Consider the following 105,640-nt stretch of genomic DNA (forward strand, 5'->3'; position numbering starts at 1 on the left):
TAACGATTGCACCCTCTTTCCCCACATCTGACTGATCATTAAATTCTTTTTTACTCGTAATGAAGTGGTGATTAGATAAACTTAGAAATTTTAGTCACTTTAACTTCCCTTTCAAACTCGAAATAAGTTAATGTAACTGAAAGTAAGAATTTTTTACCGAGCTAATGAAAGGCATTCTTTAATTAGCTAGGTTTCCAAAACTTCTTTCGTCCAGACGATTTTATTTCACCGTAAATGAAAATCGTCTGCTCTGAAGAAACTTATCAAAGACAGTTCTGGAAGAAAAAGAAATTATCGTCTACTCTGTCAAAGCTTTGATTAAAATCATAATGCACTCCGTTGTTGCTCCTTTTCTAAAGATGACAAATATTCTTATCTAATTATTAAACAAAATCGTAGTGATGTGAAAAAGTTGATGTAAGAATATAAATGTCAGGTATTATTATCAATAAGAAAGATAAAAGAAGTCTACGCCTGATTTCAAGTGGTAAAACTGTGCCAAATCCACATAGAAGGAAAGTACAGAATTTTTCGAATATTACAAAGGTAAGATTTTTGATGTCAAAATAAAAAGTTCCAAATTAAAAAAAAAAAAAAACAATTTTATTAAGAAATTATTTGTATCAGTGTATTTTAATCTTTCGGTAAAATAATTGTTTGCAAGAAAAAGCCTCTGTTGCACACGTTTTTTCTCGCTCCTTGAATATTTTGATTTTACCCATTGTTTTAAATCTAATTTCACTTATAATTATTAAAAATTTGAAAATATCAATCTAATGTTTTAGTAAGCAAGCTTTCTATACATAAATATTGCTTCAAACAATGTCTTCGTCAAAAAGTTTGTGTAAAGCATGTACAGAACCAATTCTGGAAGACTCGGATGGATTAACATGCGAGGGTGAATGCAATTCTGTTTTTCATTTTCATTATGGTGGTTTCACTGAAAGAGCTTTTAGAAGACTTACTGTTGATAAAAAACAAAAGTGGATCTACGTACAATGTTCAAAACCACAAGAAAACCCAACGAAAATAAAAAGTGCAACTAGCCCAGACATTCTCGACGATATATTACAGCAAAATAAAGACCTAAGAGAGTTAATAATTAAGAAATTCAATGATTTAACCCGATGAAATGAAATTCAACAGTGAAGTAATTCTAGAGTTGAAAAATTCTATCACAGAGCTACAAGATGTAAACAAAAATTTACAAGCAAAGAATGATCAGTTAACTGGAGAAAACGCAGAAATAAAGAAGGAAATAAATGAACTAAAAGAAGCAGATATTGAACTCAAGCAATATTCCGAATAGATCCAACTTTGAAATAAATAACTTACCCGAGTGTGAAAATGAAGACATACAACGTACAACATCCCAGATTGATAATGTTGCGAATACTAATATATCCGAAAATCTGATCACCGCTCACAGAGTCCCCAGCTTTAATAAAGATAAACCTAAACTTTAATAAAGATAAATCCAAATCTGTACGTGATGCTCTCTTAAAGAAACTGAGAAATCGCAAACTTACAACCTGCGAAGTCAACTCCAGGTTCACAGAAATGCCTGTTTACTTCAATGAACATTTGACTCCCTAACTGAAGCATCTATTTTATCTTTCACGTAAGGCTAAATATGAAAAGGGATTCAAGTTTTGTTGGGTTCGCGATGGTAAAATATTCCTGAGAAAAGATGAATCGTCCAAAATAATACATGTGAAATTATCTCAAGACCTTAATATTTCATCCAACTGAAGAAACATTTTTATCTGTGCCGGACTGCCTAAAAATTGAAAATTTGGATGATTTAAATTTTTTTATTACCTCAACCTGTAAGTTAAACATTAATATTCTACATATAAATATTAGAAGTTTAAGAGCCAACTTTGACAATTTTATTTCACATATTTCTAGCATGATTGAAAATATAAGTGTTATAATTATGTCGGAAATTTGGATTTACCAAAATGAAAATAATTTTTACTCAATAGATGGTTATAATTCGTACTTTAATTGCAGAAATAATAATCGCTCAGGAGGTGTTTGTGTTTTTAAAGATGTCTTGATATTTCAGAGTTAACTATACATTTTGTTTCCGCAGAATCTATATTACTTTATAGCAAATCCTTAGATTTATTATTTCTATCTTTATATAGATCTCATGATTTTAGTGTTGATTTGTTTTTAAAACTGACCTTAAAGTAATAATCTCTAGGCTTAAATATCCTAATATAATACTGATGGGTGATATAAATATTGATATTCTAAGTGATGATTTTATTACTCATGACTATATTAATTTATTATGCCAATTTGGATTTCAAAATTACACAGACAAACCAACTAGAGTAAATTCCTCGTCAACTTGCATTGATCATGTCTTCGTAAAAACAAATTTCAGTCAAGTCCGGAATATTCATAAATGACATAAACCATCACTATCCAACCTTTTGCAGTGTTTATGACGATGAGGTAAGTAAAATTAAGGAAACTGAAAATAAAATTTCAATCAACTATAATAAGCTCTATAATTTATCTGTCAAATTACAAATTTAATTATAATCCTCAAGATTCTCTTGATCAACAATATCGAAGTTTTATTTTCAAACTTAATAATTTAAAAAATAATTTTAAATATAGGCATAAATCAAACAAAAGAACCAAAAATAGCTGGATGACTAGTAATATCTTGATTTTAATTCGAAGAAAGGAAAAACTATTAAAAAAAACTAGAAAATATCCATGGGATGTTATTTACAAAACAGCATACAACACTATAGCTTCTGAGCTTGAGAACTTAATTAAAACAGCAAAATCAGAATATTTCAAAATCAAATTTTTAAATTGTGATTCAAATAAACAAAAATGGGATCTTGTCAATAGTATTATTGGTAATCAGAGCAAATCACCTACTTTACCTGATATTTTAAACGACTATGAATTTTCTGATCAATTCAATAAATCATTTGCAAATGCTAACAGTACCTCAAACCTAAATTCAAACAGTTTTCAAATATATATTTCACCAATTTTAACATCGTTTTTTTCCTAGAATTGAATGATTGTGATGTACTTTACTTAATAAATTCTCCTTCTAATAAAAACTCCTTTGACTATGACGGTATTAATGTAAAATTAATTAAACTATTTGCTCTCAATAATATAAATTTTATAACTAATTTCATCAATACCTCAATCAAGTCATCCATTTTTCCAACTTCTTTAAAAAGAGCAACCATAACTCCTATTTTTAAAATCGGCGATAAAAATTGCTTATCAAACTATAGACCAATTTCAATATTACCTGTTTTTTCTAAAATAATTGAAAAAGCTCTAGTGATAAAATGTATAATTATTTAAAGCATACAAATTTTTTCTCTGAAAATCATCATGGAATTAAAGACAAAAGTACAGAAAACGCTCTTTTGGTATAATTATTATTTTCTTCATAATAGTATTGCTGAAAATAAGATAACAGTAGCTATATTTCTTGATATATCAAAACTTTCGATAATGTCAATCACAATCTTTTAATCAAAAAATTAGAATTTGCTGACTTCAGAGGAATTATTTTAAATTTGTTTATTTCATATCTTTCAAACAGAGAACATAGAGTTAAAATCCGAAGTAATTTTAGTAATTATATTTATTCAAACCGTGGTGTTCCTCAAGGATCTATTCTAGGACCCTTATTGTTTATTATATTCATCAATGACTTTTGTCAACTCAAACTTTTTGGTAAAATAATAACATATGCTGATAATTCCGTAATTTTGTATTCTTGCACTGATTTAAATCAACTAATTTTTCAAATTGAATCTGATTTACGCGTAATTTCAAAATGGTTTACAGTAATTGACTTAAATTTAAATCTAAATAAAACTAAATAAATTTATTTCTGTTTAAGAAAGTCAGAATTTAACTTAAATTTAAAGTTTCACTCTCTCTCTCTCCTGTTAAAGTACTAATGGAAATTGTCAATGCTATATTCTACAATCTGTAAATAATATCAAATATTTAGGACTATATATCGATTCTAATTTGAAACGGAAAACACATATTAACAATTTAGTTAAAAAATTGCGTTTTGTTTCAGTAAAATTTTATCATAAAATAAAATTCATAAAGAATAAAATTCATTTCAATTTTGTGAAAGCACTCTATTACTCCTGGTTTTATTCTTTAATTAATTATGGCGCAATAATATATATATGGCGGTGAATATAAAACTAATTTACTTCCTTTAATCTCAGTTCAGAATAAATGCTTCAAGATTATTAATTTTCTAAACATAAATAATTCAAGTATTACTACTACCAATATATATATACAAGAATTAACCTATTACCATTTCGCCATAATGTATTTTTTCGTATTTTACTTTATTTACACAACAGTAAATTAATATGCAAATTAAAAACTAATGTGTCTGAAAGGAGACAGATTCTCCACTTTACAAAAGAAATTTCACGAAAACAGTTTTTTTACTTAGCACCTAAATTATATAATAAATTACCATTTCAGTTGCAAAAAATCCAAATATATTCTTCTTTTAAGCGTGCTTTATTTCAATTTGTGATGAACATTGACGATTTAGACCTCCATTTTTCACTTTAAGGGAAGCATTCGATTTTTTATACCAGTCTTGTGCCAATCCAAATGAATTTCTTATGTTACCTTTGTTATTTTTTTACATAGTTTCATGTATTTTTTTTTCTATTATTACAGTGTTCAGATATGATGTCTTATGATGAGCAAAATAATTTATGATTGTAATGTCCGCCCTTTTTCTTGAAAACTTTTTTTAAATTTCTATTTTAAATTTATTGTATTACTTTTCGTTGTCACCTGGACAGGATTTTCCTCTTGACGGCGAATATATATTCTTTGTATTTATGTGTTTGTTTTCCTTTTCCAATAAAGTTAGATTAGTTTGTTAAAAAATATGTATTGAGTAAATAGTACCAGACATGACATATAACATAGATTGTAAATATTATTATTATTATTGTTTTTGAAAGAAAAGGTAATAAAAGCATGTTTTAATTTTTTTTGGGAAGAAAACATCACTTTTTATAAACATTCAAGTTTTAACTGTCTCTTGCAATTTTTTTTTCTTTGTAGAAATCTATTTTATAATAAAGATTTTCTTTTTAAACTATCTAAACTAAAGATTATCTAGTCTCTCTAACAGTAGAGGGAAATATAGAACAAATGAATTTAAAATTTTCTAATTATTTGATACTAAATTTATTGTCGGCTACTATTTTAAGGACAAAAATATTCCAATAGGAGCCAATCCTAAAAAATTACAGTATGAGAAAAAAAGAGAAAGAAGAAGGGAAAAATATCTGACTTAATGATCGTATTTTTACGGACTACCGTACCATTTCAATGGTTTAAGAGGTAAAATAAAACTTTTTAATAGCTCTTACTGGTCCTTACAATTCGCTAGGTACTATTGTAGCTAGAAATAAAATTAATACAGATTAGAAGGCTAAAAATTGATTTTGTTTAAGTATGTAAAAAAAAAAAAAAAAAACACCATTATTTTGATGTTAAATTATGGTGAAAATAAAGTGATATGATGCATTAAAGCTCATTCTCTTGAAGAATCTTGCAGACTTGGAAAGTTGAAATTATTATGTAAAGCTGTTGGGCACGTGCTTTTTTTCTTCCTTTTCTGTTAAATCTGCTATTATCTGAAAATTAAAGTTACCTTATTCCAGCTTCCTGTCTCAATCACGGCAATACCATTTTGTATTACGGGTAATTTGTTTACATCACCGAATTTCTTAAATTTTTAATTTGTAGATTTTACCTTTTTTCAAGTTAAAAAAATTAACAATGCTTTGCTGTTTTAAAAAAAAAAACGCCCTAACACCATTTTTACTAATATTTTCATAAAAAGATCTATAAAATAAGACCTTCACTTTTCCCTATCGTTTTCAGGAAACACAATCTTGCATACATTTATTACTTTTCAATAATTTTAAGGTCATTAATTCGATAAAAAAAATGAAAAAGTATTATCTTAATGGTTAAACGTTTAAAAAGGAAGAATCAGAAAGGTGAAAAGTTCTAAAACGTGATTACGGAGGAAGGTTTCCTCCATAAATAGTTTTTAAAAAAATCATTGAAAGTGGTCGTTTTGCCTAGGATTTTTCGCATTTTTTTTACTAATTGTCAACGCATTCCCACTTGCAGTCTCTTTTTTCCTCCCAAACGCCCTTTAAGAACAAACATATTTAACCACAATTTTAACTAAAAACAAGTGAGGTCAGAAAGGCCTTACTGTGAATCTGCTGCAGTTCTTTCTGGTCGTAATTTCTTTGAGGGGGAAAAATTATTTTAATATTAAACTTTTCTTCTGAGAAACAAGAGAGGGATAAAGTAATAGAGGGAGTAATACGTGATCAACTGTAACAAATAAGGAAATTTTGTGGGAAAAAAAAGTTTAAATAAGAAACTGGAAAAAATTAACCTTTTTTTTGTACAATTTAATAGACAAAACCCAACAAAATCTTTCTACAATTACTTATGTCCTGAATTTTTCCCCGTGTTAACCCTCTTATGAAAATTTTAAATGATAAAAGAATTATTTTCTTCCTTCATACCTACGAGCTCCAACGGGAATGAGAATTCACTTTATTATTTTTTTTTTTTCTTAACAAGGGGGGAAAATCTTCTCTCCTTGCTGTTTCTGTTCGAGAATTTTTCACCCCTCTTGTTCTTCATAAGAAGTTTAACGGTAAAAGTAATATTTAAAGAAGAATTTATGATCATAAAATTACCGAAACGTGATGAATGCAGTGGAAGTATGTCCCCAGAAAAAGTGAACGGTGAGAAAAAATGGGGGTCATATTCTGTTTCATTTCAGGGCCGTTCTGCATAAAAATCAGCTGGTCTCAGTATTTTTCTTCTTCCATGCAGCGAAGTGCACTCAAAGATCAATGACGTCATCCAAGATTGAGTTAAAAATATTAGTCAAGAATGTTCTATTTGGATGTAATTAATGTTCAGAACAGTGGCGTGCAGAGGTGGGTGGCTGTAGATGCCTGGAGTAAGCGATTTAATTAAATGTTCCTTAAAAGAGGAGTATAATCACTAAGGAAAGAAAATAAAACAATTAAATAAGAAAAATATTGGAAATATATATGTTGATGTTCGTAAAAAAAGTATAATCTCTAGAGGAAGAAAATTGAAACCTGTAAACAAAAATTACATTGGAAAGATATATGTTGATGTCCGTGAAAAGAGGAGTATAATTACTAGAGGAAGAAATTAAAAATCTTTAAATAAAAAATATATGGGAAATATATATGTTTATGCTCGAGAAAGAAAGAATATAATTAATTGAGGAAGAAAATTAAAACCATTAAATAAAAAGTACATTGAAAAGATACATGTTGATGTCCGTGAAAAGAGGAGTATAATTACTAGAGGAAGAAATTAATAATCTTTAAGTAAAAAATATATGGGAAATATATATGTTTATGCTCGAGAAAGAAAGAATATAATTAATTGAGGAAGAAAATTAAAACCATTAAATAAAAAGTACATTGAAAAGATACATGTTGATGTCCGTGAAAAGAGGAGTATAATTACTAGAGGAAGAAATTAACAATCTTTAAATAAAAAATATATAGAAATATATATGTTTATGCTCGAGAAAGAAAGAATATAATTAATTGAGGAAGAAAATTGAAACCTGTAAATAAAAATTACATTGGAAAGATACATGTTGATGTCCGTGAAAAGAGGAGTATAATTACTAGAGGAAGAAATTAAAAATCTTTAAATAAAAAATATATGGGAAATATATATGTTTATACTCGAGAAAGAAAGAATATAATTAATTGATTAGAAAAATTAAAACCATTAAATAAAAAGTACATTGAAAAGATACATGTTGATGTCCGTGAAAAGAGGAGTATAATTACTAGAGGAAGAAATTAAAAATCTTTAAATAAAAAATATATGGGAAATATATATGTTTATACTCGAGAAAGAAAGAATATAATTAATTGATTAGAAAAATTAAAACCATTAAATAAAAAGTACATTGAAAAGATACATGTTGATGTCCGTGAAAAGAGGAGTATAATTACTAGAGGAAGAAATTAACAATCTTTAAATAAAAAATATATAGAAATATATATGTTTATGCTCGAGAAAGAAAGAATATAATTAATTGAGGAAGAAAATTGAAACCTGTAAATAAAAATTACATTAGAAAGATACATGTTGATGTCCGTGAAAAGAGGAGTATAATTACTAGAGGAAGAAATTAAAAATCTTTAAATAAAAAATATATGGGAAATATATATGTTTATACTCGAAAAAGAAAGAATATAATTAATTGATTAGAAAAATTAAAACCATTAAATAAAAAGTACATTGAAAAGATACATGTTGATGTCCGTGAAAAGAGGAGTATAATTACTAGAGGAAGAAATTAAAAATCTTTAAATAAAAAATATATGGGAAATATATATGTTTATACTCGAGAAAGAAAGAATATAATTAATTGATTAGAAAAATTAAAACCATTAAATAAAAAGTACATTGAAAAGATACATGTTGGTGTCCGTGAAAAGAGGAGTATAATTACTAGAGGAAGAAATTAAAAATCTTTAAATAAAAAATATATGGGAAATATATATGTTTATACTCGAGAAAGAAAGAATATAATTAATTGATTAGAAAAATTAAAACCATTAAATAAAAAGTACATTGAAAAGATACATGTTGATGTCCGTGAAAAGAGGAGTATAATTACTAGAGGAAGAAATTAATAATCTTTAAGTAAAAAATATATGGGAAATATATATGTTTATGCTCGAGAAAGAAAGAATATAATTAATTGAGGAAGAAAATTAAAACCATTAAATAAAAAGTACATTGAAAAGATACATGTTGATGTCCGTGAAAAGAGGAGTATAATTACTAGAGGAAGAAATTAACAATCTTTAAATAAAAAATATATAGAAATATATATGTTTATGCTCGAGAAAGAAAGAATATAATTAATTGAGGAAGAAAATTGAAACCTGTAAATAAAAATTACATTGGAAAGATACATGTTGATGTCCGTGAAAAGAGGAGTATAATTACTAGAGGAAGAAATTAAAAATCTTTAAATAAAAAATATATGGGAAATATATATGTTTATACTCGAGAAAGAAAGAATATAATTAATTGATTAGAAAAATTAAAACCATTAAATAAAAAGTACATTGAAAAGATACATGTTGATGTCCGTGAAAAGAGGAGTATAATTACTAGAGGAAGAAATTAACAATCTTTAAATAAAAAATATATAGAAATATATATGTTTATGCTCGAGAAAGAAAGAATATAATTAATTGAGGAAGAAAATTGAAACCTGTAAATAAAAATTACATTGGAAAGATACATGTTGATGTCCGTGAAAAGAGGAGTATAATTACTAGAGGAAGAAATTAAAAATCTTTAAATAAAAAATATATGGGAAATATATATGTTTATACTCGAGAAAGAAAGAATATAATTAATTGATTAGAAAAATTAAAACCATTAAATAAAAAGTACATTGAAAAGATACATGTTGATGTCCGTGAAAAGAGGAGTATAATTACTAGAGGAAGAAATTAACAATCTTTAAATAAAAAATATATAGAAATATATATGTTTATGCTCGAGAAAGAAAGAATATAATTAATTGAGGAAGAAAATTGAAACCTGTAAATAAAAATTACATTGGAAAGATACATGTTGATGTCCGTGAAAAGAGGAGTATAATTACTAGAGGAAGAAATTAAAAATCTTTAAATAAAAAATATATGGGAAATATATATGTTTATACTCGAGAAAGAAAGAATATAATTAATTGATTAGAAAAATTAAAACCATTAAATAAAAAGTACATTGAAAAGATACATGTTGATGTCCGTGAAAAGTGGAGTATAATTACTAGAGGAAGAAATTAACAATCTTTAAATAAAAAATATATAGAAATATATATGTTTATGCTCGAGAAAGAAAGAATATAATTAATTGAGGAAGAAAATTGAAACCTGTAAATAAAAATTACATTGGAAAGATACATGTTGATGTCCGTGAAAAGAGGAGTATAATTACTAGAGGAAGAAATTAAAAATCTTTAAATAAAAAATATATGGGAAATATATATGTTTATACTCGAGAAAGAAAGAATATAATTAATTGATTAGAAAAATTAAAACCATTAAATAAAAAGTACATTGAAAAGATACATGTTGATGTCCGTGAAAAGAGGAGTATAATTACTAGAGGAAGAAATTAAAAATCTTTAAATAAAAAATATATGGGAAATATATATGTTTATACTCGAGAAAGAAAGAATATAATTAATTGATTAGAAAAATTAAAACCATTAAATAAAAAGTACATTGAAAAGATACATGTTGATGTCCGTGAAAAGAGGAGTATAATTACTAGAGGAAGAAATTAAAAATCTTTAAATAAAAAATATATGGGAAATATATATGTTTATACTCGAGAAAGAAAGAATATAATTAATTGATTAGAAAAATTAAAACCATTAAATAAAAAGTACATTGAAAAGATACATGTTGATGTCCGTGAAAAGAGGAGTATAATTACTAGAGGAAGAAATTAATAATCTTTAAGTAAAAAATATATGGGAAATATATATGTTTATGCTCGAGAAAGAAAGAATATAATTAATTGAGGAAGAAAATTAAAACCATTAAATAAAAAGTACATTGAAAAGATACATGTTGATGTCCGTGAAAAGAGGAGTATAATTACTAGAGGAAGAAATTAACAATCTTTAAATAAAAAATATATAGAAATATATATGTTTATGCTCGAGAAAGAAAGAATATAATTAATTGAGGAAGAAAATTGAAACCTGTAAATAAAAATTACATTGGAAAGATACATGTTGATGTCCGTGAAAAGAGGAGTATAATTACTAGAGGAAGAAATTAAAAATCTTTAAATAAAAAATATATGGGAAATATATATGTTTATACTCGAGAAAGAAAGAATATAATTAATTGATTAGAAAAATTAAAACCATTAAATAAAAAGTACATTGAAAAGATACATGTTGATGTCCGTGAAAAGAGGAGTATAATTACTAGAGGAAGAAATTAAAAATCTTTAAATAAAAAATATATGGGAAATATATATGTTTATACTCGAGAAAGAAAGAATATAATTAATTGATTAGAAAAATTAAAACCATTAAATAAAAAGTACATTGAAAAGATACATGTTGATGTCCGTGAAAAGAGGAGTATAATTACTAGAGGAAGAAATTAACAATCTTTAAATAAAAAATATATAGAAATATATATGTTTATGCTCGAGAAAGAAAGAATATAATTAATTGAGGAAGAAAATTGAAACCTGTAAATAAAAATTACATTGGAAAGATACATGTTGATGTCCGTGAAAAGAGGAGTATAATTACTAGAGGAAGAAATTAAAAATCTTTAAATAAAAAATATATGGGAAATATATATGTTTATACTCGAGAAAGAAAGAATATAATTAATTGATTAGAAAAATTAAAACCATTAAATAAAAAGTACATTGAAAAGATACATGTTGATGTCCGTGAAAAGAGGAGTATAATTACTAGAGGAAGAAATTAAAAATCTTTAAATAAAAAATATATGGGAAATATATATGTTTATACTCGAGAAAGAAAGAATATAATTAATTGATTAGAAAAATTAAAACCATTAAATAAAAAGTACATTGAAAAGATACATGTTGATGTCCGTGAAAAGAGGAGTATAATTACTAGAGGAAGAAATTAAAAATCTTTAAATAAAAAATATATGGGAAATATATATGTTTATGCTCGAAAAAGAAAGAATATAATTAATTGAGGAAGAAAATTAAAACCATTAAATAAAAAGTACATTAGAAAGATACATGTTGATGTCCGTGAAAAGAGGAGTATAATTACTAGAAGAAAAAATTAAAGCCTTTAAATAAAAAGTATATTAGAAATAATATACATGCTGATAAAAATTTAAATTCATATTTTTAATAAAATTTTTTTATAATTTTAAGCTAAAATTATTGGATGGTAATTTTTTTTGTGCTTAATTGTGATCTTTTTCTTCAATATTTCAATATTTCAATGCCGTAAAACTTCGTTAGCAAATTAGTTTGAAAATTAGATTGTTTTTTTCATAAATTATTTTTATATTTACCTATTAAAAAAATTAGTTCCATTTTAGGAATAATAAATAGATTTAATATGTTTCCGTCAATAAATTATAGCTTTGGTGAGTATTCTGCTTAATATACAGGACAACAATTTATTATTTTTTTTCTCACTTATAGTAAATAAAAGTACCTCCTCTCCACAACTATTGCCAATAAAAGGATTTTACAATGGATCATAAAATGATCGATTTACATTTTGAGTTCGGCTGACATATTTAAAATTGTTTTTGTTTAGATGTTTACTCTTTAAGGAAAATAATAATTGTAATTTCGAAATATTAATATTTTTTTTAAATAAAACTTTAACTTAATCGTCGTTCTTCTTTTTGGCTGAATGCCTGGGTTTTTACTCCCTTTCTGTTAGTATGTGTGTCTTTTATGTATTTTTTTATTATTTATTCATATATTTGATTTTAAAAAATACTAAAATACGTGCTTAGATTATTTCGATACAAAAAGTTTTTCATTAGCTAAAATAGCTCCAGATATTTAACGAAGTACGTAATTTGTTAATATTAAGAGATTAGGAATCCGAATCGGTGGAAAAAAGGCATGTTTATTCGAGGAAACTACGCTTCTGTATCTGATTTCGTAACTTAAAATATCGTTTGCTCTAATTACTTAAGGTCTGTCCCTCGATATTGCTCGCTTAACTAAAAGAACGTTTATAGCAAGATGTGAAAATAAGGAGAAGCAAGATGTGAAAATAAGAGGGATCCAATTTTCAAATATCGATTCTTTCAGTAGCTTTATATTTTTTAATAAATAATTTAAAATACTTTCCAATAAAGCAGTAATGAAGTAAAACTAAAGTTTAAAATCTCAACTTTTTAGTGAAGCTTTGGTATTTCATAAGACATTGTATACTCTTTACATGAATTATTTTGCGCATTTGAAAAGAGAGGAGACTGTAAGTTTAAAAAAAAAATATTTTTGCCTTCGAACTGAAAGTTTTGAAAACGAAGTGATCATAAGAGCGGAAGAAGTTCCTCCCACCAATTCTGGCATTTGAAGTAAGATAGTTATCGTCATGTGTTGTCTCTATCCAGCTCACTTTATATTGGCTCGCTTGGTGAGTAGTTTTCTTCGCCAAACATTATCTCGATTGCGCAATATTTCAAAAACAACTAATTGCAATTTAAATTTCATCCAATTTAAAGCTCAAGAATTCGCATTGAAATGAGAGTTTTTATTTGACAATGTATTGAATCCAAAAACTCAAATAGATTTTGCTTTTAATCGCAAAACGAAAAGTATTTATATTTATTGTTTATTAACAAAGAGGCTGTGGGGCAGGTACTGGAGCGCAGAAACAGGAAATCTGCATTTTATATCATTTTTATTTTTAAAGTATCTTATTAACATGTATCTATATATAGTGGTCTAAAAAGTAAAAATTGTTCAGTTTTCCCCTTCAAGTAGATTAAAATTGTCTACTTATTTAAGAAATCAAGGTTGCAAAGTTTCAACAAAATTGAATAATATTTATTAATCACTCCAATTGCTTGAATTTAATACATTTTGAATATAGTAATTTTTGGAGAAACCTTGTGTCTGAGAGATTAATCCTAGCAATAAATCACTTGTGCTACCACTTTTTAAATTTTTTTTTGACAAAATAACTGTCCTTTTATAAGGACACTAGGTACAAATAGGTTAAATGAATGCGTGACATAAAGAAAGGATTGTAAAAGATATTATGACAAAGAGTTTTCGAGTTACTACTCTTATATATTGGAAAACTTGACATGAAAATCATAAGTCTATATTGCCAGTTGTCACATTTGCTTCCCGGTTTTGTTCAACTTCATGAGCAAAATTCTAAAATAATATTTCACATTTTAATTTACATTTGACAATGTATTGACAATGGCAATGTATTTTGACAATGTATTGAATACGAAACTCAATAAATTTTGCTCTTTTATATAAAAAACGAAGAGAAATTCATATTTATTTTTATTAACAAGGAGGTTGAGGAGACGTGGAGCAGTATTGATAACCGGCGCGCAACAAGAAATCAACTTTTCATATAATTTTTATTTTTGATTCAAAATCTGGTCATTTATTTGTACTACCCTTTTCGAAAATGAAATAAATAATAACTAATCCATTTTTATAAGTTATAAAAAAAAGAATATATATATATATATATATATATATATATATATATATATATATATATATATATATATATATATATATATATATATATATATATATATATGTATGTATCCACTTGACTTAGAAAGTTTTTAGACTATAAGATTGAGAGAAAATAAAACATTTATGAGTCATTTATCTTTCAATTTAAATAGTTTCTTTTAAGTGAAATTTCCTTTAAGTCATAATTTAGATATCAGCTGCAATGCACAATTCTTCCTAAAATTATTCCATGCTTTATCCGCACGTTTAATAAATTACTGAAACTAATTGTTGAGTGTGAGGTAGATATCACAGACGACTGTATAATTTACAATTAAAATGATGCATTTGGAAAAGCTAAGTTCATGTTTCAGAACTGCTTTGTAAGAAATTTTATTTTCGTTCTTTTCCTTTTGTGAGTTTCATTTATATTTTCATTGAGTTCTCATAACTGTACCTTGCATAAAAATAAAAAATAATGAAAAGATGTTATTAAGAATCGTTTTGATTCTGAAATAGATTAAAATAAAAATATAACTAATTGAACAGAGTGTCACTGTTTTAATGTTGGAAGTTTTTGTCATGTTTTGTGTTGACAAAAATATTTTAAATTTTCCGATAAAATTACGTAATTCTTTTGCATTTCAAATGTCATTAAAAAGGTGTAATGTTGTACAGTGTGAAATAAAAATTGAATACTTGGAAGGCTTTTGATCTGGATTGTATTTTTATGCATAAAATCTTAATATTTCGAAGGGTTTACCTTTAATATGTTAATTAATGAGCGCGGACAAAGAAAAAACTAAAACCAGAGACAAAACTGCTCTGCTTTTTTATAAACGAGCTATTTTTTGCGATTAATTTGGATTTTTGATTCTCAAACATGGATTTTTGAGTCTCAAGAAAAAAGATTCATAGTATAATCAGGAGGGCAGTTGAAAATTTAACACCTTAATGTTAATAATAGTTTTTGTTTTTCACTGTGTCTATAAAACTGTTTAAGATAAAAAAAATTTTTTTTCGTTATAAGAACTTCTTTTACCTGGCAAAGAAATTTCTTAATAAATGTACTTTACATTTCATTATTATTTACCTAAAAAGAATCACCAAAAACCTTATGAATTCTAACGCGTATTAATTTTACGTCAGTTTCTACTAAGTTATTATAAATGAAAAAAAATTTAAACAAAAAATTTGTTGAATAGTTTTTGAGCTATTCAAAGACTATTTGTTTTAAATTTCCAATTTTCGAGAAATATTTGATCGACTTAGCTGAAATTTTAGATTTTGTCAGTTAAAGTTACTTAGTTTAAGAAGAAAAAAGTTATATAGCATACAATTCAAAACGGTTATGATCATTATTAAGATAAATAATTAAAAAAATTGATAAATATTTTTAATACAATTCTTTGAATGAAATTATAATTTTAAAAACAAATTTTATAAGTTTCAGCAAAATTTGTTGGATTCATTTGAACAGTTCTAGAGCTATGGCAAAATATCATAAGCAAACATTTACATAAAATTTTTGATTCTTCTCCTTACTGAATTATTGGATACAGATTTTTCAAATTATAGCTACTCCTACATTTTGATATTTCGAATCTATAGAAAAAAGGCATGTTGTTTAGAGGAAGTACGTATTTGTAAATGATGTCGTTATTTGAAACATCATTAATTAATTGGCATATTTAAGACTTCGAACCATAAAGACTAACCATTAGTACGTCGATCATTGGATTAAATGGTTAGTTTGCGAGCTGTACGTCAAATTCTTTTCTACCCTATTCACAGATTCTTTTTAACTTCAAATGAAGACACTAAAATAAAATAAATTTGATTTTCTAATATAGTTCTCTTTCTAATAATATTGTTTAGTTATTTATTTTCTTATTTTAAAAGAAACATGCTAGATCCAATGTTAGAATTCTTCGTAATCCAGAGAATAAAATCTTCTTCAAAACACCACAAAGAGTCTTTCCAAATTTAGATGTTTCAAAACACATGTTCAGCTGGAGTTTAAAAGCTAATGTGAGACAGTGTTTTATAGAAAACAGTGTTTTTTTCTCTAGAAGTAGGGAAAACAAAGAAAGCTCTAACAATCAGCACACCATCTGAAAGATTTATTTTTGAATGAGAATACTTTCTTAAGGAAATGTTTAAAAATAAAATTTTCACATTGCTGAGAATTACAAACACTTTTTGTGTAAGCCTTGTTTTTGCAGCGAATCCATATTTTCGCAGTAAAATTAAAATAGTTTCGCTATTTTTTCCAGGAACTTTGAATGATTCCAATTTTATTATTATTTAAAATTTGTGAAAATTGGGGAATATATATATATATAAATGCGTATATTCACCAATAATATTTTCTCACATTATTAAGAATCAGATGTGCAGCATAAAAAACTACTTTAATTACTCATATCTATCGCAATTTTAAACGAATTTTTCTTAAAACTTTAAAGCAATAATTTTGTGATCAATTTTGAATTGATCTAATAGTTTTGTTAAATTTTAGTGAATATTTTCAAAGTTATAGCAAGAAAAAAAAATGCAGGATAAAAAAATATAGGACGTGTTTTATAAAAACGTTCATACCTCTGTAAATATTTAAGCTAGATTCACGAAATTTCCCGCAATTTTCGCATGTAATAACCAAAATACCAGTTGTAAGTTAAAAATTTATTACTCCTTTTTTTGGCATAGGATGTTCAAAAACATTTTTTTTCAGTTTGTAAATTATTGACGATCCCACGAACCTCAAAAGCTTTATAAACACAATCATAATTTATTATATAAACATCACTCACCACGTGAAAGTGGCAGAAATTCTGGCCAGAAGTTTCCTTTTTTCTAAATACAAGAATTTTTCTACAATTCTTTGATGTCAACTGTAACTTACATTAGAATAGTACAATTAATAAAAGCCTATCATTACAATATGAGAAAGCCTTTCAATGGAGACAAGGTCAAAAATAACTTTAATAAAAAGTTGAATGCTTAATCGCTAATGCTAAATCAAATATTCTTGAAGTCACACGCAAGTTTTTTTTCTTGATTTTGAGGAGAAAACTAAAGTGCTTGTATCAGTCATGTCAACATTGATAGGAATTTTTTTTTTTAAAATCTGTTACAGAACTAAAATTTTAGTATGATAAGAGACCCAACAGAAACACTGAATGTGGATATATATATATATATATATATATATATATATATATATATATATATATATATATATATATATATATATATATATATATATATATATATATATATATATATATATATATATATATATATATATATAAAGCAGAAAGACTTAGAAAGAAGGAACATGCGAAATGATTAAAGTAATCTAGAAAAAGCAATTTCATTAGGCGATTCAGTTATTAATGTAGTGCCTAAAATAATAAACTGACCACCATGAATAACTTTTGATTTAGTGATTGTATCCAAACAATCTAGAACTCAAACTTAATGGTTTAAAGAGGGGACATCAAATATGCTAATTAATTAGGGCTGACGATACTTTAAGTTGCGAAATTAGACACAAAAATGTACTTTCTCTGACTAAACTTAGCTTTTTTTATGACGGATTTGGATTTTTGACCCCCAAAATATAAGGGGTAGTCGCAATTTTTGAAATATGTGAAATATGGTACCCACAGTTCAGTTTGGAAAGCAATCCAAAGTTTGGATGTCTTAATGCTAATTTTACTTCTTGCATATCTCACCATATCTCGAGAACTTTTTTAGCAAATTGAAAAATTTTTGCACACAATTGTAAAATTCGATTATCCAAAGATAATTTCATGCAAGTAGTAATTTTTTTTAAATATTGTTTAGTTTTTATTACTTTATTTTGAAATAGTCGAACAAATGTTGAATTTTAAGGTAAATGATTTTTACTTCAACTAAAGGAATGTAATTTTATATGGCAAAATGCAAATTGGAGTGATTTCGGTTGAAAGTTTCTTAAAAAGTGAATTTTAAAGAAACGACTTTTTTAAAATTCGATTTCTTTGGAACTATTGGACCGATTTCACTTCACATTTGTAATTTGTTACGCAAAATTACATTCTTTGAAATGACATAAAAAATTGCAAAACCTTACAATTCAAAATTTTTCGACTAATAATAAATTAAATAATAAAAAATAATAAATATTTACCAAAAGTTATTTTTTCGTGGAATTATCTTTCAATTAAGAAGTTTTATAATTGCCAGCGAAAATTTTTCATTTCGCTTGCAAATTTCTCGGATATATGACGAAATACGCAAAAAGAAAAATTAGCATTAAGGTATCCAAACTTTAGATCGCTCTCCTAACCGAACTATAGGGATCTTGTTCTTCTTCTTTGTCAACAGCCCCCTGCAGGTCTTGGCTGCCTCAACAGCAGGGCTAAAGAGAATACAAGGGCTAGTTCACTCCGCTCTTAGAGCTGAAGCTACGATTTCCCTCCTCATGACGTCACTGTGTCCACAGATCTCGTAGATCGCAAGCAAAGATATGATACCTTTGCATCTTTCTCTTTGTAAAAATAAGTTAGACTTTTTCTGGTTATTAGCCTTCAAACTTTACGTAATTAACACATTATTTCCGTTCATAAACATAGTTCAAAAAAAACTTTCTTGGTTATTATATTAAAAAAATACCATTTTAAACTTATAAAAATGTTTTGCTGGTTGGTGAAAATGACACGATAAATACTTTATTTTAAAAAGTTCAGTTTTAACTTTAACTTTTAATAAAAATGAAGGCATATATCGACACTTTTTTTATCTACATATTTTTTTATAAAGATAAGTTAAGTTAAATTTAGAATCCCTGATTTTAAAATATGTCGTTAATAGCAATTTGTTCATACTTCATCATTAGGAAACATCAACCTTAAACGCTAATTACTGAAACAAAATAATAATTTAGGTTCATAATGACATTAGAAATTTTACAATTGTTTACAGACATTTAAATTTACGATGATATAATTTATAGATATTTAAATTGAAGAGAATATAATTTTTAAAAAAAATCATAAATATTTAGAATAACTACATTAAAAAATATGTTATGAAATTAGGAGAATTTCAACTATATACTATATATTTTATTTATACTTTTTACTTACATTTTAATTTTCTTTGACTTTATCTATTTTTTAATTCTTTTCACCTGCCTTTCTTTATGAAGTAACGAGGCGGTTTCTATTTACAAAATGAATTTTTATAAAAGTTCTTTACGACAGAATAAACGTATTGCTGTTTTATATTAACTGTGTCATTTCGGAATCCATTCTTTACATAGTTGTTCATTTACTTTAGGGAACACCTCGAAAAATTATACTTTTTCCTTTTGTTTCTATATCAGAATTTTTGCAAGTTGCAATCGCGCAAACTGGCATTTCGATAATAGTTTTAAATTCTTGTAAATTCACTGCAAAAACTGAGGAAAGTCATTATAGAAAATAACAAATGTCTTAGAATATCTCGCAAAAAGAAATGATCCAATATTAGTTAGAGCTAGTAAGACCAAACGCTCCGTTCTTGAAGTAAAAGTGCGAGCTTTGCGCCAAAGTGACGTCACTAGAGTGACGTCGGAGGATCGGCGCGGCAAGAGATACTTCAAAGGAGTGAACCAGCCCTTCTATTCCCTTTAGCCCTGCTCAACAGCTGACAAACACCAGGGTTTCCTATACATAGCAACTCCCTTCCAATTTCTAATCTTTAGGGTTTTCAAATCATTTTCGATGTCGTTGAGCCATCTAGTAGGGGGTCTGCCTCTGGGACGTGACCCCTCGGGGTTCTTAAAGGTGACTATTCTCATGGCGCTATTTTCAGGGTTTCTCCGTAGATGACCCAGCCATCTCAGCCTATTACTGCGAATTATTTGTGAAATTTGGGCTGCTGGTAGAGCTCGAAGTTATATCTAGTTTGCCAGCTTCCCCTTTCTTGAATTGCGCCAGAGATGGCTCTGAAGATCTTTCTTTCAAAGGTGTCTAGTGTCCTCTGTATATCTGAATTTAGGGTTCACTTCCATAAAGTAGTACAGGGAGTATGAGTGTCTTATAGAGTCTTAACTTTGTTTTTCGGCTGAGAAGATTCGATCTTAGCTCTATAGGGATCACATTTCCCAAATTGTGGCTACGCCCTAGATATTAGGGGTCAGAAATCCGTATGTTTATTCAGAGAAAGTACGTTTTTGTGTCTGCTTTTCTATTTTAAAATATCTTCTTCAAAATCTAATTAGCCTATTTGAAGTCACTCTCTCGAATAGTTAAGATTAAGTCCTAGAACGAGAAGATCCAATCATTAGATCAAATGTTATTCAGGGTGGTCCGTTTATTTTTGTTGCGCACCGTACGTCTTAAAAATTCATTTTACGAAGCATTACATTAAGAAGACGCCGTCATCAATATGAGAAATCACATCATAATAATTGGCAGGTTTAAATTTTCTAAGAGAGTTGCTTTAGTGTCAAGCGTTTTTAAAGATGTGAGACTGATTAGTGAAGAAAGTGCTAAAATTCGATGGCAATAAAATCAAGCGAGAAAAGCATGAACCTCAAAATGAACACCGACGTCAGTGTTAAAGAAGTGTTTTTGATTGACGAAGAAAATTATAATTGTCTCAAGAAAAGTTGTTTAAAAAATGCACAAAAGTGAGATATAGGCAGAGCACATAAGCATAATTCAAAAACCTGGAGGAAATATATCTATGTCCCGTAATCGCCCTAAACGCTTTTTATCAGTATTTAGGAAAAACTTCGTTGATGTGTAGCAATTGGTCGTTACTGGCTGTGATAGTACAGTTATAAATACTGTTTGCAACACTGAAATGAAATTTGAACGACCGTTACAATTGGACTAGCTACAGTGGTTCATTTATCTTCTCCATTTTACTGAGATTCCTTTTCTCAACATTTAGAGGATTCAACTACAGGTACGGATACATAACGTTTTCCTCAATGTTTGGAAAAACTTTAACTGACTGTTAAATAGTAAGAAGTTAACTGTTATTTACTTTCAAAGAGTTCCATTGGAAGAAATCGAAGCCTCAAAAATTATCATGAAGTGGTCAAAAGAACTAATTGCTTATTGCTTAGACGATACAGAAATAACTGTATTCCCGATGTTGGGGGCCTCCCTGGCCTAGCGGTATCGCCCGCCAAACTCTCTGTTAAACGTGGAGGTGGCGGGTTCGAATCCCGCCGTAACCCTGGATGTATTCTGTGTGATGTCCTTCTCTGTATTGTGCTATCTGTCCTTATACTTGACAAAGGTTTAAAAGCTTTAATTGAGCACACAAGCCTGCAAATGTATGTCGTATCAATAAACCAATCCTGATGTTGTTGTAACTGTTGTATACTAATGAGAGGAAGATAATTGCTCTTCTATATGAAAAACAAACATTTTATAAAGCCTGGACCTGTACACTTATTAAAATTTATAAGCCCTTAGAAATTTGTTTGACGCCCGTTGGCTGAGTGGTAGTGCTTCGTGCTGCTGTGCCACAGATCCTGAGTTTGATCAAGGCAAGGTCGGGCAAGGTTGACTCAGCCTTTCATCCCTTCAGTGGGTCAAACATGCTTGGGAACTAAACACTGGGCGTTCCGCGTTCGGCTGACCACCTAAACCGGAACATATGCTCCTGCACTCCAGAGTACTAGGTCAAGAAAACTGAGATTAGCCCTGTATGGGCTGTCGCACCACTGAGTTTAGAAATTTGTCTTACGATCTTCTAAAATCGTGTAAACAGTAATTGAAAGAAATTATTTCTTTTTTTACCACGAGAACTTGTTATTGATAATCACAGTGGATGACAGACATCATGTGTAGAGGGGAGTTGGAGTACAAAAAAGTTCGCAAGGCAAAAAATCAATTGTGTGGAAACACGATTTCTGTATTTGTAAGATAATTTCGTTCCCCGATATTAAATTTTAAATGTGAAACACACAACGTGTTAACTTTCGCCTCTTCCAATGATGAATAATGTGTTAAACAAGGTTATTTTGTCATTTTCAAAAGCCCAACAATCGCCGAAATTATAAATTCGTAATGTATATTGATTCTTAAAATTCTTATGTCCCACTCTGGCTGCTAAAAGGATTGTAGGACTGGTCAGTGAATCTACAGAAAAGGTATAATGTTTCAGAAGACGCAAGACCACAATCCAAAAGTAGTTACTTGTTTAAAATATAGTAATTGGAATTGGAAAAATATTGTGCGTAGGTAAAATTTTACAAATAGCTGTCTTTCATGTCTTTGTGATGGGAAGGACAAGGTGAGTTCTAGCCACCAGCTCGGGGTGACTTCTAGTTTGTTAATGAAATGAATTATTCTTGCAGTACAATCAAAGAACTGCAAAATGCAAATATATATATATATATAAATGCAATATATATATATATATATATATATATATCGGGTTGAGTAAAAAGTTTTCCGCCAAGGCGAGATACCTCCGTGCCAGCAGCAGCCATTCCCGTGGTAGTTACCCTTTTCTGAAATAGACTTTTGCATTTTAAAGCTGAAATTTGGAACTACACAAGTGTGTAATTTGTTTGTCAAAACTTTACCATCTTGTGCACCAAAAAAGTGTTTAAAATGGAGCTATCATGCAAGCAGATCAGAACGATTATGTACTATGAGTTCCGAAATAAACTCAGTGTAACTGAATGCCACAAGAAAATGTGTGAAAGTTTAGGTTTCAATACTGTTTCTTATGATACAGTAAAAGTTTGGTTTCGAAAGTTTAATAATGGGAATTTCAACATTGAAGATGAACCACGCTCTGGCCGCCCTACTGAGGTTGATTGTGACCAATTGAAGCAAATTATTGATCAAGACAGAAATGTTTCAACACGAACCATTGCGTTAGAGCTTGACGTTTGCCAAAAAACAATAGTAAATGCCCTCAAACGCATAAATCTAACATTTAAGTTTAACCGCTGGGTGCCTCACGAATTGACTGCTGAAGACAAGAGTAAAAGAAAAGCGGCCTGTTTGGTTCTGCTCAGAGATCAAAGAAAAGAGAACATTCTGGACAGAATTGTGACCTGTGATGAAAAATGGGTATACTACAACAATACTAGCTGTAAAGGAGGGTGGTCAGCACCCGGGGAATCAGCAGGTTCGGTTGCAAGATGAAAGCTAACTAACAAGAAGGTCTTTCTCTGTATCTGGTGGGATTGTCGTAGAATTATCTACAAGGAGTACCTGAAAAGCGGGCAGGCCATCAACAGTACAATATACAGCAATATGCTAATCAAAATTTGCGATGCCATTCGCGAAAAACGAAAAAACGAGTTCAGAAGGAAGGTGGTTCTCTTTCATCAAGATAACGCCCGGCCACATGTCAGTGCAATGACCGGCTGGACCCTCTACACTCTGGAGTGGGATTTGATACAACATCCACCTTACAGCCCAGACATGGCGCCTTCGGATTACTATCTTTTTTCACATCTGCAGCTGCATCTTTATGGCACAATCTTCCGTTCAAATGACGAGGTCACAAATGAGGTTGATCGTTTTCTGGACTCGCGCACCCCCCAGTTCTTTGCAGAAGCATAGAAACTAAACTATTTGGTGTTTATAAATTATAAAAATATCAATAAATCATTTGAGTGATTTGAGAATGACTCATTACCGGTTCCAATTTCAAAAAGATTACCAATTCAAAAAGAAGTACATGATATCCAATTTCTAAAAGAAGTACACGATATTTTAGCTCTAAATAACAAAACACGAATGCAAATATGGTTATTTTATTAATATTTTTTTTTAAAAAAATATGTTTAAGATATCATTCAATACTACTTTTATGAAATTCAGGAATATAAAATGCACTCACGTTTTATACTTAGTATATTGATAAAACTTTCAACTCTTGAAAAACTAATGTGATTTTAAGAGAGATTATTCTTTTCTTATCTATGTACTACGATAAAGTTGGCACGCGACTATCAAACAGATGGTTCTAACAGATGAAGGTTTCAACAAGATCCCCTGAAAACATTGTGCTTTCAGGTTAAACATTATAATAAAAACGCTTCGTATTATTTCCTAAAATAAGTTATTCTACAATATCTGCAACTATACATCTAACTGTAAAAAAGCGGGATTCTATCAATATCACTAAAATAAAAATGGTTGATTTTTTTCTTCTTCTTAAATGTGTAAATTAATTGATTTTATTAACTTCAGCAACCTAATTATTTCAAATATATTATTATAATGAGGGTGTTTCTTATTTAAATTGCATGCTGAAAAATTTTAACATTGCATGAAAGAAGTATATAACTTTCCTTTTAAGATTAATAAATTTTGTTTGAGAAAAAATGATCTTGTAGTATTTTATCAAGAAGTTTATTTCCGTAGGGCGTACAAAACCAGGAAGCGGATGAAGTCCATTGCAATGAAAAATACGCCCACATGTGGAGGTAAGTTTTTTAGTTCTAAAAATCAAATTTAGAACCTACTTTTGAACTTCTGTTCATTAATTATTATTTAGTTGTGTTTCCACTCATTTCTTTCACTAAAATTACGCATGAGAATAAATACGTACTATTTCAGCCCTCAAGAAATAGAGCAGAACTATGTTTAATTGAACTATGTATGTAATTCAGAACTATGTATAATTCCAGTTTTGAAACAGCTAATGATGAAAATACCGTTCCATAAAAACATCAATAAAATCTTAACCAACCTGTAAACAAAGTAGTGGCTACCATTTTTAGAGTTGAGATAAATAAATATTTTTTACAGTGCAGGAGTCACATTTTTAGTTACTTTTTCACTGTTATAGCTTTTTAAAATATTTATTATCAAAAAATTTCGTTTAAAAATCAAGCACATTTTCAATATACTCACACTAATTCTTTTAAACAATTTCGTCAATTTTATCTAACTTTCTGCTCAATAACTGCAGTTCGGTACTTAAAAATGTATTTGTAATTAAAATACAAAACTGTTACAAATACATTCTCCAATATACAAATTACTGTTACATATGCAAATTTATGTACCGGTCTATAGTTATCAAGCAAAAACGTATATAAAATTGACGAAATATCAATTGTAAGAAAGAATTGTTGTTGTTGTTGTAGTCGTCGGTTATTAAGGCAGAGGGATTGTGATTGCTCTTGTTTTCCAGTGGCACCATCTATGGTCAAGAATTCCAATTCTGCCACACTCATACGTCATACCGTTTTAGAGAGTGAACCCATTTATACATCCCATCATTTATCCGCAGATCGTAATTTTGACCTGAACCAGAGAACGATCAATCTCCAATTCAATATCCCCAGAGGTATAATTTGTTATGAGAAGAAATTTAGTTTGTGACCAGACAGATTTTAACGTGACTGGTGTCACCATTTACTAGACGAAAAGTCTTCGGTCGGCTGGAGCATTAGTGCGAATATATCATTTAATATGTACTTGTATTTAAGCGAAATGTTTTTGAAATAAAGCTATTCAACTGATTCTAATGAGCATGAAAACGTGTTGTCAATCAAAAAACACAAAAATAAATAACTACCTAGAATGAAAAGTGATGAAAAAAATGCGTCCACATGCACTATAAGCATTTTTAGTTTACCTCAACACTAAAAGTAGTGGCAACTATACACCAAAATGTTTTACTGTGTAATCTGTAAAACATTCACCAGTCACTTTTTTAATTACTTTTTCACTGTTATAGATTTATTTATTTATTAATTTTTTGTTTGCTTTTTTATTGACAATATATATTTTTAAGCACATTAGAATCAATTGAATGTCTTCATTTCAAAAACAAGCATATTTTTAGTAATATATTCGAACTAATTCTTTCAAACAATTGCTGTTTTGTCAATTTATATAATTTTTTTTCCAAGAAAACTACAGTTTTGTACTTAAAAATGTATGCAGGTAACCTCAACATCATGAATGGCTGCAACTATACACTAAATTTTTTACAGTGTAATTAACGAAGCACCACAATTGTCTATAATGTATAATTATAGTAGAAATTAAAGTATGAGTACATTACAAAAAAATAATTGTTGAAAATATATATTTAAGACACTTAAAATTTGGTTATTCCTAAAATCTCTCTTTGCGGAACATATATTAGCTACAGTGGGAAAAAAAAGAAAAAAACGGACCACCCTGAATAATTTTGGTTTAATTATTTTCTCTGAATAAACATAAATTTTTTTTTTTTGACGGATTCGGATATCTGATCCCCAAAAGGTAGGGGGAAGCTACAATCAGGGAAATATGGTCCCAATAGTTTGGTAAGGAGAACGCTCCAAAATTTTTATGCCTTACTGTTCATTTTACTTTTTGTGTATTTCGCTATATCTCAAGAACTTTTTAAACTGTTTGAAACATTTTTCTTACACACAATTGTAAAATTCGTTTATCCAAAGATAATTACATGCGAAAAATGACTTTTAGTAATTATTTAATATTTTTTATTATTTTATTTAATAATGGTCGAAAATATTTTGAATTGTAAGGTATACTATTTTTTTGCATCATTTTAAAGAATATGATTTTGAATGGCAAAATGCAAAATTTGAGCAAAAACGGTTAAATAGTTCTTGACAAAAAAGTCAAATATTGAAAATTTGATTTCTCAGAAACTTAAGTTAAGAAACTTTAAGTCAGAAGTTTATTACAAGTAAGTTTTCGCATGGAATTATCCTTGAATAAACAAATTTAATTATTGTCTGCAAAATCTTTTCAATTCACTTATAAAGTTCCCGAGATATAGCGAATTATCCAAGAAGTAAAATGAGCATTAAGTGTTTCAAACTTTTGAGCGCTTTCCTGACCAAACTATTCGGACCATATTTCCCAGATTGCGGCTGTCGCCTATATTTTGGGGCTCAGAAATCGGAATCCGTTGAAAAAAAGGTATGTTCATCCAGAGAAAATACGTTTTTGTGTCAGATTTTGTAACTTAAAATATAGTTTGTACTAATTAATTAGAATATTTGAAGTTACCCCCTCGAGTCATTAAGATTGAGTCCTAGAATGTGACGATCCTATCATTAGATCGAAAGTTATTGTTAGGGTGGAAGTTTTTGAAGTTTTCTCACTTAACTTATTTGAAAGTAAATTATATGTTTTAAGTAGACTTAACTTTTAAGTGATGATATTGAAATATATTTTTAAATATAGTGATACAGAAGTTTGTGCAAAATATGCCTATTGTATTTCAATAATTAAAATTTTCTCTATTTTTGTTACAAACATTTGTTACATTGTAGGTCTATTCTATAGATTTATATCCAAACCAACCCTCTATAAAACTTTATTTTAATAGATTTAGTAGTTCTTGACCTGAAAAAATGCGAATTTGTGTCTTGAGGAAATAGTAAATGAAGTAAATATTTACGTGCGCCAATCGATTCAGAAAATTGTTCACGGTCGAATTCAGATGTACAAGTCCTTTTTAAAATTTAGTCTATAATTTGTAATTAAGAGTCAGTCAGTAAATAGGAATAAAAAATGCTCTTTTAAGTACCTGATGTCGAAATTAATAGACAGCGATCAGTTTAAAGATGTGAATTAAATACTTTTTTTTAAAATTATTTTTATTTTTTATTGTATTTTAAGAAAAAATAACTAAAATAAGTGAGAGAAAATTGCTGCTTATTTCAGAATTAAAAATAAAAATTTAAAAAAATTGCAAAATTTACCAGTTTGCAAATATTTGAATTTTTTCAAGAAAAAGTTAATTTTAATAATTTTTTATTTACCATACGCTCATTTTGTTTATCAGTTAAACATATAACTACTTTTAAAAGCTACTGTTTAAAATATTTCTCATTAAAAACTACGAATGAGGCTACAATTTTCTGACATTTTATTTTACGTTTATTTCATAGTTTAATTGGTTCTGGCTGTAGCTATAGATTTAAATAAAAAATAATTTGCAATTACAAATCTCATCACATTCTGCTTTAAATAATAAATAAAAGTTTCCTTTAATATACTTAACTGTCTTAAAATTGTAAAGAGAGAAAAAAGCAGATGTGGAGCTAGTTTTGAACAGTTTTAGGATATCTAATAAATACGTTTTTAAAATCTTGAGGAAAGAATTTAATAATTCTTAACAACTTTTTGAATATTAATGATTATTAAATTGCCCTTTTGTCTAATGATTTTTTCAGCTTGCATGCACGGTATTACTAGTAATTATCATCGCCTTTCTAAACCCTCGAGTTTCAATGTAAATTTTAATACTTATAAAATATTCCATAATTATAGTAACATCTCCTTAAATAATCTAGAAGCAAAAGAGGCAAAACAATTTTGTTTCTCGAGAAATTTTTGAAAATTTTGTTTATATTTACGCTGTACGTTTCATGGCACACATAGGAATTGAACTGAAAATTCCACCTTTTTCTTTGAATCAGTCTTTATTGTTTGAAGATTTGAATATTTCAATTAAATCCCTCTAAAAATAAGTAAACTACTTATTTTTAGAGCAACGAAGACAACCCTAATTTTTGACTTGTTTCGTTACTTGAGATAAAAGCATTTCCCTGTAGGGTTGTGACTATTAATGATATAATAAAAAATAATTATTATATCTCTAAATCCTTTCATATATCACTTTATATTTAGAAGATAAAAAGTGAACTAAAATTATGATTTTTTTAGGGCTGAAAGTCCAGAAGAAACCTGTGAAGTTGATGAAAGAAAATATTCTTGGGTACCCCCAGGTTTATCAAATAGAGAAGTAATAATTACGTCTGTCTTTTTCTTCTAAATTTGCAGATTTGCAAGAAATAACTTGTACTATATTTAAAACCAGACATTTTTGTCTATCACTAAAGTTTTAAATTTTTTTATGATTGACTACTGATTTAAGTATGCATTGAAACGTGTGTATGAAAGATTCAGTACAACGCATGATGACTCTCGTGGATATTGCAATAAATACAGGGTGTTTATAAAGTTCCGGACCCATTTTGATTGTTAATAACTCATAAAATAATAAAGATAGATTAAAATCAATAACATAAATGGTTAGATAGACTCAAAAAGTTTCATGACCCTTGTCAATAAACTTCTACGTGTGCCCCCTTCGTCGCACGGAGAAAATCAAGTCGATAGTCAATTTCACGCCAGGTAGTGGCAAACATATCGGCATCCACAGAGGCTATTGCGGTTGTAATTTTGAGGCGAGAAGGTCCAATTCCTTGGCCACCCAGATCACCTTATATAACGCAGCTGGACTTTTTTCTTTGGGGATTTAAAAGGGCACAATGTTTACAGGAGGATCGTGTCGAACATTGATGACCTAAAAGCCAGAATTACAACCGCAGTAGCCTCTGTGGATGCCGGCATGCTTGCCGCTACCTGGCGTGAAATTGACTATCGACTTGATATTCTCTGTACTATGAAGGGGGCACTCGTGGAAGTTCATTGACAAGGGTCATGAAACTTTTTGAGACTATCTAACCATTTATGTTATTAATTTTAATCTATCATTATTATTTTATGAGTTATTAAACATCAAAATAGGTCCGGAACTTTATAAACACCCTGTATTTCCCACAACAACACAAGAATGAACACATTATTCACCAGTCTCAAATCCAACGTGGTTTGATCCATTTTGAACACGTGATAACGTAAAACATTCTTCGGCATACGTAAAAAAATACTCCTTCAAGATTCAAGGAATGAAACATCACAGTAGCAAACATTTTTGAGACACCTTTTCACCATTGTTTTTGGCTAAGACTGCTTACTTTAATTTTTTTGTAAATATATTTTAAGTTGAAATACTTTTTTATTTATTTATTTATTTTTTTAAAATTTTGTTGTGATACTAAAATCCAATTATGAGTCCAAAATATGTATTGCCACACTGTGTAATGGTATTTAATATGTAGATTTAGAATCAGCACTATACATAGTCGCAAAATAAGTGAAAAAATAATTAAGATTGAGAATGTTTCTTCTAGGAACCACCTGTTACTCTCAAATATTTTAGTACTTTTTTTATTGACAGTAATTAGCCAGAATTTTAATTTCTTTTCCTTTACCCTAAAGTGCAAGGTCTTTTTCCTTCCTTTTTAACTGGAAATCTAAAAATATATAATGAAACGCAATCTATGAATTTTTAGTGACATAAGTGGTTCCATTCCCCCAATGAATGATAATATTATAAGTTATTTTGCATTAACTTATAATTACAAAGTGCGAAAAAAACGGACCACCTTGAATAACTTTTGGTCAAATGATGAATTTGATAGAACTTCACATTCTATGACTCAATCTCAAGGACTCGAAGGGGTAACCACAAATATGCTAATTAATTAGTGCAGACGATATTTGAAGTTTCGAAATCAGACACAAAAATGTACTTTCTCTAAATATGGACGAATAATTCTTTCGACGGATTTGGATTTCTGTGCCCCCCCCCCAAAAAAAAAATAAAAATATACGGGGGCAGCCACAATCTGGGAAATAGGGTCCCAATATCTTGGTCCGGAAAGCAGTATAAAGTTTGAACTCCTTAATGTTAATTTTACGTTCTGAGTATCTGGCCATATTAAAAAAACTTTTTAAGCAATCGAAAATTTTTGCACGCAGCTATAAATTTTATTCAAAGCACATGAAGTTTCAGTAAATATTTATTATGTTTTATTACGTTATCTAGTAACTGTCAGAGAATTTTTGATTTGTATGGGATAAAATTTCTTACATAATTTTAAAGAATGTAATTTTGCACAACAACTTGTAAATTTGAGCGAAATCAGCCAAATAGTTCTTGAGAAACCGAATTCAAAAATATAAATTCTTTAAAATTCGATTTCGATATAACTATTAGACTGATTTTGCTCAACTTTTGTATTTTGCATTGTAAATTTACATTCGTTAAAATTATGTAAAAAATTGAATGCATCACAATTTAAATTTCCTTTCCATTGTATAATAAATAAAATAATGAAAAATAATCATTATTTACCAAAAGTAATTATCTTTAGATCAACGAATTCTATTATTGTGTGCAAAACTTCTTCGCTTAAAAAGTTCTCAAAATATGACGAGATACGCAAACTGTAAAATTAACATTAAGTAGTCTAACGTTTGAACCGCTCTCAAACAATCGGAATCACATTTCCCAGATTGCGGATATCCCCTATATTTTGGGGGGCAAAAATCCAAATACGTCGAAAAAAAAGGTACGTTTATTCAGAGAAAGTACGTTTTATCTGATGTCGTAACTGCACTAATTAATTAGCACATTTGATGCTTCCCCCCTTGAACCATTAAGATTGCATGATTTATACTTAAAAGTTTTCTGGAGAAAATATATGTGTCAGTATAAATCTTAGTTCTGACTAATGCCAGAAAATGGTAAACAAAGTACTAATTTTTTTGTATATGTAAATATTTAAAATGAATACAATAAAAATAAAAATGGTAATAATATTAAATAAACGTAGAGGGATTCGTTGTTTTAAAAATTTGGGCAGTGTTCATCCAGTGGCTTTATTGTTGTAAGACCAAACACTTGACGTAATTTTATAATTTCTGATACAGTAAAAAGAATATCAATCTTAAAGTTCATTCTTCGGAACTATTTTGTTTATCGGATTTTATCCTACTAAGGCGTAATTTTAATAGTTTGAGAGAGATAATTCATGTACGTTAATCAATTAATGAGAGATGATTAATATGGTTGAAAACATCTAGACTTTCTTACATTGAACAAACACACCAACCCCCGTACTTAACGGAATCTTGGCTCTCAAAATATGGGGAGGTGCTTACTATATATTATATTATTTAAAATGATTACGTCAAAAAATTGTCAAAAAATATCCCTTTAATGTAGCATTTTGAGTTTTTCGCCATATCTTTGGAAATGATGACTAAAATTGAAACACCCGTTTATTAACAGATTCTTGACTCGCAAAATAAAGGAGTGTACTGTGATATAAAATAATTATGTCATAAGAGTTTGTCAAAAAATTAACATTTTGCATTTATCGTCATGCTTTTGGAAAGTGGAAATGGAAGCACTAACGTAAAAAGTAATTTTTGTGTAAGATAAATATCAATTAAGAATCTCGAATCATAACTTGTAGAAATAATAATTCTCAATTACTCAAATAAATAAATTGTTTCAGATTGATGACTATTTTAGTCAGTTATCAGAGCATCAGATTCCTGTATTAGGGAGTGATGGAGAAGGATACAGAAATCAACAGTTGATTCATCAATTACCAAAGCAAGATTTAGCTGCATCCTATTGTAAATATTTGGATAAAGAATTTATTGCGCTCTTTGAAAATTTTGTCAATACTCGGAATGAATCTGCTTTAGATATCGGTTATGTTTCTAACCAACTGGATCAAGAGAAAGTATGTTGTATTATCACTTTTACTTACTAATGTTTCATTTGAAAATCCATATTTTAGCTCAAAAATATATTAAAATAAAAATTTCTTTTTTGTATAATATGAATTCATATATTAAACCTTAACATGTGAAACAAAATATCCTATAAGAGTTCATAAGACTTTTTTTAAAAGATTATTATTCCTAAACTGAGCTAGAATGTTGATTATTAATACATTTTTGATCATTTTATTACTTATAATGTTTTTGGTAATTTTAGTATTTTTTCTATTTTTTTCCTTTCTAAGTACTTTTTTTATCAATTTTTATTGATGTTTTTAATTTTAAAAGAATTTGCTTGTGCATTGAATTTTTTCCTTTTAAATTACTATAAATTTTGCTTTGAATCTTGTATTTTATATTTACACGAAACGCTTATTACGTAAGATTTGCTTTTGGGCGAAACGCGTTGGCTCGATTTTCAGAATATAAAAAAAACATTTAATTATGCAATAAAGTTCCGATAATCTTGAAGGTTGTAATTAAAGATTAATGAATTCTTATTTGTCCTTATCAAGTATTTATTTAGATTTTATTTTATTCACAACTTATACATTTATTTTAAATACCACTTTATTTTTTTATTGAATTTATGAATACCACGAGGTTACAATTCATAATTTAAAAAACAAATACAAGATATTGCGTCGAAAATTTAAAGGGCATTTTTTTATTTTAAGATCATTTCTATGATTTTTAGAGGCTTTTTCTTCCACTTTATTTGCATATTTAAAAGCATTTTTCAAGAATAATTCGATCCTCACTATCCTAGCCTTGTTCCTGAGTTTTAAAATATTCATGTGGACATTTAGTAAACAAACTTTTCAGCAAAGGTAAATAAGTAAATTCTCATCCGCTAAAAGTATTCATTTAATTAACGCAAGCTGAAGTATTCACTGTGTTGATTAAATAAATACTTCTAATATACTTTTGACCGGGATAGCCTGGTTAACAAAGCGCTGGACTCACGTTAATCTAGCCGATCGAAGACTCCCCGTGTAGTAAATGGTGACTGGTGCACGTTAAATATGTACGATCACAAAGTCGTCCCTGTTCTCATAACAAATCAATATCTCTGGAAACACTGAATTGGAGGTTGATCGCTCTCTGGTTCAGGTAAACTTTACGATAGAATGGATGTCTGTATGGATCCGTAATATAAACGGGTGTGTCGTTTGGGTGTGGCAGAAGTCGAATTCTTGGCCATAGATGGCCCCAACTAGAAAGCAAGAACAATCGCACCCCCTCTGCTTTACTGGCAGCCGACAACAACAACAATATAGTTTAGTACAGCATAAATACTTTCAAATATCTAATTTAGATGTAAGTTTCATGCTTATTAAGTATAATAGTATCACAAATCTGCATAAAAGAAATTAAACATAATTGTGTATCAACAGTGGGTCAGAAAATTATTAGATAATAATGAATCATATACAGCCAGCACCAAATTAAAAAAAATTATATTTATGCAATAGGTTCTATAATGACCACATTCAACATAAAAAGGATAGCACAAATAAATACCTGTCTTAAAATATATATATTTCAAATATAATTAGGAATATTACAGTAATTAATACAATAAGTATTGCTATTTTGTGCGACAAACAAATTTTTGCTATCTAATTTATTCCAAACATTCTTTAATTTCATATTATCAATAGTTTCTACTGATTCCCAAACGTTTTTTTTTAGTATATTCTAACAGTGTTTCTGTTATTGGTTAGATATATAGAACGTCTAGAAGACTCGCTGATGACAAAGGATTTATCCTTACTGTCATGGCGTACAAGATCCCCTGACCTTGCACCGAGGATTTCTTTATGAGGTCATTTCAGAGGTACTGTTTTATACCTCACCGATGCCATAGATGCTCTAAGAACACATTTGTGCAGCATTAGGAATGACGGACACTATGAAGTTATTAAATGTTTGCAACAAGCTTGATTAAAAATGACATGTTTGCCCGGTCACAAAAAAGTCCACATTGAATATTTGTAACCGAGAGAAAAAACTTTTTAGATTTTTCTTTAAATTCGTATATCGCTTACTGTAATACTTTGAAAAATATAAATAATCAAAATCTGGTCATTTATTTGTACTATCCTTGTCAAAAATTAAATAAATAATATCTAATCTTTTTTTATAAATTATTAAAAAGGAATATATATATATATATATATATATATATATATATATATATATATATATATATATATACAGGGTGTTCATAAAGTCCCGGACCCATTTTGATGTTTAATAACTCATAAAAAAATAAGGATAGATTAAAATTAATAACATAAATGGTTAGATAGACACAGAAAGTTTCATGACCCTTGTCAATGAACTTCCACGTGTGCCCCCTTCGTCGCACGGAGAATATCAAGTCGATAGTCAATTTCACGCCAGGTAGCGGCAAGCATGTCGGCATCCACAGAGGCTATTGCGGTTGTAATTCTGGCTTTTAGGTCATCAATGTTCGACACGATCCTCCTGTAAACATTGTCCTTTATGAATCCCCAAAGAAAAAAGTCCAGCGACGTTATATCAAGTGATCTGGGTGGCCATGGAATTGGACCTCCTCGCCCAATCCATCTTCCTGGAAAATAATCATTCAAAGAACTACGAACGATGATACTCCAATGAGGTGGAGCACCATCTTGTTGCAAAAAGACATGTGGCTGAAGCTCTTCTAGTTTCCAACATGTCTAAGTATACAACTGATGAGACCGTCTTTTCTGTAGGCGAGAAGGTCCAATTCCTTGGCCACCCAGATCACCTTATATAACGCCGCTGGACTTTTTTCTTTGAGGATTTATAAGGGACAATGTTTACAGGAGGATCGTGTCAAACATTGATGACCTAAAAGTCAGAATTACAGCCGCAATAGCCTCTGTGGATGCCGACATGCTTGCTGCTACCTGGCGTGAAATTGACTATCGACTTGATATTCTCCGTGCGACGAAGGGGGCACACGTGGAAGTTCATTGACAAGGGTCATGAAACTTTCTGTGTCTATCTAACCATTTATGTTATTAATTTTAATATATCTTTATTTTTTTATGAGTTATTAAACATCAAAATGGGTCCGGGACTTTATAAACACCCTGTATATAGTTAATTTTTTATAATTTATTAAAATAGATTAAGATTAGATATTATTTTTGTATCTCATTAATATTAAAAAAATATTTCATGCATAGATTATTTACAATTAGAAATTGCAAATTCGTAAGAAAATACACATTACCAAGCATTCGTTTTTATTAATTTAGTAAAAACTGGGAAAATTTCCAGTAAAGTTGTTAAAATAAGTTTCATTTTCATAAAAGATCTTTCTTATAGCATGTATATTGAAAGCGATAGTTTAAAAATCAATATTCCTTTGATACCGAGGGTCCAATAGATTGCGCAATATTTGGTTTAATTTTATAACCTAAAAAAACAATATTTCATGATTTTTTTTTCTGTTTCAATGCCTTTGTTTATGTAAAATTATTATTTGCTTTACCTTCGTTGATTAGAAATTTTAATTACAATGAAAAGTTATAAGAAAGCTTACAAATTCGAGTAACCTCTTGAACAGTGTAAGGGCATAAAAATATCTTTTTATTTGAGTCTAGGATTTCGTTTCAGGACCAAAATGTAAAGAAATTTTCTCTAAAATATCCTATAATATATAAAAAATGCTAAAAACTAAATTTTATATTTCTTATACACTAAACCCTTATAATCTTTTTATTATTTTTCCTGTATTTTAAACTTTAAATTTTTAAATCACCAGTTTTCGGTTATGAGGTTTGACCAAAAATATTTTTCATAAAGCTTGTACAAATTCCATTATATTTTTACAGCTCTCACATGGTAAATTCTGGGTTTCAAATGGTAGATATCGTAAATTTTATTGAATTTCAAATATTTATAAGGGTCCAATGGACAATTTATAAACTTTAATTTAGTTTTTTTTCTTGAATTTTTCATATATTTTATTGTAAACATCAATCTAGATGTTTAATTTCACCTGTTAGTTAATAGTCGGAATAATCACAACTATTATACATGTAAAACGTTTAATTCTAGAGGTGAATTTGTTACTTTTGTATTTTTGCTCGATTACCTCCGGGCTGTTGCCAAAATAGTACTATGTTTTTTTCTTGTTTTTACATAAATGCCACGGAGGGGCTTCGCCGGGCCTCTCGGCCAGTGCGTGTGCCAGATACTCTCTGTCCACCTCTGGCTGTGCGGGAGACTGTCAAGGCGACAAGTTGAAAATTTTTCCAGCATACCCATATTTGGGGGGGGGGGACCTAATTAACCTTATATACACTAATTAAGAATAATTAAGTTTAATTGATTGAAATTTAAAAAAAAATATTTTATCGCATTTATGAGTTCTTCTGAGCTGCATATTTCTCAGTAGAAATTTTCTGCCATTATTTAATGTATATACACTATTAGCAAATCAAAAAACAATTAGAAATCACATCTTCACTTCACTTCATTTAAGAAACCTTAGTAAAAAGGACTTTCTTATAATAACTTTGTATTAAAACACACTGGCCATTAAAAATACTGAAAATAAATTCAAGAAAAAGCGCAACAAACAGGACTCAAAAATTTATCAGAAAATAGTTTTATTCAGACTATATATTGGCTAACTAATTTTCTATTTTATTTCTCTATTTTTCCGGTGACACGCTGAAAAAGTATGCTAAAGACCAGTAGAATATAATATAGATTTATTGCCTTATGGAAACACCAAAAAGCAAGATAATTTTTGCCGAAGCGCCTGGGTAATAACTTTAGGTAAAATTAACAATAAAGTGTGGTACCTTATAACTTTCGTTTGGTAGTAATACCTTTTGGCTTAATACATTTTCTTTTGGTAGTAAATGCTGTAAATTTATGACATAAAAATCATTTATTCGCTAAATGTGTGGTAATAACAATTTCTGGTAAGCCGTTACAATGCAAATGGAAAAATTACCAAATGAATGGTTTAAATACGATATAATTTGGTTTTATTACCAGAATTATGTTGTTGTTTTTTAACCAGAAATGTCATTAATATATAAGTAAAGGGTACAGAAATGACATTTCGGATGGGATGGGGGATTGGTAGGGTTTGAGGACTTAAATATGAACTCCCATATTTTTTTTTGCGATACGGATATTCCAAAAAAAAAATAACCGTATTTAAGTTGCCGGTTTATACAGTTTGCATCACAGATGGCGAGGCTGTAATTGCGAAAAATTAAATAGGATACAAGCTGTTAAGCTATTTAAAATGGTGAATCTCGAGACCCAACAGATATCGAACTCACATTCAGATTCTCCAGAAAAAAGTAACCCTATGTGAATTGTAGGTTTTAAGCATTTTGGTGCAGTAACCGAGAAAAATTAAATAGGGTACAAGCTGTTTAAAATGGCGGTTCTCGAGACCCATCAGATTAAGAACTTAAACAGGGTTACATTTTCCGGAGAATTCGTATCTGCAATTAAAAGAAATAGGGGCTCATATTCAAGATTTCAAAGCTACGTCATCTAACCCACAGGAGTGAGGCTGAAATATTAAGTTTGATATCATTGGAAAACTTTAAAAAAATATTAAATGTGACAATTTTCGCTTTTTCGATCCAATTCTAGAGATATTTGACCATTTCTTATCTTTTTTTACTCCCTTGTATGCATATATGTGACATAATTGTGCTCAATTTATAAGACTGCCTTGAGAATTCTCCAGTTTTCTTAAAATGCTTGTTATTTTTTTTCTTTTCCTTTAATTCCTTAAATTTAATTCTGTCAAAAATCATATAAATTTTTTTGTGAATTTCCACGAAATTCATTTCCCACTGACATTGAGGAAAGGAGTCAATATCAAGTCATAAAACGTTATGAATTGGTATCAGTGGTCTTAAGTTTCGTTCATTGAAGAGTTAAGCATATGGCTTCTTAAAACAGAAAAACTCAGAAACTATACGACCTATTTCGTTCATATATTTTATTTTGTTATTTAAAATTACATATTAAAAGGGATGTAAAAATTTGTATTTTTTACAATTAACAATTACCATTGCTAACTAAACAATAATAAAGAAGTATTAACATTAATTTTCACGTAGTATTACCTTTAGATGATGCAATTTTTTTAAATGTGTTCAAAAATGTTCGCTTAAAATGTTCTCGGTTGGAGAAAAAAATTTTGTTCAAATTACCATACTGTATGATAATGACATTTAAAAACACAATTCTTGTTAATAAAACTGAAATATACAGTATTTAAACCATTGATTTGGTAATTTTTCCCTTCATATAGTAACGATTTATCAAAAATTATGGTTTTTAAAATTATAATTCTTAGTACTCCGCATTTAATAAAAAATAAAAAAACTGAAACTTAAATTTAACAAAATAAATTATTCTTATGCCATGCTGTAAAATATCATGATAATGTTACTAAATTTTACGATATTTACCAAACATTATTACATACAAGCCCCTGGCCAAATTATTAGACTCACTATAAGATTCTATGTAAATTCTCAATTATCAGGTGATACTATACAGCTTTATTGTTTTTACGTGGCTGAAACCGGTTTGCACTTGTTTACGTTCGTGTATCGATTGTTTAGCATTGTAATGGAATACGTTGAAAATAAATACAAGTAGGAAGCACATAAGAAATCTCCCGAATAAAAACTCAGTAGATGTATGTTGAAATATAAAAGTATTGCTTATAAAATAACGCAAGACATACAATTATTCATACACTGCAGTGCGTCTAATAATTTGGTCTAATTATTGCAATATACTAATATAATACCTGATATAATAAATATTATATATGGTATAATTTATTCAATCTTCGAATTAATATTATATATCGCCTAATTTAATAAATTAATGCACGAGCATAAACAAGTGCAAACCGGTTTGAGTCGCGTAAAAACAATAAAGCTGTATAGTATCACCATATAATTGAGATTTTACATCGAATCCTATAGTAAGTCTAATAATTTGGCTGCATTATAAAACGATATTTTACTGTTAATTTTACTAAAACCATTAACAAAGCGCTTGGGTAAAAATTACGGAGCTTTTTCGGTGTTCCTGCAGAGTGAATGAACCATATTCACGTAGTTATGACATTGCAGAAGTGAATTTTTTAGACTATGATTGACCATTTTAAAGTAAATCTATTTCTTTCAGGTGTGTACAAAATGTGAACTACCTTTCCAATATGTGTGTGTTGTAGCTGCAAAGTTAGGATCATCATTCCATCCTTCATGTTTCATTTGTTCTGTATGTCAAGAATTACTCATTGATTTCACATACTGTATAAAAGAGAATTCACTCTATTGTGAGAGACATTATGCGGAGCTTATTAAACCACGATGTTCAGCATGCGACGAAGTAATCTTTTTTATTATTCTTTTCAATTTAAATGCTTACTTTTATAACCGTCGTTGAACAACCAATCCAATTTTGGCTTTACGATTACTAATGCTCAACTTCGTAACCTTGTAATTTTTGAACCAATCCAGAAGACAAGGAAACCTCTTTATCAGTACCCCCAGAAGTATTGATTTGTTATGGGAACATGGAGGACTTAGCGACTCGACATACGTAAAGTGCATAAGTCACCATTTACTACACGGGGAGTCCTGGCCTGCGGGGATCGAACCCACGAACTGTTTGACATGGGCCCAGGGCCCTACCAACCAGGCTATTCCGGTCCCAGGGCAAGGTTACTATTACCATTTATAGGAAATCGCATGAAACTAGTTGCGGACGCACTCAATGTTATTTGGATTGGAATCAAAGGCAGCTTTCCCGACGCCAATGTTATGAAAAATTCGATTAGAAAAGTTTTGATTTTTACTCCATTGATTTTATTCTGTCTTTTATGATTGCTGGGAAATTTATTTTAGTTAACAGTATTATACCAAGGAAAATTAAAAAACCACAGTTGAAGTGACTTACACTTGAGGCAGAGCTTAAGTTGTAAACTATACAAACCATCTTGCACTGAATAATTATCTGGGATTTAAGACAGACAAACAACTCATACGTTTAAAAAGTTATTAAGCTTTTTTAAAAAAATCACTTAATCATTAAAATCTATGAATAATTCTCGATGTTTGCAAAAATTTAAGAGCCCAGAAAAAATAAAAAGCCTAATTATGAAGTGAAGACAGTATTTTAATTTACGAAATCAGACCCAAAAGCGTACTTTCTCTGAATAAACATACCGAATTCAGATTTCTGACCCCCAAAATATAGGGAGTAGCCACAATCTGGGAAATATGGTCCCAATAGTTTGGTCAGGAGAGAGGTCCAACATTTTGACTCAAAAAAGTCAGATATTTAAAATTCGTTTCTCAGGAACTATTCGACCGATTTTGCTCAAAATTTAAATTTTGACATGTAAAATTCTAATCTTTTAAATGAAGCAAAAAGTTGTAGGCCTTACAATTCAAACTTTTTTTCGACCATTATTAAATAAAATAATAAAAAATAATGAATATTTAATAAATGTTATTTTTTGCATGAGATTATCTTTGGATAAACGAATTTTTGGGTGCAAAAATTTTTCAATTCGTTTCAAAAGTAAAATTAACATTAAGGGATCAAAACTTTGTAAAGCTCTCATGAGCAAATTATAGGTACCATGTTTACCAGATTACGACTATCCCTTATATTTTGGGTCAAAAATCCGTATCTTTTGAAAAAAGGGTATGTTTATTCAGATAAATTACGTATTTGTGTCACAACTTAAGATATTGTCTGCACTTATTAATTCGCATATTTGAGCCATTAAGATTGATGAACAGGAAGATCCGATCATTAGATCAAAAGTTATTCAAAGTTGCTCGTTTTTTTTTGTGCACTGTACAATAAAGTTTTAAAGTTTATAAAAGAAATGTTTGTTATGAATCCAGCATTTTGTATGCATCTTCAATAAAAAACACTATTTATTGTAAATTTTTATTGGTTGCGAAGTTTCATTGTTAGGTTGGTTTTTATGGTTGTGAAGTTTTTTTATTGGTTGTAAGGCTGGAATCAGTGAAGAGTGATTGTCTACAAACGTGACCCATCATGTCTAAAGATTAAATTTTATATTTTTATTGCATGACCAATATGTTAAAGTTGATGACACTTTTATGTTATTTTATTTTAAATTGTTATAAATATCAGGTGACAAAAATGTCTGCCTTTTCTGAGAATGACCCGTATTATTATTATTATTATTATTATCACTATTTTTATTATTGCTAGTTTTATTATTTTCAAATATTTTTTTATATTTATTTGAAAAATTTTTGAATACATATTATAATAATATATTTAGATGGGAAAATTCAAAATGACATATATTACTATAATGTAAGCATTGAACAATTATGACAAAACTTTAATAACTATGAAAATTATAATCAATACCAAAAACTTAATAATAATATAAAACTAATAGTCAGTGCGAAATATGTTTTTTTTTTCATTCACTCAGCTTTTGTAAGGCAATTTCAATATTGGAAAATCATGAATGCTCTTAATTTTCAATTGCTTATTAAATAACAATAATTTTTCTATATCTAGTAAAAAACATCGATTATTATAAGGTACAGAAACACGGACAAATTAATTGCATCAGAAGTTAACTAAGAGTTTTTAAATTTGCCTGTTTATTTCTTTCCATCTACCACTTTAATTGTAAAATATTTTAAAATATATATCTTAGTTTATGTATTATTTTTATTTATTTTATTTATTTATTTATTATCTTTTGTGGCTTTTTTACCATGTCAAGCAAACGAACTGCTACTTAAGAGTTGTGGAGATTGGGTTCATATAAAACAAATGTGTGAAATCGTTAGTCCACTCTGAACACAATCGTTGTACGCAAAAGCTTGATCTCTTTAAAACCAATCGCTTTGATGGGATAGTTAAAGTCCCTTTGCCGTCAGGCTAACCGTGGAGGGTTTTGTGGTTTACCCCGCCCTGTAACGCAAATGAGAGTTATTTCAATCAAAAAGTCCTCCACGAAGGCAAATTTCTTCCAATATTTGATCCTGGAGTTCCCTTGTCCTCTGGATTGGGTTCGAAATTATACGGCTACGGAGTTGAACATTAGTAGTCGTAAACCCAAAATTGGGTCGGCTGTTCAACGACGGTTATAAAATAATAAAGTTATATTAAAAATCATTTGTACGGGTTTTTTACCACACCCCGTAATTTATTTTTCTCCTGTTGAGGGTATTTGATTTTCTATTATTTCCACAAGTTTTTCTTTTATTTCCTCAACTTTTCTTTCTTATATTGGTGCTGTTTATTTAAGAATACAATAATAGACCACCGCTGAAGTAGGCCAGATTTAGCTTCTAACCCATATGAGTTAGCACTTTAAAACACAACGAAATGTAATAGATGATTAAAATTTCCCAAAATATAAATTAGCCAATAATTTAAAGAAAGCCTTCTATAAATAATCAGAAATATTTGTTTCCAATTGTAATGGTCTTTATCTTCAGGGTGACACTTATTTTTATGATCTGCAGCTTTGCCAACTTCTTTCCCCACCTGCTGACTCTAATGCACTTCAATTCTAGAGGAACTATCTTTAGCGGTAACACTTGTTGTTTCATCTACTTAATGTCTCCAGCTAGTAAAGGACTCAATGAAAATTTGTCCAAATATATTTAAATTGCAGGGTCGTTCCAAATCTTTTTTTTTAATACATTTGAATTGTTCATGGCTGACGGACCTTTTTTTAGATGTGATCATTGGAGGGTGTAGTGTTTGATAAAAGACTCCTTTTTTTTCTGCGCATGCTCTAATTCCTTTGGTATAATTTGAGAATGAAAGTTGATTGAAAGGATTCACAATTTTATGTGTGATGTCTGCTGTCTTTTGTTTGTGAAACATGATCCTTTTTGTTAGTAACTTTATTGTCTGTCTCGTTATATTTTTGTTCGTCATTAATTCCAAGTTTCGTACCCGCTTGATGAACGAGTGGAAAAAACATAACGGAAATACTTTCTCTGCCAATGATTACAAAGCAGCATCTGAAGAAGTGATCATTAAACCACCAGTAGAAGAGATCCCTGTCGTGACAGAGACTGAGGTAGGGACACCACCCCCACATCCAATCACCCATCCCTACAATCCTATGAATATATTTAGGAGCATGTCAAATTTTACTCATTATATAGATCTTTATTTACGAATCCATAGCTCTTGAGAATTTTTTTAAACATATTCTATTGGATCGCTTGTTTGTGTCATGAATTGTCCCTTCTTTAGCCTTGGTTTATTCTTTTAAATCAATGTATCATTTTTATAAAATTAGATATTTACTTAGTAGATGTTTCTTTCTATCTCTCACTCTTGATCTGAAACAAGTCAAAGGAACAACTATTGTTTTATATTTATTCTGTGTGGGACAATTTATTAAAATATTTTTTTGGACTTTCTCATTCATTGTTACAATTATTTCTGGAAAAGACTGGAAAAACTATGACGTTCAAAATGCATTTTTAAACATAAGATCTGTAAGAGCAATAATATACCCAATGTTTGGGAATACTTGCTTGTTTCAATTCAACCCTTTTTTTTTTTAATCATTCAATGAAATTGTTAATAAAACTTTTTTCCATATGCCTCACATTTATATAATAATATATTATAACTAGAATTGTGAAAGCTCAAAACCCACTCTTTCCCCCCTCCCACCGAAACCCAAGTTCGTGTAACTTTTTACCACCTACTATGAGTCAGATACTGAACACTTCGTCACTTTACTGTACTATTAGAAGTACCTTAAATGTAAATGGGTTCATTCTATGAAGCATGTATATTCCCATTTCATAAACGAGATACTTCCTTTTTTCTGTTAGTCTTTGTCAAAAACATGTTACACGTACTTAGTTTATTTGTTTGAAATTGCATTTTTTTAAATTTTATAGATTTGTAAGTATGAGAGCTTTAGTGTTTTTATTGTGTCGTAGTATAACAACACAACTATTTAACGGCATTTTTTTTATTTTGTAATTTTTTGTTTTGTACTTTTGATGTAACTGTTTTTATTTTTAAAAAGCAAACAAATAGAAGAAAGGGGAAAATTGCTGATTCTCATTTTTAAAACATCTCGAAACTTATTTCTAATAAAAATAAAAAAACTAAATTGAGAAAACAAAAGTTAAGAATTTTTTTTTGTTACTTGATTACACACTGTAAGAAATTTTCTTCTAAAATTATAGTAAAATAACAGACAGCAGTCTGTCCATCCAATTAACCGTTATGTTCATGGTAAAGAACATTTTTTACCTTTGCTGTTTTAAAACCGTTTACAATTGGTATAGTTTAAGAACCATGAATACAAGACTATACAGTTTTTTTAGCCATTTACAACTAGCATGGTTTCAAAACTATAAAAATGGAATTTAACTGAGCACAGTTTAGCAGTTTTATTAGAGGCATAGTTTAGCAGCTATGAGGGGGGCTTTTCTGTGTAACAAAGTAAAAGTGTTGTTCGTGTCCCGAAGCCACCTTGGGAAACAAATACATGAAGTAAAGAAAATATGCAATTTTTAGAATTCACTGAAGCAATACAATTTAAAAAATTAGGAGTAATTCAGTTTATAAAATTAAAAGTAATACAATTTATAAAATTCGAAGAGTAACAATTCGTAAAATTAGAAGTAATGCAATTTATAAAACTAGGAGTAATATAATTTATAGAACTAGAAGTAATACAATTTCTAAAATGAGATGTAATACAATTTATTGCCCTAAATGTTTTTAAAATGTCACTAAAATGTTACTAAATATTTTTTTTAAGTTTTTCAGTTTATAAATTCTATTATTTTTCATGTATCGAATCTGATTTTACATCTCTTACATTAGTTTCCAAACGGGTCTTTAGGAACACTTTTAGTTTAATAATAATAGACACTTTAATAATTATAACACATAATAACGCTTGGTTTAATAATAATCAATAAAAATAAAATTTTTGCTTTTGTTATACAGAAAAGCCCACGAATGCATGAAGTGTGTTCCCTGAACTTATGTTTCGGTTATATTATTTACGTAAAAGAGACATTGTATAATATTTTTATACATTTATTTGAAGAAAAGGTTTGGGCTTATACCGCTTTAGCGCTTTCCCAAATTCAACTTTAATTTTTTTATTGTTTTTCTATTACATATTTAAACAAATTTGCAACTATTTTTTTTATTTAAGAACATGGCCTGACTTACAGGTTTCACAATGTTGATTCGGACTATTTATATTAAGGCTATTTATATTTGCCAGTTTCCAACGATTCCACTTGTTCCACTGTTTTCAGACACTAGATAATTGCCGGAGGCGGGTCTCAAGTGCAATCCTCGTAACCAGAGAGTTCGAGGAATGCTCTAAAAAATAGATTTCTCTCAATAAAATCGTTTATCTTATGAAATATTTAGGGACATGCGTTTAATCCCTTTGAATAAAATCAGAGTCAACTGTTTTTATTTACTGTTACATAACTCAGAACAAAAAACGACCACCCTGAATAACTTTTGATCTAATGATCGGATTTTCACGTTCTAGGACTCAATCTTAAAGGTTCGAGAGGGTGGCCTCAAACATGCTAATTAATTAGTGCAAACGATATTTTATATCTGACTGAATTTTTTTTTTGATTTTTAAATATCTGATTGAATTTTTAATAGTTAACTTTAAAAAATCGTTTATCCGAAGATAATTCCGTGCAAAAAATATCTTTCAGTAAATATTTATTATTTTTTACTTTATTATTTAGGAATGGTTGAAAAAATTTTGAATTATAAGGTATAAATTTTTTTTTGCATCAATTTAAAGAATGTAATTTTACATGGCAAAATACGAAATTTAAGCAAAATCTGTCAAACAGTTCCTGTTCTCAGGAATTATTCGACCGATTCTGCTTATTTATAAAAATTCATCAATAATTTATTTTATAAATTAAATAAAAATTCAATAATAAATAAATGTTTCTCTTAGATCTAAATAACTTCAAATAAGTGCAAATTTGAAAAATTATTGTTTGAAAGAGTGCCATGCTTGAAAGATTTTACCTTGTTGTTGTTGTTGACGTTTGCCATAAGGCAGAGGGGATGCGATTGTTCTTGTTTTCCAGTGACGCCATCTATGGTCAAGAATTTGACTTCTGCCACACCCATACGTCACACCCGTTTATAGGGGGGACCCATTCATGCATCCACAGATCATAATTTTGACCTGAATCCGAGAACGAGCCATCTCAAATTCAGTACTCCCAGAGGTATTGATTTGTTATGGGAACATGGAGGACTTTGAGACTCGATAGATTTAACGTGCATCAGTCACCATTTACTACACGGGGAGTCTTCGGCCGGCAGGGATCGAACCCACGACCACTTGCACATGGGCCCAGAGCCCTACCAACCAGGCTATCCCGGCCCCAGACTTTACCTTTAAAGCAGACAAAGACACCGGTGATTCATACTGTATTTCCTAACCATAAATTATTAAAATGCAAAATATAATAGATTTTAATTTATTTCGACCAAAATTAATACAAAATAATCGAAAATATGCTTATTGAAAATTCTTCAGCAAAGGAGCTAGAGTAGGAGCTATTTCCTGGGAAACTTATAAAATGCTTAGTTTAATGCATAATGCATTACATGAATTCACAGTGTAATGCCTCTATATTAAGCGATTATCATACTCCCTATTAACACCTTTTTTTTATTATTCTGCAACCACTGTTTCTTACCTTCCGACTACGATGAGGCGATAATGGTGCTACACACTATCATGTGTGCATTATAACTGTTGAATTGCAATTCTATTTGTATTATATCAACCTATACTCATACAAATTCCACTTAAACCAGTTCTGAAATAATCAAACTTTAGAATTCTCTTAATTTTGAACACTTATGTATTTGAAAATTCTTATATTTAACGATATATACAGAGTTAACTGTAAAGAACGCCCTTAATTTTTACTTTCAGAATCCTTATCTAAAATTAAAACAAAAAAAGTACACACTGGGAATTATAAATTAATATTTAATCGAGGTAAAGTTAAAACTAAACAATGCGGAAAGTTTACAAATCACAGTTAAGGACAGCTGTATACAAAACACCGAAATCTGTTCAATTACGAAAGAAACAGCGAAGGTCTTAAAGACTGTTATAAGAAACATCTTCAAGCTTCAACCTGCAATGAAACGGATTTTGATGTTTCGTACACCATCTTTCATTGTGATTTGTTAAATTTCGATAGCGCATTTACTGTTCTCTCTTACTTAAATATTAAGTACCGAAACCAAACGTGTATACTTTTTTGTTCGTATATATATATATATATATATATATATATATATATATATATATATATATATATATATATATATATATATATATATATATATATATATATATATATATATATATATATATATTGTGAATAACTGCATAATCTCTTAAATGAGCAAAATAACCTTTCTCTTAATTAGAGCTTTCTAATCAACAGTAGACTCAGAACTTACAACTCCTCAGAGAGATTGATTTCTCAGATAAGCGCTGGTTCCACAATTGCAAGACAACCTAATAATCTTCTTATTTCTTCCTCTTTGTACTACAGCCGACAGCTGGCCAAAGCTGGCCCAACGAGTTTCTTCAAACGGACTCTGTCACATGCTTGTTTTTTGTTTTGTTTTTTTCAATCAGTTACTTTCAATATTTTTACATTTTTTTTAAGTCATCAATCCAGGGCCTTGTTAGCCTGGTTGGTAGGGCATTGGACTCATGTTTATGAGAACGGGAGTTCGAATCCAGCCTGCCGAAGAATCCCCGTGTATTAAATGGTGACTGGCGCACGTTAAATCTGTCGGGATCACAAAGTCCTGTAAGTTCCCATAACAAATCAATACCTCTGGGGGTACTGGTTCTGCAGTTCCCTTGTCTTTTTGATTGGGTTCAAAATTACAAGGCTACGGAGTTGAACATTGGTAGTCGTAAACTCAAATTTGGCTCGACTGCTCAACAATTATTATAAAATGTCATCAATCTTTCTGAGAGGAGATCTTCCCAGTTTCCCTTGTTAAAGACCAAAACCTTTGTGAGGACTTCTTACTGAAAAAGCCACCTTTTTTAATCATCATTTATATTTTATAAAGCAGTTTTCTTACATGAAATACATAAAAACTTTCTTGATTGGCAACAGCTTATTTTTCACATACGATTACAGTACCCCTAACCATCAACCAGAGTTTCCAGTCAATTTTGCCAGAGTTTCCAGTCCATGATGCAAATAATCTGACGGCTTTGATGATCAAATGTAATAAACGTAAAATCAACAGATTAAAACGTATTAAAGTAAGTTTGCGGAGGCATAATATCTTGTGCGTTTGGCACAGCAAAGCTATTTTTTCTGCATTTAAGTACAATCAATTGAATCCATTTTTACGATTTCGTAGTACTTCTTCTAACTTCTTATCACTTTTGTATGAGCGTAAATTAAATGAATTATTTTTTCCAAAAAAAAAAAAAAAAGAAGTTTTCTTCAAATTCTGAAATTGCTCTTTTGACACATTAAAGCTATTTTCAAAGTCACTATTTATTAAAAAAAATTATAATTACATTAATATTTAAAAATTCAGGTTAGCTTCCTCTTGGTTAGATAACATTGGATATGAACAGGGATAAAAGGTCATTTTAAAGTGAAATAGCAAGTACACATTTTGTTTTTTCTCATATATCCTCGTTTAATACCAATGTCAAGAGATACAATTAATTGACTTATAGCTCTTCTCAAGATCAAGCACCACTTACAATAGAAAAATTTGTAAACAATCTAGTTCCATTTTCATTTTTTACACCATTCATTGCATGCACTACCCTACAATAAAGGAAGAGACACTTTCAGTTTTTAACGTTTTATTAAATTTCTATAGAAATACTTAGAGAATTATTTTGCCTTTTTAGAGGCATTTAGATCTTGTGATTTCTTATCAATAAAATTAAAAGATTTCAAAGGTTTCAGAGACCAGAAATATATTACGAACGAAAACTTATATTTTTGAACACCCTATGCTAGGAAATATAGAACTAAGCGTGTAAATTGTATTTATAACTTTGATTGTTATTTGCAATAATTGCAGAAAAATTATTTAATTTGTAGCTTAAATATTGATGGAGATATGAACATTTTTACAAAAAAACCATATAAACTTTGTTATAAATTGAAAAATATTGTATAAAATTAAATGAAATTTTTGGAGCTAAACTTCAATTAATTACAGTAGTAAAAAGTTGAAAAACATTGCTAAAACTTGCGCAAGATATGGGCATTTAAACTAATTTCCTATAGCGCATGCGCGGAAAAAATTAAAGACATTTTTTCCATAATTTAGTAGTGAATCGTTTTTAGTAACTAAAGGAAAGAATCGAATTCAAATATCTTAAAAATTTAAAAAAAAAGTTTCTAGTAATTTTTTAAGTTGCTTTTGTGCTCTTAAAAGAAGCCTCTGGATTATAAAGGGATTTTCACAAATTTTTATTTTTCCTATCATGAGATAAAATTTATTAACAAATGATAATACCTTACAATAATTATCCATATACCAAAATGTGATGGTGTAAGGAACGAAAACATTTGAAAGAAAGTAGACTTCAACATGAGATGATTCTCTATAGTACCGATGTCCTTTTTAATAAATCTTGTATAATAATACGAAATTACATTTCCGGAAAACCCTTTATCATTTAGTGCCTGCTTTGAAAAAGTACAAAATCTTCTAAGAAAATTTGCTGGAAGATTTTTAAATGGTCTCTCCAGATATTCAAATCGGGCTTTTTTTATTAGTTACTAAAAACGATTCACTACAAAATTATGAATTTTTTTTTAATGTTTTCGGCCCTTGCTCAATCTGAAATAACTACTTTACTAACCCTTACTTTGAGCAATTTTTAACGGTTTTTTTTCAAGCCTTACAATGATAATTTTGTTAATTGAAAATTGCGCTAAAAATTTTGTTTAATTTTAGTCAATATTTTTAAAGTTACAGCAAAAAGCGTGAGACAAAAATAGCTAATTTTTTATAAAAATGTCCATATCTCCGTATATATTTAAACTAAGTTTACAGAATTTTATGTAATTGTTGCAAATATCAACCAAAGTAATTGATATATTTTCCGGCATATTTAAAGCTTATTGCTATATTTTCTAGCTTAGAGTGTTTAAAAATACTTGTTTTTGTTCGTAATTAATCACCTGGCTTTCAAACCTCTAAAAGAATTAAACTTAATTGATAAAATAATTTTATTCCTCTTAATTTTGCTATTCTTTCTTATTTTTAATCATCGTTTGTGCCTTATTTAATCTTCACTATTTTGAATTGAAGTGCTTGGGATAATATAGCATTAAGGCACACTTTTAACATAGGTGGCGTTTTTAAACTTCAAGACAGATACTTTGCATGTTTTCTGAATTTTCACTAAAAGGCTGCACTATACCCTACCAGTAAGAAAATCGTGGTTTCATTCACTAAAGGTGTTGTTCTGAATAATATAAAAATTGAGTCTAATGATCATATTATCTCTAAACCTTTTAATAAAACATAGGCGGATAGTATATGTCAAGCTAAAGACATCTATCATAAAACAAAAAATACAAGAAAGATTTTTAAAAAAAAATTAAATATCATCTCTAATATTTGCTTTGCAACAATTATAAAAACAATTCAATTTCGTTTCAAAAACGTCTGTAAAACACAAGAACTAACATTTAAAAGCCACGATAAAATTATTGCTCGATCGACTAGAGAGTAATAAGAAATTAAACATAAAAATACGATTCAATTTCATTCTATTACGGGCAACTCATTCTTAAATTATGAAAGGATGTATGTTTGAAAAAAATAAAACCAAAATATACCACCTCTAAACCATTCATTTGGTATTTCTTCGGTCCATATGATAACGGTTTACCGAAATTTATAGTTTTCAAAATTATTGCTCTCATTACCACACATTTGGTAAAAATTGCAAAACTGGAAGGTAAATTTCACCGAATACATATTTTTTACGCTATGATCTAAGGTATCACGGTAAAGTTAACAAATTTTTCTCCCGTTTACCAGATTTTTTCACACATTATAAAGCACTATTTATTGTTAATTTTAACAAAATCATTTCCAAAACGTTTTGTTAAAAATTACAGAGCCTTTTGGTGTTCCCATAGAGTCAGATATAACTGTATAAAGCAATAGAATTTATGATACGAAAAAAATTACCATGGTATTTATGTCATCAATGAAAAATATATAGGGTAATTCAACCATTTTTTACCTCCCATGATAATAATTAATATATGTGTGAAAAAAACATTCTGTAAATAAGTATCCATGCCTGAAATATCTTTTTAAGTAAAGGGTAAACAAACATTTATAATTTTAATCATATTCCTAAAAAACCTAATTATAACTTCTATTTGTATCTTACCAGCTGAGAGCAAAACTGGTAATACAGAAAAATTAACATTTAAAACATTACTTTTTAGTTTTCTTTATTTAAACATACAATTTTCGTCCTTTTTTTTTTTTTTTTTTTTTTTGGCTCAACGCGTTTGCGTTCAACGCACAGAAATGCGTTCCAACTCAGAAAATTAAATTTCGATTAACTTTTTTTTGTTGTTGATTGTTTTTTTTTTCTGGCGGAAATCCCGATGTCCTTAATTCAGTGTCGTTTATATTCCTAATTCATTCATATAATGTTATTAAATTATTCTTTTCTGTCATAATTCAGAAATCTCCATTGTTTAATTTAATGTAATCAAAAAAGTAAATCAACATTTTTTTTTTCAAACGCTCGTAAAATTTCGAGCCTGACCTTATCTATATGTCGATCAATCTATGCTCTTCATAATCAGCGTTTAGATTTCGATTTATATTGTTTCGCTTTAAACGTTTTCATATTTATAAAAATTGTATAATTAGTTTGACAAAATATTGTCCTTATATTTAATAATTGTTTTAACTTTTCCATTACGTTCAGCAATAAAAATTCTGTTTCCATAGATAGAGGAAAAAAACTTTTACAACAAAATTTGGAAGTAAAATTCTAAAAATTAATTTTAAATGTAATAAAAACTGTTCTTCAAGAAAAAGTTCGAACTTTCAAAAACTTGAATTGCTTATTCAAGGAAACCCGTATTTTTCTATTGATAGTACATTAAGACTCCTAATCTTCTCATCTGATTTTGATATTGTTTTTATGAAATTATTAGACGTAACCGAGATTTCTCCACTGTGTTATTTCTAGATTTTAAAAACTGTATTGTTATTTATTTAACGAAAAAGTGCAAAAAAAATTTTTTTTTAAAAAAATTAGAAAATCTTTTAAAGATTAAAAAATAAAAACATAAATGTAAAATTCTAAGCTACTTTTAAAAAATTTATTTGAAAATAATTAATGAAACATTATTGTAAAAATTTTATGGTAAAAATTAATGAAAACATTATGGTAAACAATTTATACGCATAAATAAGTATGTGATCCTAAAAATTCTATTTGAAACTGAAGGAAGATTACATAAACCGGAAAGATACATGTTTTATTCTACATTGGTAGGAAATTGAATGTAATAAGTGTTCGCTAATTTTAAATAGCTTTCACAATAACTCATTTGCTTAAAAATTTAAACTCATGTTAAAATTTATGGAAAATAAAGTGAGCTTCCTTTAATAGCTTTTGAACACATTGTCGGATTTGTATTCTATGTGATATCTCAAATAAATCTGAGTACAACAGTTAATTGCTTATAACCTTAGCGGAAGATGCGATTCAAGTAATTATTGAAGAAGCAAATCGATTAATTTTCATATGAATTAGCAGGCAAGATAACCCTTGAAGTCCAATTTCACAAAATTTCAACAATCAAGGGAAACAATTCGACATAAATGGAGCGTAGTGGTTAGCTTCTCCATTAGATTAAGTCAGTGTTTCCCAAAGTGTGGAACGCGTACCCCCAGGGGTACGGGAACAATTTAGCTAGGGTACATGCTCTTATGCGAAATATCTTGCAACAAATGAAAACTTCAAATTTTTTTATTTGAAAACAAAGCTAGCTATGAAAATTTATGATTACGTATTTTTCTATTGGCTATTTTTTGCAGAGTTAATAGTTAATAATTAGTGGTGTCAACAGTCAGTTGTGATTTTTAACTTTTGTGCATTTTTTATAGTAAAAAATGCATTCATTTTTTATTAAGGGTACACAGCGTTACGAAAAATTTAGAAAGGGTACGCAAAAGTCATAAGTTTGGGAAACACTGGATTAAGTAAATACCCCTGAAAAGGAAAGTATAACCGTTGTGTGTGTGTGTGTGTAGGTGGGAGAACAATTTAATTTAAAAATTAAAATCGGTCGAAAAATTTCAATTCACATTTTAAATTTATTTTTATGAATATAAAAGCAAATTATGAAATAAATTTTTTTATTATCTCTAAGGAAATGAACTTAATATTTTTTTTTCTTAAATGCAAAAAGTATTTATTTTATGGAACGAAAACTTTTCTTCGCTAAATTTACCTTGCATATTTTATTCTTCATAAAATATTTCCCTTGCACCAAATATTTACCAGTTCAAACAAAATAAATCTTATAATGAAAATAGTACTAAACTCGGAGATTTAGTGTTCTTAATCGACGATTGGATGCCCCTATTGGCGAAATGCCTAATGTCGTTGCACCCCCTTTCTACACCTCACTGAATCGTTGGTAGAAACTACTGTCTGGGAAGGAAGAGAGATTATGTTGTTTTTATGTCATGACTGACTTATGCGTGCACCACATACCATTTTTCAAGAAATAAAAATAATCATTGCAATTTCAAGGGTCGACTGTATCCTATAACATTCACTCTGATATTAGTTACTAAACTGAAAAACATAACGCCCTCTGTTGATAAACTTATTAACTTCTTCTGAAACGACTGCTTTTAAGGTGTTCATCCTATATGTCACGTGATACCAATTCTAGAGAAAATTATGATTAAACCAAATGAAATTTAGTATGTATTTACTCATTGAAAATATATTATAATAGGTGATAACAAAAAGAAAACTGAATAAGGATAAATACTTCCATTGTTTTTGCTATATCATTGTGTACAGCTAAGTTGTGCGATGCAAGAAATGTTTGGCAAATAATCGATTTGTAAAGAGCACTAGAAGTGTCAAAGTTAAACGAATTCGCATTTTATGGTGTAAAACACAACGTCTGATTTTTTTTTAAAGATTACCCAAATACCTGTGCTGTCCCGAGTGTTGAGATTTTTTTTAGAAAAAGGAATTTCGTATTTAATTCACGCTACTAAGGTATATGTTTGCATTTTTTCCAAATTATTCCAAAATTGAAAGGTTACTTGTTTTTTTAAAGATTCGTTACAAATGGCTATATCTACAACTCTAATTTAAAAAAATTCATTGCATGAAGATGAATATTATTAGATATCTTTAATGTATTATGATTGAAGGGAAGATGATTAAAACTAATAAAAGTCTGCTAATTATAAATGAATGTTTTAAAAAGAGAGCATAAACAATTATAGGGTGTTACCAAAACAAGGTCTTACAAAAGCTTTATTTAGATGCTTTGCTATAAAAACATTTGGGCAATTCTCAAAGAGTGAAAGCAAAACACAGATCTAAGCTTTAAGCTCAAGCAATTTCGTTTCAATTTAATTCACAGTAAAAATTTTAGAATAAATTTCTGATCAATGACAAAAATTTGCATAAATTATTGCAATTGTTTTCTATAAGTATTTCAAAAATATTTTTGCAGCAAGAAGGACCAATTTTTGGCATTAATGATGTTAACTGAGAAGATAATATAACAGAAAAATTTAATAGCTTTTATAAATAAAAATAGGAGTATAAAGTTTAAATAGGATGAATACTTGATAATACACTGCTGGACAATTGCTAAGGACGGATCACAAATTGCAATGTAGCATAACATTAAGCGAGACATGAGACCTAGTAGGATAAAGTATAGTTGCCACACTGTTCAGACATTAGAATAAAGAACATTCATTGTTCTGGAAAGTACAAAAGCTATGAAACATCTGAAAGAAAAAAAATGTTCATTTGATGCTGCGTACGGAATAATGGAACAATGCATTTAAATGTCAGCAGGCAACATGAAGAAAGGTGTCAGTACGGGATATGTCCACCGTGGAGTGTGATGCAACATTCTACAGGCCGTATCATACTTCGCACAACATTATCCAGCAGCTGTTGAGGCAATTTATCCCATTCCTCTGTCAGTGCACGGATGAGGGTGTTCTTGTTTGTCGGAGGATAGTTTCAACCAGCAAATTGCCTCCCCAAAGCATCTCAAACATTTTTAATGTGGTTTAGATCTAGAGAACGTGATGGCCATACTAGGCGTTGAATACCCTCACTGTCTAAACAATTTTGAACAGCGAGTGTTCGATGACATGTTGCGTTGTCTCCCATAAAAACAAATTTATCACCGACAGCACCACGGAAAAGACGAACATGAGGAAGTAGAACTTCATCAAAGTATCGTTGGCCCGTCATAGTCCCATTCGCAACCACATGTAGGCGCGTGCGGCCATTGATCATGATGCTGGCCCACACCATGACACTGCATGTCGGATATCGGTCCCTTTCCTGAATATTTTCTGGACGATAACCAGTACCACTCTCGCGCCAGATCAGTTGGAGTCTACAATCCGATGACAGACTGAACCTACTCTCATCTGAGAAGAGTACGCATGCCCAGTCCTGTTCAGTCCAATTGTGATGCTCACGACACCATTGCAAACGTGCAGTACGGTGCTGTCTGGTCAATAGGACGCACACAACAGGTCTGCGGGCGTATAGTCCTCCTCCCCTCAAACGTCTGGCAACAGTTTTTCGGGAGATCTGCTTTCCTGTGGTAGCAAGAAACTGATTTGCCACCTGCTGAGCTGTGGTGCGCCTGTTCCTTTTTACTGATAGGACGATGTATCTGTCTTCAGCAGGCGTCTTACTTCTAACACGACCTCCCCCTTGCCGCTTTCTACACATTCCAGTAGTTTTAAAAGATTTCCACAGCCGTTAAACAACACCGTCAGCGATGTCGAACTCCCTGGCAACGTCTCTTATTTTTCGCCCTTCTTCGATCTTTCCAATAATTCGGCCACGCTTAAAATCATCTAAGTAATATCGGGAAGTCATGCCGAAAATTTCAAGTTCGTCAACTAAATCTTTCCTGTAAAAATTTGACTTGAAACAACAACTCTCCACAACGCGTCAAAACCTTTAAAGCTCTTATCAGCACTATCACGTGATGAACAAACGTGGACAAAAAAATTTACATACGCATACCCCTTCTTACTATATCCCGCACTTATTCTAATTTTCCACATTTTGCTTCCCTTCATTTTGTGGTTGCTATGGATGATAGTGTTATCCGTCCTTAGCAATTGTCCAGCAGTGTATAATCTTAATGATATTAATAATCTTAATTTGTGTTTATGCTCGACAATAAACTTCATAATCTTGGAGCTGTATCTAGCCTAGATATGAATTGATTTTGGTTCATAAACATAAGTTGAAAATTAGTGAAATAAGCCAATTTATGGTTTTCGTTGAAATGAAAACTGAAAAGAACTTACATAAACGTTGAAAATGGTTATTAGAGATACACAATTCTTTACTAATAAATTTAGTTATTTCATTTTGATTTGAAGATCACGATAGGAAATACTAATAAATATTTCTGTTAATGCATGGCCTTTCAATATTTTATTCAATACATAACTGGGGAAAAGGAAACATTGTTTTATTTTAAATATTTGCCATTTCTTTTTCAGTGACAATTTACTTCATATAATTTGGTAGCATTGTATAATTTCGTAATATATTTTCGACGTTCAATAAATAAACATCCATCCAATAAATAAAGATTTATTTATTGGTTCTAAATATAATTATAATTTTCAAAACTTAAAAAAAAAACAGTTTAAATAAAGTTCTAACTCTCGAAACCGCTTTAAACCTTCCACTGAGCTCTAGAGTTCCGCGAAACATGTCTCGAAATACCATTTGGGAACAGCTGTCATAAAAGACTTTTTCAATAATTTATGTCAATTCTTGTCACTATCGATTTTTAAATTTATTTTAAAATGTTTAGATTCAGGTAATTATATTGGTTGTATCAGGTGGCACATCTCAAACAAATAAAATAATAGGAAGCAAAATTACTGAAAAGGACATTTTGTTGCATTTATTTTGATTACTACTAGTTTAGATAAAGTTGAAATTCAAAAGATAGTAATTTTTTTTGAAAATTAAATGTTAGCTCACATAAGAAAATGATTACATAGATTGATTTTTTTTCTCCAAGTCTTATAGCTATAGTTGGCGTTTTGGCCGGCAACTCTTAGAGAAGAATCGAATTGTTATTATTTATGAACCAAAAAATATTTAAACTAAATATTTCTTGATAATTTGGAACAGTTTCTAAAAAAGCCCCACCTTTGAATGAAATGATATAAAATGAAATAGTGACGATACGTAAGTGTGTGTAATTTTAGCTAGCTGGAGAAATGCCAAGCAGTGGGATTCTGTGGTAGAAAGGTAAAAGCCGTCATAATAGCCGGAAGCTAGTTTTTTGATGGAAGAGTGTGACGAAACTAGGACAAACCGAATTTGTAGGTAGAGAATGTGAATTTTATTTACTCTTTAGTAGAAATTAGAGTAAAAATTTCGCCTTCTTAAAAGGTTTGTTTAACAACAAATAAATCAACACATTATTTTAAAATATTCGTTTTTATCCAAGAGAAAGGGGAATAAATACTTTATATGAAAATTAGTATTGTTAGAGTAGCCTAAAAATACCTCTTAAATAATTTTATTTATTTTTAATGATCAATTAATTCGAAAACACGTAGTCATTATTTTGTTTTAGTCTAGATTCCTTTCTGTTTAATTCTCTTTCATAGGTTACTCTTCTATAGGTTTTATAAAAATAATATTTTTGAACATCGTAATATTTAAATCATCTTAGTGAAATGCAAAAATTTTACAAATTTATTGCTATGTTTTAATCACTGATTTTATGAGACAAATAATTTAATTATAAAAAGATTCTGGCAAGAATGTCACGTACTTCATTACATAAAAAATTCCAAAAAATGACTTTCTCACATTAAACGCGGTATATTATAAAAATGATTCGGGTTCTTGTTTCAGACTTAGATTCTTTAATTCTGGATGTTATTTAAGTTTCTAGGATAAAATTGATTTTTTTCTGTTTCTGTACATTTCCTTACATTTTTCTTTACATTCAAATGTTATAAAGTGATATTTTAGTTCGGGTAGTAGTTTAATACGTAGTTCGTGATGCGTGGACACAGTTTCATGAAATCAATCAACCTTGTATTGTGCTCTGAAGATATTTTTAATTAGTTTTACTAACTCCTGCATCTTTTAAAATGTTTGTAAAAAAAGTTATGCAAGCTGTAACTGTAATTTTTTTAAACTCTTAAAGGGGTTCAAAACCACAATATCTTATGTCATAATATTGTAATTTTAGGTTTTAGGTAGTTCGAAAATTTTCTTTTGTATCAAATGAAACGTGCAACGTCATAAGGTGTAAACTCCAAGCATCATAAGATAACGTTTGGAGTTAACACCATCATTATTACTACAATAGGTTTAATTCATTCAAAGTTGCAACCCAAAAGTTAAAAAGAGGCGTTGAGGAGTTCAAAACAATGCTAAACTACGAGTTTAGAAGAGATAAAAAAAATCAGAGTACATAAAAAAGCAAAGAAAAATTATGCGAAACAAATTTGTTACTCCAATTAGAGAAAAAACTAGTTGTAAAACAATTTTATTTTTTGCTTATTTTTGGTAGCAATAAAATATGCGTAGCTACCAAGATTTAGTAACTGCTATAAAATGCATTTTTTTTGCAAGCAACAATTCGCAATTGGTTCAACTGTGTTACACTTTAATTTATAGAAGACGAAATGCTTGATTGGAAATGGAAGTAGCAAATTAAAAAACAAGTTTTCTATGATGGAAAAGGAACTTCGCAATTTCTGCTTAAACTTCAACTTTCATCGTTTTTAACTCAAGGTGACATTATGTTATAATGCCAGCCAGCTGCCCAAGCGGTCAGCGTGTCCGATTGCGAAGCCAATAGTTGCGGGCTCGAATCCCGCTTAAGGCTGTACTGTTTTCCGTTGTGTGATGTGTGAATGTGGCCCACCCTATAACCGGGTGTCTGTGAGTACACTGTCAAAAATTTTGAGCTATGTTGCGCCAAACATTGGTCATTTGCTGGCGCCACTCATTTGCTGGCTACATAAATTGTTGTTCAGTTTTACTATATATTGGTGCTTTCACTAGCTTCAAACAACGAGAGAAGGTTGCACCAAAAATGGGTATTTTAAAAGAACCTAAAAGAAGCGAAAGGTTGCACCAAAAATTTGTGTTTTGAAGCGTACTAAAAGAGAAGGAAGGTTGCACCATGATTAGGTATTTTTAAGTGCTAAAAAGCAGGGTAAGATTGCGTCATTATTAAGTATTTTTAAAGCGCCAAAAATCAGAGAAAGTTAGCATCATTATTAAATATTTGTAAAAAAACAGAAATTAATTTAAATCAAATTTATACAAATAAATTATTTTTCAATTATTTAAATCTACAAAAATTAAAAAAACTATTTTTTACTTTAGATGTGTTATGTAATATATATATATTACATAAAAAATTTAAATTTTTATTGATTTAAATAATTAAATTATACTTTGATTTATATGAATTTGACTTAAATTATCTTCTCTTTTTTTTATAAATATTTAATGATGATGCTAACTTTCTCTGCTTTTAGGCGCTTTAAAAATATTTTATTTCATATAAAATATTTTTCTTTCTTTAAGTTGATATATGTAAAATTATTTTTAACTTCATTCGTTAAAAACCAACAGATGATATAAAGTTAGTACCACTAATGTTTTAAAGAGAATTTTAATTTTAGGCTGAAGCAAATTCTTATTACTATGTATTTTGAAATTATTTCATTATTTAAAAATGAAAATATTACTTTCACAAATAAAAATTAATATATAAGAGTAGGCAAATATTGGATTGGTCAACCCCCAATCTCTTATTAAGGAAACATTCCAATATTAATTACATTGGAGTAATAAATTTGAAGTAAATTAAAAAATGTTTAAATAATGAAATAACTTGGAAATATTAACAAAAAATATACAGATCCAGATCGATATTCAAACATAATTTATTCATTTACAATCACTTTGATGTTTGTATACATAGACAGAATGTAATAATTTTTATAGAAAATCTTATAATTTAAATATATTATACTTTTTATACATATCACAGCATTCATTAAAAAAATACAAAATATTCACTCAAAAATATGATAGATAGTATGCTTCTGTCACTAAGAGAGTGCATTCAATTCAAACTTATTTTTAATTTGCAGTAATTTAAAATAAAAAATATATTAGCATGTGCCTCAATGTTTAGTTTTGAAATTTGGGATCATCTGAAAATAATTTTCAATATTTTTAACTAAATTTCTTGATAAACTCTGCCTCATCAGAATTAAAATTTACAATATAACTGAATTACTTTTTTACTAACATAATTTAGTATTTGATAAAAAGATTAAAATTTTACTCAGTTTGGAAAAAAATTTCTGTCATTTTTTTACAAGTTGGTAAATGGAGGTGAGTATTTGAGAAAAAGCAATATTCTTATTACATATTCATTATTATATTGAAACTTAAATTTCCTGCAGGCGACACCGGAAAAAATTTGCAAAAGGAACTGTTAAAATATTAAATGAACAATTTGATCATCACTTGGATAGATCAAAGAGTTCTTCCTGAGTCTAAGAGGGTTGGATATGACTGCTGATAAACACATGTGGATGGTATTAAAGCTCCAAATGTTTGTGAGATTGTCTTATAGCTAAAGTTCTTTTGTTTCATTGAAGCAAACATATTTCAGAATAAAAAAAATACTTTTATATTAAAATAGAACTTTTCTTAAAAAAAATTATTTAAGAAAAAAAAAACAACTGTATATATTATATAGAATATATAATATTTACAGTTAAGGTCATATATACATATCATATTACAGTAAAGGTCATATATACATATGACCTTTTTCATGATCAATTATAACACTCGATTTTATGTTTATGTCGTCTTTTACCGCCCTCACAAAACGCAAATATAGACTAAATTAAAATACATAAATCTAAAAAAAATAATAATAATTCATGGAAAAATAAGTATCTAAAGCAGAGTATGTATGAGCATCTAAGTATTTTTTTTTATTTAGCTTTAATAAAAAAAGTCTATTTATGTTATTAACTTCTTAAATACGATATTTTGTTTCATTAAAAATCGCTTGGTTAAAATATTAATAAGAAAATCTATTCAAAAAATATATAAAAAGAAATCAGTTTATTTCTAAATGCTCTAAAACAAATCTTGGTCGGTATTTTGTTTAAAATTTCAGTAAGATTCTTGGTTAATTTAAAAAAAATAACGCTTTGTTTTCTTTAACGCCAATATTTGCCACTTTTTTTGTTTTTTTTCCTACCTTGTGCGTCAAAGAGAAACCCAGTTTCCATGACAACGGCTGCCATTCTCTCTAGTGCTAATTTAAAATGTGAAATTAGAACAGAAGTCTAATTCGCTTTGAAAATTTTACAACAAAGGCATTTAAGAATGTATAGACAAAAAAATTCGCGTAATTATGTGACATTACAAACGAAAATGAGCAATGTAGAAAACGGAAATCAAAACAGAAGCATAGATATTGATAAAAAGTTTTAATCCTAACAGAAAGGACATATGAATTTTTTTGTTCGGTAGAATGCAATTGAAACACGTACCTAGAAAATTTTCACCAGCAGTAAATTTGGCGGTAAGCTATGCTGCTTAAAATTGCCGTATTTACCGTTTATTTGTCACTGGCATTGCACTTTCAAAGCGCATAGAATGGGTGTATCTCCTTATTTACTGAAAAAGAGCTAATATAGATTTTAAAATATTTAATTATTCATACAATGAATATAGTTTCCTCGAAGAAATTTGATACTAACTCTTTCAGAACAGACAACAAAATTTTTAAAGATGATATGATAGGAATGAACTGTAATTTGTGCAAATAATTAAGAAAAGTTTACTTACCTGCAAAAGAAATTGACAATTTTAAAGGCAACTTGCATGAGATGATAGCAAGCTTCTGCAACAAAATCGTCCATCAGTCAACAGTTTCGAAATAAGTTATTTGTCACAATTAAAGCTTATGCCTCTCATGGTACGAAAGTTTGGTGTAATCGATTGCGCCATGAAAATATTTCTCGAATTATTTACCAATTTTTGGCGCAACCTAAACAAAACAATTTTTCATTTATGGTGCAATTAGAAACTTTGCACCAAGTATTAGCTAAACATTTACCCAGACTTTTTACAGTGTAATGCTGCTCGCCTCCGTGACTTAGGTTCCCAGGTGCCCACCGGGTATCGTTAAAGAGCAGTACTTTCGGCATCCTCCAAGGTAAAGAAAAAGTGTTCAGTGTCTGCCTTTAAAAAGAAGACATTATGTAATAAATGAATATGCTTATTACATATTTTAATAATCACTTTTGCCGACTGGCATGTGTAGGGGGGCAGGGAACTGTCAGAACATCAGAAAGGTCCTAGATTCGAATCCCGAGCAAGGCATGGATGTTTCTTTCTCTGTGTGCTATGTCCTTTCTCCTTTGTGTGTGTGTGTGTCCCGCCCTATAAACGGGTTGTGGTTGTGTGAATGACGTGGCAGAAGTCGAATTCCTGGCCATAGATGGCGTCACTGAAAAATAGGAACAATCGCACCCCCACTGCCTAAACAGGCATATGACCAAAAAAAATCACTTTTGCTGTGCCTTTTTTTATTAACAGACAATGACCTTAAAAGAACAATTCAATGCGCGTGTGGACACATAATAGCTGTAGACATGTCAATATTCTTAGGGTTCCCGCAATTATTGAGAAATTCCATAGTGGAAGTAAATTCACTATAAAAAATACTACCTTAATGTTTGAAGGTCTGGTTGTACAGTATTCGTAAACAAAAATATTTCTTGTTGTTGTCGTTGTGGTGTTGTCTTGCTGTTGTGACCATTAAGGCAATGGGTGTGATTGTTCTTGTTTACCAGTGGCGCCATCTATGGCCGAGAATTTGACTTCTACCACACCCATACGTCCCACCCATTAAGTGGGCTGAATCATTCGAACATTCATTCATTCATCTACAGATAGTAAATTTGACCTGAACCAAAGAACGACCAATCTCTAATTCAGTAATCTCAGAGGTATAGTTTGCTATGGGAGCATGGAGGATTTTGTGACCCGACGAATTTAACGTCCACCAGTCGTCTATTTACTATAAGGGGAGTGATTGGCCGGCTGGATCCAAACTCCCGTTCTCACTAGCGCGAGTTCAGCACCCTGCAGGTCAGGCTATCGCGACCCCAAATATTTCTTTACAAAATGATTTATGGAGCCGAGATGGCTCAGGGAATAAAGCACTCCCCTTCCAATGAGATGAACCGGGTTCGAATCCCAGCAATGGCTAGTCGATACGAATTCCGCATCCGGCTTGCACCGATCACATTGCTCACGTAAAATATCCTCAGTGGTAGACGGATCACGTGATAAAGTTTCATAGCCATCATGCTAACCGTGGAAGGTTTTCGTGGTTTTCCTGTCCATGTGACGCAAATGCGAGTTACTTCAATCAAACAATCCACCACGAAGGCAAATTTCTTCTAATACTTAATCCAGGATTTCCCTTGCTTTCTGGATTGAGTTCAAAATTAAGAGGCTACAGAATTGAACATAAGTAGCAGTAAACCCTAAATTGAGTCGGCTGATTGATGGTTATAAAATAAAAATAAAAAATAATACATAATAGTTACCACAAATGTTTTAAATAAATGGAGTAAAACTACAAAATTTTAGTAAAAATTTATGTTTTAAGACATTTTCAGAGTTTTTTCAAATTCAAAACATTACAGTACAATATGGTTTTATAAAATGTGATAAAATTTGAAATTTCTTTACTATACAGTGCGGTAATTTTACCAGAATTGTTTATTCTCCGTGTGACATATCCATATGGGTCAGTAGAGCATAAAAACAACTATTTCTTAAAGATGTCAAGCTTCTAGCGTCAAGCTTAATATTCAAAAGATAGGTATATTCAGAAAAACGTTTTTTTGCGCATATTATTAACTAGCGTATATAATGTTAAACTACTAGTACGCTGAAATCCGATTGTAGATCAAATTATTTAGATGTAAGATTTTTTATTATTTTTTTTATTCTATTGTGCGTTTTACACATATTAAATGAAACTTTTCAATAGCTTATTCTTCATATGTCACTGAAGTTTATTGATCATTTAGAGTTTAGTAAAATTTTAAGATTTTTCCCGTTAAATTGTTTTAAGATTTTGAAACACTTAAAAGGTGAACACCATTTTAAAACTGATTTTGTAATTTCCAGAAGTTTATAGTGTGAAAACAATTAAATAAAATTCTCAAAATTTGAATTAAGCAGTGATTTGAGTTGTAAATTATTGGAAAACCGTCTTTTAAATATGTTAATTAATTAGCGGTATCTATTAATTAAGTGAAGGTATCACACAGATGAATGAACTTATAAGCGAAACGAAGTAAAGCATACCTCTTTTTAGTTGTTTGACCCCTGAAATATGAATGCTAGTCGAAAGTTTTTCCCTTTTCTAGAATTAATGGTGTGAAGCAAAATATAACGGCAACCAGTTTTAAGAGACAAAAGATCTTTTATGTTAAAAAAGATCTAAAAATCTTTTATGACTAAAGATCTTTTATGTTAAAAAAGATCTAAAAATCTTTTATGACTAAAGATCTTTTATGTTAAAAAAGATCTAAAAATCTTTTATGACTAAAGATCTTTTATGTTAAAAAAGATCCAAAAATCTTTTATGACTAAAGATCTTTTATGTTAAAAAAGATCTAAAAATCTTTTATGACTAAAGATCTTTTATGTTAAAAAAGATCTAAAAATCTTTTATGACTAAAGATCTTTTATGTTAAAAAAGATCTAAAAATCTTTTATGACTAAAGATCTTTTATGTTAAAAAAAAAATACATTATCATTTCATAAAGTGTAAATATATTTAGTTTTACTAGATTAAAAACTTCATTCGCTTCAAAAATTTGCAAATTGAAAATAACAGTCGACATGTTTAAAGCGCTCAGAAACAGACGCCCATTTTCATGACTTGCCAGAAGTGAATGAAAAGAAACTAAAGTGATTTAAAATATATAAGGTGCCAACGAAAAATGGAAATATAAAGGTGAAAAACAAAAAAAGAAAAACCACAGTAGCAGAGAGAGAAAAGGTCATCATAGAGAATCAGGGTAAAATACATTCCCCTGCGATATGGAGGGTTTAGATATTTAGATTTTTTCGCAATTTGAAACAATAAAATTTTTTAAAAAATGGTTTAATTGTTCTGAAGGTATAAAGACAGAAAAAAAGCCTATTTCTAATATTTCAAAATTGTATTTTTAAATCATCCTTGCTCATAAGCTATTCAACCGATTTATTACAAAATTTTGGAGTAAAATTACGTAATTTAAGAATGCGTCGAAATATTTAAACTTTTATAATTGAAAAGATAATGTACTTTATAAACTTGGTTAATACTTCCCTCAGGGGTTTTGCTTTCTTAAGAACAAAACGGGTCCTATAAACCCTGTTTTATTAATTATTTTGTCAGACATCGTTTGCATTACCGTTTGACTGACTGCGTGCTTTTAAACTCTACAGGTTACCTTAAAAACAGGCATTATATTCAGAAAAATATCTTGTTTTTTTTTTATGAAGAGTGAACTAATGTCACCTACTAACACGCCAATTTATTTAAAAATTAGATTGCATATGTTTTCGAACGGCATGCAAATTAGAATCAACTTTTTCAGTGTATTTTTCCTCTTCACTTTTATGCATTGCTATCACTCCTTAATTCAATAGAGCAAAACATTGATTCGTTAGAGAAAGCCATTGTGAGCTCTGCTGCCAAGATTTAAGGTGATTAACGGTTACAAAAAAAAGCTTTTTTTGCTGACATTCAAGCTAATTAGAAAGCTGTTAATTAGTTCTTAAGTTTTGGAGAGAAGTACGAAATCGATTTTCAGTGCTAACAAACATTGTAAATGGCAAGCGGTAATTAATCGCTTCCTTGATTATCCCGTGTTAACTTTGGTACGTATAGATAGCGAATATTTATTATCCTGAGGCGTAACAGAATTTGTCAGTACGATTTGTTTTACCACGTTTTTACTCAGCTGGAAGCAAAAAAAAAATAATAATAGTAATAATTAGTTGTGATTTGAAGTTTGCCAAGTTTTGTTTAGGAGTTTTACTGTTGGACAGCATATGTATCTTGTGCTGTTGTATCTGAATTTACATAGATTAAAGAGTAAAAAAATTACGTTTGGAAAGTTTTTTGAAAATATTTAACTTTTAATGGATAACCCGAGATAACTCGAGAATAGCCCGAGATAACTCGGGATATAAAACTGATGGTAAATTAAATGTTTTTCAAACATAAAAAAATTTCAACTTAAAACTTGTGTATTAATTTTTTTTAGTTCCTTGTATTTATTAATGAAATAAAAAATATGTTGATTTTTTGTTTCACAGAAATGTATAGGGTAGGGAAAAAAGAAATAGTTGAAAAAAATCTCTTATTAAGTTAATTCTCTTTTTATATAAAGAAAATTTTTTTTGAAAGCTCTTACATAAAATGAAAGCACTCACTTTTTTTAAAATTTGAGAGAAGTCTGCTTTAAACAACTAAATAAGAAAATGCACGATTTCATACCATAATTTAAAAAACTCATACAAGTATAGGAAATTTAAAAAAATCCAAATAACGTAAAATTTCTCAAGTCAATCTACGCTGTATGTCTAATTGCGTAGTACCCACTTAAATCCCTGGCTTTAAGTTCACCCAGATTCAAATGAGGTGTGTCTGGGAAATCCCAATGCTGACCATATTACAACTATCACTCCATTAGTCGCGAAATTTCAAAGCTATAATTGGCCCACAACATTCACATTTTTAAACCAACTTCTCATTTTCTTATCATTCTTCACACTCTCAATAAGTCTCCTCCATAACTATGCTGCATTACCACATATTCTTTGAAATGGGATGATTCTTTAGTTCTTATAATAGCTCGAAATACCCAATTCTTAAGATCAAATGAGTTAAAGGATCTAATATATAAGGAATGAATATTTAAATTAGATCTATGAGAATATGTTGATTCGTTCGAAAATAACGTATTATTGTGAAAAATATGTTACAATAATCTGTAAATGGATCTAAGAGAATATGTTGATTCGTTCGAAAATAACGTATTATTGTAAAAAATATGTTACAATAATCTGTAAATTGATCTAAGAGATCTAAGAGAATATGTTGATTCGCTCGAAAATAGCGTATTACTGTAAAAATACGTTACAAAAATACGTATTATTGTAAATAATAAAAAATAGAGAATAAATTAAAATAAATTAAAACTATCAAGTAATGTTGAAACAATCCCACGTACTTCAATGGATTCTAAATTTTAAAATTTTTATTGCTTAATTGTTAGCAACTTTCAAGAATGTTTTTTACTTTGTTATAATTATCATAAGTGTTTAAATAAGATTTTGTAAAAACATTTTTCAAGTTATTTTTTTGGCTCAAAATTTGAGCCATCTTTCACTTTTTAAATATAGCCTTTACATAACACTTAATGCGTGAAACGGCAGTGAGTGATCGTTATTAAATCTCTACTTTCGACACTCCTTCACACACACTCCTCATTTTATCACTTTTAAAATGACAATTATAAGACTAAAGAAAGTATCTATAACATTCTTATTGTGTTAGCTTATTTCTAATTTTACACCGTTAAAATACGAAGAAAGGGATTTGAGATAAACATGTATAGAATTGCATGGTATGCAGATATAATAAAACAAATTTCAGCCAATACCTGTTATTTTTTCCAATTTTTTAATGATAGAAAATACAGTTAAAGTAAATTTTAAAAAATTTTTTCGTCGCTGAATGTTTATAAGATGATGAAAAGCTTGCTAGCTACAATCAAATATAAGGTAGAATTTGAAAGTTCCGCAAAAATAAAGATCTATACGTTATTAAAACGATTTATATATGATTTAAAACTTCTCTTTTTTTAAAAAAAAATCATAAAAATGGCTTTTTTTAATAACATTAAAAATTGTGCAGTTTTAAAACTTCTAATTAGAAATGAGGATGCACATTGTTTTATAATTTCGGCTGGGGCAGCTTTAAGGCAGCAGTTCCCAATTTCTTTTCGGAACCTGAAATAATCGACTTTCTTTTCGCGGAACGTTGTAATTTAATTTCATTAACAATAGTAAACATATTAACCAAAATAAGACTTACTTTAGATACCTTTCGTGGAAAGAATTAAATTTTTTCATCATTTAATCAATACTAGTCTTAAAATTAAGTTTTATGTCAAACAGTTGAATTCCCAGATCTCGAGTTTCAGAGTCGGCATCTATCCTAGTTTTAAATTTATTTCTTTGTGTAAATTGAAGAGCATAAAATAGTCTGAATTGTAGTTTTAGTTGAAGTGAAAAATAACTGTTACAAGCAAAGACAATAGTTATCAGAGAAACGTGTTTTTAGTATTCTTTTGCTTTTATTTTCAGTTAAAAAGTTTTATTAAAAATTCTTGATAAGGCTATTTTTCAGAATTCATATTATTTTCATAATTTATCCGATATATTGTTGTTAGGGGAAAAAATATTTTTTTTTTCAATTTTGCAAGAATTTTATTTAAATAATTTCACCAAAAAAATGAATCAATATTGGGTTATTAATTTTATATAAGTATAATTAAAATTTTCAAATACCATCCGCTAAAAAAGTCTCGGAATCCCTCTGACCTTTTCACGGAACCCTAGGGAACCGTAGAACTGCAGCTCTTAAGTCACAGATTCATATACACCCTTCCTCCCACACGCACACTTTTGGTCCGAAACTTCGTGCGATCTTGAACAAGAAGAACTAAATAACACTTTTTCTTAAATAAATTTCATGTTCTCTTCATAATTTCATGTTTTCTTAAATAAATTTCATTTAATAAATTTCATGAACATATTTTTACATATTTACATTTTAATAAAAAAAATTATCCTTCACTGTGAGCGTAATGAGGAATACAAATATTTTGTAACATTTTTTTTCTGACTCCTATTTAAACTTGAGGTTTGAATTGATTTTAATAGTAATTGGAGAGTAGAAAAAGCGTGAAAAAATTAGAAATTATCATATTCTCAAAGGATAATACAAAAGGTATCCTTTAAAAAATTATATTTAATTTATATAAGAAAGAGAGTTGCCCTAATAAATCATAAGTATGAAATATCACGAGAACTGGGATTGATCCGCAAACCAGCAGGACTGTGGGCATAAGAATGATCTCCTTTTAAGGTTTCCCGACCGTCACAATCTCAACTTCCATTCGACGTTGAAGAACTTTTTTAAAGGGGCCATATCCATACTAAACTTTAATAAACTCTTATGAATGACGCTTTCAAAGATTTATTTTTCTTTTTAAAATATATGATTAAACCAAAACTGGGGATAAAAATAATGTGCTTATTTATTTAATTTATGATTTGTTTTCTTATAGAATCACTCATATTGTTCCATTTGAAAATCTTTAAAATAAGATATGCATCAATATTTCATACGAGGAAAGAGCACAGCGAAAAAATATTTGAATTCACGTGTTAAAACATTTCAAAGATAAATATTTATCCATAATTTAGTGTTTAAACATTGTTAAAATTTAATTTCGACTCATAATTCGCATTTATAATTAAAATATTAAATATATTTTTTAAAGAAAGAAATACGTTCGCAAAACTTTTGTGTAAAAGTTTATCATTTGAAGTTATAATATTTTCAGACTTTTTGAGTAAATTTATGCTTTTACAGCTTTCAATTTATTGTTCAAATAAATTAGATATCATAATCGCATTGAATCATTTAAATCATACAAAAAATACACTTCTAAATAACAAAAAAAATCCTCCACATAACTTGTTTATTTGTCTTAGGTGTAAGCTGAAAAAGTTCTGCTAAGCTTTTCCTGATTTTTTTACACATTTATTAGACAAAAAATTAATTTCTTTGAAAATGAATATTTATTAAATTTATTTTCCTTATTACTATTATTATTGTGTTTTTCAATAATATACTTTTTTAAGTAATTTTTGTTGCTGAATGAAGAAAAAAATTATCTAGTATACAATTATTTAGTAAAAAATTACCTACAAAATACTGTTTTTTTACTGATTTGAATAAAATTTTAATAGTTATGTTTGTAAAAAAATATTTATATCTAATAGATAGATCATATCACTTTACTCTTAAATAATGGTTAGTAAAAAAATATGTTCTTGTATAAATGAGGCCACCGTTAAAGAAATGTCATTTAGAGCATGTTATATGCCATTTAAAACAATAGATGCAATTTAAAACATGAATAAATTGCAACAAATCTCAATAAAGCTATTTAATTACTTCATAAATTTAAATATCTTCAATTTAGACAAAATATAATGGTCACGAGTTGATGCTTATTTTTCACAAAAAAATCTCTTAAGTAGAGTTTAAGAAAACAAGTGAGTCTCTTATGTTTAAAGCGACTATATTTTAATAATTTTAATTTTTAAAATGTAGATGTTTCTCTAGCTCAATAGCATAGCAATAGAATTAAAATATTTCTTTCATTGTTTTATAATTTTAATTCGTGATTATTAAAAATTATTCATAAATTATCCAATAGAGGCATTTCTTGTCAAATGACCCGCAGATTTATTTCTGAACTTAAAAATGAATGAAAAGGAAAAGTGGGCAGTTATATATGTTCGCAATTTAAATATATAACCTGTAAACGATTCATTTAATTCTGAGTCTAAAAATAAATTAAAGGAAAACAGTTATTTAAATTCATTATAAAAATTCACTCTCAAAATATATCACCTGCAAGATTTATTATTAAGTTTTAATTTCGTAAATAAAACAAAGTTAATAGCGGACATTTTATATTAGCATAAAATGAAGTTTTATACATTAAAATAAACGTTAAAAATTATCAATTTGCTTCTATACTTCTATTGCTCTAGAAATTTATTTAAAAGTCATAGCCTATTTTGTAACTAGCGCTTTTAATGCAAATTAGATAAGAAAAAAAAAACCAAACAAACAATAAAACACCTTAGACAATCGCAGAGAGTAGAAGATCCCTGAGAGAGCGTGAAGGATGCGTGGGTGTTTCTTAGAATGTAAGGGGTCCCCGTACCTGGCAAGCATTAAGTTTGTGAAGACATTCGAAATCTTGAGCGCAGCTGAGTAACATCATGTCCGAGGTTGAAGAGGTCAAGAAAAAGAAGATCAAGAGTAAGAAGACCAGAGTTGAGGTCGAGACCTCAGAGGAGATTAAAGAAGAACCCAAAAATGAGGTAGATTATTTTAAAAAAGTTCATTCAAAAAAATATTTCATTGATCATAAAAAAATCGCTGAAAAAGTTTAAAACCTGGGAGCATTTTTTGTATAATTATAACTTTCTCGAAAATTTTAAAATCAAGCATGAAATAACAAAGTAAATTCACGTTGTTTAGAAATAATTATTTCTTTTTAATTAATCAATTCTAACTTTGTAATCATTATTTGTAATTTTGTGATTCTCATAGTATAATAAAGGTATTCGCCCGCATTTAAAGATTTCAGAAGTGCCATTCCTATTATAATATAAATTTAAGATTTTTTTTCTCTTCAATCAAAAATATAACGTATGAAAATTTCTTAACAAATCGCACTTATACTTCTTTGTGAATTCTTTTATTTTTAGTTTCATTCCTCTTTTATTATTTTTATAACACTCTTTTGAAAAATGTATATCTTAAATTATGCATTTTCTGCTCTAAAAATTTTTCACTTTTTAATCTCCACTTTAACCTTATCAGAATTGAAAAATGTTATTATAAAAAAATCATTAAAAAATAAAATCTTTGACTCTAATTAACTTTCGAAATGAGAAATAAATATTTTCTTTATTTTAAAAAATACTTACCAATCTATCTATTCTTTTATACAAACGGAAAAATTATGTGTAAAACTTTGTAGAAATGTAGAGAGAATAATTTGTTCCCACATTTATTTATCTGCATAATTTTGATCAAATCAAATAAAGCTTGAAATAAAGTGGGAAATTGCATTGATTCCAGAAGAGATCCCGGGCATGCTTTGCATAAATAAGTTCCATTTCTAATGAAATATAAGCTTTAAACTAAGTCCTAGTTACTTTTGTTTTCTTTTTTTCTTTTTTGTTTTTTTCAGAAAAAGGACATAACCGTACATACAATCTTGTAGAAATCTTTTAGTGTTTCTTTTTTATTTTATTTTTTATAGTTTTTTTTTTTTTTCAATTTTCATCTCTTACTTTTTCAAAAGCTCTTTCTTTATTATGCTACTCAGCACTACTTTCTGTCATTGAAAAGTAAACAAAAAGCATCGGATAAAATATTTATTGATAATTATGAACTTATTCCATATGTATCCATACAAATATAAGGAGAATAATTTTTAGTATGAATATATAAATTATTCTTTTCTTATGTGTTCCTTTTAGTTTTTTTTCTTCTCATGCAATTTTCTTAGCAAATTATATTTTTAGCACTTGTTATAGTTAAATCTTAAATCTATTTAATTTAATTTTTATCTTAATAAAATATCATTATCTCAATAAAATATTGTTATCATAATAATCTTTTTATTAATGATTAATTCTTATTGTATTAAAGTAAGTCATTGTAAAGAATTTAAATCTGTAAAAATTTATCCGTTTACGTATTTTGCCCTGTGCTTAATCGTAGTTATTTGTATAATAAAGGCAGGTCGTAGTTATTTGTATTGAACTTGCCATTTTTTTATTTACAGAAATTTTTAATTATAAATCTAAGTCATTTGTTTTTGGTTATTATACATTATTTTATTATGGTAAAAAGAAGAAATAAGCGGTGCATTGGAACCCAGTCAATGACCCAGTAAATTGTGCTCTGAAATCAAGTGTTAATTCAAGTAACTACATTTCCTAATTGCGTAGTTTCTTTCCTTTAATTTTTCAAAAAACAAGTATCCAATTTAATAATAACGTATTTATAATAAAAAATTGTAAAATAAACTTGATTATATCTAATCACCCATCTAAATGAGATTGAAACGTTGTGTTATGGTAACGCATACCTTGGTTTAACGTATGCCTTGTAATATGCGTTTTTCCTTTGTTGATCACAAAATTTACTTTTAAGTTGTTTAATTAATCAACGAGGAACATTTTCGATAGAATCTAACTCATTTTAATGAAAAAAAATCTCAAAAATTCTTATTCTGTCGGTGCTTAAAATTTGTGGACAGCCTTGGCTTACTATGTAACGATTAAAAATTACAGCACTACTTGTTTTTGTCATAGTATGAGGAAAGAGAATAATTTGATTGTATTTAGAAAAAGCATCAAAAATTAAAAGAAGAATGTGATTCTCACCGTTCTTTTACTTCTGAAGGACTAAATAAGGCCGAATAACAAAGCCACCATCGAACAAGAAGATTGTGTAAAAATAATTACACATGCTGGACTACAAATTGGACTAGACTAATATATCATTGACTGGTATCCTTGTGATACCCAGTGACCAAGAAAGATAATAAGATAATCTAATGAAAAAAAGAAAACTGGCGTAAGCTGTATGTTCAGAGCATAAGATTTGACATTTTTGAAAAAAACTTTCTTATCTGGGAGGGTAGTAGGGTCGAGGAAAAAAAACAAATACTTCGAGCCTCTTCGATCCAATTTCGGTACCAATTAGAAAAAGATTGCCTAAAAATATTTTTGGATTTTGTATTGCCAGCACAATCAAATCTAAAAGGGATATTTTTTTTTTCATTTATGAACATAACCTCGGTTTATGAATAGGAAAATAGGTTTCACAAATGGTTTAAGTTTACCTATATGGTTTAGGAAATAAATTTACCATATCTTTAAATACTTAGGTTTTTTTTTCGTAATTATATACGATTCGGGGAATTAAAAAATATCTTTGATGGTAAGAAACCGAAGAAATACTCAAAATATTTAAAGTTTTTTCAGAATATCCTTAATTTTCTAAATATTTCTTTCAATTTACAAAGATTAAGTTATTTTCTAACGTCTAAAAGTAAGTATTTTAAGATGAAAAAAGGAGCAAAGGTTAGCCATTTTGGTTCTGTGAATGCAGGTTTTATATGGCCTCCAAAGTATTTCGTATATTTTACTTTTAAAGCCTATTTTTTCTAATAAAAACAAAAAATATATACAAAGTATAAAAGGCCCAAAATTTCTGCTGCGTTGCAAGATAAAAGGGAGTACAGAAAAAAAAAACGATACATATATCATCATTATCTTCAGCCATTATTTATTCGCTACTAGTCAATGATTTTCGTTAACTTTATAAAAAATTTTGATATGCTACACTTTTTTCAAATTTTGTCTTTTGATACCAAAAGGATTTCGTGTCAAAATGCTGCAATTTCAACAACTATCAATTTCTAGAGATGTTAATTTAATCAACCCATTGCTATTTTAAACATTTAGTTCTCTCGATGGCATCGAAAACCTTTCTTTGTCTTATTTAGGATTCTTACTTTCGGTCCTTTCTCTTAATGGCATATAACATTTTTTACACACAACTTGTGTTGTTCTGCACTGGTGATCAAATTTAAGAGAATTTTTATGTTTCGTCGATTATCTAAAGATCTGTTCGACTGAGTTTATTAAAACTTGATTTGAACATAGGCTGACATAATACAAAACTAATAACCAGTCAACAGTTCAATACCCAAGCACGATCGTGGGTAACACTCAAGGAAGGATTGCATCAAAAAGTGAGAATTGAATTTTTAAAAAAAAATCTATAATAGGGGGTATGGCCCCCTCGTGTACAGGCCTCACATCTTGATTTAATACTGGAAATTAGACAGTTTAGGAGTTCTTGCGACATTTTATGTCATTCGTTCATTAACGTTGTTTTCATACTATGAGTGATCTTCGGAGGGAGTTTTGTGTTACAATTGTCCTTCAAAAAGGGTCCCAGTAATTGCTTTACAGGGTTGAAGTCTGGAGATATGGTTAGCCAATCCATTCAGGGAGCATCTTCATTTTTTGGCTGACCGGAAGAGCTTTGAGTGGTATCGCATTGTCAAGTATAAAAATGAAATCAGTAGATAGCGAGTCCCTGGTTTTCTCCATATGAAAGTACGGTGAGAGTCAGTTGTCAGACTGAAGCGGGACTCATCAATGAAAAAAGCATTCGACTATTGTTCCAGGCTCCAATCTCTATGATCTCTGCGCCATACTAAATGCCAGAAGTCAGTGGATTGGAAATAGCCCTCTCCCATAAAGCCTTCTAAGAACAGTAACCCTTAAAACTTGGCTTATTGTGTCCGCATAGAGGTCACGAGAGAGCAGAAAGGATGTAGCATCCCTGTTTCACCTCGCTGTAATCGACAAATATCGATCTTCGTTGACCGTTGTGACTCTTGGGTGACTTAGCCAGGTTTTCTCACGATAGATTCCTAAATTTGTTTGTATAAATTATACACGACGCTGGGTATTAAATTAAATTCTCCACAAGTTCTAGACTTGATACTGGCCTGCTTCAAGTTTCCCCACAATTCTCCACCTCTTACCATCATCTTAACGTTGGGGGTTGTTCATTTTTCTTACTTGAAGTGAAATTGAAAGAGCCAGTTTAAGATTGCTGCAAGACGTGTGAGCAAACTAAATGTAGGTTTTGCCATGTATACAATTATAAAATCTATTCCTCTACTAGCTCCACCCACACACACGTTTACACTAACAACATTCGACACAAAAGATTTACATCTTTGTTCGAATCAATAGTTTTAAACTTTGCTCACTTGTTTTCAGAAAATTCAACAAAATATGCAAATTTTCATAATTTTGTACAGCAGTGTAAGTCTTTGTATGAGAGCCCAAATCTTAGCTCCAGAAGAAACTACAAGAAACACATATTGTTTGAAACTTTTCCTTTTCAAGCACATTTCCCGTTAGTATAAAGCTGCTTTTTCGAAAGGAAATTCAATCAATTTTAATATCAATTCTATTAATATCATACATGGCATTATTTATATATTAGTTTCAGTACTACTAAAGAAGCGTAAGTCTTCAATTCTTACACTTTTGATTTCCTTTTTTTTATGAAAAAGCAATAAACATGGCTTTCTAAGAGTTTATTTTAATTCCAAATTTAATGCTGACGTCTGATTAGGTTGCCTGAGTTAATTACAACATCCTCAGAAACATAAGGATAACCAAATCTCTCATTTATTTTTAATCCAGTTAACTAACGTCTCTTGAAATTTCTTTGTCCATTTTTAAATTTCTGAAAAAAAATATGCATACTATATCAGTTGGAAAAAAAGGAAATAATTTGGGCTTACTGATTTGATTTATAGTGTTTAAATATATATTTCCTTTGACTTCTCATTCAGTAAAAAATTCCGTTACGTAGTAGTCAAAATTGTCTATATAAATGAGATTACTTTGCCTACCAGATGCTATTTCAAGACAGCATTTATCAAAAATCGATTTTGAAAGTATATTGAAAATTAATTCTAAAATCAATTTCGGAACACCTTTGTCAGAGGTAAAATAAGCAAACTGTAGATCAGTTGGAAAAAACTTATATTGCTTATACATTAGTTACCTAGTAAACCATATCAAGTCCAGGAGATCAAAATAGGTCCCATTTGACCATTTATGGCAAATATGTAATATGCATTTTAAAGAACATATTTCTTAAAAATAGAGCTGAATTCCCACATTATATGATAAAACTTTAAATCTGTTGCTTGCCGAAAATGCTTAAAATAGTTCCAAGAAAAAAAATTGTTATGCAATATAAAATTTTATACATACCTAAATTTAAAAATTAAAATTTAATAGAGTAATGATTTTGAAAGTAGTTAAAAAAAGTTATAAAAGGAGAATTTTTTTTTACACCCAATTCATAACGAAACTAATAGCTTTCGTTTTTAATTGATATTTCTCAAAAGCAAATCAATAGACTTATTTAAATTTTGGCTCATAAAATTACGATATAAGTATAAATGTGCATATGTGTAACTATAAACATGATTTGTGTAAATATGTGAAATATTGTTTAAAAATATGTAAATTACCAATTCAAGAAGTGTTTTATCCTTGTTTGGAAGAAATTCATAACAGAGAGAGAGAGAGAAAATAATGTTTATGTAATAATTTGTGTTGTACTATATTGCATGGAATTAACATGAGATAAATGAGTTAATAAATGTCAGCAAATATTCTTTTATTAAATATTTTGATAGAATTGATGCAGAAAGTTGGGGGTTCAAATTTTTGATCCTAATAAAACTACAAAGTCCATATTTGCAAATTGTGGTAGATTTGGCAAAAATTTTAAATTTTTTCTTACATTTTTAAATAGATCTCACGGCCATTAAAGCACTCGTAAAAACACGAAATTTTTTCAAACCACAACCATTTCTGAACAAAATCATGCAGTTGAGCTTTTTAATAATGAAAACAGATGTTACAAGGAATAATTCAATACTATGTAAAATGTTGCCAAATAACAATATTTCTTGCAATTTATAAAAACTTCAAAAGAAAATTTATGAAATTTAAGACTTTTATGAAATGATTTCTCAAAATCTGTTTGACATATTGATATAAAATTTTTCACAGAACTCTATATATAACTTTTTAAAACTTATATATCAAATATTTAAATAACTCTTAACTCCAAAATTTTTTTTCAGAAATTCAAAGAGATTTTTCTTTTAAAAATTAAAATTTTTCGGTTTTATGCACTTTTATCAAGTATTACTTTCAAAAATAAAGATATTATTTATAATTTAAAGTTGAGTATTTAAGAATGTGAATGTTATGTGAAGACCTATATAATTGAAATTTTATTAATCAAATTCTGCTATGTTTTTAAAAATTTCAAAACTTTTCTTACTTTACATATTTATAATTATGAGATATGTATTTATCATGTGGTACTTTCCGACAGCAAATATTGCTTTTAATGTTTATTTTATGTTAATTCTACACTGTAAAAAGAATCTTTTAAATTTGCGGAAAAAAGAAACTGTCTGCTGGTATACCATCATTTGGGTGATTTGTCAGAAAATGTCATTTAAAAACAGATGCCTGTTTTTTTAAGCAGATATGTACTGTTATTTTAGCAAAAAAACTCTATAAAATAACTATGTCAGCATTGTGATCAATGTGAGCTCGGATTTGAACTTGGGTCACCACGTTGAGAGTTGTGTGATCCCTGCAGGTCTCAGTATGAAGAAATATCTTAGTTTGAAAGTTTTATTTATTCAAGTTTAAAACAATAGTTGTCCACCCGTATTAAACTGTTTGGCAAATTAATTTACCAAAATTATGTCTAAAGAAATATAATAATCAAGTTAGATATCAATTTAACAAAAAAATTGAATCACAGTTTCACTAATATGCGATACACTATAAAATACACACTATAAAATATACACTATAAAATAATTGCTAAAAAGAGCAATTAAAGAAAATAATTGTAAAATAATTTCAAAAACGGTAGAGTTATCATAGGGTAAGCAAAACTATGCATAAAAAACTAAAATTTGATCTGACGTTTTTAATGCATTTATGATTAGAATGAAAAACAGAAAAAAAACCGTTGTCACCGTTTTTTTTAAACTGCCTAATATACGGAGGGAGTCTGTGAAAGAAAGGAGATTTTTTTACAGTGTTAAGATAACGGTTTGAAACAGAAAAAATCTTTCTTTAAACAGTTAAAATATGTTTTTCTTCTATAGAATTTGTAGTTATTTTTCACAGTGTACTTGTTTTTTTTAAAAGTAAAACTGTTTTTTTTTTTTTTTTTTTTTTTTTTTTTTTTTTTTTTTTTTTTTAAGTAAAAGTGTTTTTTTTAAAGTAGAACTAATTTGTGTTTACGCTTACTTTTGTCAGCTTTAAGAGTCGTGAAATCTCTTTAATGAACAGTAAATAATTTTATAGTTTTCCCTAAAAGTAGAAAATTGTAAATGAAAATTTATTCACAATGAAGTCATTGTAACTACTATGAAGAACTTTAATTATAAACGATTAAAAAATTTTGAGCAAAAAGGAACATTCCAAATACAATTTTTTAAATAGTTCAATAAATTAAATATTTAATAATTTACAAAAGTACATTATAGTACTTCAAAAAATACTTAATGAGAACAAAATATCCAAAATATTTTCAAAGTCCTGAAAATCAATAGTCACACATTTTTATTTACCCGTTTTCCTCAAATTAAATTAATTAATATGCATTTTATGTTTCAACTAATGTTTTAAATTGTTTAGAGTCTTTTTATCAATCGTGAATTTGATAAAATCGAATTTCATTAAGTGAACCGACAAATTTCTTTTAAAAATGCATGTAAAATGTAGAAAATTCCGTATCAAATTACGGTAAAAAGTGACGGCACTTAGGGTGCCAATGCTTTTTATCGTAAAATCCATTTTTACTGTAAAACGTAACGAAACAAAAATTTTATTTACCTTAATTATAACAGAAATATTACTGCAAAAATTACGCATAAAAGTTTTATGCAAAAATGGATTTTACGGTGCAATGGATTTTACGGATGTAGCACTGAAGGTGCCATTACTTTTTGTCGTAATTTAACCTGGATTTTTTACCGTGTATATTCTTCAATCATTTAATCGTTTTTATTTTTACGACATTTCTTTTTGACATATTACTTTTTATTAAGGTATAAAAAACTAGTTTTTCGCGTTTTTGATATTGCTAAAAGCCTTCAGTATTATATTTTGAATTTAAAAAAGAGTTAATACTTAAATTAATTTTCAACACTTCCTGTTATTAGTGTTTCAAAAAAGAATAAGAAATTTTCAAATCAAACTTGTCCTTTTTTCTCTAAAATAATTATGAAACCGAATCGAAATATGGTATTCTCTGAAAAAAATATTTATGTTACTCGCTATGGTTTTTAAAATACATATTGTTTTAAGGATAAAAAAAATTATCACGAATCCTTCAAAATTTCAGTATTACTTTAAAACTGAATTTCTGTCTAATTTATTTCATTTCAGTAATTGTGTATCTTAATTCTTTTTTGTTCTTCCAGTTAATATTTTCGAACGAATATACGAAGGCAATGTCGAAGGATTGGCATCAGTCGCATTTCTGTTGTTGGAAATGTGATGAATCTCTGACGGGACACCGTTACGTACTGAAAGAAGAACATCCATATTGTGTGAGGTGCTATGAGCAAGTATATGCCAATTCTTGCGAAGAATGTTCAAAGCCTATAGGCATCGATTCAAAGGTAAACTATAAAATTGAAAATAATCCCAAATCATATTTGGGTCATTCTCACAAAAGCAGTTTTTTTCACTGAGAGTGTTTCTTTTCCTTAGTTATTTTAACAAAATAAGAATGTTATTTTTCTATTTCTTATGTAATTAAAATAAACCTATATGTCATACTTGTCCCCTCTGATAAATTTAAATATGAAAATAAAAAAGCAAATATTTTGCATGGAAATATAAACTTATTTTCTGATAACAAAACTTTTTGTCACAAAATTATTTTAAAGTTCATCTCCATTGCATCACAACAACATATTAACCTTCCTAATTGAATAAATTTCATATTAGTCGTAATAACAACTTCAAACAGCACATTTTATTCACAATTATAAAAACAGGGCCTTCGTTAAGCATTCGCCACCTTGTCAAATGCGATAGAATCGTAAATTTGGCGAATAAAATTGTGGTTTGGAGAATGATTTTTTCCACTGGAAAGAAAAATATTTCGAAAATTCTCGAATACTTTTGATACTTAGGTAATTTACTGGCCAATAATTTGAAATCCTTTCCGTGGGTCCTGAAATAGGATACAAGTTTTCGTAATCAAATACTGTTAAACATGAATACTCAAAATAAATCTTATATAACATGCTGCAAAATAGATATTTTTAGTACAGATTTTATTTTTACGTACCTAATCATAAAACTTTTGATTCATTATAATTTTTAAAAAAAACTAAAACCTTTTTATTTCGAATTTCCATTCAAAAATTAGGAAAATTTCCTTTATTAATCTTGTTATTAAATTATCAAAAATTATTGAAATTTAATTTCATTGAAGCATTACATAAAAGTTAAAAAATTTCACGAAGCTTTAATATTCTGAACTTTAATCAGCTCATTTTTTTTCAATATTCTGAATTGAAAATTATTCACAAATAAACATTTTAAAGTGAATGGGATATTTATTTCTAAAAAATAAAACTTACAAATTTTCAAGGGTGTAAAATGCTTTTCACTAAAGTAGAAGTATGTTTATTTCATGTTTTGATAGCTTTATAATATTCTTCTTAGGATCTTTCTAATGTTATAAATATATTATACAAATAAGTTTCTGTTATTTTATTGTTAAATATAACTACTTAAAAATAGATGAAACAAAATTAGTATCTAAAATTACAAAAAAATGCTTTTATACTAAAAAAAAATTTTATCGAAATTTTGCCAGTTGAAAAAATCTTAAGTAATTTTTCTAAATAACCATTTTAAATTTAGATTTCAAAAGTAAATATGTTTTTATTATTATAATTATTTTCTCTTAAAGAAAAATATTCAGTTAGTTTAAAATAATATATGTACGCAAAATTTAGATATATTTATTGAGATGAGTAAGGTTAAAGTAAATCCAGTAGAAAACTTTTAACTTTCTCATAAATTTTATTTCTTCAAATTTAAACTCACTATAATACTTATCGTTAAAAAATTGTGTAGGTTTCTATTTCTTTCAGCTCCTTATTGCTTTTTTTCATTACTTCTAGTGTCTGGAGGAAATCGGTTTCTTTCCAAAGAAATCCCAATCCTGTCTCAAAAGATGGGTTGTAAACGATACCAAAAAAGTTACCAGCCCCTTATATTAAAATGTCTCGCTACAGTTAATGTTCAAATACACAAAAAAAAATCCCACTATGTTTGGCATTTGTGAGGTATGAATGTCTGTCAGAAAAGGGATACCTTTTTAAACAAGACAGAAAATAGTCTTGGCACCTCTTTAGTTACGATAAATAGTACCGAAATAAAAACTTGCTTTTTTAAGCAGTCCTTGAAACCCCCTCACATTTATGTGCGGAAATATATTCCTAGTGAACTCAAACGCTGTTTTGTTTGCTTCTTTAATACAAAGTTCTTTTTAACTCTTCCAAATATTCATCCCACGTTGAGAATTGATCCACGTGGATTTAAATGAATACAAAGTTCAATTATTACTAAAACAATATTATTAAAATTTGAAGGATTAGGGTTTTTTTCAACTGAAATCAATTTTTTTAAATCAAGATAATAAAACCAATTGCAGAAAACTTGATTTCCAACGATGTTAGGAGCATTTCTAAAAAATAAATTGCATAGGGCTTCTATGTCTGCATACATTTAATGGGTGTATTTTAAGTCCTTAATTCTTTTGTTACAAATTTCCAGACACAACTGACTAGTCATGAAATTCAATGGTATTTATTCCTAAGATTCGCTAGTTTTGAGTTTTAAAATTTAAAAATTGTTCGGGCTGAATTGAGTTTTCATTTTTTGTGAATTTCTTAATTTTAGGCATTTCTACAGAAAGCCGAATTAATTACGCCTCAATAAAACTATTTAACTTGTTAATTGAGACATAATTAAACCATGCTTCTGTAAAAATGTAGATTTTAAACAAAAATTATGCCAAATTATTAAAGACCGAAATGATATTAGAGAAATATAAATCCGAATTCTTTTTCCAGTTTTTGCTCGAATTTGAGCTTACAATGATATAAATTTACGATATTTTTATAAATTGGGGTTTGAAAATACATATTATTTTCTATAATAAAATCAGACTTAAATCAAATCTATTCTATCAAACACCTGAAATTCAAAACTTAGTAATTATATATAGTTTACGTTTAATTTTATTTGTAGCAGAATTGTTTTGTAGGAATTTTGAAGAGCAATTCTTTTATATTATATGATTGAAGAAAATGATTATAAATAACACTTCATATTATTTTCTTTTCTGAGCAAACTTTTTTTATACTAGTTCAATTGACAGTCTCTTTAACCACCTTGAAAATGCTTCTCATTATTTTTTTTATTTTTTTCCTAATTATTATTAATTTTTTTAACATTTTATCTAGCCTAGCGTTTCTTTTCGTATTTATTTTAATAAAAACAATCATTGATATTTAAAAATTCTTACAAAAGAGTTGAAAAAGTTTAAAAAATTTAAGCATACATTTATTTTGTTAACTGCGTTTTTAAAATCAAGATATAAGATGGGTATGATTGACAATTTTTGTTTAAACTAAGTTAGCTAAAACCATTGATTTAGAATAATTAATAGCATTGATATTTAAAAAATTTAACAAAAAAGTTAAAAAAAGTTTAACAAATATAAAGAGGCATTTATATTGTTAAATACGTTTTTTAAATCACGATATAAGACAAAAGATAAGATAAAGACAAAAAGGGTAAAGGAAAGCAGAGATTAACAAAGAAAATTGAGAAAAATAATAATAGATTTTTTCTCATTGCGCATAAGCTGCAAATACATAGAGCTTATAAAATAAGTTAAATATGTAAAAAAAAACACGGAAAAAGATGTAAAGATTTTTGTTTAAGGAAAAGAAAAAAATTATTAAAAATTGTTTTTAAAAAATATTCACAAATGTAATTTTTTTTAAATTAAAAAGAAAATTGGGAAAAAATGAAATAAGCAAAAGATATAATTTTGTCATCAGCTCACGCGGTTATATCCAAAAAAAAAAATAGTTCCTTCGCCAAAAAATCGCCAAAGCAAAACATATTAATACAATAGTGTGAGAAGCAGCAAAATATTTTTTTTTATTTTAGATTTTTTATTTATAATTTTTTTATTTTGCATTTTTTGTTAAACAAGTTCTATTTTCGTTTCAATTTTTTGGTGCTTCTCACACTATTGTATTAATATGTTTTGCTTTGGCTACATAAGTACAATATTAGAAAGCACTATTTTTTCAGATATAATTGTGTGAGGTGATGACGATATTACACCGTTTTCTTATTTTTTTTTATTTTCCAATTTTGTTTTCTGAATTTTAAAAAAATTTTCGAATTTGTAAATATTTTTTAAAAACAATTTTTAGCAATTTTTTTCGTCTCCTTTAAAAACATTTTATATCTTTTTCTTAGATAGATAGATATGCTATTTACTTTAGTTTGGGTAAGAAACTGGCTTGTTTTGATGCAATAACTGTTCTTAGATCGTGTTAGTCTCTGTCCAGGAAAAAAAGAGGCTTTTTTATTTCCCGGGTAAATTTCAGGGCAGGGAAGTATCTAAGATTGAATAAAATATTCAAGTTAACAATTCTCATAAGGAAAAATTTAAGCACGGACAGTTTGAAATGAAACAGTTAAAATATAGTTCTTCCTCTTAATCTATTCTCAGTTGGAAATCCAAACCTTTCTAGACAAAACAAATCGTGTTGTCTGCCTGGTTTATTTTTATCTTACAGTGAAAATTAGATACACCATATGGTTGAAAAATGGAAGACCCAAAAATACCGAAAAGCTTCCGAGTTGTTTCCGTGAAATATAGAAATTTCGTGTATTGCTTGTTAAAAGGCAATGATAAAATTAACATACTTAAAAAAAACTTAACTTACATTAACATTTTTTATTATTAAGGCGTTTTTAGTAAATTTTATATTTAATTGTTTAGATAATATAGGAAAAGAAACAGAGCAATAAGTTTTCTCTTACAAAAATTGTGAAAATCGCAAAACGTTTGATATACCAGGAAAAAATTCTGATAAGAAAATTCCTTATAATGTGAGATACGTTTACTGATTTAAAATCTGCAGTTCTGTAATTGTAAAATTAGACTTGGAAAAACTAATTTTAATATCAACTTTTGATAGCATTTATAAATGTTTTATCATGCTTAACAATAGATTTTCTATTTTACTCTATTTGAGATTGCTTAAAATATGTTATAAGGGTGATTCTCACGAAATACGACAATTGACAACCTTTTGCTCCAAGATCTAATACTATACTACTAAACGAACATTTTTGAAAAAAAATTAGTAAATAGCATTGCTGTTAGCATTTTAAAATGACTTTGCATTAACATTGACTGTTTTATATATTTAAAGAATTCAATTAAATCTTAAAATGTCATTTTAATGGCATGTCACAAAAAATATTTCCGATAATAATTAGCTTCAAAACTTACCATAAATTTTTCACTATCTAATTTTTTTATCTCAACCGTTGTAAGCATTACTAGAATACATGCAGAGGGTAAAATTTTCCAAAAATATGTCTATAATTTGTTTGTCACATGAAAATCAGTCATTTTCCTAACCACTTTTTTTAGTAATTTATAACCAAAATAGATAGGGCCAACAATCAATATCTTACGTTAAGAGATTGATTAGAATACCTTCCTACAAGAACATGTCTTATTTCAGGAATAAAGAATCAACTCTCTGGTTCAAAATCTATTTCAAAAAATTTTACAAGGCGAGTAGGTTTTTATGTTGTCCTTTTCCTGTCTTCTTTAAATCATTAATAGCACAAACTACATAGATTTACCTGAGTTATTTCAAGAAATCCTGTTGTTTTCTGCGGAAAATAAACGTCTTAGGCCGAAATATTAAATTAAAGTTAAATGCTGTAAAATGGCAAATTGTCAATATCTGTCATTTTTCTGACTTATGAATGCCAGTTGCCAGAAAATTTTTTAAACAGTATAATGTTACGAGGGAAAGCAAATATTAACCTAATACCCAGTTTATGTAAGATTGCAATATGCTTGTATGTAATCAAAGTTATTTATTTATGTAATGATTGATTTTTATACACAATTTTATTCTGTATATATCAACAACAAAATCATTTTCGATTCTTTTTACAGTGGATAAAAGAATTAATTTAAACAATTGATGGTCCATCTAAAGAACAGGCTTTAGGTTATTTTTTTTCTCAAAACACAGGTAATTAAAATGTAAAGGATAAGCTAAGAACATCACTGTACAGTTTAATTCCGTCATAATCTTTAAACTATACATGGGTGTATAAATTAAAGAATGTAATGAAGTTGTAAAATAAAATGATTTGAAATATTTTAAATTTCAATAATGTAATAAAAAAATTCCTATGTAAATTATTTTAAAATTAATTTTACTACGTTATTTTAAAACATGGGGCCTAAAAACAATCAAAGAAAAATAAACTGAGAAAAAAAACGAGAAGTCGAGAAGAAACGTTATGTTCAAATTGTTCACAATAATTATTTTTAGAATTTATTTGCATAAAAAGTTAAAATTAACTTTTCAACTTTGTCCTTTTGAGTTTCTTAAGTTGAGTTACTTACTATTAGCTTAAAATGACTGTTTTCTTAACTTCTAAGCTAATATGTCATTTTCCTGGCATTCAAAATTAGGTTAATTTCTATTTAATTTTTTTTCGTGAGCAAATTTCAATAAACTACACTGCTGTCTGTAAGATATTGATAAATGTAACTTAATATACAAAAAAAATTTAGATTGTGTTTAAGGCTTCAAATTTGAAGAAATTTTTTTCTTCCGAATTGTCATGTTTCCAAAGAATCACCCATAAATACCATTGTATTATCGTGAAAAATAACTTGCTGGCCGAAATACGTTTACAAAATATGTTTTGCAGAGCTGCATAAACTTATCTTGAGATATTATTGAGAGTATTACTTTCAGTAACTTTATAATTCTTTATAAGGTTTCAGATTGCATCAGAATATTGCCTGAGTACTGTTAAATATGGCCGGCTACGTGAAAACATTAAAATATTTCTTATTTCAGGATTTATCTTACAAGGAAAAACATTGGCATGAGAAATGTTTCCTTTGCAACAAATGTCGTGTCTCACTAGTCGATAAACCCTTTGGTTCCAAAGCTGAAAAAGTTTATTGTGCCAATTGTTACGATGCATCATTCGCCACTCGATGTGATGGCTGTGGAGAAGTCTTCAAAGCAGGTAATACAAACACTTGTGCTTTTTACAATTCAACTGATAAGTTCAATAAAGTCGCGAAAAGTACTGGTTGAATTAAGCAGTCTGATAGTTAACGACAATGTCAACCTTCATCTATGAGAAGGTACCCCCTCATAAAATCAAGTGTCTTACATACTAGTGAATTGTAATTGTAATTGTAGACACACTACAGTACTCCCCCACCAGAATTATAGCTGTGATAGAATTCGATGAATGAATACCACTAGTTGATCCATTGCAGTTTTGTGAGCAGCCGGGAGAGCTGTATTAAGATCACCGTACTCTTGAGTGCTGATCGGGGGAGCTGTATTAAGTTCACGGTCGTTCCTGTGTTGCCTTTAGTAGTCGAGTGAATACGTTGTGTGTGATCGAGACTGAATAGCAACAGGACGAGGTGGTGGATAGTGTCGCAGTCACATGTAGCAAGTAAACTGTTCAATGTAGACCAGTGAGCGCAACACCAGTGAACATCACAAAAAAATACTCCAACGATAAAACCTGTCACGAATTAAATAATAATTTTTAAAAGTGATAAAACAATACTAAATAAATATATAAATGAACTCAAATACTCATAATTCAGCCAAAAATTTCCTTTAAAAAGACAATTAAAATTTAAGATAACTATCACTATTGTCATGCAATTTAAAACTTATAAAAGTGGTGCCACCTGGCGGCAAATAAAGTTATACACCAGAACTAACCAGTGCAACCATCTATTGAGGAAATAAGCGAACTATTTCCGCTAGAAAAGTAATCCCATCTTTAAAAGTATTTGCAAAAAAAATGCCATACATTTTTATTTATTACACACTCCCGGGTCACCAATGTGGAGATGATAGTTAACGACAATATCAACTTTCATCTATGAAAAGGTACCCTCTAATAGATTCTAGTTGCATATGCAAAAACGTACTTTCTCTGAGTAAACATACTTTTTTTTCGACCGATTCAAATTTCTGATCCCCAAAATATAGGTTGTAGCTGCAATCTGGGAAATATGGTCGCAATAGTTTGGTCAAGAGAGCTCTCCAAAATTTGGCCCCATTAATGTTAATTTTACTTTTTGCGTATTTCGTTATAGCTCGAGTACTTTTTAAGCGAGTTGAAATTTTTTACACACAATTATAAAATTTGCCCAAAGATAATTCCAAGTAAAAAATAACCTTTATTAAATATTTTTATATTTTTTATAATTTTATTTAATAATGGTCAAAAAAAATTTGAATTATTAGACGTACAACTTTTTGCCTCATTTTAAAGAATATAATTTTATCTGTCGAATAGTTTCTGAGAAATTGAATTTTAGATGTCTGACTTTTTCCAATTTTAATTACCTGAGAAATTAAGTTTCAAAAAACGCAGATATTAAAAAATCAGTCAGATATTTAAAAATCAGAAAAAATTATCAGTCAGATATAAAACAGCGTCTGCACTAATTAATTACCCCCTTGAACCATTAAAAATGAGTCCTAAAACGTGAAGATCTGATCATTAGATCAAGAGTTATTCTGGATAATTCATTTTTTTTCTTTGGAGCACTGTACAATGAACTACTCGTGCATGCGCAATATCATTTACTTGCAATCGCAAATGTGAATTATTTTCCAATTAGAAGTATCGCACAGATAAATTGAATTGTTGACTCATATTTTGAGCAGCAAGCTTTAGATATAAACAATATATGGTTGAAATTTTGTCCGCTTCCATTAAATTGTATTTTTACGAGACTTTAGAAGACATACTTCAGCTGTAAAAATGAATTTTCAATGCGCAGTTTTTCTGGTAACCAAGTACAAAAGTTTTGTTTTCGGATTTTCATCGTTCAAAATAGCGGTTTTTTTCTTTCCTTGCCAGATACTGATCGAAATATCTTAAAACAACGAACTTATCGTGATCCCGTTTTCTTATTAAGCGCAGTGCGGAAAAAAATACCAACCTGAATAACTTTTGATCTAATTATTGGTTTTTTCTGTACTAAGACCCAGTCTTAATGGTTTGAAGGGGTGATCACAAATATGCTCAGTGATCACAAATGGTTTGAAGGGGTGATCACAAATATGTTAGTGAAGACCATAATTTAAGTGCCATGTAGAACATAAACAAACTTTAAGTAAAAAAAGTAGACTAAAAAGAATTATATTTCCTCTAATTCAATGTGCGATACGGCTGTGTACTTAATTAACTTATCATTAATTAAAATAATTATGTTTATGTAGGGAAACTTAGCTCAACTTTAATACGCCATTTTGCTGATAAAGATTAGCTGGCGATGACATCATACTTCACATGTGTCGGTATGGGTGGTCTTCTTTTTCTTGAAGTACCCAATTTTGAGTTATCCTGCTGTAATTTGATTGCATTTTGAAAACATTTTTTCACAATTGAAGCAAGGTTTATTCTTAATTTACCTGAACTGACTTCTTCTATATTTTAAATGACTCATACAGGTGAAAGAAAACATCCTCTTAAGAGAAACTTTGTGTTGAAAACTAATCTTCTTGTATCTCTAGGTACAAAAAAGATGGAATATAAAGGTCATCAGTGGCATGATCAATGTTTCTGTTGTTGTGTATGTAAAAACCCAATAGGAACAAAAAGTTTTATCCCCCGTGATAATGATATCTACTGCACCGTTTGTTATGAAGAAAAATTTGCTACTAGGTGTATTAAATGCAACCAGGTAATAATCCTTTCTTATTTATTATCTATTCAATTTTAATATAGTTAATCACTGAAAGAAAATTTAAAGGCCTTTTAAAAAATTCTAGTAATGCCAACAAATTAATTTATGACATAGATTATCTTAGGTGTGTTTTGAAGTATCTTTCAAAAAATAACATCTCTACCGTGCACAAAAAAAGAAAACATTAATAACTCTTGATCTAGTGATCGGATATTCATGTAAAGGCAGCCAAATGGTTTCATGCTTTAACCTGAAATGTACCGATTAATTTGTGCTGATGAAATTTGAAGTTAGCGAAATTGCATAACCAGAACAACATATTTATTCTATATTCCGTTGCAAGTTAAGAAAAAGTCATTGGATTATAGGATTTTTGTTGCATATAGTTCCGTTTTATTTCGCTATCAAATTATACAAGTATACTTTCAAAACAATATAAAAACTTTTAAAAGTTTAACTCGTCGGACAGAAATTTAGTTCTACGATATATATAATAGAATTATTAAAAAAGGGTTATAGTTTCATAGTCTTACTGGAATCCCAGACTTGATAAAGAAAGAGAGCATTCGTTCTTGAAAAATTAAACAATCTTAATACGTTACAAAACCATTGAATTTAATTGAACCACTGACATGTCGATAACAAATCAAATTCGAGATAAGGAATTTTTACTTTTGTTTCTCTGTAGAAGAAAATTCGTCTGCAAGAAACAATATTTATTATTCTTTCATCAGCTTATTTAATCACGATGAGAAAGTAATATTTAAATATGATGCAACTCTCTATTTTTACTGGAAACAAGAAAAAAAGTTTTTATTCAATAAGTTTTGTTTTCCTCATTTCACATGATTGAAGAAATCAAGCAAAGATAAGGCTGTGCAATGTCGTTTCAAAATTTGGCGATATTGATATACGTTCGCACAGGGAGCTTGGCCCCATTTAGTGTGCTCGTAGATGTAAACAGGAATGATTTTTTCTTAACTTGCATCAGAGGATAAATAAACATCCCTGTTTTTCGAAGGATTAGGATTATAGACACTAAAAATATATGAGTTATTAGCAATCTGAATCAGTATAATTCCAAATCTTTAATCAGACGGGCAGTTTAAAAGTTAAACCCCTTAATGATAATTCTAGATTTTACATATTTTATCACCAAATATGTAAAAACTAAAGAAAATTTCACACTGTTGTAAAATTTGTTTATCTTATTCTTAAAGCATAATTAGATTCAATAATTATCAAACGATGCAATCTTATTAACACAACATTTACCTACTGAACTTTTATTTTTATGTAAAGCAGAATCGTAATGTAATGAATTTAAAATCTTTAATTTGATCAGTTCAATAATTATCTGTTTAAAAATTTTAGTATTATTATTGAAAAAAAAAATTTTTTTTTTAATTTTTAATTAAATTATTAAATGTCAGTTATTAAAAGTTTCTACAAAATTATTTTTCTTTATTCAGTTATTTTTTAATTTATCTTAATAGTATATTTATTCTTAATATATTTATATATATTTAAATATAATTCATCCTACCTGCTGTTTTGAAAAAATGCCTACCTTAAACCAAATACAACCTGTTTTTTTTTTTTGTTTTTTTTTTCGTCGAAAATTTTCTTTTATTTTCTTCCTTTTTTTAAAAAAATATTTGAAGAGATAAAAAAAATGAAATTCTGTTAGTTTGAAATATTTACATCAAAGCATTATTGTTACATTTACTATTATGCATGTAAAACTGTTTGGTAGAAGAATATTTATACAAAAACATTTTTGTACAATATTTTATTGAAAAGAAAAATACAATGCAATTTGAAGAAGTAAGAACTTGAAGGATTTTAAGTGGAGAGAGCTTTAATTGATTAACTTGAAACTTCACATTTAAATGAATAATATTTCAACGGTATTATAACGAGTTTCATTTAACTAAATTTCTAACTTTTGCTTTTACGACAATGTAAAGATTAAAAAAATTGGATTTTTGAAAGTGGGAGAGATTGAAGTTTTTAAGGAATGAAATATCGTGCTATTTTTTAAAATAATAGGTCTAAGACTACTGCAAATAATTTATAAAATTTTATTCATAATTATGGAAGCAAATTTGCCTTCCAAAGAGAACAGATTATAAAAATCTTCGTACTATTAAGAAATCTAGATAAATCAGAACATTCCCTTTTAGATGAAAAAATTTTAACGTATGTCGTAGAATCTTTTTTATGATTCTTTGATTGAGCGAATAACCTTTGATAAACCTTTTTCCGCTTATCTACTTATAACAAATTAATCACTTTAATGCTCTTTAAAATACTTGAAATATCTCCATTCACCAAGTTGTTGCTTTTTTCTAGAAAAAATTATAATGAGTTTGATGTTACTGTTTCGCTTTGTTTTGTACTTCTAGTGTCTTATAAATTTGTAGAACAAATAAGAAATAATAATACAATCAATGGTATTTTATGATTATAATAGTACAATTGATAGTAAATATAAATTAAAATAGCAAAGAAAAAACTAATTTCTTAAAGAAAAAAAAATTTTGCCGTCATTTTAGTTTTTCAAAATATAGTACCTTTTTATGGTATTCTGAAAATACAAAAAAAAATTGTGAAAAAAGTGTATAAAAATAGATATGTATCGGTGACGTGATAAAGCGATTTTTCGTGATTTTAGAAAAAAATCACAAAATTGAACATTCAAAGTTCGAAAAATATTTGGATTACTCTTTTATTATATTTTTTAATAAAGTAACTTAAAAAGTAATTTAACCACTATTAAGAAAAAGCCTTTTCGTTTGTTTTTTGAAAAATCACAGTAAGGACAAACTAGTTTTATTCTATACACAAAAGTGATGGAAGTGTTCCACTACACCAAGAGTCACAGTACCAAGAATGTTGTTTTAAACTACTTGGTTGCCACCAGCATTTTTGTTACACTAACACTTATAATTACAGTAAAATATGAACTCTTTTAATTTTCGATGACGGACATCAAATCCTAACTAGGCTTAGCTGTCGAACACAGTGCCTACAGGAGATCATGATCGATTACTTGCCACGAAATTTCAATTTTCTTGTCGTAATGAGTTGGCAAACTGATCATAGCCTATTTCATACTACAATAGAATGTTAATAATTAAGTAAAGTCTTTCATTATGTGTAGCTGGAGTCCTTTGTCATCGCTAATATCACTTCTTACACAAATAAAGTCATAATTTACCTCTATTTTGTATAATTTATGGAACACTAAAAGACGACAACAAAACAGTCTCTGGCCTGTAACCAACTATGATTAGTTTAAAAACATCTGATCTTGGTGAGAGCTTTCTCAATTATTGGTGCTAATATTTAACTTCATCCTTTAAAATAAAGTGTGTATAAACAGTCAATTCGGTAAATAAAGTAATCATTCACGCATTTTTTTAGAATTTTGCAACAGTAAATTCGGATAGGTACTATACCACAATTTTTACAGTGCAGTTAACCTGAGCAGAGTGGGAAAAAAAATTCTCTCTTGTTACTTTAGTATGAGTTTAATACCTTCGCCAAAAATTTAATAATTACACTGACAGGCAAATTATAACTATTTCTCTATTAAATGAACTTGAATAGCTGTATCTTATGGAAGATTTTGATATAATTTCAAATATAGAGTGAATATTTTTTTTTTTTTGCATTGCAAATATTTTTTATGTAATAGGAAATTGAAATTTTCATACTATTGTAGAAATATTAATTTTTTTTAAATTTACTTACATTTATTTACAAGAAATCAAAATGTCACTTTTAACGATTTTCAACTGTATTTTTCTTGAAAGGTATCTTTTTTTTGAAAAAAATTATATGAACATAAAATGATATGATTATTTATGCACCATATTAATTCCTCATTTTGAATAATAGTTTAAGATCATTACAAGTGTTAGAGTAACGTGACGTAATGATATTTGGAAAAAATACATAAAATTATGGGATTATTTATGCACCATATTAATTCCTCTTTTTGAATGATTTTTTAAGATCATTACAAGTGGTGGAGTAACGTACCGTAATGAACCATGGCACAGAGAATGCTTCTGCTGCTCAAACTGCAACACTTGCCTTGCTGGTCAACGTTTTACATCCAGAGAAGATAAACCATATTGCGCAGATTGTTTTGGAGAACTCTTTGCAAAACGATGTGTAGCATGTTCTAAACCTATCACTGGTAAATTCTGGCTTATATTTTAGAGTTAAATAAGAAAAATCCTTTCTCAATGAATTATTGTTTTAAAAATCAAATTAAAGCATAATACTGTTCTTTTGATATATTTAAACCATATTATATTCACGTGGTGCCTCAAAAAAGTATTTATTCAGTATAATTTAAATGAAAGTAAGATGTTAATTTAACTATTTTACGGATTTTTTTCTAACACCATTCTTATTTTTGATTTATATTTTATAGTTGAACAGAAAGGATAATTTCTTGATAAATATTTATTCTAAATCTACTTAAAGTATAATATTGTTCTTATTGCATATTTAAACCATATTATACTCACGTGGTACCTCCAAAAAAGAATTTAGTAATTATTAAGTATAATTTGAATGAAAATAATGTGATAATTTAACTATTCTATGTGTGTTTTCTAATAGCATTCGTATTTTTATAATTGCAAAGTGTTTCATAATTATATTTCTTTAAATATATTTTAGAATCCTTAACAGAAATAAAGTTTAAAAAAATATGCAGATTCGAGGTTGCATATTAAGGAAATATTTAAGAAAATCAATATTTAAGAAGAAAAAAAATCCAAATCATCAACGAGATATGAATTGAGGAAAGAGGAATTAAAAAACACCAAAAATAGTTTGATTGCTTCATGAAACTCAACACTAGAAAGACGGAAAATTGGTATATACTTATATTGCAATCTAGTGTTAAAGGTGATTTTACCCCTCTTTTCCATTTTCTAAAGGAATCAATCATAATTTGATGTCCTCTCCTTCCACATTTTTCTCTCGCTTAAATTTTAGTTTGCGACCTCTTATGTGCATATGCTTTTTGACTGCTATCTTCGCAAGGATTTGAAAATGGAAGGAGGTAGTTACTCAACACCTTCTTTATTCATAACTTATAAAGATCTGAACTAATTTTAATATATTTTAAATAGTTCTAAATATTTTATGATAAATATAAGCAATGTATTATTTTCAAACCCTGGTCATTTGGAACAATCCTAATTTTTGAGGTAAGATAGTTTTCTCTCTAGCAGTCATTTTCTGACAATGATTTATATGGAAGGGTAAGTCTTTTGTGTCGCTCAACTAATTTACAATCATGATTTTTCTTCACCATTTCTATTTTTTTCGACTTTCGCAGCTCTTATCCTTAGCGCTGCAAGACGGAATCTTCATTTCATCAATAATTTTATTTTATTTTCTTAACACTAGAAAGACGGAAAATTGGTATATACCTATATTGCCCAAAAGCAGTCAAAATGATTGGATTGTAAAAGAATAAATAATGTGTAAAGAAATTTATTTAAAATTAGTTTTTTATATTTTTTATATTATTTACAGTTATATAACAAGTTATTAGTAAATATTAACAATAAAAAATTATATGTTGTACATACATCATTGTTTTTCAAATTGAAATTAAAAGCAGTCAAAATGACTTCCTTAGGCAATCTAGTGTTAACTGACTTTTGCGTCAGTAAGAATGGAATCTTGCAATCAAAATTTTAACCTTTTTCTGATTAGCTATAGCACTTAAATCTCTATTGGAGCTTCGTGTCTGATGACGATGCAAGTTTCAGTCTTTATTGGACCCTTACAAAGAGAATTAATCGATATATTATCACCTAAATGAATTTATCGTGAAGTAAGAGTTTGACTATTTTCCGGCTACCTAGAATATTCCAATTTTAATTGTAGCTCTCTGCTGAATAGGAAGACAATAAAAGTTTCAAACATTTCCTGATTACTACAAGCAGAATTTATCTTTCAAAAAATATATTGTTTGACCAAATTTCCATCTCTATCCAACTAGTTAAAATATTCTTAACTGACCAAAACTCTGTGATAGTAGACAATGGAAGATTCAATCGTTCCCTGGCTGCTACAGGCAAAATTTATGTGGTCAACTTATCGCCAAGTAGTCAATCAAAACTTCGACCATTTTCTGTCTAGCTAGAGAGCTTAAATTTCAAATTATGTTTTTTTTTCTAATATCAATGCAAATTTCAATTATTTCTAAACTAATGCAACCAAAATTTGTCGCTCATCAAAATTTTGGCCACTTTCTGACTTAAATAAGCCTGCAGACACTAAGCTGAAATAAGGAAAATCTCTTAAAGCAGACAATAAATGAGCAAATGATTTTCTTACATTTCAGTGGCATTGTTCCGAATTCTTACTGCTTTTCGACTCCCCATCGTTTAAAGCGTCAATTGAAAAAAATACATGATTCGTACCCCGTGACGTAGAATCCTGGATTTACTATCATTAAACCATCAATTAATATGCACCTTAATTAAAAGCAGACTGTTCAAATCAATAGTACAGTAAAACCTCTCAGGAGCGACCACTCTCCGTTCCACAGTAAAATGGTCATTGATGGAGGTTGGTTTGCTCTTAGAGGTTACCTGTATTAACTTCAAAATTTTTATTTCAAAATTTTTATTACAAAATTTTCTCGCAAAAGTTTTTAAATTTAGTCAGTGTAATTTTCTTGGCACGGATATGCTACTCTTGTTAGCTTCATGAAAAGATTAATCTATGAATAAAATTTAGCGTCTATAAAAGTTATCCTAGCTGATAAAATTATGGGTAAAATCTAATTCACCAATCATGAATGATAAAGTTATTTTAAATAACTAAACAATTATGCTTTTTGTTTAAGTTTCCATTTAATTTTATATCATAAAAATTCGTCAGCATTAAAATGTGAGAAGAGGTTTGTTTGTCTGAGATGCTTGTTTTTTTTTAAAAAAAAAACTCTTTTTTCTAATTTAACTTTCAACTCTGAAAGTAAATCATTGATAGCATCGTCTTTAGAGCACTCTGACTACAACATGAGGTTGCATAGTCAAAAAGAGCTCTCTAAATTTGTGTGGAGGTTCTTAGCCTCCACGCAAATCTTTTGAAAATATTTTAATCTACTTATTTGTTTCAATTTTTGATTTGATATTTTTTCGTGTTACCTTACTTGACCTTTCCCGCATTTGGTGCAGATGTTTGCCTGGTCGCAGGGAGAGGTTTTAATGGTTTCTCTTAAAGCTTTTCCTCAACACAAAATCTATGGAAAAAATTCCGTGCCTCTCAAAAATGGTCGCTGCATAGAGATGGTCTTTCTTGGAGATTTCACAGTTCAATATCTTAAGAGGACGTGGGAGAAATGTCAAATTTGCCTTCCCCAACATGAGTATTTTGAAATTTAAAGCATAGAAAAAATGAGTTAAGGTAAACTTAGAAAACACTATGATGATGTCTCAAATACTGAAAAAAAATTTCAAAGTATTAAAATGCGAGCAAATTATTTCGGGATTATTTAAGATTACGCAGTAAGGAAGCAATGCTGCCATAATTCTTGAGAACATTTCTCTAAACTTTCTCGAACTCTAAGCTCACTTTTCTCTGAACTTAAAATTATCACTGGAGGTGAAACACAATTTCCCATTAAAAGCTTCTCCTTCGGTATTGTGTCCTCTTAAAAAAAAGTTTTTTTTTCTCAGCAACTATCTTCTGGAGCAACTATCTTCGAAGTACATCAGCTGCTCAATTGTTACTTTTAATGTTTGAACTTTCTAGTGTTATAACTTTAAAACACAAAAAAAAGGAAAGAGACAGCATAAATTAAGTAGATAAAGTAAATACAATGTACAAGGACAATTTTTTAAAGTAAAGGAAAGGACTTTTCAATCATCCGTAGCTCAAGAACTAAGTTTTATTTAATTATTTAAATTGCTTAATGGAGTCAACCAAAGGTACATTCCAACGTAAATAAAGATATTTAAAAAAACACAATGCTGAATAACAATTTTCTTTCCTTTCCTTCTTTCTTTTTTATTTTAAAAACTTTAAAGTATACAAATTAATGCATTAGTAGAAACACCATTAACACTAGATTTCCTAAGGAAGTCATTTCGACTGCTTTTAATTTCAATTAGAAAAACAATGATGTATATAATGACACAATTTTTTAGAATTTTGTACAACATATAATTTTTTTATTGTTAATATTTACTAATAACTTGTTATATAACTGTAAATAATATAAAAAATATGACAAAACTAATTTTAAATAAATTCCTTTACACATTATTTATTCCCTTACAACCCAGTCATTTTGACTGCTTTTGGGCAATATAGGTATATACCAATTTTCCGTCTTTCTAGTGTTAATAATATTTATTCTTAAATTGTTTATACTAATTAGTTAAGACTCAAAAAGGGGCCTATTTTTCCTTTCTAGTGTATGAATCGATTTTAAAAATTAAAACTGCTCAATGAACCCTAAGAAATTACAAATATAAAAAAAATTACAACTTTCAAAAATTCGATCTTTGTTATTTATAATTCACAAATGAAAAATTAAAATTCCAATATTTGTTTTTTGTTTTTTCAAATGTTTCATAAAGTCACCATCTTGGGTGGAGTAACGTTGGAACATCTAATTTATCACCTTAAAATTTACTAAAACATTATTCTAGCGCATAGTAAACCTTCTTGATATTGAATAAAAACGCAAAATGTTTCGAAAAATTTAAATACGTGCTTTCAAACAAAATTTTTGAATTTTAAATATGTACTTTTTTTAGCCATTTTTAGGAAAAATTTAAAGAAAATCCAAATTAGAGGGTTAATTTTTTATATTTAGAAGTAAATCGATTATCTTTTTATTTCTATCTTTATTATTTCTCTCATTATTATTAATTCCATGATTTTCATTAATTCTATTATTAATTATATTGTCATTATTTAAAATCAGCGCCAAACAAATTATTAGAAATTTTGTTTTTGTTGGAAATTTTGTTTGTTAACTTGACTGCTCTTCCACCTGAAAAAATCAGATGGTTCAATTTAATATAATTTACTTTTTGAATAACATATGAATTTAAATAATAGAATCTTAAATCTTTTATAAACCAGGGTGCTCTGCGCCCTACTTGGTTTCTCTCGCCAAAACCGTAAATTCTTGCGCATTTCAATTCAGACAGTTTCGCATCACTCCCTCTTTGCGCCTTCGTCTTGTTTAGTGCCTTGCAATTTATACTTTCATGTATTCTAAATTTTATAGTGATTATATTAGAGCAGGGGCGTCAAACTCACGGCCCGCGGGCTGCATGCGGCCCGAGATGAACATTTTTGCGGCCAAGTCAATATATCTGACGCAAAGTAAAAATAAAATAGAGATGAGATTTAGAAAGAAAACTAGCATGTAAAATTAGAATATACTTTATTTATAAACTATACGGATCATTTTAAATCGCGAAAAATTCTAATTGGCTTGCGGCACCTGCCATTCCAGGGATACTGCATTGTATCAAAAATACGCAGAAAAAATTTCAAATCTTAGATCCGAATTTGAAACAAGGTTTAAAGATTTTAATTCTTTGGAAGACAAATTTTGTTTGTTTTCTTCGATTTTCTCAATAAATATAGACTCAGTACCCAGTAATATGCAAATGGAAGTGATTGAGATTCAGTACGACTCAAATTTGAAGACAAAAGAAGTGGGTGTGACTGAATTTTACAAATATTTACCGGCAAGGTTTGAAAATACTCGAAAATTCGCGCATGAAATTATTTCCATGTTTGGAAGTACTTATCAGTGAGAGCAATTATTTTCTATTATGAATGGAAATAAATCTCCTGTCCGAAACTGTATTAATAACGCTCACGTTGGGTCAATTTTGAAAGTAGTCTCGGTCAATAAAATTTCTCCCGAAATTGGACAGATAGAAGCAGAGAAGAGATGTCAAGTATCAAAGAATAATTTAACTTTATATATGTTTATTACAATGTACTATTCAAAATAAAAATATTTGTTTCTATGAACATTGAATTTTTTTTCTTTTGCGGCCCACGTAAAGTAAATCATTGTTTATTTGGCCCAAGTTAGCTTTTGAGTTTGACACCCCTGCATTAGAGAATAAGCTAACTGCTTGCTATCGCTCAACAATCCCCGAAACTGCTTGTGCAGTTCTTTTCAGATTGATTCGCAATCCAGGATGAATTACCGATTAATAAATAGAAAAACAACAAAAAAAACTCAAGATATTGGAGTGGATTGATATTCATAAATAAAAACACGGGATTTTGCAATTTAATTGCTCTGAAACTAATTGGAAATTTAAAATAACTAAAATGCATTGATCATCTTTAGACGTATGCGTGCGTTATTGCTACAAAAAATTATTATTCTACTACTTATAGATTCCACCAAACTAAATTGCGCAGCGAAAAATAATTCTTAAATTTTGAGATGAAAAATTTCAAAAACTTATGTATTCTTATGTAAATTAAGTTGCATTCAAGCCCCTCCCCCAGTTTTCTGACGCTTACCGTATCTCAAAATTGCTTGCATAGTTTTTTATTTTATTTATTTATTTATTTATTTAGATCGCTTTACTCACTTATTTAAAATTCTCCCTCATCTGCTTCAAAATTAAAGTAATATAAATGAAAAATTAACTCTCTCTCATTCAAAACTCTAAAATTACTTCTAAAAATAAAATTACACATTAAAAAAATCAGAATGAAAACATAATTATGTTTAGAAAACCAAAAAGGGAAATTCACATCAAAAGAGCATTATTTTAATTTTTTTTAAATTTTTCTTTAATTTTATTTTTTTTAAATAATTAATAAGTTAAAAGTATTAAATGAAACCTATAAGAAATTAATACTTAAATCTACGTAAGTTCAAAATAAAAATAAAAATTCAAATTGAAAAGCCAAAATAATAACTCATATCAAAAAACTTTATTAGTTAAATTAACTCTTTTTTAATTTTTACCTGGTAGCAAATACGTTTAAATTATGAATTGCAGCCTGAAATTAAATCTAAATATTGTAAGTATATTTGAAAATCAAAATCTGAAAGGCTTTAATTGAAAACACAATTCCTTACAAATGAGTAAAAAAAAGGAAGAAAAAGGATAGTGTGACGTCGCACACAAGTGACGTCACTTTGGAGAGAAAGGGAAAGGAAACGCGTGATCTTAGCAGAAACAAATAAGAAATATCCGATCTAATTTTATATAATTAATAACATCGAGCTCCGCTAATTAAAACAGTCCAAAAAAAGTTTTTTTTTCGAGAAAAATAAACTGAAAGCATTTGGTTCTGCCGAAAATTTGGTGGCAAAAGCACTTTTTTAAAGCTTTTCGGGATTGTATGAAAAAACATCAAACATTTCAACTTTAATAACTTCGATACTAACTCGCAATTTTAAATGAAGTCAAAAAATTTATCTTCAGGCATAAAACTACGTGACTGCACGAAAGTTAAATATATTTTTCCTTTACATTGAAAATCCGAAAACCGTCAATAAAATCCATTTTATTATCCCAAAACTAAATCAAAATTTTAACTAAATAAGGCGAGTTACTCATTTTTAGACATAGGAGTCCGTAGCTGCAAAACAATCAAAACTCCCCTGCTAATAAATTGTATACTTGACCACCTAATATAAGTTTGTAATATGATTATATATATATTTTGTAATATAATTATTTTGTAATATATTATATTTAGCAATTTTATGTTTTCTAGTAATTATTGTTAAATATGGCATCCAAATAAGCACAGAAATAGCTAAATCACTATTCTACGCTTTTTAAAAATTTTATGTCTAACTTGGTAAGTTTAATAAGTTAGCAGCCAAATCGTTAAATTACGTCAAATAACCGATTTGCATGTCATGTTTGACCGCAATTACAAGAAAACACAGAATCATCATCACATTAAGAAATTTTAGGTAAATTTAAATACCATTTCAAATGCGCACGAACTGCCAGTTCATTAATCATCAAATTTCATTGTACTCTGATAGGGCATCCCTATTGGAATACAATGAAATGAATTGTTTCATAATTCTCAATCCCTATGATATACCTTACCTTGTAAGGGCTATGTTGAATCACCTTGTAATGAAATTTTTATTGCAGGTATTGGAGGTACGAGGTTCATATCGTTTGAAGATCGTACTTGGCATAATGATTGCTTTAAATGTGCTATGTGCACTTCTTCTTTGGTTGGAAAAGGCTTCATTACAGATGGACCTGAAATTTTGTGTCCAGAATGCGCAAAACAAAAGCTTATGTAATTCCTCAATTTATAGCAACAGAAGACCTCTTCAACTAAAGACCATAAAATAATCCATGCTACGTGGATATTTGCTTATGCTCTTCAATTCATAGCTGAATAATTTGCTGCTCTCGACCTGCTGGCTCAAATCAATACAATATTTTCAATATTCAATATGTGCCTTTTTTAATATTTAAAAAGAGAAACAAATGAAAGAATTTGTATTTTGAAATATATAAAATTAAGCTTTTTATTGAAATAAATTAGTGTCAATCAATACAGTTTATAAGAAAAAAATTGTGTGTTTTAATTATTTTATTTTTTGTATGCTCATTTAAAATGACTTCTTCTTAATTTAAAGATAAATACTGACTTCATAATTTATTTATTTTATGAACGTCGTTGAAGCTGTAGTTGTAGTTCATTTACGTCGCACTAAAGCTGCATAATGAGCTATTGGCGACTGTCTGGGAAACACCCCTGAGGATGATCCGAAAACATGCCATCACAATTTTGATCCTCTGCAGAGGGCATGGCACCCCAGCTTCTGTAGTTCGACGACCTGCACGCGAAGTCGAGCACTTTACGCTAGAACAGTTGAATGGGGACCTACCGTACACACTCGGTCCCTACGCAGACTGATAGCAGCCAGTGATGCTTGACTTAAGTGATCTGCTGGGAACCGTGTCTTAACGATCTGTCCCATTCGAGACATAAACATATTTGAGCAGCTGACCCAACTTCATAGGTTTGCGACTACTAATGCTCAACTCCGTAACCTTGTAACTTTGAACCTGATCCAGAAGACAAGGGAACTTCTGGATCAAGTATTGGGAGAAATTTGCCTACGTGGAGGACTTGTTGATGGAACTAACCCGCATTTGCGTTACATGGTGAGAAACCCATGGTTAGCCAAACGGCAGGGGGACTCTAACCCATAATCCGTCTACCAGTGAGGATATCTTATGTCATAACTCTGGTCTGTGAGAGTCGGATGCGGAATTCGTAGCGATCAGCCATCACTTCGAACCGGGATCACCTAATTGAAAGGCGAATGCTCTATCCCCAGAGCCACCGACTCTCTAATTTATTTATTAAAATTACTTACATATGATTTGTGTAATACAGTACAGAAGCACGAATAGGCAAGGGCAGACCTTTTTAGGAGGATGGGTCACTATGCGTACCATTATAAATGTAGTTTAAAATTGTAACATTTAAAATTATACTTAATCTAACATAATATAATATAATATAATATAATATAATATAATATAATATAATATAATATAATATAATATAATATAATATAATATAATATAATATAATATAATATAATATAATATAATATAATATATAATATAATATAATATAATATAATATAATATAATATAATATAATATAATATAATATAATATAATTAGAATAAAAATTAAAAATGGTTCTTAATTATTATTTTTTATATTTGATAACTTCTAGCCAAAAAAGGAGTCATCAGAATTAACTAATGAAGGAATGTCAATTAATTAATGGGAAAAGAACAAACAATTCACAGTTTTACAAATCATAAAAAAATAATAAATATTTACTAAAAATTAGTTTTTTCACAAAATTATATTTGGACAAACTAATTTCATAATTGTGTGCAAAAAATTTTCAATTCCCTTAAAATGTTATCAAGATATGGTGAAATACGCAAAATGTAAAAATAACATTAAGGGGTTCTGACTTTGGATCACTCTTCTGTCCAAACAATGGGGACCCTACTTTCCAGATTGAGACTACCCCCTATATTTTGGGAGACTGAGATCCATCATAAAAATGTTATGTTTATTGCGAAAAAGTGAGCTTTTATGTTTTATTTCGGTACTTAAAATATCGTTTGCAGTAATTATTTAACCCATTTGAAGTCACTCTCTCGAATTATTAAGATTGAGACCTAGAATGTGAAGATCCGATCATTGGATCTAAAGTTATTCAAGGTGGTCCGTTTTTCTCTTTTCCTTTTTTATTTTTGAGCATTGTACAATCCTATTTTAAGGAATAATAATATAAAAATTCGATTTTTCTCGATTTCTAAGCGTATTTTTTAAAAAATAGTTATAAAAATCTTTTTCTGCCTTTGAATTTCTAAATGTTTTATTCCTGGTTTTTCAAAAATTTACTAAAATATACTTTTTTGAAATAAATATTACTTGAAAAAAAAATATGGTCAAAACTGCTAGAAAATGGAAAAATTTATCGTGTTACTGAAACTATGGGAACACCAAAAATCTTGATGACTTTTACCGAAGTGCTTTGGTTTGATTTTTCCAAATATAACAATAAAAAATACATTTGTTATATAAAATTTGGAAAAAGGGATAAAATTTCGTTATTTTATCATGATACCTTAGAGCAGTGTTTCCCAAACTTATGACTTTTGTG

The 105,640-nt window shown here is 28.7% G+C and overlaps 2 protein-coding genes across 4 annotated transcripts; both read left to right on the forward strand.

Moving 5' to 3' along the window:
- Nucleotides 1-291: 291 nt before the first annotated feature.
- LOC147801853 (protein espinas-like) lies at nt 292-32,791 on the forward strand. The gene is made up of 4 exons (XM_087154517.1): nt 292-546; nt 24,759-24,820; nt 29,040-29,118; nt 32,528-32,791. The coding sequence occupies exons 1-4, from the start codon at nt 430-432 to the stop codon at nt 32,789-32,791; spliced, it is 522 nt and encodes a 173-aa protein (XP_087010643.1). The 5' UTR covers nt 292-429.
- Nucleotides 32,792-43,403: 10,612 nt separating this feature from the next.
- Nucleotides 43,404-103,626, forward strand: LOC107437445 (four and a half LIM domains protein 2). Of its 3 annotated transcripts, none has more exons than XM_087154701.1 (6): nt 43,404-43,926; nt 81,279-81,479; nt 88,032-88,206; nt 90,738-90,907; nt 94,934-95,120; nt 103,075-103,593. In XM_087154701.1, the coding sequence occupies exons 1-6, from the start codon at nt 43,726-43,728 to the stop codon at nt 103,230-103,232; spliced, it is 1,092 nt and encodes a 363-aa protein (XP_087010827.1). In that variant the 5' UTR covers nt 43,404-43,725; the 3' UTR covers nt 103,233-103,593. The 3 variants fall into 3 exon arrangements, with proteins under 3 accessions (XP_087010827.1, XP_087010829.1, XP_087010828.1); XM_087154703.1 differs by lacking the exon at nt 43,404-43,926 and adding an exon at nt 58,473-58,547; XM_087154702.1 differs by lacking the exon at nt 43,404-43,926 and adding an exon at nt 72,279-72,507 and having other exon boundaries at nt 103,075-103,626.
- Nucleotides 103,627-105,640: the final 2,014 nt, after the last annotated feature.

The sequence above is a fragment of the Parasteatoda tepidariorum genome, chromosome 11 (assembly GCF_982258835.1).
Source record: "Parasteatoda tepidariorum strain Cologne lab strain chromosome 11, Ptep-v5.0, whole genome shotgun sequence".
Lineage (NCBI taxonomy): Eukaryota > Metazoa > Arthropoda > Arachnida > Araneae > Theridiidae > Parasteatoda > Parasteatoda tepidariorum.

Excerpts from the sequence above, each read along its gene's own strand:
- LOC147801853 (XM_087154517.1), top strand. The coding sequence starts at position 430 with ATGTCAGGTATTATTATCAATAAGAAAGATAAAAGAAGTCTACGCCTG. Across the intron at positions 547-24,758 it reads ATTTTTCGAATATTACAAAG|GGCGTACAAAACCAGGAAGC; the intron begins GTAAGATTTTTG and ends TTATTTCCGTAG. Across the intron at positions 24,821-29,039 it reads AAATACGCCCACATGTGGAG|GGCTGAAAGTCCAGAAGAAA; the intron begins GTAAGTTTTTTA and ends TGATTTTTTTAG.
- LOC107437445 (XM_087154701.1), top strand. The coding sequence starts at position 43,726 with ATGATCCTTTTTGTTAGTAACTTTATTGTCTGTCTCGTTATATTTTTG. Across the intron at positions 43,927-81,278 it reads CTGTCGTGACAGAGACTGAG|TTAATATTTTCGAACGAATA; the intron begins GTAGGGACACCA and ends TTGTTCTTCCAG. Across the intron at positions 81,480-88,031 it reads CTATAGGCATCGATTCAAAG|GATTTATCTTACAAGGAAAA; the intron begins GTAAACTATAAA and ends TTCTTATTTCAG.